The sequence below is a fragment of the Malania oleifera genome, chromosome 3 (assembly GCF_029873635.1).
Source record: "Malania oleifera isolate guangnan ecotype guangnan chromosome 3, ASM2987363v1, whole genome shotgun sequence".
Taxonomy (NCBI): domain Eukaryota; kingdom Viridiplantae; phylum Streptophyta; class Magnoliopsida; order Santalales; family Ximeniaceae; genus Malania; species Malania oleifera.
The window spans coordinates 40,310,483-40,454,661 of record NC_080419.1 but is presented as its reverse complement, the minus strand read 5'-3'; the positions used below and the strand labels follow the sequence as shown (position 1 = coordinate 40,454,661).

Sequence of the window (144,179 nt, the reverse complement as noted above, 5' to 3'; positions counted from 1 at the left end):
AACTATCCCAAATCCAGGGTAAGACTTTCTACTCAATATTTGGATTTTTGACAGTTGAGGAAAGCATAGTACACATCGAAATACTGAACTTTAGTTCTGGGAAATTTTGTTTTCAAGGTGTTGAACAGGGAACCCTGCGGGTGCAGGACATATTTTCTTAGGGGCTTTTCAGGAATTAGGTAAGGGGATAAATTAAGTTAGTATTTTATGAAAATATGTATATTGTTATAGTATTTGATTTCAGAAAATAAATACATTTATTTATAATTTATATATTGGGAAAATACTATTGAAAATGATGATATGTTGAATATGTGAAAAACCTGTTAGTGTGGCGTGAGTAGAAATTAATATGAAACACTGTTTTCTGGGAATGTGAATGATATAGATTTTTATAATGAAAAACCGGCGTATGGCCCGCAATTTTGATATATTTGCCGGCGTACAGGCTGTGCTATGTGTATGATTTGTCGGCGTATGGGCCGAGCTATGTGTATAATTTGTCAACGTACGGGTCGAGCTATGTGTATGATTTGCCAACGTACGGGCTGTGCTATGATTTTCCAGCGTACGGGCAGAGCGATAATAAAATGTGTAATACCGGCGTACGGGCTGATGATTTTTCATGGTATATGTAAATATGCAAAATGATATGATTGATATGATAATTAATGATATGAGATATCCATGTATCACAATTTCAGTATATGTTATATGATATCAGAACCTGGTTGGCTTAGTCTAGGCTAGCATTTGCACGGTACCGTTGCTATGTGTCTATGGTCTTCATGATCATGATATCTGTGGTAACGTCGTTGTACGAAGTGGTGTGAGATTGGATGGTCGATATAGTTTTTAAGAAGTGTGTGAGCGCCCCTAGTATACGGACCAAGTCTGGTAGACCCACCAGACTTACAAACTATATTTTTGACTTGGCAGTGGTCGGCCAACCATTATCAGGTCCCGCCTTTGGGCCACACAACCCAGTCATGTGGGGGTAATACATGACAACATCCAGCTAGCCTATTAGGAATGTTTTTGTATTATTATGATATGAGATGAAATATGTTTATGAAAATGCAGTATGTTCTGCCATGTTTTGATGATATATATATTTTCCTAGATTTGATATAATAGTTACTGATTATGTTCTATATGGTATATGTATAACACGGAATGCTCATGTTGCCACACACTGGTATTAGTTTATTTCCCTTACTGAGAGGTGGCTCACCCTAAAATTTTATAAACTTTTCAAGAGCCCCAGATAAGAGAGTGGGAAAAGTCCCGCTAATTTAGAGCTATAGATTTGCCCTTCAAGAAGGGTAAGTATTTTGATAGGGTCGGATGTATTTTGTGGAAATGACCCTAAGACATGTTTTTGGGTTGAGTGTTGTGTATATATATATATATATACAGTGATTGTAGTAACTCTGGTATTGTGATGTATGGTATAATGAGATGTATATGATTGTATGTTTCCTGTTGCTTAGGCTTCTGCTATATGTTCCGATATATCCCTAGTACCCATGGGTCCAGGTGAATTATGATCTACTGAGATTTATGCTGTTAATTTTATAAAAAAAAAATGTGGAAATTAAGCAGGTCGTCACAGTCGTAGTCTTTGGGTAATGGTAAAATTTGGATCTTCTTTCTTCGAGGCCTAGTATTTGCACAATCAATAAAAAACACAAGAAGAATGATTTTTGTGCTCCCTTTTTTATGGTTGGATAACCTTATTATATATGTGATATATTTTAGAAGAATTCTTATTTGTAGATAAGTTGAATTGAACACTGCATTTCTTTTAACGGAGTGTGAGAAGTTTGTGAAAAGAATACTCGTTGGACTTCATTACTTTACAAGTAAATATTAGTGTAAATTTTTTATTGAAATTGATAAATATTAAATATTTAGCATATGCATTTCATTTTTTAGAGTAATTTTCTAAAATGAAAATTTGAAAATATTAGATACGCATTTAATCATTTTCAATAATAGTTATTTGATTGAAAATGTGAAAATTTACATGGTTGCAAAGAAACATACTTTCATCAGTAATAAGCTAGGCATATTATTCAGATTTGGTAGGAAAGTTGATGAATGGCATGGCTAAATATGAATATTTTAATTCCAAGTTGAACATGTTCATGTGGAGATTGTAATTGAGTTCATCATTTGCCATGGGGTCTACTTATCACCAATTGATGCCCTACTATTTTGGTAAGGGATGATACTGATGGCAATAGTGGAATCTCCCCCTTTAGATTTGGATTTGATTGAATGACGAGACATGACAGAATATCAATCAATCATAAGCAAAGATGACAAATTTTAAGGTGGGTAGGAGTGCATGATCAATCCATTTACAAATGGTCATGAATTTAATTAAGTAATCAATCCATCATAAGCAATATTGGCAAATTTTTAGGTGGGTTGGAGTTCATCATTAGCATGTTCCAAGAATTTAAATGAAGTAATGAATTTTGTAAAAAAAAAGTTCACAATTGATATTAATAAATAATATTGCTTTTCCCTTAATATCAAACAAAAATTATATTTTTAAGGAATCCTTTTATTTTTTTCCTCTTCTTTTCCTCAACAACCAAACAACATTGGGATTTTAGTTTTCTTTATTTTTCCTTTTCTTTCCTTTCCATTCCTTTTTCTTTTCATTTTCCTTTCCTTGTCATTTCCCAAGATCCAAACATAGCCTAAATTAACTTGAATTTTGTAACCAACATAAAGTTTAAGAAAATCGAGTCAATTAATCTCAGTTTTGAGAATAAATTAGGATCTCTTTAAAAAAAACAAGCAATTTAATTATTCTCAATCAATTCAAAATTCTTGAAAAACCAACCAATCAAATGGTCCCAGACCCAAAAAATTTATTTGCTCAAAATTAGTCACCTTTAATTGATTAATAATTAACTTATATACATATAATTGGGCAATTGTAAACTTTAAGGCCAAAAAACTATTCAAACAAATATGTCTTTCCCCATCAACCCAAGAAAAGATACGCATGAGGAAAAAGGATTCCAAAACCCTTCCTATATTTTTTGTTGGTGTGTGTCCAGTCTCACATCACCTCTATGGGCAGTTGCAAGCCAAGATAAAATCCTCTTAACTCTCTCTACTTAACTCCTAGGTTTTGAGGATGAGTTCTCTAACTTAGTATCAGAGCTAGGCCTTGGACTGCTTGGCTCCTCTGTGGGCTGGACTCCGCTTCGCCTCATTTCCCCCTATGGGCTCGAGGGGGAGTGTTGGTGCGCGTCCAGTCTCACATTGCCTCTGTAGGCAGTCCCAAGTCAATATAAGATCCTCTTAACCCTCTCTACTTAACACCTTAGTTTTGAGGATGAGCTCTCTAACTTTTTAATAAATTATTCCTCAGATAAAATGAAGTATCCACATACAATAATATACTTCTTCCTAACTATAAAATTTTTACTCTAAGTCTAAGACAAAGATGCATTTCTCGTAATATGATTTTATTAAAATGTTTTTCTTTTAATTAATTTCTTCTCTTTTATGATATGTATTCATCTTATGTTTGGAGATATCTTGGATTTGAATTTATTGGTTTTGGATAAGATGTAATATAAAATTATATTAAAATTTATCCAAATTCATTTAAATCTAAATTTAAAACCTAAAATTCATACTCTCAAGCATTGTATTAGTAAATTTTCATTCGATATTATATGAGTGCATTGACAAAGGTATAGGATAGTTTAGAAATTACCATCCCACGTTTGCTAAAAGTAGTTTGAATTTTATGAAAAGCTTCTGTGCCCACTATTTGGTTTGTGTGCCTTCTCTCTCTATGGCAAATACAAACCAAAACTAATGGGCTAATATACATATAAACTAAATTTACGTTTGAAAAATATTTTAATTTAAATTTATGTTAATTTTGATAAAATATAATAAAAAATTATATAAAATTTTATTTAAATTCATTCAAACTTAAAATTTTTATTCCTAATTTCAAAACATGGTTGAGCTTATATGGCTTAATATGCAGTAAGTTTTAAATGACACAATCTAAGTAGACCTAGAGGGGCTCAGGTACCTTAATTTGTCTTCCTGTCCTAGCTATTGAAGCTACAATGACTTTGCATCATCTTATTGGGAATGTACTACCACAAATTTTGAGTCAAAAAACTCTTTCAGTTTGACCTCACTAATGTTATTATTCTTTTCTATTCTCTTTCATAAGTAAAATAACGTTCATTAAAAAATTAATGTAAGTTCTTTTTTATGGAAACCTGAATCCGAAAAATAAAAGAAATTAAGTATAAAAGAGAGAAATAAGGAAAGATAAAAGAAAAGGAAGGAATTTGGTTGATAGGGCCAACACCGTCGACGGTTTTGGAGAGCATGAGAAAACCATCGCCGATTTTGGGTTAACTGGGCGAGTCAACCATAAAATCATAGACGGTTTTGTGGATATAAGGAAAATTGTCGACAGTTTTCTCCTGGGCTGCCCACCTATAAATAGAAGTGAGCTCATTTTTTCTTAGAATTTCAAAATCTCTCATTTTTGGGCTCTGCTAGGGTTTCGAGATTTCTCCATTAAAAGCTTCTACGGGTTCTCTCTTACTTTCGGTTCACTCTCTCTCCTTCAGGCTAGCCGGTACTTGTAGTTTTACCGGTTCGGAAAGCTAGGGTTTCAGGTCTTTCCGTCTATTTTGGTTTCTTTTTCTGAAACAGGTAAGAGGAATAAATTATATCGGTTATTTTCTAAAATCTGCCGGTTAAAAAGGAGTTTATAATTATATGTGTATGTTTACGACTTTTGTTTTAAAATGCAACCGTTTGAAAAGGAGTATTTAGGCTTAGGGTTAGGTTATGGGTTATTGTCTTCAAAACTAGCCAATTAAACTCGAATACGAGATCATAGGATTAAAGTAGTGAGTTTTGTGAACGTGTTGATCGGGTTAGAATATTAGCTTGGATTATCTTATAGATTATGAAAAGGATTAGAGTAATTAGTAGGGTTAACCATCTCAATTTTGTAAAGTACAATTTAACTCCTTGAATTTTGTGGCATGAGATTGATTTTATTAATGAAATGGATATTGTGGCTGTGGTGTATTTGCTTGCTTGGTTGATGTGATATGAATATTTTATATGAAATGAGTGGTTGTGATTTGCAACTATGGGACCTTGTTGTGATATGTGTGTGGGACTCTATTGTAACATTGGGATTCTATTACGACGTATGTACTAAGAGCGATGGGGAGGGATGCTCAGTACGCTGGGCACCATGTAATGAAAAGTAATTGGGCACCATGTAATGAAAAGTAGTTGGGCACCATGTGATGAAAAGTAATTGTGTAATGCCCTGACCCTCTAAGTGGGCCCGAAGTGCTACTAATTCATTCCTTTGAACCCGCCCTGTGGGACCTGGGTGCCACGTCATGCATTTTCCCTATACCAGTTATTCCATTAATAATTATGCAACGGAAAACATAACTACAATCCTCAATCAGTATAATACCAGAGTTCTATACTTCTATATACATTCTATAATAATCCATTCAACCATCTGCATCCATAGATAAACATATCTCCAAAAGCATAACCAACAACTTCCAATATTCACAACCCAGAAGATTTGAAACATAAAACATAAATCATAAAATATTTACATCTAAAAAATTTCATCAAAATTATACCCTTTCCCTTTTCTATAACTCAAAAATGTTGTGATAACCTCGAGCTCTCTATGCTCGATCTCGTGGAGGTCTTGAAAAAGATAAATTCTTATTTGGGTGAGACACATCTCAGTAAGGGAAGAAACAATATATTAAATTAGCGTGTGGCCAACATGAGATTATAATCAACATAATATTCAACAATTGCAGATCTTTAACATAATTTATGAAATTATTTTCTTAACCTAATCAATCACATGCAAGATATTTTACCCATGAGAAAAACCCTAGGATAGGGGTGATTACCCACCCATACAAGTAGCACCCCTCTGCTCTGATACTTTAGGCAACCCAAAGGTCACAATTGAAGCATACTAGGACACTCACCTTACTCAGTAAGCCCTCAGGTGAAGAAGTAATCTCGTACTCACATAGTTCATCCAAAGGTTTACCAGCGAAGGCTCTTGAAAATAGGGAAATCTACCCACTTATACAAGTAGTTTCCCTCTACCCTAGTACATTATGTAGCTTACCGCTACACAAGATACTAACCAGGGCACTTACCTTTCTCAGCAAGCTCTAGAGCAAAAAGTTTACCCCGCCCAAACATAACATGTTCTACGAGCATAGATAATGATACTACCATAACACATTATTTTTGTCTGTCATTATTTTGTAATTCTCATCTGTTCATGTTCTCAGCTTTGACATATTATAACATCACTTTACGTTGCTCTTTTCCATTTCACATTGTTCACATTTCACATTTCATCTCCATTTCATTCTCATTTTCATTTCATTTCATAATATACCCAACATCTTTCAGTTATTTTTGTGTTATTCCACATAGAAATGCGCTAGTCTGCTACCCAGCATCTTTCAGCTGTTTTTGTGTTAGCCTCAGCATCTTTCAGCTGTTTTTGGTTCCATGGTTGTAGTAACACTCACATGCAGTATATTTCATATAACATTTTCATACTCAGTTCATTTCCTATATATCCTACACTCATACATATAAGATAATTCCACACAGAATTCTATTTATTCATGCCACATTATTTAGCAGTAAAAACTCATATATATATATATATATATATATATATATATATTTCTTGTAATATAAGCCAACCTACATTTAATATTCACATACTGGAAATATACCTTTAATTTCTTACATAATTATCTTGAAAATTTTTTCATTTTCGTTAGTCCATTTTCACATATACATAACTAATAAAATAACCCTAGGCTCATAAATCATAATTTAAATGATTGGAATTTTAAACCCACATGAAAACATATACATATATACATAACATAACCCATTTATTCGTTTAATTCATAAAACCTGGTTTAATATATATATTCCCATTTACCTGGTTTATTGAACTACGCCAACAGGAACCCCCAAAAGATACCTGTGACGCTCACCTAGACCCTGAATCAAAACCCTAGTTTAATCAGATAAACCCCAAAGAAACTACTATTTCTACATTTTATCAACCTATAAACCTTAAATAAACCTTTAAAAACCAAAAATTAAGAATCTTAACCTTGACCACAACTTAGGAGCGTTTTCCGAAAAGCCCAGTTTAGAAAACTGCTCCGCTAGATGTGTAGAGAATCTTCCCTAGAACACCGTAGCCGTCTCTGATTGTCGATTCAGGCTGAATTCGGGCCAAAAAGTTATAGAGAAGGCAGAGAAAACTATTCTAGAGAGAGAAAACAGAGAAAATATAATTTCTTCGCGTGGAAACTTCCCTGGTTCCATTTATACTCGATTTTGCCACGTGGCCTCGTCGACGAGTAGAGATAATTCGTCGACGAGTCACAGAAGAAACTTGAAATTTTATCATTTGGGATCGTCTCGTTGACGAGGAACTGAACTTCATCGACGATCTTTGGTAGAATATTCGTCGACAAGGACATGAAACTCATTGATGAGGTCTGCTATTCTCTTCTTTCAAAATTTTTCATTTTTCCTTTATTCCTTATTTATCTATTACATCTATCATTTTCCTAATTACTTAATTATTAAAATTTTTCGGGTCGTTATAAACTGGGCACTATTAATGAAAAGTAGCTGGGCACCATGTGATGAAAGTAATTAGGCACCATGTAATGAAAAGTAACTTGGCACCATGTGATGAAAAGTAACTTGGGCACCATGTGATGAAAAGTAACTAGGCACCATATGAAATGAAGTGTTTGTGCATTATGACCTGTATATGTATGTAGATGTTGAGGTTTGCTTTATGGTAAATATGTGCGTACTGTCTGCTTGTACCTGTTCAATTGTTATTATTTATCATACGATTATATTTTGGATATATACATTAAAACTCATATGTCACACACTGTTATACTTTATTCGTCCTTACTGAGAAGTGTCTCACCCCAGCGATATATTAACTTTTCAGGTCCTTCTGGTGATCGAGCTTAGCAAGCTCTGGGGCAGGGTTTAGTTTTGTGATTTTAAGTTAATGTAAGATACTGGAATATATAGGTTTATGTTTTAAATGCTAGTATGTAATATGGACAGATGGAAGTATCTTTTTGGTTGTGTAATATGAATTATGGGATACTTCTTTTTGGGATGAACTTATAGTACTCTTGGTATTATTGTTAAGTTTGCATTAGTATTATTTCTACTGTGTGTATGAATATTATGGTATTGAAGTGTGTATGAATAATATGGTATCGAAGATGGATTTTTGGACACATAACACCTTGGGCCCCACTTGGCGGGTTCGAGGTGTTACAAGTGGTATCAGAGCTTTAGGTTGTTAGGTTTTGTAGACTCTAGGGTTGATTAATACCAAAGTATAAGTTCAAATTAGGATAAGGATAGGAAAGGGTAGATTAGGGTACTGATAAGAATTTTGAGTTTTGTTTTGTAGCTTGGAGGTAGAAATCCCCTGACGGTCTTTTGTGAGTTTTTGGAGCCGTCCAGTTTTAGAAAATCATGGTAAATCCATCAACGGTGATGTTTCTGAGCAGAGAGACTAGAACTTGAGGGGTTAGATTGATTTGTGAGAAGTTGGTTGTTTGATATTTAAATTGGGAATTTGAATATTAAACTGGTTTCGTTGCTTTATAGCTATACTAGTTGTGTTAAGATATGAAAATTTTAAGCTTGCCTCTATCCTGTCTTTAGGATGGATTCCAGGGGAAAGGGCATCGCTGTTTGAGGGGATAATCATCTGGAGACTTCCAGTGAGGATGATGTCGATGCCTCAGCAGTGCTGTGAGGTATAGCGCGACAGACTATGAAGGAGGAACGGAGAGACTCTAGAGAGAAGGTTCAGCCACCAGTTGGCCGGGGTTGCACTTTTTAGCAGTTTATTCGGACGAATCCACAGGTAATTGTAGGAGGAGCGAACTCAGTTGTAGCTGAAGACTGGGTTCATGAGATTGAGGAGCTGCTGGATGTGCTAGAGTGCATGGAAGAACAGAAGGTGTGGTTTGCCACTTTAAAACTAGTGGGAGAAGTGAAGAGGTGGTGGAGAACAATAAAGCTGGTGGAGGAACAATGGCTAGGACTTGTGGCTTCCCTACTGCCACCAGAGAGGTTAAGGCAGAGGAGTTCCTAAATTTGACTTAGGGACACCTGACCGTGCAACAGTACGCAAGCAAGTTCATGGAGCTATCTCGCTTCACTCCATACATGATTTCAGATGAGCCAAAGAAGGCTTGGATGTTTGAGAGAGGTCTGAGGCAGGGTATACATGCACAAGTGGTGGCATTATTGACTCAGAGTTTCTCTACGCTAGTGGACAGGACCATGGCAGTTGAGGCCAGTATTCAAGAGGGGGAAAGAGTAGAAAATCAGATGAAAAGGCTTATGTATCCCAATTTTCATATTGACGCCAGACAAGGTGCATGGGGAAGAGATAGTGATACTGTGGGCCTGAGGTTGAATAGGAATGATCGGGGTTATAAGGGAAATTCATTCCGCCCTCACTGTGCTAGATGTAACCAGAGGCATCGGGGAGAATGTTGGGGGTGAGGATATGGTATGTTATCAATGCGGTAGGTATGACCACAAAGCCCAAGATTGCCATGGACCGCCGGTCAACGCACTCGCTCCTGATCAGAACTAGAGGAACAATCTAGTGCCTCTTGGCAACCTAGCGTGTGTTTACACAATGATGCCGACCGATGCTGATATTTCTCGTGGTGCAAGAGCAGGTAGTATGTTTATATTTGAGGCGAGCGATAGATTTAATTAACTCTTAAGTAACATGTTTATGCATATCTGTTAGTGTATATATATGTATATATAAATTTCGTGATATGAGGATGATATGGGTAATATTAGAGTTATGTAAAATAATTAAATTAAGAAATTTATAGAACGAAATTTTTACAAGGATGGGAGATTGTAGAAACCCAAACCCGAAAAATAAAATAAATTAAGTATAAAAGAGAGAAATAAGGAAAGATAAAGGAAAAATAAAAGAAAAGGAAGGAATTTGGTTGGCAGGGCCAAAATTGTCAACGGTTTCGGAGAGCATAAGAAAATCGTCACCGATTTTGGGTCAATTGGGCGAGTCAACCATAAAACCGTAGACAGTTTTGTGGATACAGGGAAAACCGTCGATGGTTTTTTCTTGGGCTGCCCACCTATAAATAGAAGTGAGCTTATTTTTTCTTGGAATTTCAAAATCTCTCCTTTTTGGACTTTGCTAGGGTTTCGAGATTTCTTCATTAAAAGGCTTCTATGGGTTCTCTCTTGCTTCTAGTTCACTCTCTCTCCTCCAGGCTAGCCGGTATTCATAGTTCTACCAGTTCGAAAAGCTAGGGTTTTGGGTCTTTCCGTCTATTTCGGTTTCTTTTTTAGAAACAGGTAAGGGGAATAAATTATATAAGTTCTTTTCTAAATTCTACCGGTAAAAAGGAGTTTATAATTATATGTATATATTTACGGTTTTTGTTTCAAAATCCAACTGTTTAAAAAGGAGTATTTAGGCTTAGGGTTAGGTTATGGGTTATTATCTTCAAAACTAGCCGGTTAAACTTGAATACGAGACCATAGGATTAAAGTAGTGAGTTTTTTGAACGTGTTGATCGGGTTAGAATATTAGATTGGATTATCTTATAGATTATGTAAAGGATCAAAGTAATTAGTAGGGTTGACCAGTTCAATTTTGTAAGGTATAGTTTAAATCCTTAAATTGTGTGGCATGAGATTGATTTTATTAATGAAATGGATATTGTGGCTGTTGTGTATTTGCCTTCTTGGTTGATGTGATATGTATATTTTATATGAAATGAGTGGTTGTGATATGGGACCTTGTTGTGATATATCTGTGGGACTCTATTGTAATATTGGGACTTTATCACAATGTACGTACTGAGAACGATGGGGAGGGATGCTCAGCACATTGGGCATAATGTGATGAAAAGTAACTGGGCACCATGTAATGAAAAATAGTTGGGCACCATGTGATGAAAAGTAACGGGGCACCATGTAATGAAAAGTAACTTGGCATTATGTGATGAAAAGTAACTTGGGCACCATGTGATGAAAAGCAATTGGGCACCACATGAAATGAAGTGTTTGTGCATTATGCCCTGTATATGTATGTAGATGCTGAGGTTTGCTTTATGGTAAATATGTGTGTACTGTCTGCTTGTTCCTATTCAGTTGTTGTTATTTATCATACGATTATATTTTGGATATATACATTAAAACTTATATGTCACACACTGTTATATTTTATTCGTCCTTATTGAGAAGTGTCTCACCCCAGTGATATATTAACTTTTTAGGTCCTTTTGGTGATCGAGCTTAGCAAGCTCTGAGGTAGGGTTTAGTTTTGTAATTTTAAGTTAATGTAAGATATTGGAATATATAGGGTTTTGTTTTAAATGTTGGTATGTAATATGGACAGATGGTAGTATCTTTTTGGTTGTGTAATATGAATTATGGAATACTTCTTTTTGGATTGAACTTTTAGTACTCTTGTATTATTGTTGAGGATGCATTATTATTGTTATTTCTACTGTGTGTATGAACAATATGGTATCGGAGATGGATTTTTGGACACATAACACCCCAGGCCCCACATGGTGAGTTCGGGACATTATATTTTTTTAACACATTAAGATAAATTGAAAAATAATTAAAAAGTAAACAAGGAGCTCTTGTGGCTATCGGGTTGTCAATGCTAGAATAAACTTTTCAAAAGGATCAAATGTCATGTTTAGTTTGTGGGATGGAATAAGGTAGGAATTTGAGAAGGAATGGAATGAAAAATTGAATGGAAAGCATGAAAAATCAGTTGATAAATTCCATTTCATTCCCTCCAATTCCACTCCATTGAAGAAGAAGAAGAAGAAGAAGAAGAAAGAAGAAAAAGAAGAAGAAGAAGAAGAAGCACGTTGGGATATGTTAACATTAAATGCTTTAATAGGGAAATATTTGTTCTGAGCACTGGAATGGCTAATTGCCTTTGTGTTGGAGTCCATTTCTCTAATTTCAATCTTCAGCTACTTGAATTCATGGCTGTTGTGAAATGTGAGACAATTATAATGAATAGTACGTAAAAACACAGAGATAAAGCAACAAAGACACGAATTTAAAATGGTTCGGTAGTATGCCTACATCCGCGGGAGTGAGCGGTGGCTGAATTTCACTATATCAAAGTAGAGTTAGATCATATGTATTTATACTAACCTTAACTCTACAAAGGTATTAAAAATCAAACATGATTTTGATTTTTAAATTAGTGCCTCAAGAAAGGGCTTATGAAAAAAGAGCTTATTTATTTAGTTTTAAGTCCCACAGCTGGAATCATTAAAAAAAAAGTATATAAAAAATTATGACATAAAATAGGAAAATTGAAGTGGGAAAATGGATTACAATGACCCATTTCAATGGTAGATGGACCTACCTACAACGAACATGTTCTACTTATGTTGTGTTTCTTATTTCCTATATAAGCTACAGGTACATTTACGCTGATTACGCATCAAAGTTGCGTAATTAAGTATTTAAATGCATTAATTAAGTGTTACTATTGACCTTATAGGTCATATCCCATTTTGATGATGACAAATACTCTGGTATTTAATGGTTGATGAGTTTGTGTGTAGGACCAATCGAAAGTATTATATGGTGCACGCACATGGGCTTAAAGAAGATAAAGACCCAGAATGTTTATTCATTGTAATTTAATTAAGTTGTTATTCGAGTCTGTAATAATTAAAGCTTAATGGTCTGCTTGGTATTTAATTGTTGATGAGTTTGTATGCAGGACTAATCGAAAGTATCATATGGTGCACACATATAGGCTTAAAGAAGATAAAGACAAAGAATGTTTATTCATTGTAATTTAATTAAGTTGTTATTCAGGTCTGTAATAATTAAAGTTGAATGGTCTATAATATATAATGCATTACATGTATGATAGGATAGATAAGCTCAAATGGCCGCAGGGAAACCAAATGACCGTAGGGCACCCTTCGGTCGATCGACACCGAATTTTTTCGGTCGGCTCTCAAAGACCTTAGACTGTCCATATGACATTATTATGCATGAAAATGTTTCCTATTGACTTAAAATTAATCATCATATATATAGGGACAACATTATAAGTGGAATAGGATCAAAATGACCAAGAATGGCATGTTCGATCGATCGAACTCAGGTACACTTAGATCTTCGGTCAACCAAACTCCCACCGGGTCAACAAGTTGACCTTTCGGTCCACCCAGATATATACAGGCAAGACTTGGTCGACCGAACCTCGTTCGGTCAACAAGTTGGCCTCCCGGTCGACTTTCTAGAATTATATAGGCAACACCCTAATCGACCGAACCCCCACATGGGAAATGCGAACCACTTGGTTAATCGAACCTCATAGTTCAAAAAGACCTAGTTGACCGAACCGCGCGTATTTGGAAAATCGCCCTTAAACCCTATATGTCCGGTCGACCAACCTTCTAGTTCAAATTTCTCCCGGTTGACCGAACCCAGCCACTTGGTCAATCGAACCTCAAGTTCAGTCGATCGGTGCTCTCGGGTTGGCGAGAATTATCGAGATTAAAACGCAATTAAAATTTATTAACCTCAGTTAAAATTTTTCAAAAATAACTAATATGTCCTAAACGGTTATAATTTTGGGGAATTTTATATATATTCCCCCTCATTTACAAAAATTAGTCAAGAGATTAGCAATCTTAATTAGCAAAAATCCTCTGAAATTCAAAAAATCCTACTTCCATTTTTAAGCCTCCTACACTCATTCTTACTCGATTTTATTGCTTAAATCTCTTTGTAAGTGTGCTTGAGTGTTCATCTCAAAGGCTTAAGCTCTTTCTTGTTATTGATTGATTGAGATTATTTTATTAGAGAGCAAAGCTTCAAGTTTCCTTAGGAGACTTTGTTAATAAGTCTTGCTTAGGAATACTTCATTGAGTCTTTGAGTTTTGCATTGTCATTGCAATACTCAAGGAGTTCATATTGGATTTTCATGGCTAAAAATATTTTATACATCATTTTCAAAAATATCTCTTGTGCGTATCTTTGAGAAATTTATTTTGAGATATTTGCTTAAGTGCTAAATATCTTTATTGATATACATTTTGATTGAGATTATCATTTTAATACAAAGATCAAATAAAGTTTTACAAATCATTTTTGAATATCTCTTGTGGTTTATTTTGAGAAAAACATTGTGTTTTTTACTGCTGCATTGTGATTGAGAATATTATTTTGACTCAAAGATCCTATCACTTACACTCTCATGTACTGATTGCATTATTTGTATTAATCTTTGAGAGTAGACTCTAAGGCTACACTGAGCTTATCTTATCATATCATTCGGTAGTGTATTGATTACATTGGTACATAATCTGCTTAGTTGAGAAGCATATTTGTTGTACACAAATTTTATTGAGAAATTTATTGTATTCCAGGCGTGGCCTGAGGGGGCGGTAATCCAGCCCGGTAAGGATTGGTTGTTATAGGTTGAGGTTAGCCCTTTGTTAATTTGACTTGATTGTAAAGGTTGAGGTCAGCCTTGTACTAATTGATCTGGTTGTTTAGGTATCTTCTACTCGTTAAGTGAGCTTATAGTGGTAATTCTTGTTCTTGTTAGTCAAGGTGAGGATGTAGGTAGTTTGCCGAACCTCGATAACATTTCTGGTGTCGTCTCCTTTATTGCTTTATTGTGCATGCTTGGTTAAATTTCCATTTCAATTTAAATTCCACTGTATATTTACATTGATTTATTTTATATGCACTAGATTGACCTTAGGCTTGTGTAATACTGCTGTTAGTGGATTATCCTTTTTAAAATACCAATTCAGCCCCCCACTTGGGATTGCACCAAAGCTAACGGTCACTATCCTAATTAAATACTTAATTACGTCCAATATTTTAATCAATGAGCTTATTTGATAATTTTAAGATAATTATCCTATTTTTACCGTAAATTTATGGATATTCGTGTTTTATTATTGTAAGATAATTCTCGAAAGTTAAAGGAGACACAAAAATGCATTGAAGCCGTACCATGCATGCACGAGAATGCAAAACCAAGAAAGCTATGCACGTGGAAGGCCAAATTGCAATCCATGCATTGGGAGTTAATGAGAGAAACCATGTACGTGAGTTATGCATGCATTTGTTTGAAGCCGTGTGTATGCGTAAAATTGAAGAGACCTGGCCATGCATGTGTGAGCTTTAAAGAGCTACTACATGCATGAGTTTGAGCCGTGTGAGGAACAAAGCCATGTGCGTGAATGAAGTTGGGCTTGCTGTGCTTGCATGGCCCATGCGCCCAGGATGAATTGAAATGTAGGCTGGCATGGGAGATTGCTTTTGGGTAAAGAGGGCCGTGAGTTTCAGAGAAGCAAAAGGCAGACCATGAGCTTTTGAAAGGAGACCGAGCCACATGTATGTACATGCAAAAATGGAGCTGAAGCCTAAATCCTTTAAAGTCGTGTGCTTGCATATGATGTGACCACGTGCTGTGAGGAGCTGGGGCACCGAATTAAGAAGGAACCAAAGACCGGCCTGGGCTTTGGATTGAAATATGGGCTGGCCGTGAGATTCAAAAGAGGGCAGCCCATGCAGAAGTGACCACGTAATTGAAGACAAAGGCCTATGAGTTGCCCTTGGGGCAGCCGAATACACACAAACAAAAAGGAGGTCTTTATAGGCTAGGGTTTGTAGAAGGTCATAAAGAGGAGGCAACCACACAGTGAGAATTGAATGGCCTGGGGTGCCATGCGTGGCTAGGCAAAAAGGAGCAACAAACTCCCCTTCTACACACATACCTACGACCACCACCTCTCTCTCTCTCTCTCTCCATTGCTTTTATTTACTTGTTTTATTTCATTTAATGTTATTTTAAAATTCTTGTTGAACCTTTGATTTTGATTATTTTACTTTATATTAATTTAAATATTTTGTTGGAACTTTGCTTTAGTTTAAAGTTTAGTTAATTTTATTGAAATCATTGTTGGGTGTTATTTTTTTAATTAAGTCATTATTAAGTTTAGTTTATTTTTGTGTTTAAGGTCTTGTTTGGCTTCTATTATTTGATGGTTTTTTTTGGCTCAAGTGTTATTTCTTCAAAATTTTGTTTAAATTCATCTTTGGAGTAAATCATTTTTGTTAAGATCTTGTCTGCTATCATTTTTGTTAAGATTGGGTTTTTTTGGCTCAAGTGTTATTTCTTCAAAATTTTGTTTAAATTCATCTTTGGAGTAAATCATTTTTGTTAAGATCTTGTCTGCTTTGTTTTTACTTAAGTTATTATTAGGCTCAGTTTATTTCTCTATTGAATGACACTTTGTTAGATTAATGAACTTGGTTTGAGTTATTTGTGATTTAAGATCTTTTGTGGTTTATTGTTTTTTGTTTGGATTATTATTGTGTCAAGTTTATTTTGCTATTGCATGTTTTTGTGTTTTTGTCGAATTAATGAAATTCTTATATTGGGTCATTATTTAAATGTTTAGATATTGAATTGTTTGGTTGATTTAATTTCCATATAGTCATTTTATTAGTTGAATGAACCATTGGATGAATACATTGATTGTGTTGGTTTTGCCATCGTTTGTTCACCGTCATACATTTCTCGTCATTTACTTTATGTGTGTTAGGCTCATAGTTTCGGTTCCAGTTTATTTTAATTCCATCACAAATTCTCCAAAAACCCTAAGATTTCAAATCAGAACTATGTTCATTAAATTGTTTTATACAAGTTTGGACTTAATCTACATTCCCTAAAGAGACGATTTGGCCTTTTGGGCTAATTATTACACGATATAACTCCTACACTTGGGATAGCCCCCGCACAGCTCATCTTCAGAGTGAGTCATATGCCTTTTAAATATTCAAACTTAATTTCTATAAAGCTTTATTTATAAATTGGTTTTTTTTTAAAAAATATTGTGCTCAATTTGTTAAGATTTCTGTAACATGTCGATCCGACCTCCGGTGAGTTTTTGATCCCGATCACATGGAAGAAGGAAAACAAACAAAGCTTGGAGGACCTAGGGTGTACTCCGAGGGATTTCTCCGATGCCTAAGCAAGGGAGTGCTTGGAGAGGTTGTAAGTAACAGTGAAATTGTGTTAGAATGAGACACATTTGCTTGTTTGCATTACCCCTCTTTATAATGTTGAGGTTTGACCCTTGGTGTAATAACTCGAAGAATTTTCAGCATCTCGTCAACGAACACAGGGGATTCGTCGACGAGGATATAAGAGGAGCTCGTCGACGAGGACAGGGTTCGTTGCCGAGAAAATACAGAAAGACGTTTTTGGGGCAGTCTGAAATTTGTCGACGAGGGAGGAAGTTTGTCGACGAAACTCCTTAAAGACTCGTCGACGAGGTGACGTGTCTCTTCGACGAATTCAGGGCTATAAATAGTGAAAACCTAGATTAAATTACAGAATTTGGCGCAGCAATCAGACACTCTCTCTCTATAAAACACATCTCCCTCCTTCTCTCTTCGATTTCGGGTCCATTTTATGCCGGATTGGCAATCTGAAGCCACTACGATACTCCTGGCGAAGTTCTCAACAAGTCTGTTGGAACTGATCGTTGGTGGAGTTGGTCTGGATTTCGTCCTAATCTCAGGGTAAGACATTTTATTCGGTAGTTGTCTTTCCCTCAGTTGTAAGAAATATAATACACGAACAAATATTGATATTTTATTCTGGGGGATGTGGTTTTCAGGGTGTTAAGTGGAGAACCCTTCGGGTATAGGGCAAGAGTATAGTAGAGACTTTTCAGAGAGAAGGTAAGGGAAATATGTTATGCTATGAATTTTTATAATGTTATCAGAGATTTTTACACATATCTATATACCAACTTATTACCCAATTTTACAGAATATGAGTTTTAAATGCTCGTGTGGCCTGAGTAGATATTTATGTGATGAAGAACTTATATAGTTTTTACAGTATATCATACTATACGAAATACATAGATATAGACAGTATATTACATATATTTATCCATAACAATATATTACAGTTTTACTCAGATTAGTATGTTATAGTTTTATACAAATTAGTATATCATAGATATTTATCCAGAATAATATATTATAGTTTTACTCAGATCAGTATATTACAGCTTTATTGAGAATAGTATATACAATATTTATAGTATGCCATGTTTCGTATTACCATAACATTTAGAGTATACAGACAGAGTATATAGACATATAATACAAATAGATATACAGAGATAGCATCAAGATGCTACAGATATATGATACAGAGATTACAGTACTTACAATACAGAATGATAGCTTTATGGTAATTTTGGAAACATGATGAAAACAGTAAAAGAGTATATATGTATATATATAATATCACATCCCTGAGGAATGATTATAGACAGATACAAATAAAGAATACAGAGCACAATACCATTGCTATATGTAGATAGAGTGCAACCACATATCTTAGATAATGTGTGGGTACCGTCTAATCGTGCTCGGAGAGGATGCAGCTCCCCAGAACACTGGGTTAAGGGGGCCGGTTAGATGAGGTAGCAGCCAGTTCCAGGCTTAGGAGTGGATGTAGTTTGGCCGGGCTAAGGTAGTGTAGAGTGTGATGACTTATCTGGAGGGCCGACCAGATTAAGTCCCGCCTATGAGCCGCACAACCTTGTCATGAGGGGTCAATCATGATATACAACGTTCTAGGGATAAAGCACAATTATATATATGTACCCAGTTTTATAGTATCTGATGAGTATAGTATGATATAAGTAGTATGAAAAGTGAAAAATATAGATGATACAGTTATATTTTAAAATTGTGAAAAATGATGGACATGCTTTACAGATTTACTATTTCATTACAGTTTAGTTGTTATTTTAACAGTATGCAACTTAGTCGCCACACGCTAGTAATAGCATATTTCCTCTTACTAAGCGTCGACTCACCCCATGACTTTAACATTTTTTAGGTGAGCCATCTGGGCGAGCTGACCAAGCTCGCAGATAGAAAGTTTATTTGATTACCCTGGATTAGAAGGTAAGGTTGTACATGGTTTTTTGTTTTGGGGCAGATATTTTGGAAAGAGATGTATTATATTGTATGGTTTAGAAATACAGATCCCTGGTATTGTATGATGTGTATGGATGTATGGATTGCGTTTCCACTGCATAGGTATGATTCGATATTCAGGTTTACCCCGGTGCCTTCTGAGGCTCGAGTTCCATAATAGGAGGTATCAGAACATTTATTATAAAAAAATGATTGAAATTTTGAGGTTGTCACAATTTGGTATCAGAGCCAAGGTTGCTAGGTTCTATAGACTCTAGAGTGCAGTTGAAAACAATACCAGAATATAGGAAAAATATTTGAGGTTTTGTTTTGTGGTCTCGATACAGGATTTTTATGGTGGTTTCTGTGTTTTTCCTAGGGTGACAATTTTAGGAAAACCATAGTAAACTATCAATGAGTCATGTGTTTGGGTTGCAGGATTGGATTTTGGGGTTAGGATTAGGAGGGATGGTTAATTAAGAATTTGGAGTTTTAGTTGAATAAGTTGGGTCTATAGGGAAATAGAATTCTGAAACGGTGTTCTATGTGTTTGTAGGATCAACCCAGGAGGCAATAGCGCTCATGCTAGTAGGGACGATGGTGCTGGTCCTTCTAGCGCAGCAGGTGGGGATTCAGATGCTGTGCTATGTAGTGTGGTTCAACAAGTTATGGCTAAGATTGTACAAACCTCTAGAGAGCAAGAAGGTCCATCTTCAACTCAGGGATGTACCATAGAGAAGTTTAAGAAGATGAATCCGCCAGCGTTTTCTGGAGCGACTGACCCTGCAATTGTAGAGAACTAGGTGCAAGCGGTAGAGAAGATTCTAATAGTACTTCATTGCACTAATGAGCAGAGAGTTTTATATGCTACGTATAGGCTGGCGGGGGAGGCTGAGAGATGGTGGTCAGCCACTCGACTGTTGTAGGAGCAGAGGGCTATACCAGCCGATGACTTGGGCTCGATTCAAGGACTTGTTCTTCGATAGATATTACCTTGCCTCGTACAGAGAGGCTCAGGTACAGAAGTTTCTGAGCCTATCTCAGGGATCATTAACTGTCCAACAGTATGCGGCAAGATTTATTGAGTTCTCACGTTTCTGTCCATATATTGTCCCCAATGAAGTGAAGACGTCCAGAATGTTCGAGAGGAACCTGAGGTGAGATATTTACAGGCAGGTGGCGGTACTGAGGATCTAGGATTTTGTAGAATTGGTTGACAGGGCCACTATAGCGAAGGAGAGTCTATCTGGAGAGACAGAGACACAGAATAAGAGAAAGAGGACTGGGTCCTCAAGTTTTCAAGTGGGTCCCAGCCAAGGCCCTTAGAGAGGAGGTAGATCTGGCGGAGGCCAGAGGCAAATGGTAGAGCATGGGGGATTTCAAGACGAACAACTTCTTGCTATTTGTTCTAGATGCGGACGGAGACATCTTGGTGAGTGCCGATTGTGGGAGAATGTCTGTTATCATTGTAGGAGGCCTGACCATATGGCTTGATCATGTTGGATGCCGTCAAATTATCCATAGGCTCCTAGACTATTTCGAGGTGGATATTAGGCACCCTATGGAGGTTAGTAGAGGAATACTGCGCCGGCAAGGATCTTTGCATTGACGCCGAGAGACGCTGAGATGGCTGGAGACGTGGTCACAGGTATCATTATTGCTTTACCATACAAAATTGTTGTTTTGTTTGTTATAGGTGCCACTCACTCTTTTATAACGGTAACATATATAAAAATGACCGGAGTAGAGACACAGTCATTAGACGTAGAATTATCTATGGGTACATCGATGGGATCTATAATAAGATGCAGGAAAGTGTTTCAGAATTTCCCAGTGAGTGTTCAAGAGAGAGTACTACCAGCGGATCTCGTGGTCCTAGATATGTAGGGGTTTAATGTGATATTAGGCATGGATTGGCTAGCAACTTGTCATGCTAGTATTGATTATCATCAAAAGGAAGTAATTTTCAAACCCCCGAGCGAGCAAAAGTACAGATTTGTAGGATCACGTGTACGTGCCTTGCCACAGCTGGTGTCGGCTATTCAGGTGAGGAGGCTATAGCAGGGTGGCTGCTAGGGGTATGTCGCATACCTAAAAGAATTGCTAAAAGATGAATTGAGACAAGCTGACATACCAGTAGTGAGAGAGTTTCCAGATGTATTTCTAGAAGAATTACCTGGTTTGCCACCTGATCATAAAATTGAGTTCACTATAGACTTGTTGCCGGGATTTGTGCCAGTATCTAAAGCATCGTACCGTATGGCTCCAATCGAGTTGAAAGAACTTAAAGATCAGCTACAGGAATTACTGGATAAGGGTTTTATCAGGTCTAGTGTGTCGCCCTGGGGAGCACCGGTTTTATTTGTAAAAAAGAAAGATGGAACCATAAGGTTGTGCATCGATTATAGGGAGATAAATAAACTGATAGTCAAAAATAAATACCCTCTCCCTAGGATCGATGATTTATTTGATTAGCTTTAGGGGACCCGGGTTTACTTTAAAATTGATCTAGGTCAGACCACCATCAGGTGAAAGTTACAGCAGAAGATATTTCGAAGACCGCATTTCGTACTAGATATGGGCATTACGAGTTTTTAGTAATGCTTTGGGTTGACTAATGCACCAACAATATTTATGGATTTAATGAATTAGGTGTTCCATCAGTATTTGGACCAGTTTGTGGTTGTGTTTATTGATGATATACTGGTATACTTGAGGAGTTTTGAGGAGCACGAGCATCATTTGAGGCTGGTGTGACAGATATTAAAGGAAACAAAATTTTATGCAAAATTCAAGAAGTTTGAGTTTTGATTAAAACATGTTACTTTTCTTGGCCATGTGATATCTGAAGCAGGTGTATCAGTTGATCCGAGTAAAATAAAGGCAGTGGTGAGTTGGGAAAGGCCGGGAAATGTTTAGGAAGTCGGGAGTTCTCTGGGATTAGAAGATTATTACCAACGTTTTGTGGATGGTTTCTCTAGGCTATCAGGTCCATTAACATGACTTATGAGGAAAAATGTAAAGGTTGATTGGACCGACAACTGTGAGCAGAGTTTTCAGGAGTTAAAGCGGCGGCTAGTTTCAGCTCTAGTACTAGCTATTCCATCAGGGGAAGATGAGTTTGTAATATACAGTGATGCCTCTTTGAAGGGTCTTGGACGCGTGTTGATGCAGCACGACAAGGTTATTGCATATGCGTCTAGGCAGCTTTAAGAATATGAGAAGAATTATCTTGTTCATGATATAGAGCTTGTTCCAGTGGTGTATGCTCTTAAGATTTGGAGGCATTACCTATACGGTGGAAAGTGCGAGATTTTCACGGATCACAAGAGCCTGAAATATTTCTTTAACTAGAAAGAGTTGAATATGAGGCAAAGAAGGTAGCTAGAACTTATTAAAGACTATGATTGCACGATTAGTTACCACCCAGGAAAAGTGAATGTAGTGGCAGATGCTTTGAGCAGGAAATTAGCGGGACCCATACTGGCAATTATGGAGATTCAGCACTCAATTCTGATGGATTTGGAGAGGCTTAGCATAGAATTGGTAGAGAAGAGTCCTTAGGCAATTATTTTCAGTCTAGTGGTTCAGCCTACGCTATACGAGATGATTAAAGCAGCTCATGGCGATGATGCAAAGTTGGCAGAGGTAATCGCTAGAGTGCGGGATGGTCAAGGAGAGGAGTTCAGCATATCAGATAATAGGGCCTTGCGATTCCGTACTAGACTCTGTGTTTCTGCAGATATTGAGATCAGGAGAACTATATTAGAGGAGGCTCACAGATCCTTATATACCGTACATCCAGGTAGCACTAAAATGTATCGGGATCTACGGTAGTACATCTGGTGGAGTGGGATGAAGAGAGAAATAACCGAATTTGTATAGCAATGCTTGACATGTCGATAGGTTAAAGCTGAGTGCCAGAAACCAGTAGGGCAGTTGCAGCCGTTGTTTATTATAGAGTGGAAGTGAGACCACATTTCTATGAATTTTGTTACGGGGTTACCACCAGTGCCATAGGGGTTAAATGTGATTTGGGTGGTTGTTGATGTTTGACGAAGACCACCCATTTCATCCCTATTAAAGTCGGTTATTCCATGGACAAGTTGGCAGAAATTTATGTTCAAGAGATAGTTCGCGTTCATGGTGTGCCGATATCCATAGTCTCAGATCGGGATCCTCGATTTACTTCACGATTCTGGAAAAGTTTTCAGGAGGCTATGGGTACATAGTTAGCTTTTAGCACTGCTTTCCATCCCCAAATAGATGGACAGACCAAAAGAACAATTCAGACACTAAAGGATATGCTTCGTGCTTGTGTGCTTGATTTTGGAAAAAATTGGATTCAATTTATGCCGTTAGTCGAGTTTGTCTACAATAACATCTATCAGGCTAGCATCGGCATGGTACCTTATAAGGCATTGTATGGCAGGAGATGTCATTCTCCTCTTTTCTGGGATGAAGTAAGTGAAAGGTGAGTTTTGGGTCCAGAGATAATACAACAGGTGTCCAACAAGGCCCAATTAATTAGACAAAGAATCAGTACAGCACAGAGTCAGCAAAAAAGCTACGTAGACACTCTCCTCTGAGAGTTAAAGTTTGATGTGGGAGATCGAGTATTTTTGAAGATAGTTCCTCTGAAAGGAGTTATGAGATTTGCAAAGAAGGGCAAGTTGAGCCCTAGGTATATTGACCCTTTTGAGATACTAGAGAGAATATAGTCAGTTGCCTATAGGCTAGCTTTGCCGCCAGTTTTGGCTCGAATTCATGACGTGTTTCATGTTGCTATGTTAAGGAAATACGTCTCACATCCATCCCACATAATCAGCTGTGTAGAGATAGAACTCAAGGATTCACTAGCTTATAAAGAGACGCTAGTACAGATTTTAGACAGAAAGACACAAGTACTGTGCACCAAAGAAATTCAGTTAGTGAAAGTTTTGTGGAAGAATCATGCTATAGAGGAAGCTTCTTGGGAACTCAAGGAACTGATCAGACAAAGATACCCGTAGTTGTTTCAAGAGGTCTAAAGGTAGTCAGGTAAAGTATAATAGTTAGATAAGTTTCTTTTGCAGGTACATGTATGGATTTAGTGAGTAGATAGTTTCAGTTTTATGTATGTAATCTCCCGGAACAAAAAATGTAACCACAGTATTCCTCTACCATAGTGAGGGCAAGTAATAAAATAAGTAGACCATTTTCCTTTACGAGATGATGGAGTGTATAGATGAAAATACAGATAGTAAATTTCGAGGACAAAATTTTATAAGGAGGTGAGAATGTAATAACCCAAAGAATTTTCAGCATCTCGTCGACGAACACAGGGGATTCGTTAACGAGGATATAAGAGGAGCTCGTCGACGAGGACAGGGTTCGTCGACAAGAAGATACTAAGAGAAGTTTTTGGGACAGTTTGAAATTCGTCGATGAGGGAGGAAGTTCGTCGACAAACTCCTTAAAGACTTCGACGACATGATGTATCTCGTCGACGAATTCAGGGCTATAAATAGTGAAAACCTGGATTAAATTGCAAAATTTGGGGCAGCAATCACTCACTCTCTCTCTCTCTTTCTAAAACGCATCTCCCTCCTTCTTTCTTTGATTTCGGGTCCATTTTATGCCGGATCGACAATATGAAGCCACCATGACGCTCCTAGTGAAGTTCTCAACAAGTTTGTTGGAACTGATCGTTGGTGGAGTTAGTTTGGATTTCGTCCCAATCTCAGGGTAAGACATTTTATTCGGTAGTTGTCTTTCCCTCAATTGTAAGAAATATAATACATGAAAAAATACTGATATTTTGTTCTAGGGGATGTGGTTTTCAGGGTGTTAAGTGGAGAACCCTTCGGGTATAGGGCAAGAGTACAGTAGAGACTTTTCAGAGATAAGGTAAAGGAAATATGCTATGCTAGGAATTTTTATAATGTTATCAGAAATTTTTACACGTATGTATATACCAACTTATTGCCCAATTTTACAGAATATGAGTTTTAAATGCTTGTGTGGCCTGAGTAGATATTTATGTGATGAAGAACTTATATAGTTTTTACAGTATATCATACTATACGAAATACATAGATATAGACAGTATATTACATATATTTATCCATAACAATATATTACAGTTTTACTCAGATTAGTATGTTATAGTTTTATACAAATTAGTATATCATAGATATTTATCCAGAATAATATATTATAGTTTTACTCAGATCAGTATATTACAGCTTTATTGAGAATAGTATATACAATATTTATAGTATGCCATGTTTCGTATTACCATAACATTTAGAGTATACAGACAGAGTATATAGACATATAATACAAATAGATATACAGAGATAGCATCAAGATGCTACAGATATATGATACAGAGATTACAGTACTTACAATACAAAATGATAGCTTTATGGTAATTTTGGAAACATGATGAAAACAGTAAAAGAGTATATATGTATATATATAATATCACATCCCTGAGGAATGATTATAGACAGATACAAATAAAGAATACAGAGCACAATACCATTGCTATATGTAGATAGAGTGCAACTACATATCTTAGATAATGTGTGGGTACCGTCTAATCGTGCTCGGAGAGGATGCAATTCCCCAGAACACTGGGTTGAGGGGGCCGGTTAGACGAGGTAGCAGCTAGTTCCGAGCTTAGGAGTGGATGTAGTTTGGCCGGGCTAAGGTAGTGTAGAGTATGATGACTTATCTGGAGGGCCGACCAGATTAAGTCCCGCCTACGGGCCGCACAACCCTGTCATGAGGGGTCAATCATGACATACAGAGTTCTAGGGATAGAGCACAATTATATATATGTACCCAGTTTTATAGTATTTGATGAGTATAGTATGATATAAGTAGTATGAAAAGTAGAAAATATAGATGATACAGTTATATTTTAAAATTGTGAAAAATGATGGACATGCTTTACAGATTTACTATTTCATTACAGTTTAGTTGTTATTTTAACAGTATGCAACTTAGTCGCCACATACTAGTAATAGCATATTTCCACTTACTGAGCGTCGATTCACCCCATGACTTTAACATTTTTCAGGTAAGCCAGTTGGGCGAGCTGACCAGGCTTGCGAATAGAAAGTTTATTTGATTACCCTGGATTAGAGGGTAAGGTTGTGTAGGGTTTTGTGTTTTGGGACAGATATTTTGGATAGAGATGTATTATGTTAAATGGTTTTGAAATACAGATCCCTAGTATTATATGATGTGTATGGATGTATGGATTACATTTCCGCTACATAGGTATGATTCGATATTCAGACTTACCCCGGTGCCTTCCGAAGGTTTAAAGTGCCAGCGTGGATCACTCTAGGCATTTAAAGCGCTAGCATGGATCTCTCTCTTCATTATTATATTAGACCTAATTGCTCCTGCGAGAACATTTGACTTGGGTAATGTTTGCTGGGTTTTGACTTCCTTTTATAAGTTTATACATTTAGGGCATACCAGTTGTCCCCCCTAATTTTGAATTTTCAGAACTTATTCTTGAAATTTCGAACTGGTGTCCTATCTCCCTCTTTTTTTTTAATCTTTAGGTTGGCTTGTTCTTGCTGAGATTTTATTGCAGAGCCGCTCTTCGCGGCAATCGTTGCCGAGCTATTATTGTCATGCTGCTCTTTGTGGCAATTCTTGCCGAATCGTTTTTCCCTAGCTGCTCTTCGTGGCATTTCTTGCTGAGGTGTTTTTTCCGAACTGCTCTTTGTTGCATTTCTTGCCGAACTGTTTTTGTCAAGCTGCTCATCGTGGCATTTCTTACCAAGCTGTTTCTACCGAACGACTCTTCGTTGCATTTCTTGGTGAGCTGTTTCTGCCAAGCTGCTTGTCATGGCATTTCTTGTCGAACTGTTTTTGTCGAGCTGCTCTTCGTGGCATTTCTTGCCGAGCTACCTATTGTGGCATTTCTTGCCTAGTTGTTTCTGCCGAGCTGCTATTCGTGGCATTTCTTGCCAAGCTATTCCTGCCGAGATGCACTTCATGGAATTTCTTGCCTAGCTATTTCTACTAAGTTTCTCGTCGTGGTATTTCTTACCGAGCTAATTCTGTCAAGCTGCTCTTTGTGGAATTTTTTGTCGAGTTGTTTCTACCGAGCTACTCTTTGTGGAAAATATTGTCGAGCTGTTTCTAATAAGCTGCTCTTCATAGCAATTTGTTGGGCAATCTTCTGGCCTCATAAGTTGTGCTCGTCAGTTGGATCTTCTCTGTCTAATGAGTTGTGTTCATTTATTAGGCAGTTGCGTGGCCTCACGAGCTGTACTCGTCAGTTGGACCTTCTTTGTTTAATGAGCTGTGCTCATTTGTTGGGCAGTCTTTGAGTTCACGAGTGTTGCTCATCAGTTGGGATTCTTCTTTGCCTAGTGAGTTGTGCTAATCTTTTGGGCAATCTTCGGGCCTCACAAGCGTTGCTCATCAGTTGAGTCGGTTCTTCTTTGCCTAATAAGCTGTGCTCATCTTTTGGGCAGTCTTCGGCTCTCACGAGCGTTGTTTGTCAGTTGGGCCGGTTCTTCTTTGCTTAATGAGCTATGCTCATTTTTTGGGCAATCTTCGGGTCTCACGAGCGTTGCTCATCCATTGGGCCGGTTCTTCTTTGTCTAATGAGTTGTGCTCATCTTTTGGGCAGTCTTCGAGCCTCAGGCGTTACTCGTCCGTTGGACTAATTATTCTTTAGTAATATTTTGATAATTTATCTGCTAGAGAACCTCATTGTGATTTTAAAATGATGGGACAAGGTACTCCTATTATTCATTATTTAATCAAAATAAAAGTTGACACCAAGCGGCTAGTTGTGGGTTCCACAGTGTCATTTTCATCTTTTCATGGAAATTATAATATTTGCTTCATCACAACTTTAATTGTATGCAATTCGAGTGTAAAAAATTAGATTCTTGCTAAAAGAAAATAGCTTGCAGGAGAAAAGTTTATACCTTGAGAAATAGGTCAGGATAACTAGCCCAAATCTTTAGTATACCCATGCACGCAAGCTGAATGGGCTATGCAAGGCTCTATTTGAGCGAAAACCGCAACGCCATGGCCGCCAAATGGCAGCATCCATATTGAAAAATGACACGCTTTTGGATCTACATGGCTGAGCACCCTCTCGCAGCGTATACATCGAAGCAGCAAGAACATGTGGAATGAGTCGTGTGGTCAAAACACTACCGTGTCAGCATTGCGGTCTAGATGGTAGTGTGCCATGTTCATGCCTATAGCCCCATATATTCTCTAAAATGATTAAACTTCATATTTCTATAATATGAAATTCAACTAAGTTCCACTTGCGCACTTTGTTGAGCAATTTATGGGCTGAATCTGTGGTGTTTCAATCCTGACGAGGGAGGTATTCTCTGCCTTATGATGATCTTGAGGATTCAAAACAACACTCATTGATCTTCTTAAAGCGCTTGAGTTCAATGATAGAAAACTTGCGCTCTTCAATATTCGAGATCATGGATCTCATTTGAATTCTCTATTGTGTATGTGCACATACGCAGATATACTCCTTCATTTAGACCCTCAAGGAGTCAGCCGTAGATCAGATTGATGTACAATGTCGAGATCACGTAGAGCTCTTGAAGAACTTTGGCGATCAGCATAAGAAATCGCTTGTATAACGTTTTTCATTTTTTAGGGACTTGTATTCCTTATTTGAAAGAGTGTCAACTCCCTCATGTTCTTTAGAAGGTGACAAATCATCAGCGAACTCCCAGAGTTTTAAGGCATTCGCATCAGTTTTTGGAGACTGAAGCAAATTACCAAAATCTTCTTCTTCATGAAGTCCAACCTCCTAAGAAGACACAAGAGATTACAGATCCAAGCGTCATTCCCGTAGGTGTTGTTGCAGTTGCCAGTGATGACAAATCCGTCGCAGACGCTGATCTCCTTGTTGTCCAGTAGCTCTCTGCACATGACGCGGTGCACGTACTAAGCTTCCTCTTGCATCATCCCACTTGGTGAGACAAGCACCAAGAAATGGCCTTGTTTGCCTTAGCATGAAGCATGGTAGTGGTACACTGGTACTTAAATGGCGCATGCCACATATATAGTGGTTAAACAAAATAAGTAAAAAGTGAAGTAGAAATATTACAACATACATTACTTGTTCCCGAAGTTCTTTTACTGTCATGTGATTAATAGGAGAATCGTCATTGCCTTCATCCCTTCATAAAATAGCCAAACTATCATCTTGTTTTCTTGTCTTACTCAAGGGTAGCAGGCAACATTCGACAATATTTAAAATTTCAACTGGAAGCCAAGTTCCCCCATTTTTTGGTTTTTCATTGGTATCTAAGATGCATCTTGGCACTTCATGAAAGGAAACCGAAAGCTCTTTTATAATAATTGACCAGTAGACCTCAGGATGCTAAACAGAGAACTTATGAAAGATACTAAAGCTTGTAATAGGATCCTTGTATGATGTCCCTCAAAGCTTGGAACCATAAGTTTCCATAACTCTCCCCAGGTTTGTATATTTGGTTTCGTGTAGAGAAGGGCACCAATAAGGAGGAGGAACCCTAGCGGAGGCATCCCAATCGGCATAGACAGTGTAGTAGAGTAGCTGGTGGAGCGCGTGGGGGTGTGACCGTTTGAGTAGCCATCACACCGTGAGCTCCCGCCACACATATGTTGGGTCCAAACCACCGATGATTGCTGCATTATTTATGATCCTCTGGAAGTGCTCGGCCTCATCCGCCCCCAATCCAACCTTCACTAAATCCTTTGCTCCAATTTCCATAATACTCTTCATCTCTTTCTCTCTCTCTCTCTCTCTCTCTCTCTCTCTCTCTCTCTCTACAACTATTACTTGTTCGTCTTTCATTTCTCATCGTCTTATTACCATCGTGGCTTTAAGAGATCTCATCACCACTCCTTTTTTTTTTTTTTTTTTCTGATCTATGGCGACTCTAGGTGAAAAGCAATTGAATGAGCAGTTGTAGTGATATTCCCATAAGAAGTTCTTCAGGATGACAAATCAGACTGTCATTCAGGACTTTCATCGAACACGTGACGTGCTATCCTAATTCCCAGATGTGTTGTCAACTTATCGCTAGCATTGTGAAAATGGGTTTCACTTTCTAATCTCAAAATCACACAGTAGACATCGTCTTCAATGTCGGTAAAAGGATGGCAGGTGGCTTCCTCTGGAGCACCGCAGAAGAAGTGAGCATGGTCTCTGACTCGGTAACCCACCAAGTACGTATTGGTGATGTCTATGGCCATTGTTACCGACTCCTCTACCATGTTGGTAAGTTGCACCGAAAGGAAACACTGGTTGTCCGACACTGTTCCAGGCTGACACTATTCCATGCCACATGTTGTTCGGATTAGCGACTCTGTTTCGGAGAAATTTCATAAACTCGTTGTATTCTCTTCCGTCGAGGCTGTGGGTGCTGAATCTCACCTTGGGATAGTTAAGTAGGAGTACTGGAGATGCGTAGATTGGGATCACACCAGTTCTACTTGGAGGTTAATCTGGTGGTGGTGTTTGGAATTTGTGTCCATGTTCATCATTAAGAATGAAATTTCGATTACCAAGGAAGTCTAGAGAATCATTTGCTGCCACGCAACTATGCTCGCAGTACGAGTTTCATGGCACCTTGTGAGTTGTGCTCACACAAAGGGTGAATTGTTAGACTGGCACTACAACATGTTGGATCTATTTCTCCAAAGAGGTCATTGATGGATTAGAACAACCATGAATCATTTGGTCCCTTTCAATATTGATTATTTTAGAAAAATAATTTGCCTACTTCAAGGAAAGTTACTAAAGTGGAAACTTTGCCAAGACAAACGAATGTGGATGGCAATGGAAACATGCCTAGGGCAAGCATGATGATTCTTCAGATGAGGATTCTCAGTTTATTGAATAAACCTGTGGTAGATAGAAGATTTAGATGGGGGTCTGCAAGATGACTTCTGATGACGACGCTAAATTTTATGGCAGCGGTGATTTGTTCACATTGGAATCTTTGGGTTCAGAAGTTGAGTTGGATGATTCTGACAGAGTTGCTCCTGTTTGTCCTAGTTATGGTGTGGATGTTCAAATCATTGTGCTCCAGGTGCTTGACAAAATGACACCATGGAGCTGGGTTATGTTGTTGGCATGATTGGGCGTGGTTAGGATTCACAGATCAAAATTGGAAAACCTCTCAAAAGCGGTTCCCACAGACGGTGCCAACTGTTACTGTCAAAAATGTCAATTCAACCTCCAACGAGCTTTTCGATCCTGATCACTTGAAAAGGAAGAAAACAAATGCGGCTTGGAGAACCCGAGGTGTACTCCGGGGGATTTCTTTGATGCCTAAGTAAGGGAGTTATTTCGAGAGGTTGTAAGCAGCAGTGAAATTAAGTTAGAAAGAGATACCTTTACTTGTTTGCATTACCCCTCTTTATAGTGGCGAGATTTGACCCTTGGGGTGATCCATCATTATGATGCAGGGGCGTAGATTGCTCCGGAGGTTTAAAATGTCAGCGTGGATCACTCTAGGCGTTTAAAGCACTAGTGTGTATCTCTCCCTTCATTATTAGATTAGAGCAAATTGTTCCTGCCAGAACATTTGACTTGGGTAATGTTTGCTGGGTTTTGACTTCCTTTTATAAGTTGATATATTTAGGGCATATCAACTTTGTTTATATAGATGTGCCATGAATTTGCAAAGAAGTGCCTTAAAAAGATGGCTCTAAATTTTGTAATATTTTGAGAACTAGCTGCACCAGTTGTCAGTTGTTTTTTTTTTTTAATTTTTTTAACAATCAAATTTTTTTGGCTTACTAAAATGGATATTAACAAAATAGGATCAACAACAAGATATAAGCATGATATTTTGGATTTGTCACCATATTTTGGCTTAAATTTGTTATATTTTGATATGCTATACGGTCTTGGTCTCATAATGATAATTTCAAAGTTTTAAAGGAACTATTAACTCCTCCGGTGTTTTTTTGGAATTAATGATAATTATATTTTTTGGTGATAAAGTGTATATAAGCATGATATTTTGGAATTTCCATGGTATTTTGGCATAGATAAATGATATTTTAGTTTTGAAAGATCTATTAAGGGTCTATTTAGATCTCAGAAATTGATAATGAAAGGGAAATTGTAAGGAAAAATGGTTAGCATGTTTGGTATAAAGGAGATAAATAGGGAAAAGGAAAATGGTAGGGAAAGCCAAATTTTTTTAGAGTAAAAGGCACTCACCTTCCTTGAAATTTGATAAAAAATAAGGAGCTCTCCGAGGTTTCAAAAATTTTATTGACCTAAGTTATAAAAATATTATTGACCTTTCTTAAGATTTGCTAAAAGGACACAAATCTTCCCTCAAAGGACTTGTCTTCTTGTAAATATAAGGAGAGATTTGTATTTTGTAGAAAGCTTAAGAGGAGGTTTCTAGAATTTTTGAAAGCTATTGGAGTCTTTTATATATATAATTAAATAAGGGAGAAATTTTATTTTACTGAGAAACCGTGAGGAAAGTGAAGGAAAAGAAGGGAAAAATTTATCGAGCTCTCCCCTTACTCCAACGCAGTAGCTTGATCAGTAGCTCCCTTAATCTTCCTCTTTCCTCTTCCAACGCAGTAGCTTGATATGTAGCTCTCCTTGCTCTTCCTACTTCCTCCTCTTCCGTCTTCTTCTTCCTCTTCTGCCTTCCTTTTCTTTATTCTTCCCCTTTCTATGGCTTCCCAAGGCAAATACAATGGTGGATTCATTTCCAATCGTCCTTCACCGGTAGCTAACACTAACTGATTGTCTCAAATGAATAATATGCAGCAACTCTAGCCACCGATTCTATAAGGAAATCCTCTTCAAGATTCAAATTGGAGGAGGCTGCAAAAAAGGTGATTGGCGACTTCGACGTGAATGACAACAATGTGTTGGAGTTTGAGGACTTCGTGCGGCTGATGGAGAGAGGGGGTGATAGGGAGGAAGATGACGATCTGAGAAGGGATTTTGAGATGTTTAAAGTGAAGAAGGGGAGTGGGTGTATCAAGCCTAGTGATGTAGGATGGGGGAGGGTGATCTAGTCCTACTATTAACTCTTAAATCAACACATTCAGAAACACTTTAAATTGAGAATTGTATCAACCAAACTTAAACAATATAAAGTAGGCTATGCTTCACATGTTTAAGAATTTTGAAAGGGTATATAATTTGTTCCAAACTTCAATATCAATGGTTCTTTTACAAAGACATCAAGTTATATGCTTTAAAAATGCTATTTCAATCATTCAAGAACATAAGTCTACGTTAGCATAATAATATTTCCATAATTGACAAAAAGATAAGTGTATAAATATTGAAAATTAAGGTTCTAGATGACTTCAATTGCCTGGACTTCAGAATCAGTCGCCTGAAGAATTTAGAAATAGAATTCCAGGTTGGTAGTAGCGAGTTAGTCGACTGAACCAATGACCTCAGGCACCTGATGAATTTTTAAGCAGAATTCTGGGAAGGCAGTAGCAGTTCAGTTGACTGAGCCTACGACCTCAGGCCCTTGAACTCCTACGAGTTTGAATAAAATTGCAGGATTTCAAGGGCTATTTCTCAACTTAGGACTATAGGGCTTCAAACAAGGGTTCACAACTAGTTAAAGGTTAAGTAAAGAACAATATTACCGGAGGGAATTGTTGGATGACTTGGTTTGATTCACCACAAACTCAGATCACACCGTAAATAACCTCAAACAAGCTTTAGCACAATGAAAGTAAGTTGATGTATGTATATGGAAGTGACGTGGGGTGAGGGAATAGATGGTGATAGAAATACTGGATAGTTAGTGGTCTCTCACCACCTGATCTTCGAAGAGAACGCTTAGTCTCTCACTACATAATCACAAAGGATTGGACAAAGCTAACAAGTTTCACAAAGGAAATTCCTTCAATATTCTGCATTCAAACTTGACTACTTTTTCAGTATTACAATGGAGATATATAAGTTAATTTGGGGGAACAAGACATTGACTTTCTTCAAAAGCATGGGGGACAGGGCATGGGAAAACTAAAAATTAAACACTCAGACAATTTTCTAGCATACTAAAAACTCACACAATTTTCTAAACCAGCACAAGCAAGCAAGTTGGTTGGCTTGTAACATTACAAATTAAATAAAAAAAATAAGTTAAAAGGGAGGTCCAATCTGTGTAGGGCCCACATAGTTCTTGAACTTGGACTTGCTACAGCATAGCAACTTGGGACTTCTTGTACCTAAACCTTCCAAACACTCAATGTGTACTTGCAAGAGTTACAAACTAATGTGGACATCCTATGGTCATCCACGTGTCAGTATGTCAGCGAAGGATAGGGGTAAAGGCTGCCGATCCCCATCATCTCTCCCAGGCCTAAAAGAATTCTTCTCCAAAGAATGAGAAGCAAAGTACTGAGAGTACAATTCCGGGTTGATACAAAGGAGGTCTTCTTTCAAAATTCAGCTACGCACAGAAAGTGGTTTACCCCTCCACTTGACCAAGAATTTTTTTATATGATCCTTCTTGTGTGAACGTTGTCTTGTCATCTAGGATTTCTTCAATTTCATCACGGTTCTTGGGTATGGGTAAAGATGGAGGCAAAGTCAATTTATGTTTTTCGGGTTCATGAAGAGTGGAGAACAAAGTGGGATCACCTGCAAGGTTAGAACTAGAGGACTCCACAAAAGTAGATGCTTCAAGAAATGGGGTTAAGCCTTCAACATTAAACACATTACTAATGCCAAATTCAATGGGAATATCAAGCATGTAAGCATTAGAACTGTTTTTCTATAAGATTTTGAAAGGACTCATCTTTTTAGCATAAAACTTTCTTACCTTTCCTGCAGTAATTCGCTCTGGACGAATATGGATCATAACTATATCACCCTCTGAAAAATTCTCATAACCTACGATGTATGTCAGCACTAGATTCATAATGCTCATTGTTCAGGTTAATCTTCATTTTTATTTCAGAGTGTAGGTCATGTATGTGTTTAGCAAAAGCATCGGCTTGTTCATTCACTGTAACTTGTGGAGGTAATGGGACAAGATCTATGGGCTTCCTAGGTTGATATCCAGTGACAACCTAAAATAGGCTAAGGCATGTGGTTCTATCCACTGAACTATTGAATGCCAATTCAGTCATCAGAAGACACTAATCCCATGAACCTATGTGCTCACCTACTAGGCATCTTAATAGGCCACTTAAGCTCCTATTATCTACCTTGGTTTGCCCATCAGTTTGTAGATGGTAAGCACTAGAAAATTGAAGTTTAGTACCTAACACTACCCACAATGTTTTCCAAAAGTAACTTTCAAACTTTACATCATGATATGAAACAATGGCCTTGGCAAGACCATGTAGTCTTACATTTTCTCTGAAAAAGATGGATGCAATTTTTTAGGCATAATGTGTTTTGTTAAATGGAATAAAATGAGACATTTTGGAAAATCTATCCACGAAAACAAACACAGAATCATTCTTTCTAGTAGTCCTAGGGAGTCCTAAAACCAAATTCATTCTAATATCGTGCCAAGGGCTGTGGGGTACAGGTAAGGGAGTGTATAGTCCAGTGTTATGCTTCTTACGCTTTGCATATTGCCATGTTCCACAATGTGATACAACTCTAGTGACATCCCTTTTTAGACTAGGCCAAAAAAACCTATCCTCTACCATAACAATGGTTTTATCCCTACCAAAGTGACCTGTAGCACCGCCTGTGTTCAATTCTTATATTAATTGGTCACATAGAGACGTAGAGGGTATACACAACCTAGTTCCTTTGAATAGGAATCCTTCATGGATCACAAAGCCTGGATGGGATCCAGGAAGTCTTTGTAGTAGATCAGTAAAGATGTCACAGAAATCCAGAGATTAAGGATATACTTTCTTGATACTCTCAAAGCCTATTACTTTCACTTCCAAAGTTTGTAAAGTTGCCACAACGCGACTCAAAGCATCAGCAACTTTATTTTTAATATCAGCTCGGTGTTTGAGCATGAAGGTGTAATGCTGAATATACTCAACCCATTTGACATGCCTATGATTTAATTTTTTCTATGTACTCAAATATCTTAGGGCCTAGTGGTTAGAAAAGAGTACAAACTCTTGTGGGAGTAAGTAATGTCCCCAGTGCCTCAAAGATTGGACTACAACATAGAATTCTTTATCATAGGTAGAGTAACGCTGCTTGGCTTCATTTAACTTTTCACTAAAAAATGCAACATGATGACCCTCTTGACTCAGCACTCCTCTTATGCCAACACTAAAAGCATCACAAGCTACTTCAAATAGTTTTTGAAAATCAGGTAGGTGTAGCACAAAGGCTTTTGTCATTCGGTCCTTAATGTCTAAGAAGGATTTGGTTGCAGCTTTAGGCCACACAAACTCTCCTTTCTTAAGACAATTTGTATTGGGTGGCATGATGGTACTGAAATTCTTAATGAATCTCTTGTAGAATGTGGCTAACCTACGTAAAATTCATGCTTCATGAATATTTCTGGGAGTAGGCCAATTTTGGATAGCCTTAACCTTCTCAGGGTTAATAGAAACTCCACTCTTAGATACAACATATCCTAGAAAGATTATCTGAAAATTCATGAAGGTACACTTTTTCAAATTTGCATACAAGTTCTACTCTCTTAGGACTTCAAACACTCTTCTTAAGTGATCTAGGTGCTTTTTCCTTGTTTGGCTATAAATTAAGATGTTGTCAAAAAAGACAATAAGAAAATTCCTAATGAAAGGTCTCAAAATTTGAGTCATCACTCTCATGAAGGTGTTTAATGTGTTTGTGAGACCAAACGACATCACCAACCATTCATACAAGCCATCTTCAGTTTTGAATGCAGTCTTCCATTCATCTCCAGGTCTTATTCTAATCTGGTGGTACCCATTCTTAAGATCAATTTTGGAAAAGATCTTGGAACCTACCATTTGATCCAACATGTCATCCAATGTGGGTATAGGAAACCTATATTTGACTGTGATTTTATTAATGAATCTACTGTCAAAGCACATTCTCTAAGTTCCATCTTTCTTTGGAGTAAGAAGGGCGGGACATGCACATGGGCTCATGCTTTCTTGAATAAACCCCTTACTTTTTAACTCATCAACTTGCCTCTTCATTTCCTCATGTTCTTTAGGATTCATCCTATAGTGAGGCAAATTGGGTAAAAATGATCCTGAAACAAGATCTATAGTATACTGAATATCTCTCATGAGAGGCAATTCATTTGAAGGTTTAGAGATAACATCATCAAATTCAGCAAGTATAGGTGACACTTCATGTGATGTTGCATTGTTAAGAGTAGAGGAGTCATTTTCCTTGGTTACCACGACATAGACAACCTATGTCTCCTTACTCTCTTACTCAAATTGCTTTTTGCTTAGAACATGTAAAGAAGTTCCAGCCATCTCTCTTCTTTTCAAATTTTCTTTTCCTTGTCTTGTTTGTCCTTCTTGGGCTCTATAGGACTCAAGACAATTTTCTTTCCATTACACCTAAAAGTATAGGTGTTGGCACGACCATTGTGTGCAACATCAAGATCATACAACCAAGGTCTTCCTAATAGAATATGGGCAACATACATGGGAAGGACGTCACACCAGATTTCGTCTTCATAGTCCGCAATCTTGATAGGGACTAAGCACCTATGGCTTACGGGCATGATTGCTGCATTTACCCAGGAAAATTTATAGGGATTGAGATGGGCTTCAGTTTTCAAACCCAATTTTTCTAGAGCTAATTTTGAGATCATGTTCACGCAGCTTCCACTATCGATGATCATTTTGCAACTCTTATTTCCACACTTTATATAAGTATGAAAAATAGAAGTTCGATGCCAATCCTCTTGTTCTCGAGGGGTCACCATGATACTTCGCATATCATTCACAGTAGCATTTTCATCTTCTTCAATGGATAACTCGTCCTCACTTGCTACTTCTTCTAGAACATATGGGTGTTCCTCTCCTGACTTTTCTTCTTCTTCTTCTCTCTCAATTGCTAAATTCCTAGTGGGACATTGTTTAGCAAAGTGACCTTTTTTTATGATGCTTGTAGCACACATCATTCTTAGAAATTTGTTTATAGGACCCATTCATGGGTGCCTTTCCTTTGTCCAAGGGCTGCTGGATGGTGGGATTCCTACCTCTTGAGGTGACTTGACTTGTGTTGGTAGGTCTAGTCTTCTCATAAGATGTGGCTTTTCTTTGGTAAGTGTCATTGGAGGTGTTTCCAAATTTTCTTCCCTTTTGAGCTTTACTGATCTGCTCATAGTCATGTGCGAGGTTAAAGGCATGCTCAAGGGAGTAAATGTGATAAGGAAACAACTCTTTCCTAAGTTCAGGTTTAAGGCTAATCCTAAACCAAGAAATTTGTTGGCTAATGCTCTCTTCTACTCCCTATCTAACAGAATGTTCATCAAACTTGCTCATATACTCGATCACACTCATACTACCTAGTCTAAGGCTATAAAGCTAATCTATAAGACGTTCCCTATAAGAAATTGAGACATATTTTTCTCTCAATCTTTCCTTTATCAAGTCCCAATGTTCTATGGGTCTATGACCTAGTTGAGCTTCTTGTCTTTCGACATTTACCCAATGAAGCTTAGCTTGCCCAATTATTCTCATCTTTGCAAACCTCACTCGATGTGGGTCATGCATCTTATACCAAGCAAAATATGAATCCATTTTAGCTAACCAATCCTGAAAAAATTTTAGATCCACTTGACCATCATATGTAAAGCCTTCGATTTTTACTCTCTTCATGACATCCATTTCTGGATCATGATTTTACCTACGATATGGTCTCCTTGGTTGGAATTCCTCTTCATCATAATCCTCTTTATTCTAATGTGGAACATAAGGGTCATGATGCTAGAATCTTCTAGGAGCATTTGGTCTTGGTGGGGGATGAACGTGAGGTCATTCTAGAGGTGGTGTCATTTCTCTTGGATGATTGTTTGGTTCCCTAGAGTGGTGGGAAGCAAGCTCATTGTCAACGTTAAGGGGTTGTCCTAAATTATTTGGAGGCGGGTCAGGAATTAAATTGGCTTCCAGCCTCTCTATTCTGGCAAGGGCATGAGTTAAGTTTTGAGTTAAAACTTAAACTTGGACTTCAAGGTCATCTAAAAGGGTATCATGGTCTATATCAGTCCTACGACCATGATAACATTCCAACTCGGTTTGCCATACTATCCTCCTCCTTGGAGGGGTTTTCCTTAAACCTAACCAAACTATAGTTCTGAATATCCAAAATTCAGAACATAGGTGGGCTGTTTTGGGCAAAATCCTACGACTGTTTCAGTCTGAAACTAAAATCCTACGAGCTAAGGGATCAGCCTATTTAAACCTAGGTTCTAATACCAAGATGACGTAGGATGGGGGAGGGTGACCAAGTCCTACCATTAACCCTCAAATCAACACATACATCATAAACACTTTAAATTGAGAATTATATCAACCAAACTTAAACAACATAAAGTAGGTTATGCTTCACATGTTTAATAATTTTGAAAGGGTATATAATTTGTTCCGAAATTCAATCTTAATGGTTATTCAAGAACATAAGTCTACGTTAGCATAACAATATTCCCACAATTGATAAAAAGATACGTGTATACAAATTGAAAATTAAGGTTCTAGGTGACTTCAGTCACTTGGACTTCAGATTCAGTCACCTAAAGAATTTAGGAATAGAATTCCAGATTAGCAGTAGTGAGTCAGTCGACTGAGCCAATGACCTCAGTCGCTTGATGAATTTTTAAGTAGAATTCAAGGAAGGCAATAGTAGTTCAGTCGACTAAGCATGCGACCACAAGCGCATAAACTCCTACAGGTTTAAATAAAATTACAAGGTTTCAAGGGCTATTTCTCAACTTAGGACTATGGGGCTTCAAACAAGGGTTCACAACTAGTTAAGGGTTAAGAAAGAACAATCTTACCATAAGGAATCATTGGATGACTTGGTTTGATTCCCCACAAACTCAGATCACACCATAAATAACCTCGAACAAGCTTTGGCACAATGAAAGTAAGTTGTTGTATGTATATGGAAGTGATGTGGGGTGAGGGAATAGATGGTGATAGAAATGCTAGATAATTAGTGGTCTCTCACCACCCGATCTCTGAAGAGAACGCGTAGCCTCTCACTACACAATCACAAAGAATTGGACAAAGCCACCAAGCTTCACAAAGGAAATTCCTTTAATATTCTGTATTCAAACTTGACTACTTTTTCAGTATTACAATGGAGATATATAAGTTATTCTAGGGGAACAAGACATTCACTTTCTTCACAAGCATGGGGGATAAGGCATGTGTTGACTTTTTGAATCCGTATCCATGTTTTAATTATGACAAACCATAGTATCTCATATGTGTGCTAAGTGTTTAAACAAATTTATTTTTCTAAGCACAGATGACAGAAGAGTAATGGAAGCCAAAAAGTACTTAAATGCGCACACCATTCGGCGAAATCCATGAATTTGCAGAGGAGCAGAGCATGAAGTTTTTTTTTTTTTCTTCAAGTTGTATTGTAGTGCATTATATTTTCATTTTGGGTCAGTAACAATCAAAGGTCTGTAATAATTAATACACTGCATGCATGGTAAGACTATAACCTCAAATGACCATAGGGAAATCAATGACTATAGAAAAGACTTCAGTCGACCTTCAATCGACCAACACTAGGTTTTTTAGGCTAAATTAAAAGGCCTAGACCTTAGAACAACCCTAGGTTCCTGCACGTCACTTGAAAAAAATCCTCTCTATCTTATATATCATAAGTATGCAAATAGGGGTTACTTATGCTAAAAAACAAGACCTAGGTTTATGTTTAAAAGGGCTTCGGGCGGCCGAACCTAGCACATTGAAAGTGCCTCGGTCGACCGAACTGGTAGAAAGTCAACATGTTGACTAAGGTCCGAGCGACTGAACCTAAATTGAACATATTGTTCTTGATCGACCGAACGTAAAGGCTGGCACTTTCTACAGTCCCTTGGCGCCCGAATACTAAGTTCAATTTTACCCTAGGCGACCGAATCATAAAGTTTGGCAGAGCGAACTATGAACCAAATGACCGAAACTTGAGCGTTTTGAAAATCGCCTTGGTTCAGCCACCCGAACCTGTCCTCGGGCACTCAAAGTTGAAAATTCAACTTTTCCAATTGTGAGTGTCTGGGCAATTGACCCTAAGGTCCGAGCAATCGAAACTCTCAGGTTGCCATATTTTTTAACCGCAGTAATTGTGATTAATTAAAGGTAAATTGGATTAAAGGGTTATTGAATAATTTTAATAATTCCCTTTATATCCTAGCAGTCATATTTTTATTGAAGGCTATATATATACCTTCATTTGGAAAAATCAAGAGGAGATTAGTGCCTTAATTAACAAAGTTTCTCTCTGAATCTTCTTGAGCTTTTCATTCCCAAACAAGCATATATACTCCACCCATTCCTATTCCTTTTCTAAAACAAATTTGGTGAGAGTGCTTTGAGAGATCCTACATTGTTTCCACTAGCTTATACTCTCATATTGATTGTTGATTTTAAAGAGAGTTAAGCCCAAAGTTTTTCCCTAGTGATTTAATCAATATAATCTTTTTGGGGAAGACTTTTTAGGCTTGTGAGTCTTTGCATTTTTATTGCAAGACTCTTGAGCTTGTCTTGTATTTTTGAAGAAAATATTTTTGGACAAGCTTGTTTTTCTAAATATCTCCTGTGCTTGAGTTTCCGAAAATTATTTTGAGATATTTAATTATACACTTGAAATCTTTGAAACATTATTTGTGGTTGATATATTTATATACATTGTTTCAAAGAAACTTTGTTAACACACTCTCACACTTTGATTGCATATTGACACAATATTGAGGGTAGATTCACATATCTTCACTGAACTTATACTTCACATCCTATTGAAGTGCATAGGTTATTGCTTGTGCGTATTAGTTGAAATATGTTGGCGTTAGAAGCATCTTTATTTGTACACATATTTTTTATTCATTGTTGTATTCCAGGCGTGGCCTGAGGGGGTGTTGATCAAGCCTATAAGGATCAGGTTGTAAAGGTTGGGGTCAACCCTGTTAATGTGACCTTGGGCCTTATCCGCCCCGTAAGGAGAGTTTGTAAAGGTTGAGATCAACCCTGGTAATTTGACTTGGTGTTGTAACTAGTTCCACTCCACCCGTTAAGTGAGCATTAGTGATATCATCAGGTTTGCGAGCTAAAGCGGGGACATAGGCAGTATTGGCCAAACCCCGATAACATATTGTGTGTATACTTTATATTTTCACAATTTATTTACTGCACATGTATTATTATTTTCAATAGACTATGAATGCTACACATGATTTAATTTTCACACATTATATTTATCTGCACATTTGGGATTGCATAAAGAGACCCTAGGTTGTGTTATACTGCTGATTTAGTTGAACTTAGGAGATAAATTTTTCAATACCCAATTCACCCCCCTCTTGGGAATACAAAAATTCCAACAGCATGAGAAAACTCTCAAGGGAAAACTAAAAATTAAACACTCACACAATTTTCTAACATATTAAACACTCACACAATTTTCAAAACCAACACACGCAAGCAAGTTGATTGGCTTGCAACATTACAAATTAAATACAAACATAAGTCAAAAGGGAGGCCCAATCCGTGTAGGGCCCAATGGAGTTGTATGGGGCTTACATAGGTATTGAAGTCAAACTTGCTACGATATAAAAACTCGGGTCTTCTTGTACTGCAACCTTAAAAAAACTTCATGTGTACCTACAAGAGTTACAAATTAATGTGGTCATCCAGTGGCCGTCCACATGTCACCAAGTCGGCGAAGGATAGGGGTAAAGGATGCAAATCCCCATCACTTAGGGGATTGCATCAGATACTAAGTTAAATGGGAGACTCCACAAGTCGCACGGAGAGTGCGAGGCGATGATTTGAGTGTTTAATCTTGATGGTAATGACATTCTTGATTTCCATGAATTTCACCAGATGGCTCGAGGATGCATCTATTCATGTATCTTGGTTGATAAAAATTAATTATATGGATTGTTTTTTTCTTTGGGGGTTCATGCGAGTTAGTTAGGGTTCATTTAGCTTAGACTATGCAACAAAACCAGTCCATCTCTTACTCCATTTTTCGATTATGATCTGAAGGGTTGAATATGAAATCTCTGATGTTGTAATTAAATTTTTTTAATAGTACATGCATGTTTTGATTAGCATGTGCCAAGGATTTGATCAAGTATTGAATTTTGTAAAAACACTCACAATTGATGGAAGTAACATTAATAAATAACATCATTTTCATTTATTTTTCTCTTAGTATCAAACAAAAGTTACATTTTTTGGGGATTCTTTTGTTTTTTCCCTTTTCTCCTCGACAACTAAACAACATTAGAATTTTAGCTTTCTTTACTTTTTCTTTTTCTTCCGTTCTTTTTTCTTTTTATTTTCCTTGTTGTTTTCTAAGATCTATTGGGGATGTGGCTCATATTCAAATCAGGGGCTTCTAGATTGAGCTTATCTAGAGGATTTTCCTCCTGGGGGATAACTATAGATATAGTGTAGTTTTACTAGAACTCTTCTATAGGCATTAGATGGTTATATAAACATCATTATGTAACCTTAGATAAGATTAAGCTTCAAGTAAGCTCCATTGATCATAGTGAAAACCCAAGTGCTGCTCCTATGGACTAGGCTATTGTCGAACCACGTAAATCTTGTGTGTTTTAGTTGTGTTTTTTTATTCTTATTATCATTGTTTGATTGATTCTTGAGTTTATTTCATCGTCGAGTCCTTGCATTAGGTTGTTGATTGATTCGTGTGATTGTGTGCTTCCGTTACACGTGTTCAAGTTGAACGAACATCAACAAGTGGTATCAGAGCTATTGGTTCTCAATGGTTGTGAATTCTTCTATAAGGTTTGAGGTTGGTAAGTTCCATGGAATGGGGAACTTCGGGCTTTGGCAGAGGAGAGTGAAGGACTTGTTAGTGTAGCATGGGATGGTGAAGGGTCTATACAAGAAGAAGTCGGATGACATGAATAATGCAAGTTAGATGGATCTTGAAGCAAAGGAGGTTTCCATGATCAAGTTATGTCTGGTCGATGACATGTTGTATCATGTCATGGATAAGGATTTGCTGGTGGTAGTTTGGTTGAATCTGGAGCACCGATACATGTCCAAGTTGATTTTGAACAAGCTCTATCTTAAACAAAAGCTTTATTGGCTTGCAGTAGCTCATGATAAACTAGAGCAGAAAGGAGAATATGATGCAGGTGGAGTTTTAGACTCAGGGCAGATGTAATGACCCGCGAATTTAAATAAGTAGAAAATATTATAAATAAAATGGATTAATGGATAATGAAGGAAAAAGGAAAGAAATTAGAAGGAAAAGCAGGCCTCGTCGATGAATGTCATGTATTCGTCGATGAGTGTCCTTGTAAGCTCGTCGATGAAGTCTGCTTCTCGTCGACGAAGGAATCCCAAAAGAGAGTTTTGGAACTCTTAATTCTGACAACGAAGGTATCTTTTCATCGACGAAGACTTTACAGTGCCTCGTGGACAAATCGACATGTCTCATCGACGAAGCCCTGCCTATAAATAAGCTCTGTCTTCATTTTCGGTGCAAAACCTCAGGAATTTTCTTCTTCTCTCTCTCTCTCTCATACGGTTTTCCCACCTTCTCTCTTCGGTTTTGGACTGATTTTGATCTGGTTTGACGATTCGGAACTACCACGAGGTTCGTAAGATCATTCTCTGCAAGACTGTAGGAGCTGATCGTTGGGTTGAGGGGTTTGGGAAACATCCCAAAATCAAGGTAAGTGAGTTATTTTGGGTTTTCCTTAACGAATAATGTTGTATGGAGCTTAGTAAGTAGTAAATAAGCATTTTTCTTAAGATTTGAGTTAATTGGAATTTATTTTAATTAAGTTAGGATTTTTGGATTTAGGGTCCAAGTGAACGCTGTGGGTAACGGTTCGGGGATCCTGCCAGCGCAGTTGAAAGTCAGATAAGGGGGAAATATATATATTAAACTAGGTTTTTCATGAATTAAAATGAATTATGCGTTATTTTTTAATATATGTTTATATGTGGGTTTAAAATGCTAGCCATGAAATTATGTTTTCTGAGCCTAGGAATGTTTATATAGTTATGTATATGTGAAAGTAAACGAATGGAAGAGGAAAGGAATTTTATAAGGAATTAAGTAAGAAATGAAATGTATTTTCAATATATCAATGTTAACTATGCTTCGACTTATTTTGTGGGAAATGTATATGAATTTCTACTGCTAAAATTGTGTGACATGAGATTCTGTGCAAACATATATGTTAGATGTATAAGATGCAGGTTAAGTAAGTAAAGCTTATGAATAAAATATGATATGAACAATGCTGCTTGTGTATGTTAAATGTAACCATGTAAATGTAAGACAACTGAAAGACAACCATGTTAGCAGATTCTAGCGCATTTCTATGTGGAAACTAACTGTAGCAGATTCTAGCGCATATCTATGTGGAAACTAACCGATGATGGCTAAAGACCAGCTGTACTACGAAGGAATGAAATGAAAATGTTATGCAATGAAATGACAAATGAATGTTAATGCAATGAAATGAAATGTGAAAAAGTGAATGATACAAATGGGAAAGAGTCACTCAAAGTGAAATGAAATGCAAAGTTAAGTTATGAACAGGAATGAATGTGTATGAATGTATAATGACAGGAAAGAATGATGTATTACGATATTAAAAGTATATATGTACATAGAACATGTTACGATTGGGCAAGGCGAACTCTTCGCTTGAGCGCTTGCTGAGGAAGGCGAGTGCACTAGTAGCTTCAGATGTAGCAATAGCTGCATAACGTACTAGGGCAGAGGGAACCTATTGTATGGGCGGGTAGATTTCCCTATCCTTAGGGCCTTTGCCGGTAAATTATTGTTGAATGTGTGAGTACGAGATTAATCTAACACTTGAGGGCTTACTGAGTAAGGTAAGTGCCCTGGTATGCTTTAGTTGTGACCTTAGGGTTACCTATGTATTAGAGCAGAGGGGTGCTACTTGTATGGGCGGGTAGTCACTCTTATTCTTGAGTAATCTCGTGGGTAAAACTTTGTATGTGATTGTTTAGGTTTAGAAAATGATTTCAATGTTACATGATGATTTGCAAATGAAATAAAAATGATATCTATACACCTCATGTTTGCCACACGGTATTTTAATATGTATGTTTTCTTCCCTTACTGAGATGTGTCTCACCCGAATATGAATGTTTCTTTTTCAAGACATCCTCGAGGTCGGGCTTAGGAGCTCAAGGTTATTTTTAGCATTTTGAGGACTATATAAGAAACAGGGTATATATTGATACTATTTTGGAGATGTAAATATTTATGTTTTATGTTTATGTCGTTATGTTTTAAGGATGTCGTGAGAGAGATGGTTGTAAACATACTAAAATATTTTGGAGATGTTTGTATATATATGGAAATGCAGATGATGGTTGAATTTTATGGATTTCTAGTTAGGATATAGTAAACTCTGGTATTTTGGAATGTTGGTAATGTAGAGCTATGTTATATGGAGATTATGTTTATGTTTTTCTGCTGCGTATGTATGTTGATGAGTTATGATTTAATAGGATAATATCTGGTATAACGTACCGAACCCGGTTTAAGGGTTCGAGGCTTTACAGCAGAGATGACGTTGGTCATGATGCAGGAAGTTCAAGCTTGGGAGACCAGCGGGATCACAATGGGCTCACGGGCACTATCAGGCCACCGTCCAGGTGTGATTGGATGTCTTATGCAACTATTACCACCAAGGAGGATCCTACTACCTTTCAAAAGGCAGTGCATGACCAGGAGAAGGCCTAATTGTTGACAAGTGTCATGGTGAAGGAGGTGGAGGTATTGTATAAGAACTATACAAAGGGGTTGGTGGTGCTCCCAGAGGGGGAGAGAGAGATAGGCTGCAAGTGTGTAGGTATTTTGTGGTTTTATGTGAGTGACATGTCAATTGTTGGAAAGGTTCTAATGAAGGTAAATCAATCGAGGACTCTGTTGAGAAAGGAAGTTGAAATGAAGGTTTTGAGTGCTACTAAGAGTGTTTTGGGGTTGGAGATTCGCAAAAGTAAAGTTATAGTGAGATTGAGATTATCTCAAGATGACTTTGTAGTTGCAGGGAGATTGGTGTTATCTCGGGGCGACTGTATGGAAAAAACTACATGGAGATTGTGGTTATCTTAGGATGGTTTGGGGAATCAGGTGTTGGTGAGGTTTAGCATGGTTGATGTTAAACTTGTCACTAGTACACCGTTGGCGAATCTAAGTAAACAGTCTATTGCTCAGTACTCGAGGATGAACAGTGATATTCGGGTCATGTCAAAGGGTTCCTATTCCAGTGCAATTGGGTACTTTGGCGGAAAAATAGGGTTTCGTCAGTTGTGAGGTTCGCAAATGGAGACTACATAGGGGGTCTGGAAGACAGGAGGCTCACAACGAGGTGCATTGTGGGAAGGCGTAATTGTTGGAAGTCTGGGATACAGTCTTAGGGTTCGCTGGTTACAACTGGATCAGAGTTCTTGGCAGAGGCTGAGGCTGCCAAGGTAGCATTGTGGTTCAGAGGATCGTTCAAGGAGCTGGGTGTTCAACTAAGTGGAGTTCCTATTACCACAGTCAGGTTCAAGCGTAGCTTGGACTTGTTCTACATCTCTGAGTGTTAGAGGGGAGGCAGTTCTTGATCTACAAGCCCGGGTGGAGTAGCGGTTATGCTTTTAGATTTCCAAGGTGGTGAATATTCGCCAAGGTGGAGATTATTGGGGATGTGGCTCATATTCAAATCAGGGGCTTGTAGATTGGGCTTATCCGGGGAATTTTCCTCCGGGGGATAATTATAGATGTAGTTTAGTTTCACTAGAACTCTTCTATAAACATTAGATGGTTATATAAACACCATTTTGTGATCTTAGATAAGATTAAGCTTCAAGTAAGTTTCAAAACTTGTAAGCTTCATTGATCATAGTGAAAACCCAAGTGTTGCTCTCGTGGACGTAGGCTTTTGCTGAATCACGTAAATCTTGTGTGTTTTAGTTGTGTTTTTTATTCTTCTTATCATTGTTTGATTGCTTCTTAAGTATATTTCATCGTCGAGTGCTTGCATTAGGTTGTTGATTGATCCATGTGTAATTGTGTGCTTCCGCTACACGTGTTCAAGTTGAACGAACATCAACAAGATCCAAACATAACCTAAGTCATCTACACTCAGATTGGGATTCAATTGTGATATTTTTTTTTTTAGTGTGATAAATTAGTGCTAGTTTGCGATATTTAATTGTTGGTATGAAGGAATTCAATATCAAGTTTTCTATTTATATTTGTGGTAGTTAGTGTAGGTAGATTATTAAAGTCATGTTTCATTTTTTTTTTTTTTTTTGGAATTTATGCAACAAACTTAGAATTTGGATGGAAAGAAGAATCCATTTGATTTTATTAAACATTTCTAGCCAATAACTCATTGTTATAAGGAATGTCATTCACAGTCATGTGCACGACACTAAAATTGATTTTTTTAATGCATTTTGTATAAGTTGGTTGTGCATGCGCTCATAATACATTAACTAGCAAAGACCCAATACTATTCATAAGGTATAATTTCAAAAGTTGGTCTAAAATTTAAATTATAAAAATATAAAATATCAATTTTACATATTAAATCTTGAAATTTAACCATGTTATTAGACATAAGTTTAAAAATCTCAAGTGTTAAACTACATTTTCGAAATTTACTTTAAAATTTTGAAATTGCTCGATAACTTTATTAGTAGGCTTATTAACAATTTGAAGTTGTCTCATTATAAAACTATAAATACTTTAATATTTTAAGATAAATTTGTAATTTAATTTTTGTAGCAATAAATGTTAAATTGATTAAAATTTACGATAAAATCTAACAACACCCCTACAAATTTTTTGAATATGATACTCAACCTCTTGAGTTTTTTGAAAACTACCTTAAAATCCCTAAGATTTTTTTTTATTGAGAAAATGAACTTTCCATTAATTTTCTATTAGTCAACCATCAAGTATATGCGAAAAATAAATTTTATCTATAATAAAATAATCTTTCAAAATAATATCAATTTGCGACAACAACAAAACCAAGCCTTATGTCTCACTAGGTGGGGTTGGTTATATGAATCCTTTTTGACCAAGTCCAAAAATTATGAAGATCCTTTAACAACCAACTATATTAAGGACGAAGAAGACTTTAACTTGGCCAAACATGAAGAATTCAAGAATTCATTTTTGATGGAGGACTCAAAGCTCATTGAAAGCCATTGAGATCTTGAGAATGAGGATGCTTTCAAGCTTGATCTAGAGATTGGCAAACTCATTGACAAAAAATTGAGTTATGTGAGGACCATCCCTTGGCCTATCCTAGATCTAATATCGAGTTATCGTCTATTAATCCCCATCAATGATCGATAAAATATGCTCCAACTTACTTGGGAAGCATCATTTATTAATAATTGATCAATCAAGAAATTGTTTGGTCTAAGAAAATAAGAACACATTTTATGTCAAAAATAAAAAAAGTTGTGCTTGCTCATTTATATGCATTAAAAGCAACTAAATGGAGCAGCCCTGGAGGGCATTGTTTGGGCCATCTTTGTGCACTCCCTTGTAGTATGGTTACAATCGTTCAATTAAGAAAATGATCGAAGGAGTTACAATGGTAAGTCGCTTGGGCAAGGCGAATCACATATTGCCCAAATGACCTAAGAATCACACATTGTCATCCAAGAAACAGAGGTTACGTAGTCATTATTAAGGAAATTGTATTGTTTTCCAACAAACCATCGATGGTTTCAATAAACCCCTCGACGGTTGCTTCGACGGTTATGCCTGTTGCTGAATTGCCGAGAATCCTAATACTTGAAGATTTGATATTATTAGATAGTTTGCGGCAATTTAGGATTCTTCAATTGCATTCTTGAAAATCTGTTTGCATTTGATAGTCTAGAATCTCTTTAATTTAGTATTTAAATACTTTTGAATTTGTATTTGAATTTTTAACAACTATACCTTGTACAAGTCCTATATATAGGACATCTTTACATCAATGAAAGTTACCTGCATTTTCTATATGGTATCAAAGCTCTTTTTCTAATGAGTTTTTTTATCCTTTCTTATTAGTTGTTTCTTCCGAGTCTGTTGTTGTCACCACCCTCGATGCTCCTGGAAGTGCCAACTCTCCTCTTATTGCCATCAATGTCGGCTCCTAACTTCCCTTGAATCTTACATTTTCCAACTTCCCTGCTTGGTGCTACTCATTATCTATGACCTTCAGGGCTATCTTGATAGTACAACCATTTGTCCATCTCAAACCCTTTCTCCTAGCACCTCCTCTACCGGTTCATCTTCTGTAGGTGTCTCCAATCTGACTTTCTGGCGTTAGTTTCGACAAGATAAGCTAATCCTTCATGCCATCCTTGCATCTGTCTCCGATCCGATTATGCCGCTTATTTCCTCTTCAACCATTGCTCATGATACTTAGTCCAAGTTGCAACGATTGTACGCTAATCGTTCACACACTCGTGTTATGCAACTTAAGGAGGAGTTGACTCTCATTCAGTGAGATTCCCGCTTGGTCTCGGAGTATCTCCCTGCCATCAAGGTATTATTTGATGAACTTGTTGTGAATGACTCTCCTGTCTCAGTGGATGACATTACTTTGTATGTCCTCAACAGTCTTGGCCTTGAGTTCCTTGAGATTGCAGCACCTATTTGAGCACGTGAGACTTCTCTTACATTTGAGGAGCTTCATGATATGCTAGATGGCCACAAAAGTTACTTACGAGGTGTTGACGCATCCAATGTTGTCGTGGTTGCCACTACGAACTCCACTTAACGCCACATTCTAGCTTCCACTTTCAACTAAAACCAACGTTCCAGCCTTAGTTCCTCTAGTCAACATCACCCCAACTTTGGATGCAATAATCACAGGGTGCAGTCTGGTAAGCCCCAGATCATTTGTCAGTTGTGTGACAAAGTCGGCCACTAGGCCAAGACTTGTTACTCAGCTTAAAGAGTAAATTCTGTAAATTGTGTCGCTACCAATGCGTCCACCAACAAAAAGTGGCTTGTGGATTCCGCTACTTCTCACAACATCACCTCCTATCTTGCCAATCTCTCCGTTAACTCGGAGTATGATGGCACGGATGAGGTCATCATTAGCGATGGCTCAGGTTTGCGAGTCACACATGTTGGCTCTATGTCTTTTCTCTTTTCCTTGAAGCCTCTTAAATTGACTAATGCTCTTTTTGTTCTTAATATTCACAAAAACTTAATCTCCTTTCATAATTTCACTTGTAGCAAAAATTTCTATTTTGAATTTCACCCATTTTATTTTCTTGTGAACGATCGGAGGACAGGGGCAACTCTTCTTCACGGTAACTGTCAGGATGGTGTCTATCCAATGTCAATGGCGTCTTCCGCTAAAGCGTCTTTTGTTTTCGCGCTTGTTGGTCAACAAACTACAGTTGACACCTGGCATAGACAAATTGGGCATCCGTTAAATAAAGTAGTCGATTTTGTTATTCATACTTTTTCTCTACTAGTTGTAGTGTTTCGTGTCCCTTCATCTTCCATTTGTAATGCTTTTCAATACCATAAAAGTCACAAGTTGCCCTTTTCTTCCACTTCTCTTGTTAGCACTCATCCACTTGAATACATTTATACTGATGTTTGGGGGCCTACAAATTCCACTTCGCTTGATGGGTTTCGATTTTATATCTTGTTTGTTGATCATTTTACTAAATATTGTTGGTTGTTTCCCATTGGACAAAAAAGTGATGTTTGCAACATTTTTTGTCAATTGAAAGGGCTACTTGAAAAACAGTTTGGTTTTCCCATCAAACACTTATACTCGGATAATGGGGGCGAATTTCAAGCTCTTTTTTTTCTTCTCTTATTTAAGGCTTACCATTGCTCCTCATACACCTGAGCAAAATGGTACAAGTGAACGCCGACATCGTCGCATTCTCAAAACCGGTCTCACCCTATTGAGTTAAGCGAGTCTTCCTCCTTCTTATTAGTCCAATGCATTTTAGGCATCAGTTAATTTAATAAATTGTATGTACACCCCTATTTTGAAAAATAAAAGTCCTTTCAAATGTTTGTTTGGTCGTCTCCTCGATTACATAAAAGTTTCGTATTTTTGGCTGTCAGTGTTACCCATGACTTAAACCTTATACCACTGGTAAACTTCAACCAAAATCTACCCCTTATCTCTCTCTTGGTTATTCGAGTTCTCAAAGTGTCTATAGGTGTATGGATATTGTTACCTCTCACATTTACATGTCAAGGCATGTGGTTTTTTATGAATGTGTTTTTCCCTTTTCTTCCCCTGCCCATGTTGATGTGCCTTTTCGATTAGCTTCAGGTGCTATCACAAAAGTTCTTGCCATTCTAGCGGTGCTTTCCATTGGACGAATATCCTCCTCTCCTACCATCGTGACGGACAGCGCTCCTGCAGCTCTGGCTTCCCCTTCATAGTTTTCATCACCCTCCCCTGCACTTCTTCGGCAGAGGTAATCCCTTCCTTCGCCATACCTGCATCTTTGGCCCGGTCCAACCATGCTCATAGTATGACTACCTAGTCTATGAATAATATTCATAGACCCAAACAACTTTACCTTGCCACTAGACACCCTTTTGCTAAACTTGTTAAGCCCACATGTATGTCTTAGGCCTTGAAAGATCCTAAGTGGCAGCATGCTATGTCCAAAGAGTTCATTGCATTAGTTAAACATGGTATATGGGAGCTAGTTCCACTGCACTCTACAATCAAACCCATTGGCTGCAAATGGATTTTCCATATCAAAAAGAATCCTGATGGTAGTATTTTTCGTTATAAAGTTCGGTTAGTGGCCAAAGGTTTTCATCAACGACCTGGTTTTGACTATAATGAGACATTCAGCCCTATTGTGAAGCTAGTGACTATTCAGCCTATTCTCTGCATTGTTGCTTAGAAAAATTGGTCCCTTCACCAACTAAATGTTAATAATGCGTTTCTCCATGGACGCCTTCAAAAGGATGTATTCGTGGTTTAACTGCTGGGTTTTGTTGATCCTAATATGCCTTCTCATGTTTGCAAGTTAAAGCGATCTTTGTATGGCTTGAACCTCAAGCTTGGTATCAAGAACTGAATGCTTGTATTCTTCAACTCGATTTTTAGCAGTCTAAATCTATTTCCTCTCTATTTATCTACATTAGTGCTAATGTTACTCTCTATTTTTTGGAATATGTGGATGATCTCTTACTCACTAGGAGTAACTCTGCTACTATTTCTAAAGTTGTTCAACAACTCGGTCATCGATTTTCCCTGAAGGATCTTGATCCCTTGCATTATTTTCTTGGTGTTGAGGTGATTTCAATTACCCATGGGCTATTCCTCTCCCAACAAAAGTATATTTGGGAGGCTTTTTCCCACACTAAGAAGGGATATTACTAAGGTAGCGATGAATCCTCTTGCCATAAAGGATCTTCTTCAGCTTCACGATGGCTCTTCTCTTGCTGATCCGACATTGCTTTCTCGGTCAATAAGTTGGCTCACTTCATGCATAAACCATCTTAGCTCCATTGGACCATTGTCAAACGTGTTCTACGCTACTTAAAGGGCACTCTTTGACATGGCATCCTCCTCAAACGCACTAGGAATCTCATTCTTTAAAGATTTTCTAATGTTGATTGGGCTGATGATAGGGATACCAGATCCTCCATCTCCGCCTATCTTATTTTTTTGAGTGATTGTCCCATTTCATGGAACATGCACAAGTAGCGTGCTGTTACTCATTCCTCTACTAAGGCAAAATGTCAGGCTCTTTCTTTAGCATCCTCCGAGCTTGTTTGGATTCGCTTGTTGTTTCAAGAACTCGGTATTCCAATTACTAAGCCCCCACATCTGTTTTGTGATAACATTGGTGCTACCCAATTGAGTCTTAACCCTGCTATGCATTCACGGATGAAGCATATTTATATTGATTTTCATTTTGTTCATGATCTGGTTACCAAAGGTTTGCTGCAAGTCTCTCATGTTAGCACCCACAATCAACTTGCAGACCTCTTAACTAAGGCACTATCTCGTCACAAATTTCACTCTTTGTGCTCCAAGATTGGCTTAACTGATGGCACACCTATCTTGCGATGGCGTATTAAGGAAATTATATCGTTTTCCAACAAACTGTCGACAGTTTCAATAAACCCCTCGATGGTTGCTTTGATGGTTATGCCTATTGCTGAATTACTAAGAACCTAATACTTGAAGATTTGATATTATCCGATAGTCAACGGTGATCTGAGACTCTTCAGTTGTATTCTTGAATATCTGTTTGTATTTGATAGTCTAGAATCTCTTTGATTTAGTATTTAAATACTTTTGAATTTGTATTTCAATTTGTAACAACTATACCTTGTACAAGTCCTATATATAGGACATCTCTACATCAATGAAAGTGTCCTGCATTTTCTATAGTCATGAAACTATGTTTGTGACGACCTTCTTAATTTTTACATTTTTTTTATACAATAAATACAATATCACAAAGCTCGGCAGATCATAGCCCACCTGGACCCGTGGGTACCAAGGATATATCAAAACATATAGCAGAAGTCTAAGCAGCAGGAAACATACAATCATATACATCTCATTATACCATACATCACAATACCAGAGTTACTACAATCAATATATATAAATATATATATATATATATATATATATATATATATATACACACACAACACTCAACCCAAAAAGATGTCTTAGGGTCATTTCCATAAAATACATCCAACCCTATCAAAATACTTACCTTTCTAGAAGGGCAGATCTACCGTACTAGATCAGCGGGGCTTTACCCGTTCTCCTATTAGGGGCTCCTAAAATATTTATGAAATTCGGGGTGAGACACCTCTCAGTAAAGGAAATAAGCTACTACTAGTGTGTGGCAACATGAGTATCCTGTGTTATACATATACCATACAAAACATATTCAGTAAACTGTTATGTCATATTTGGGAAAACATATATATCATCAAAACATGGCAGAACATACAACATTTTCATAAACATATATCATCTCATATAATAATAATACAAAAACATTCCTGGTAGGTTAGCTAGCTGTTGTCATGTATTACCTCCACATGATTGGATTGTGTGGCCCGAAGGCGGGACCTGACAATGGTTGGCCAACCACTGCAAAGTCAAAAGTATAGTTTGTAAGTCTGATGGGTCTGCCTGACTTGGTCCATACACCAGGGGCGCTCACACACTTCTTAAAAACCACATCGACCATCCAATCTCACACCACTTCGTATAGCGGCGTTAACACAAATATCATGATCATGATGTCCATGGACACATAGCAATGGTACCGTGCAAGTGCTAGCCTAGACCAAGCCAACCAGGTTCTGATACCATATAACATATATTGAAACTATGATACAAGGATATTTCATATCATTAATTTTCAAATCAATCATATCATTTTGCATATTTACGTATATCATGAAAATCATCGGCCCGTATGCCGGTATTTCACATTTTACCATAGCTTGGCCCATACGCCGGCAAATCATATCCATAACTCAGCCCGTATGCTAACAAATCATATCCATAGCTCAGCCCGTACGCTGGCAAATCATTTCCATAGCTCAGCTCGTACGGCAAAAAATCATATACATAGCTTGGCCCGTACGCCAACAAACATATCAAAATCTCGACCCGTACGCCGGTTTTCCATTATAAAAATCCGTATCATTAACACATTCCCAAAAACAATATTTCATATTAATTTCTACTTATGCCACACTAAACTGGTTTTTCGTATATTTAACATATCATCACTTTCAATAGCATTTCCCCAAATATAAATCATATATAAATATATTTATTTTCGTAAAATCAAATGCTATAACAATATACAAATTTTTCATAAAATACTAGCTTAGTTAATGCCCTTACTTGATTCTTGAAAAGCCCCTAAGAAAATATGTCCTACACCCGCAGGGTTCCCTACTCAACACCCTAAAAATAACATTTTCCAGAACTAAAGTTCAGTATTTCTATGCATACTATGCTTTCTACAACTATCAAGAATTCAAATATTGAGCAGAAAGTCTTACCCTAGATTTGGGATGGTTTCCACCTCAGCCCCACCAATGATCCGCTTTGGCAGATTTGCACAGAACTTTCCTAGAAGCATCGTGGTGGCTTTAGATCCTCGAACCGGCGAAAATCTGGCTCGAAATCGAAGAGAGAAGGAGGGGGAACCAAAGGGTAAGAGAGAGAGAGAGAGAAGTTTTGTGTAGGAAAATGATTGAAAAATCACATTTAACCCTATTTATCCTGCAGGATTCGTCAACGAGCCCTGTAGAAAGTTTGTCAACGAACTTCAACCCTCGTCGACGAATTTCAGGATTCCTAAAATCCTCTCTCGGTATCTTCTCGTCAACGAATCCTGTCTTCGTCGACGAGCTCCTCTTATACCCTCGTCGATGAGTCTATTGTGTTCGGTAACGAGCAGCTGAAAAATTCCTCGGTATTATCCTTTCCAAAATGCGTCGTTATTCTTTTTATTATTTAAATAACATTATTCTTCGGGTCGTTACAATGTTGGTCTCCTAGTCATTAGACAAAGGTCGTCTAGTCATTTGGTGACAAGGTGAATAAGCATTGGGGAAGCATGTTAATTACAATAAAGATTTGTCAACTATAATAATTATGTCTTTAATGTTTAGAAATGAATTGGATTTATGATTAGGTTAATGTTTATAAAGGGATCGAATTTATAATTAGGATTAATGTCCTAAATTTATGATTTCTTTATCACACCATCACATCAAAAGGTGCTTCATTTTTCATCAAGCATGTTTTATTAAGGAAAATAAGAAAGAAAATAAAAATACAGTAAATTAATTGACAGAATTTTGATTTTACACTCTAAAGGAGATTGAAAGTAGAATCACATTTTTTTAGACATCGAATTTTTCAGCAAAACTATATAGTTGCGTTTGCTAAATTCAATATTCAAAGGGCTTCAATGTGCTAGAAGAAAAATCTAAATTGGATTCCCTTTTTGGATAATTCAAGTGCTTGTGATTTATGCATGCTAATATATATGGACCACAATTTTCTAATCTTTGAAGGAGTTGCTATTAATGTTTCCAGAATACATGGACCACAATTTTCTAATCTTTGAAGGAGTTGCTATTAATGTTTCCAGAATACATGGACCACAATTTTCTAATCTTTGAAGGAGTTGCTATTAATGTTTCCAGAATACGACTCAAATAATTCTTGATATCTGAGGTAGATGTTTAGGGCTTAAGGCTTTTGACTCTAACCTCAATTCTCTTGTGTGTTCAACTTTAATTTTTGACTGTAGTCGGCTTTGATCTGCATTGTACTATTTGCTATTTTGCCTCCTTTTAATATATTAGTGCTTAATTATTCCAAATAGCGTTTAATTTTTATCAATTTTTAATTATATTAAATAATTTTTATTTTTAATAGTAAATGCCCAAAGAGAATATAATGACAAAAATAAGTTTTCTTCTTATTTTCCTTTCCATTCCTTTTTTTTTTTTATATAAATAGAATACTTGATCCAAACAAACTCTTACACACTACTTGAATCAAGGACTTTGTTTGAGAAAAAGAAAGAAAAATAAGGAGGAAATGCAATTCAAATTGTATCTTTCTCTACATCCAATAGTGTTGAAATGAAAGTTTGTTCAAACGTGATAAAGAATTAAGATTAAATATGAATCGTGTTTAAAATAAAAATTCTATTCATGGATTTTCTCTATATTTTATTGTCCTTCTCACTTTCCTTGATAATAAAACATAAAAAAGTAATTTTTTAAATATATTTTCCTTTCTTTTTCTCATATTTTCCATGTTGCTATGGAAAATTAATGGAATTTGTTGGAAATGGTGTGATCCCAAGAGGGGGTTGAATTGAAGATTTAAAAATTTTTCGACTAATTTAAATGTTTCGCCAATTCACCACATATCATATCTCATTCAATATTAAACGCGTGTATGTAAAAAGATTAAATTATTCGGTTCATGCATAAATGTGTATCTCATTTAAAGTAAATGTGTGCATGCAACTAAATATAACAGTAAATAAATAGGCATACACATACTGAATTTAAAGTGCAGTAATTTAAATGAGACAGGGAGAGAGAGATAAGATTTGTTATTGAGATTCGGCCCAACTAGCCTACGTCCCCGCCTTGGGCATAGCCCCCAAGGATTTCACTAAACTTACTCACTTAACTGGGTGGAGTTGAAGCCGTTTACAACCTCTCCTTACGGGGCGAGGAAAACCACAGTTCAATTATTAGGTTAAGCTGAACTAGTCTCACTTACGGGGCTGAGACTCACCAGTTCAATTTTCGGGCTGAACTAAACTTGCCTCACTTATGGGGCTGAGACTCCCTAGTTTAATTAACGGGCTAAACCCAACCAATACAACAAAAACCATTTTTGTACATAATACAATGCTTCTAAATACAAGCAGAAATGTATACATTTAAGCTTATAAAAAATACACACTCCAATAATATGAAATAATGCTCAGGGAGTAAGGGTATTTTACTCAAAATAATATTTTCAATCTATGAACAAGATGCATATGATAAGCACATAAAGATTTAAATTCTATAAAACATTTTCTCTAAAAGTATTTATCAACCAAATAAAGGGGAGAAACTCCAAGATTTACCCTCAACATGATTTTAAAAAAATATGAGTTTAGGTGAGAGTAAATGCACTTTGATAAAATAAAAGCCAAATCAAAATGAATACACTCTTTCAAATGTTTTTCAAAAGGTAACAAAGAGTATTGGGAGAGTATAAAATTTACCCCATAAAAGATTTTACAATAAAAACATGTTTTGGGGGAACTTTGATTAGGATAAAAATTAAAGAGAAAATGGGTCAATCAAAGTTGCTAATTTGAATTATGAAAGTGGTATATATAGAATTAGGGAAATTTTTGACCGTTGGGGACACTTTGGGAATTATTAAAAAAATTAAATTAATTTTTAACCTTAATTACCCCAGTTAAAAATGAGCAACCCGAGAGTTTCGGGCGTCTGACTTGAAGTTTGGTGCCCGAACAGACACAAGAGAAAAAGCGAGTTTTTAAGGTTTGGGTGCCTGAAAATATGTTCGGATAGCTGAACCGAAGGAGATTTCAAAAGACCGCAGTTCGGTTGCCCGACCTAAAGTTTGGTTTACCGAACTTACATGTTCGGTTGCTCGAGGTGGATTTGAACATGAAGTTCGGGCGCCCGAGGGAGGTGAAAAGTGACCGATCAAAGGTTCGGTCATCCGATGACACTCAGTTCAATTTGGTTCATGTTAGTTTTACCGTAATCCCAAGAGGGGAGTGAATTGATATTATCAAATTTTATTCCCTAGGTCAATCCCCTAATAGCAGTATTACACAAACCTAAGGTCAATCTAGTGCAGATAAAGTAAATCAATATAAATAGATAGCGAAAATTAAATTACACAAATAAATTAACCAAACATGCACAATAAAGCAGTAAAGGAGACGACACCAAAAATGTTATCGAGGTTCGGCAAACTGCCTATGTCCCTATCTTGGCTAACAAGTACAAGGATTACCACTATAAGCTTGCTTAATGGGTGGAGCGGCAACCTTTACACACAATCCTTACCGGGATGGATTACTACCCCCTTAGGCCACGCCTGAAATACAGCAGTATTTTCACAATACAAATAGGGTACAATGATTATGCTTCTTAATCAAACAAATATGTACCAAATATAATCAATCAACCACACATCAACAGTATAGGTAATGTAAGCTCAGTGATGTGATTATGTGCAAGCAAACACTTAGTAAAGTATGATCACAAGTATGCTCAAGAGTGTATAAACAAGCTATTTCTTTGAAACAAGATATTCAAATCTCAATAATAAATCAGGGTTTCAAAGATGTCAATCAAATATTCAAATCAAGTCAAAAATATTATCTTCAATGAAATAGGCACAAGAGTTGTTTGAAAAATATTATAGATTGTAAAAAATATTTGCACACCAAAAATGTAGCTATAAGAATCTTGCAATGACAATGCAAAGATCCTCAAGCTACTGAGTTTGTCCCAACATAAGATTTATTAAACTTAAATCTGTGGGATAAACTTTGGTTAACTCCCCAAAATAGATCAATCAATCAAGCAAGAGTAATGAGAGTATTAAGCAATCTATATTAAGCAATAGCACAACAAGAAACTCTCACAATGCTAAGATTGATCAAAGGAATGAAGGTATGAGAGTATTTGGAAGTATTATAGGCGAAATAGGATTTTAAGTTTGAAAGGATTTCTTACTAATAGTTTTTGCTAATCTTATGCTAATCCACACAAATGAACTCCTATATATAGAAGTAGGGCAAATTGTGACCGTTTAGGACATGTAGGGTATTATTAGAATTATTTTAAAACAATTTAGAAATTTTAACCTTATTTAAACATTTTAACCTCGGTAAAAAAATAAGCAACCCGAGAGTTTTCGGGTGGCTGAACCTTGGTTCGGTCGCCTGAATAGACTTAGTAGAAAAGGTCTCTTTTAGACGTTTAGGTGCTCAGGTATATGTTCGATTGGCTGAAACAAGGCGAAATTCATTCTGTCCGTGTTTTGATCGCCCGGTCTATGATTCGATTAATCGAACTCATGTGTTCGGTCGCCTAGGGCCATTTTGAACGTAAAGTTCAGTTGGATAAGTTGGTGAGAACGATCACCTCAGCGATTCGGTTGCCTGTGGACAGTGCACTCATTTTGATTCGGTCGCCCAAAACTAAGTCAACATGTTGACTTGTCCACGATTCGAGCGCCCCGATGTGTTTTGAACACAATGGGTTCAGTTGCCCGACCTCGTACAGATTTGCCTATTTTAGTCCAATTCATTTCAATTCAATCCCATGATAGTGCAAGTGATAATAGAGACTATTTGTGCATATGTGTAGGGACCTAAAGTCTCTCTACGGTCTATAAGCTTACAATTAGCCTATATGCATGATATGCAGAGATTTATTACAAACATTTTTCCCTAATTTCTATTACTGACCCAAATTGAATAATAATGAATTACAATATAAAATGATCTTTTGGGTCTTCATACTCTACTTCATGTAACATCAAAGTATCTGTGAATATAAACCTGCACATAAACTAGATAGTTATCAAATACTTGAGTATTTGTCATTATCAAAATCGGGTGTGACCTATGAGGTCAATAGTTTGGTCGCCCAAACCAAGTCAAACTTGTTGACCAGTCAACCATTCGGTCGACCGAGGCTTTTTCAACGCACACAATTCGGTTGCCCGAAGCCCTTTCACACTTAAGATTTTGTTTTGATTTTTAGTAAAATTATGTGCAGGGACTTATAGTCAATCTAAGGTCTAGGCATTTTAATTTACCCTAAAAAACCTGGTGTTGGTCGACCGAAGTCAGCCCTAAGGTCTTTCTACGGTTCTATCTGAGCTTACATTCATATCATGCAAGATAAATGCAATTATTACAACCAAATTAAAAAATAAATGCATTACAAATGAAATAAACAAAACTCTCCGTCTTCCTTTTGCTCTTCAAGACTCCATAGAACGCGCTAGAACGATGATAAACTTGAAGTTCCTTCTATATTCCACTTCCCTTTATGTGTGTGTTGAATTATAACATGTTCAGTCACTAGATTACATGTAACGCCCTAACCTGGGTCTGCCAGGGAGCATTGCGTCTCTCCTCCTCCACCTGGACCAGACAATAAGGGGGCGGGTCTTTTCATACTAATGACTGACCCCAAAAACCAACACGTGTCCTTTTTAGTGTGTTTTGTCCTCACTCACACACTTCCTGAGAAAACTTCCTAGGTGGTCACCCCTCCCAAGATTACTCCAAGTCAAGCACGTTTAATTATGGAGTTCTAATGGGAAAGCTCTCGAAAAGAAAGGTGCACCTTATTGATATGGGTAGTAACATTTAATCTGTTAAACCTTTCATCCATGAGGTATCACATTACATACATAAGTAACACGTGTGTTTGTCAGCATCAAAATAGAGATCGAACTCAAAAAGTCAACAAAATTCTTTTATTTATACAAAAAAAGAAAATACTTATTAGCTAGATTTCACAAAGTTAGCTTCCTAGTACTACCAATTCAAAGTTAATTTCAACGTATTTATGATTCTCCATAGAATTATGCTGTTTGGAACTTGAAAAATATTAGGGAAAGGAAAGGAAAATATGAAGGATTAAACCTTTTGATATTTGGTTATCAAGAAAAATGAGAAAGAAAATATATACTATATTAATGAACAAAATTTTGATTTCAAAAACCCTTATCGTTTATCTTTTTAAAATTTTAATCATATTAAAATAATTTTTAATTTTTTTAATGGTACTTGATATAGAGAGAAAATACAATAAAAAAATAAATTTCCTTCTATTTTCATTTCCTTTTTTTTTTTCAAATAAAATATTTTATCCAAACTAACCCATAACGTTCGCCTTATTTTTTTGAGTGATACACTTGTTCAATTAATTTTAAAAATTTTATGTCGAAGATTGGTTTTTCTTTGTTTGCTACATAGACTTGCAAATTTGGGTGTTTACGTGTGTAATAGATGAGTCGTATGTGTGAGTTTCTTCTTGCAAATTTTTAAGTATATCATGAATATTTTCGAACTTTTAAAATTGTAGTAGAAGAATTAATTGAATTTTTGGTATATAGAAATGGAACAGAATTAATTGAGTTTCATTTTAATCCCGGCTTGTGATTGTGCGTGAAAATGGGGATTGAAAATTTCCCTCTCACTGTTTTTCTATAAATTTTTATTATGCAAAATGATCAAACCAAATATTAGTTAAATACTATAGTTAATAACAATATTTAAAGAAGAAGATGATGATGAAGACGGAAGCACCCAAATTGGAAAAAGCTAATGGTTGACTACGACCATATGGACCTGCAGCTGGTCTTCTCTTAATTCCGACGCCTCACCACCACACGCCTGCATCTGCTCTTTTCCTTGAGTTTTCGGAAGCCAATTCAAAATGGATTTGTACAATTGTACGTCGTACCCAAGCCGACGTTTGCAGTGATCAAATCAGCCATCCCTCCCCACTCTCCCTTCATGTATATATAAAGGTGTGGGCTGGCCTCAGCTTCCCACGAGCAACTAATTACCAGAGCAGCTGATCGATCAACAAAAAGAACATACTCAAGAATGAAGAAAGTAGAGTTAATTTTCATACCGTTTCCGGTGATGGGCCATATCATATCGGCAGTGGAAATTGCGAATCTCCTCAGCAGCAGATACAACCACCGGTTATCAATCACCATCCTCCTCATGGACCTCCCTTTCGACTCCATGGCCACCGCCTACACCCGATCACTCTCTAGCGATGTCGAAGGCAGCGTCAAATTTGTAAACCTCCCTCCGCCACAGCAAACACCCCCAGAACTCTCTTCCCTCAAATCCCCCCACACCTTCCTCCAAACCACCGTCGATGCCCAGATACCCAATGTTCGAGCTGCCATCGTCGAACTCACTCAATCTCTCGACTCCGGCCCACTCGCTGGTCTCGTCCTCGACATGAACTGCTCCGCTACGATGATCGACCTTGCCCACGAGATGCACGTGCCTTCCTACGTGTTCTTCACGTCTGGCGCTGCCTTTCTTGGACTCTTGTTCCATCTGCAGTCCCTTCATGATGACCACTGCGCAGACGTCACGGAGTTCCTCGACTCGAATGCTGAGTTGGTTGTCCCCTGTTTTGCCAACCCAGTTCCCAGCAGGGTGTTGCCCCACGCGATTCTCAACAAGGAAGGCTGGTATGCCATGACGCTCAACTTCGCCAGAAGTTTGAGAAAGTCTAAGGGTATTTTAGTCAACACATGTGCAGAGCTAGAATCATATGCCATCAATTCTCTTAATAGTAGCACGATAAAAATCCCACCTATCTACCCGGTGGGACCCCTACTTAATCGAACAAATGACGATCAAAAGGAGTCTAGCATCATCTCTTGGCTTGATGATCAGCCTCCATCATCAGTGGTATTCTTGTGCTTCGGAAGCATGGGGAGCTTTAGTGTGGACCAAGTGAGAGAGATTGCGCGTGGGCTTGAGCATAGTGGGCAACGGTTCATATGGTCCCTACGCCGATCCCAACCATCAACAAATGGGATTACGTATCCCACAAGTTGTGCTAACCTTGAGGAATTACTACCTGAAGGCTTCTTAGAACGGACGGTTGGGATTGGGAAGATCATAGGGTGGGCACCGCAAGTGGCAGTGCTAGCCCATAAAGCAGTCGGAGGTTTCATGTCACATTGTGGGTGGAACTCTATACTAGAGAGTGTGTGGTGGGGGGTGCCAGTGGCAACATGGCCTATGTATGCGGAGCAGCACCTAAATGCATTCGAGATGCTTAAGGAACTGGGACTAGGGGTGGAGATCATAATGGATTACAAGAGAGATGGGCACGAAGGGGATTTGGTGAGTGCTAAGCAAATAGAGATGGGTATAAGAGGCGTGATGGAGGGAGATGGTGAGATGAGGAAAAAGGTGAAGGACATGAGTGAGAAGGCTCAGGAGGCTATCATGGAGGGTGGATCTTCACACACTTCTTTGGGACATTTTGTTGAACAAGTGATGTGTAACATGGACACTAAAAGCAACTAACTAAGCAGAAGAAAAAGAGGCAATGTGGATTGTTACAAGGATTGTACTAGAAAAAACACTCATCATAATTCAATGATGAATCGCATTATTCATTGTTCGATAGTTGATATGTTTAATTTTTTTTAATTACTTGTTCCAATAGTTAATTGTTTTCGTATTATTTGAAGTTGTCCATTAGATTGGCCTCTTTTTAAAATAAAAAATAAAATAAAATTCTTATTTTGCTATACAATAGAGTTATTGCCTTTGTCTCTTTTTGCATGAGGTGTTGATAAATGGAATGTTGTCATGATAGTTTACTGTTCATATTCCTACAAAACACACTAAGATTTGAACGTAGGGTTGTAGTCTATCTCCTATTTCGTACTCCTACCAACCTTACTAAAATTTGAACCTGAGACCTCCAATATAATTTAGAATACTAAATTATAGCATAATACATCCATTTACATGTATGTCATAAACTACATACCTTTATGACTTAATGTCAAAGTAGTGTTAGTGATTTCCAAATCAGAAATTCATTTAAAAGAAGGCATAAAGAATTTTTTTTGAAAATCATTCAATCTAACCATAAATAATATATAGTAATGTTGTTTTGAGTGTGCCAATTTTTTTTTTTTAAACAATGTTGTTTCGAGCTCTCCAAAACCTAAATCAAACTTTCTCATTTTGTTGTGTAAAATGAATTGCACAATGGAATATATTTAGGAGCAAACACACAATACAACACTTAATGATGAATATACAGAACAATCCACAACCGCAACAATTATATGAAAGCAAGAACAAAAAATAACACAAAAAATTATGTGGTTTAGCAATGCCTACATCCACGAGAGCAAACGACAAAAATTCACTATCTTCTTGTCCAAAGGAAATGAACAATGTACAACCATCTTACTCTAAATACATCACAAAAGACATATAAATAGAGTTCCCAAAATTTTTCCCCCCAAACCCCAGCCATATTAATGTCCCCTTATTCAAATTTGAAATCTGCGCTAGGTATCCCGAGTCAAACTATAACGACTTGCTTAATTTCCATATATATATATATATATTTTTCCACATAATAACATATGTAATATTCAGTTAAACCATCATAGTCATGGTCAACCTAGACCCATGGGTACTAGGGATATATCTATCATAAAACTTTGATACCGAAGCAGCGGGAAACATAAAATCATATATATATGTCATCAATACCAGAAACCATACCAGAGTCCAACTAAGTCTGTCATATTCATATACATACAGTCATCCATTAAAAAAACTCAAAAGTACTCCTAGGGTCTCCACTAGAAAATCCATCTGGCCTTAACTGATCCACTTACCCTATAGACAGGGTAGTTCAAACCACTTCTACTACTGCGGGGCTCTATCTGCCCTCCTACCTGGATTTCCTGAAATGTTTATAATGCTGGGGTGAGATACCTTTCAATAAGGGAGATAAACTAATATCAGTGTGTGGCAACATAAGTATTTTTCGTGATATACATATAAATAGTAGATAGTTCATAACTGGTATAAACAGTTGTATCATATCTGAATAAAACATAATTTATCATAACATAGCATAACGTACTAAATTCCTGTACTGAGAAATCATCTTATATAATCATATCATACTTGAATTATTACTTAGGATAGATAGTTAGTTAACTATTGTCATGTCTTACCCCCATATGACAGGGTTATGCGACCTGAAGGCGGGACCTAGCAATGACTAGCGAACCATGCTAAGTCAAACATAGGTCTGTAAGTACGATGCGCCTGTTCCACCTGTGTCGGACTATCAGGGGAACTACAATACTCCCATAAAGCCACATTGAATGTCATCTCCCACACTCTACATAAGACGTGTGGTAGCACTAATATATTCATAATCATAAACATATAACTACAGTATTGTGCTTCATAAAACTGAACTAAACTATCCGGGTTCTGATAACATATAATACATTCCATATTAAAACATAGTTGTTTTGTAATTCAGAGTAATATCTGACATAAACATATTTCATGATTTCTTACATATCATACATAATCATGGCATGAGCGTTGACATAATTTGTAACGTAAAATCACGACATTTTTGCCGACATAATTCACAACGTAAAATCATGGCATTTACACAGGCATAATTCAAAACCTAAAATCACGGCATTTACGCTGGCATAATTTATAACGTAAAATCATGGAATTTTCACCGGCATAATTCATAACGTGATAATCATAAATTCTTGCATTATTTAACATAATCTTTAAAACATAATTCGTATACTATTTTTAGGATTTTCCTGAAAACTGCTATAACATACTTATCTGGGAAAACTCATTATATTTCAATAAAGCATAATTTTCATGGAAATATTATACTCATGCCACACAAGTATACATAGCCTTATAAACTCATAATTAATTTTGAAATCACATTTACATATAAAATGTGTTAAAATCATTTCCCTATTCAACAACAGTAATCCCAAACGTAATTCTATATCATACATACTTTCTTGAAAATAATTACTATTTAATTCATAATAATTTCATGAAAAATATTGACTTAATTTATCCTCTTACCCGACTTACTGAGAAGCTCACAATTATTCCAACTCTACACCCGTGTGTGTCCCCAGCGCAACACCTTGAAATTGCATTTTTCCTAACAAAACTTCAGTATTATTCTATCTAAAGCATTTCCCTCAGTTCAGAAATACCAAATATCTTATAAAGTCTAAAATAACCAACTTACCTAGATTTTGGGATGGTGCCCAAGTTGGCCTAACCAACGACATACTCCAGCAGATTTGAAGAGAATCTTCCCAAGAGTTGCCTGGCGACTTCCGATTGTCGAACCGGTGAAAATCGGGACTGAAAATGAAGAGAGAAGGTAGAGGGGACAAAAACTTAGAGAGAAAAACCTTTTGCATGAAAATCTAGTTGAAACCCTGAGCTTAGGATATTTATAAAACACGAATTTGTCAATGAGACATGTCACCTTGTCGACGAGTCTATGAAGGGAGTTCGTCGACGAACACCTTCTCATTGTCAATGAGTTTCAGGCCCTGAAAATAGCCCTCTCAATAATTTCTCGTTGACGAGACACGCGTCCCTATCGATGAGCCCAAGAGGCCTGCTCGTCGACGAGCGCTCTACACTCGTTAACGAGACCCTACTGAAACCCCTTTTTAAAATTCTTGTTCTCCCCTTTCTTTTATTATTTAATTACTATAATTTTTCGGGACTCTACATTCTCCCCTCCTTATAAAATTTCGTCCTCGAAATTTACTATCTGTATTGCACCATCCATTAAGAAAAATGGATACTTATTTTATTACTTACCCTCACTTATGGCGGAGGAATACCGTGGTTACATCAGGGTTCTGAGAGATTACATATACATAAAAGAAAATTCTCCCAAAACCAAAATACTACCTATCCTATAACCTACAATATCACTTATACATACATTATCCTACTTAGCATAAAATAAATGAAACTTTATCTGCTTAACATAAAAATTCTCCCTCTGGCTACTGCTGATTCCCACTGAACAAATGTGGGTACTTCTGATGTATTTCTTCCTCAAGCTCCCATGAAACTTCTTCCACCGCATGATTCCTTCACAGGACTTTTACTAATGAAATCTTCTTATTACGCAATTCCTGTTCTTTCCTGTCTAAGATCTACACTAGTATCTCCTCATAAGCCAGTGATTCTCTAAGTCCTATCCTCGTATAACTAACCACGTGGGAGGGATCTGAGACGTATTTTTTCAGCATAGAAACATGAAACACGTCATGTATTCTGGATTAAATTGGTGTACCTTTCAATGGTGCTATTTTCAGAAATACATGGTTCCTATCTCAAATTTTAATTTTCGACGGTGATTATCTGCATAGATTTTTTGCCGCCTCTGAGCTACACTAATTCTTTCTCTAATAAGTCGGACTTTACTATATGCTTGCTGAACTATTTCTGGTCCCACAACTCGCCTCTCACCAACCTCATCCCAGTATAGAGGAGAACGACATCTCCTACCATATAGCGCCTCGTAAGGTGTCATACCGATACTGGTCTGATAGCTATTATTGTATGCGAACTCTACCAACGGCAGATATTGGGTCCAACTACCCCCAAAATCGAGCATACATGCCCATAGCATATCCTCTAATATCTTAATCATCCTCTCTGACTGCCCATTCGTCTAAGGATGAAATAACGTGCTGAATGACAACTGAGACCCCAGAGTTTCTTGCAAACTCCTCCAAAATCATGACATGAAACGTGGGTCCCGGTCTGATACTATAGACACTGGCACACCATGTGATTGTACTATCTCTTGAATATATATTTTTGCCAGTCTATCCATGGAGTAGTTGATTTTAAAATAAATAAAGTGAGTGGTCTTCGTCAGTCGATCTACGACCACCCAAATAGTATTCTACCCCTATCGTACCAACAGTAAACCCATCACAAAGTCCATTGAAATGTGATCCCATTTCTACTTCGGGATGTAAAGTGGTTATAGCTGGCCCACCAGCCTCTAGTGCTCAGCCTTAACCTACTGGCACGTCAAACACTACTGCACAAACTCAACGATTTCTTTCTTCATACCGCTCCACCAAAAATACTTTCACAGATCCCTATACATTTTAGTGCGACCTACATGTACAGTGTACAGGGACCTGTGAGCCTCCTCAAGGATCATCCTTCTGATATCCACATTTGCAGGCACACACAGCCTGGTAGGAAACCTCAGAGCTCTGTTATCATAAATACTGAACTCCTCTCCCTGTCTGTCCTGCACCTTCTCTATCAACTCCGTCAACTCTACATCATTCTTCTGTGCTGTTTTAATCTTTTCATATAGCGTAGGCTACACCACCAGGTTGGCAATCAATGTCTGGAGATTACTCTCTACTAACTCCACGCCAAGCCTCTCCAAGTCCATATGAATCAGACATTGAATTATTATTGCTAATTGTGCTATTTCCCCTGATTTTTGACTTAAATCATCAGCCACCACATTAGCTTTACCTGTATGGTAGCTGATGGTACAGTCATAATCCTTGATGAGTTCCAACCTTCTTCTTTACCGCATATTCAACTCCTTCTGTAATGACCCACAAAAAAAAATTAATTAAAAAATTAATAAATTAAAATTATTAATCAATCAATTAATTAAACATTATTAAATTAATGTATTAATTAAATAAGTAAAAAGAAATAGTATGAAAAAAATTAAGAGTATTATTAATTAATTAATTATTATTAAATAAATAAATAAAAAGGAATAGTAAAAAAATTGGAATAAAGATATATATATATATATATATAAGATTTAATAATATAATAATATATATTAAATGCAATAGGATGGATTGGATTTCAATTTGAAATCTAATTCCATCTTCTTCTTCAGTCGTCTCTCGGCATCTCTCTCTATCTCCCACTCTCCGTCACACTCTTCTGTCTCCTCAATTTAGTCGGCCTAACGAGCATCGATCAGAAAACAGAAGGTATCGTTGGGTTCCTAACTCCGTCACTGACATTTTTACTAGAGCGAATTTATCATGGGAACGGTGTAGACACTACTCCTAAGGAAATGTATATTTCCTCTAAATTCTTATTTTCTCCTTAAATTTACCGTTAAATCGATGATCAGGCACCACCACGTGGTTCTAGTCGCAATTGTCGTCATTTTGGCATAAGTAAATTTTCAATTGGAGTTTTCTAAGCCCCACTCCAAAGTGAGAGTGAGATTTGAGAAATTAGGTGAATTGATTATATTTGAGGGTATAACCATTTATTTAAAATTTATGGCCCTAGAAAATATTAAAATAATATTTTATTTTGGGTTGATTTAATTAAACTAGGTTTTTTATTTCAGGACTTGGGTGAGCACCGCAGGTATTTTTCGGGGTTCCTGTTGGCATAGTTCGAGAAACCAGGTAAGGGAAAAAATATATATTAAACCCTAATTTTTATGAATTTAATGAAAAATAAATTGTGTTATATATACGTATATATGTTTCGGTATGAGTTTAAAATGCCAACCATTTAAATTATTTTTTTCCAAGTTTATGACTGTTTATTAGATACATATATATGAAAATGAACTGATGAAAGTAGAAAATATTTTCAGGATAATTATGTAAGAAATGAAAGGTATTTTCAGTATATAAACGTTAAATGTTGGTTGACTTATTTTACAGGCATTGTATGCATTTTATTATTAAATTGTGTGGTATGAATAAATGAAAGTTTTGTACAAATATATGTTAAATGTATGAAATGCAGACTAAGTAAGTAAAACATTAAAAATTAAATATGATATGTGTAAAGACCAAGAAAATTAAAATAATTAGGAAAAATAATAAAGAAAATAATAAGTTAAATTTATTAATTAATTAAAATTATTAATCAATTAATTAATTAAATATTATTAAATTGACGTATTAAATAAATAAATAAAAAGAAATAGTATGAAAAAAAAAAATCCAATTGAAATAAGACATATATATGTAAAAGTTATCTTTCTAAAGCAAAGCTTCAGGAAGAAGAAGTTTTTTTTTCTTGCAGAGGCAGCCGCTCTCCTGCGCGTTTGTCTCTGTCTCTCTCAATTTCTCGACAGATTTGCAACGGATCAAGAAACAGAAAATGTCGTTGGATTCTTGGTTCCGCTGCCGACATTTCTATTGGAGCAAATTTGCCGTGAGAACGGCTTAGGCACTGCTCCTAGGGAAAGGTAATTTTTTTTTATTTTCTCAATTTTGCTTTAAATCTGTTGTTAAATCAACGATCGGGTACCACCACATGGTCCTAGTCGTGATTGCCGTCATTTTGATGTGGATAAATTTTCGATTGGGGTTTTCTAGGCCCCACTCTAAAGCGAGAGCGAGAGTTAGAAAATTTTGTAATTTGACTATATTTAAAGGTATATTTATTTATTTAGAATTTATGGGTTTAGGAAATATTAAAATAATATTTTATTTAAGATTAATTACATGGAACTAGAATTTTTCATTCAAGATCCGGGTGAGCGCCGCAGGTATTTTTTTTGGAGTCCCTATCGGTGTAATTCAAGAAATCAGGTAAGGGAGAAATTTATATATTAAATCAGGATTTTCATTAATTAAAAATGATTATGTGTTATTTATGTATATATGTTTTTATGTGGGTTTAAAATGCTAGTCATGAAATTTATGTTTTCTGAGCCTAGGACTGTCAATATAGTTATGTATATGTGAAAGTGAACGAATGAAAGTGAAAGATTTTTCTAATGAATTGAATAAGAAATGAATTGTATTTCGAGCATATAAATGTTAAATGTGGGTTGACTTATTTTATGAGAAATATGTATGAATTTTACTACTAAATTGTGTGGCATGAGAATCTGTACAAATTATATGTTAAATGTATGAAATGCAGACTAAGTAAGTAAAGCAATGAGAATAAAATATGATATGAACAATGTTGCATGTGTATGTTAAATGCAACCATGTAAAGGTATAATTGCTAAAAGCCGGGTTAGCAGATTCTAGTGCATTTCTATGTGAACTAACTGTAACAGATTCGAACACATTTCTATGTGGACTAACAAATGACGGCTAAAGAGCAGCTGGAGTACAAAAGAATAAAATGAAAATGTTATGAAATAAAATGACAAGGAATGACAATGTAATGAAATGAAATGTGAAATGTGAATGATACAAATGGGAAAGAGTCACTTAAAGTGAAAGATAAGAAAATGTTAAACTATGAACATGAAAGAATGTGAATAATTGAATAATGATGAAAAAAATGATGTATTATGATATTAGAAGTATCTATGTATGTAAAACATGTTACGATTGGGTGAGACATACTCTTCGCTTGAGGGCTTGCTAAGTAAGACGAGTGCACTAGTAGTTTTAGATGTGGCAGTAGCTGCATAACGCACTAGGGCAGAGGGAACCTACTTGTATGAGCGGGTAGAATTCTCTATCCTTAAGGCCTTTTCCGGTAAACTATTGTTGAATGCGTGAGTACGAGATCAAGTTAACACTTGAGGGCTTACTGAGTAAGGTGAGTGCTCTGGTATGTTTTAGTAGTGACCTTCGGGTTACCTAAGTATTAGAGCAGAGGGGTGCTACTTGTATGGGCGGGTAATCACCCCTATCCTTGGGTAGTGGTTGTTAGGTTCAGAAAATGACTGTTAGGTAAACCTTTGCATGTGATTGTTAGGTTCAGAAAATGACTTTCAGCATTATGTTAATGATTTGCAAATATTATAAAATGATATGTATAATCTCATGATGGCCACACACTGAGTTTAATATATTATTTCTTCCCTGACTGAGATGTGTCTCACCCGAATATAAATGTATTTCTTTTTCAGGACATCCTCGAGGTCGAGCTTTGAGAGCTCGATGTTTTATAGCATTATTGGGAAATAAAAAAATAAAATGGTATATTTCTATGTTAATTTTGAAGAATGTAAATATTTATGTTTTATGTCTTTATATTTTAAGACTATTGAGTAAGGAATGATTGTGAAAATATTGAATTGTTTTTGGAGTTATGTATTTATGGAAATGCATGTGATGGATAATTTATTATGGATTATAGATAGATTTTAGAAAACTCTGGTATTATAATTGGGAGATTATATTTATGTATTTCATTGTGTATATATTAATTATGGATTATCAGGAATTTTATCAAGTATAACGTGCCGGACCAGGGTTTAAGGGTTCGGTGCGTTACAGATGGTATCAGAGCAATGTTCAGCCGAAAGTGTGATTAATTTCACATCGCCTGGATATGGAAATGTTAGAGTATTAGGTTAGAGATAATTTATACCAGAGCATTGGAAACAGTTAGGATAAGGATGGTAGATGGATAGGTTAGGTTAGGTGTTGAAAAGGAGGTATGAAGTAGCGAAGTATAGGATTTTGTCTTATAACTTGGAGGCAAAAATCTCTTGGCGGACTTCTGTGATTTTCTGATTCAGTCGACGGTCTCAGAAAACCTTGGCAAATCCATCGACGGTGATGTTTCTTAGCAGTGAGATTGGTCCTTATATGAAAAACTTGGATGTATACTGGAAATTATATAATTATGTTGTTGGGATTATGGTATGAGATATAGTAAATCATAAAACTATAAAAATGAAAGATTAGGAATGAATTTCGAGGACGAAATTTCTTAAGGAGGGGAGAATGTAAAGACCTAGAAAATTAAAATAATTAGGAAAAATAATAAAGAAAATAATAAGTCAAATTTATTAATTAATTAAAATTATTAATCAATAAATTAGTTAAATATTATTAAATTGACGTATTAAATAAATAAATAAATAAATAGTATGAAAAAAAAACCTAATTGAAATAAAATATATATATATATATATATATATAAAATCTTCCTGAAGCAAAGCTTTAGGAAAAAGAAGTTTTTTTTTTCTTACAGAGGCAGCCACCCTCCTGCGCATCCGTCTCTCTCTCTCTCTCTCTCTCTCTCTCTCTCTCTCTCTCTCTCTCTCTCTCTCTCTCTCTCTCTCTCTCTCTCAATTTCCCGGCGGATTTGCGGCGGATCGAGAAACGGAATGTGCCATTGGATTCCTAGTTCTACTGCTGATATTTCTACTGAAATAGATTTGTCGTGGGAACAGCTTAGGTACTGCTCATGGGGAAAGGTAATTTTTCCCCATTTTCTTAATTTTGCTTTAAATCTGCTGTTAAATCGACGATCGGGTATCACCACGTGGTCCTAGTCGCAATTTTCGTCATTTAGACATGGATAACTTTTTAATTGGGGTTTTCTAGGCCCCACTCCAAAGCGAGAGTGGGATTTGAAAATTTTGGTAATTTAACTATATTTAAAGGTATATTTATTTTTTAAAATTTATGGGTTTAGGAAATATTAAAATAATATTTTTTTCAGGATTAATTACATGAAACTAGAATTTTTTATTCAAGGTCCGGGTGAGCACTATAGGTATTTTTTTTGGAGTCCCTGTTGGCGTAGTTCAAGAAATCAAGTAAGGAAAAAATTTATATATTAAATCAGGTTTTTCATTAATTATAAATGATTATGTGTTATTTATGTATATATGTTTTTATATGGGTTTAAAATGCTAGCCATGAAATTTATGTTTTCTGAGCTTAGGATTGTCGATATAGTTATGTATATGTGAAAGTGAACAAATGAACGTGAAAAGAATTTTCTAATTAATTAAATAAGAAATAAAATGTATTTTGAGCATATAAATGTTAAATGTGAGTTGGCTTATTTTATGAGAAATATGTATGAATTTTACTACTAAATTGTGTGGCATGAGAATCTGTACAAAGTATATGTCAAATGTATGAGATCCAGGCTAAGTAAATAAAGCAATGAGAATAAAATATGATATGAACAATGCTACATGTGTATGTTAAATGCAACCATGTAAAGGTACGACAGTTGAAAGCTGACTCACTCGAAAAATGAACGGCTCGAGAGCTATCCCAAGTATAGGAGTTACGTTGTGTAATATTCAGCCCAAGGGTTAGATTGTCTCCTCAAGGAATGCGTTTTAATCTCAAATTTTACGTTCGCCCAATCGAAAAATAAAAGTTACTGAACTCGGTTCAGATTCAAATTTTCAAGATTGTATGAGTCTTCTTTTGACAAATTAAATGAAAGCATGAGTCAAAACCCTAAAACTAACATGTAATGTATTAAAGAACAAAAAATAGAAAACCCTAGTCTACTTCACAGAAACATCGAAATACACGCTAATTAAAGAAAGTAACTGAGGACATGGGATTAAAACACACAATGGAACCTCAACCAGATTCAAACACACCAAAAAAAAAAAAAAAATCCTAACCTTTGACGAAATTAACATCTCGAACTAAAATTAAACTATCAATCAACCTAAACTATAACGGAGCACAATAAAAAAATGAACTTTTTGTGTGAATTTTTTTATTTTATTATTTTATCTCGTAACTGAACCAAACTCGACTCGATTAATTAAATAAACTAATGCATTAATTAAATCTACCACTAAATAACTAAATAATTTGCAGCAGTTCAAAATTGCATCTTTCCATAAACTCCAATAAAAAAAACTAAATAAAACAAAAATACCAACAGTTAATTGAATATTAATAAGTAAACATTTAAATCCAAATTACTTAATCTTCAAAATAAAAATAAAAATAAAAACATAAAATCCAAATAAACTAAAGTAAAAGAAAAGAATAGATAAGAAGAGAGAATGAGAGAGAGAGAGAGAGAGAGAGAGAGAGAGAGAGAGAGAGAGAGAGAGAGAGAGAAAGAGAGAGAGAGAGAGAGAGCTGCTGGAGAATGGTCGAAAGTTGTAAAGACAGAGTATGGTGGTGGAGTGATTGCAGGGTCGTGGAGCAGTGCTTATGTTCTGCTGGAGTCAGGCTGCTGCGTGCTGTGCTGGAGGTTGCAAGCTGAGGTGGCTCGCGGAAGACGGACTGCCCTCGGCTGTGCTGGAGTCAGGCTGCTGTGTGTGTTGTAGCTGGAAGAGGAGAAGGACAGAGGTTGCAGCAGAGGGAGGCTTCGTGTTGGTGTCTTTCTGATGGAGTCACAGAGGTCTTCTCGGCTTGGGTTGCTACAAACAGCAGCTTGGCAATCTGGTACAGGGATAGAGGCTTGGTGAAGGTCTGGCCTACTGGTGGTGTTGCTCGATGGAGATGGTTGAGGACTGAGAAGCTAGAAATAAGAGAGAGTAGAAGAGAAAGGAAAAAAATAGGGGAATAGAATGTGAGAATGGGCAAGAGAGAGGACACAGAAAAGCTAAGGGAAAAAGAAGGGAAAGGAGAAGAGAAGATGAAAAGAAGAAGGAGAGGAAGAGAAGGGTGCGGCTGGGGCAACGCCCAACAGCCAACAAGGGAAAATAAAAAGATATTTAAAGTGAAAAGAAAACAAAGGTTTGGCTTGCCCTAGGATCCGTGTGAGAGACTTGACCCAGTTTGACCCGACCCGACCCGGCTTGCATGGCTGGGTCACATCACCAAGTAATATATATTATTTTTTTCATTTTTATTTTTATTTTTTGTTCTCTACGAACACAATCCATTCTGGCCTTCTTGGAGCCCGTTTCTCGCAAAATTTAGTACACACAACTCCAAAGTACGTCACTCATGCAAGTTTCATCGTTTATATGTCATTTAGGAGCAGTATACTCACATGAAGTTAACCAGTGGCACATTCAGAGTTAATGCAGTCATATAAGTCCAAGTATAAATAGGTAAACTCTCAAGGTGTGTGTGATGTGTGTGACTCAGTACACCTAGGATATCAGTGGACACCTACAGAACGGTCACTTAGACTCGGGCTAACTGGTATACCCTCAAGAACACTCAAATAAAATGGGTTCACTCGTCATATGTGAGGAAGAGTGTCGCGATCAAACATCCCACATATTAAAAGGAACAAACGCTAAGTATATGGAGTGGACTAGTCTGAAAAGGATCTAACCTATTTATAAGGTGTCGGGTCCTTCACCCTAGCATCTTCTCACCTATTCGCCACATCCAACCAAGACCACCCTAGATCAACTTATTCACAAACTTGTTGTGAATACATCTGAGGCATTAACCGGTTGAAGCATCTTTATACTTGGAAAATATGTGTCGTGTCCTTGTGATATGTATTTGGACCGGCATTGTCATTTCATTTCATGCGCATGTGTATTTCTTATTCTTCCTTCTACTCATTCTTCATTTTCTGACTTTTCTTGATCAATTAGGACAATCATAACACTTCTTTTGTAATCTTCATACCATCAATGGGAATTGAGCTCAAATAAGGGTTCATGAATTAAGTCTATCGATAGGGGTGGCTCAGCCTTCACATTTTGAGTAAGTTACAAGACCTAAGTTTCTATCTCCCCACTAGGTGTCAGCTCTAGGCTTGCAAATAAAAAATAGAGACTAGTGTACAAGGAATCATCCAGAAAAAAGAGAATTGAGTTCCATGAACTCTAATTTGATATTAACGCTCAAAAGGATGATAAATAGCTCAAGGATATCTCACAAGATGTCATAGTCGTCACGGGTGTTCTCTCAGTGCTCACAAGAAACCCTAAGTGCAATGAATCACGTGAGTGTGTTTATTCAGTTTCGTGAGATGTCGTGTAAATACAGGAAATTATATAGCCAGATTAACACGAATGTACTACCAATCGATTTTTCATAGAGTCATAAGATCAAATAAAGAGAAACTACGCATGATTGACTCAAGTGTGTCATTCTTAAGTTATATGCAAGTACGTGAAGGGTATGAGTCAGTGTTAAGCACGACATAATACAGTGTAAATCCTTAGTGCTCCTCCTTTATTTCTCTCTTTTTTTTTTTTTTTTTTTTATCTTTTTGATTTTTGATTTTTTTTTATATAAAACCCGATATGTGAGTAAGGAAAAGTAAGGCATACCTAAGTGGCGAAGTAATGAAAAAGAAAAACCGAACTACTATAAAATGGACCTGAAACCTAACTAAAAATAAAATAAAATAAAATAAAAGAAAAAGAAGGAAAAGAAAAACATTAAAATTGTCTGGCAGAGACTCAGGAGGAATTTCGTCTGGTGGCCGCAGGTATATAAATTGTATTGGTGGGTCTCCAAATTTGAGCTGCCACAATCGATCAGTCTTCATACCTGCAAGAAATCAACCTCAAATAAATTAATACGCGTCAATATACAAACAATATGTGTGTAGGTCGACCCTCGTGTGTTGACAAGAAATGGTCTATATTTAACATCGTGTCCAGGAAATTTGCTGTTTTACGAACTAACGTGTGATGGGAAGTTATTGGAACAATTACCTGTAGTTCTTCAGAAGCATTAACATTAAAAGTTTTACGTGGTTCCTTGAAAATTATATTCTCACCAGACTGGCCACCCTTTTATGGGGTGTACAAATCATCTCACCACGGCAAGGATCTGCTTCCACATTGGGTTCCATTACATCTGATTCAGGCGGGAGTGACAGTTTCACGGTTTCTGAGCTCGGAGTATAGGATACTGTAGGTTGGTACTCGGTATTGGTATTAGTCTCCTCATTAACTAAATGCTCCGCTTCTGGGTCCATTTCTTCTGATGTTTCTTTGAATTCATCTAGTTCAGCCGTGATTTCTAGTGCTGGGGCAACTGGTTGTCCGGCGATGAGACTTTCAAATTAGAGAAATTATTTCTTGCTTCTCAAGGTGATGGCGGTCTCTGCTGCCTCAAAGAGAACATCGTGCATTTGTTGTTGTTGTTACTGGTACTCTTGAGGACTAGGCTGAGGTTCCACGAGCAATTCTTCGTTTTCTAAGATTTCCAACTGTGTGCTTATTGCATTAATGGTATCCTGCAATTCATTATTATGATCGACTTGAGTTTGCATGAACTGCTGGAGCATGTTCGCCATCTGTGTTATACTATCCTAAAAAAGGTCTGACGGCGTACAGCTCGGAGGGGTCTGTTGTGGTTGATATTGAGGCGGAGGGTTCTTTGGGCAGTTTGGTGGCTCATATACATCTCCACCACCGATTGTGCTGATAGGGTGTGCAGTCATGGGTGCCTGAGTGTATCGTGTGTTCCATTGTGGATATTGTCAGCTAAGTAGTCAAAGAATGATAATACCTGATCTTGATCCTCACTGACAGGTTCTCCATTAGACATGGTTTGGACAAAATAATTGCAATTAGGGGTAAGAGCAGTATAAAAACAATCAGCTAACCTCCATGAGTCAAACCCGTGATGTGGACAAGTACTTAGCAGATCTTTGAATCGCTCCTAGCAAGCCTGAAATGTCTCGTCATCTTGCTGCACAAAATTAAGAATCTGTTCCTACAAAAATTGAGTTTTCTATGAAGGACAAAACGCATGCAGAAATTCACGCTCCATATCAGTCCAATTAGTGATAGAGTGAGGTCTCAAGGAATAAAACCAGATCTGTACCCTATCTTGCAAAGTAGCAAGAAATAAATTCAGTCGAATAGATTCAGCAGTTTTAGCATGAGAGAAAAACATGTTACAGATTAACTCAAACTCTACTAGGTGCTGATAGGGGCACTCAGATTCCGTCCCGTAGAACTCGGGGAGCAGTGACGTCCTCCTGCGCTACATCATGAAATTAAGCTCATCATAAGGCAAAACAATGGAAGAGGATGCAGTGGCATATTCAAGCTGCAAAAAGTCCATTATTGTGCGCGGTGCAAGTGCAACCATTTTTCAAAACTCAATTTTTTTCTATTTTTGCTTTTTGCTTTTTTTTGTTTTCTTTTTGATAATACTAATAAAAATGACGGGAAAAACGTAAATTTGAGACTAAGACCGACATTCCCTGGCAACAGCGCCAAAAACTTGACTCACTCAAAAAATGAGTAGCTCGAGAGCTATCCCAAGTATAGGAATTACGTAGTGTAATATTCAGTCCAAAGGCTAGATCGTCTCCTCAGGGAATGCGTTTTAATCTTAAATTTTACATTCACCTAATCAAAAAATAAAAGTTACTGAACTCGGTTCAAATTCGGATTTTCAAGATTGTATAAGTCTTCTTTTGACAAATTAAATGAAAACATAAGTCAAAACCCTAAAACTAACATGTAATATATTAAAGAACAAAAAATAGAAAACCCTAGTCTACTTCACAGAAACATCAAAACACACACTAATTAAAGAAAGTAACTGAGGACATGGGATTAAAACACACAATGGAAACTCAACCAGATTTGAACACACAAAAAAAAAGAAAAACCTAACCTTTGATGAAATTAACAACTTGAACTAAAATTAAACTATCAATCAACCTAAACTATAACGAAGCACAATAAAAACACAAACTTTTTGTGTGAATTTTTTTAATTTTTTAATTTTTTAATTTTTTAATTTTATCTCGGAACTGAACCAAACCCCATTGGATTAATTAAATAAACTAATGCATTAATTAAATCTACCACTAAATAACTAAATAATTTGCAGCAGTTCAAAATATCATCTTTCCATAAACTCCAATAAAAAAAACTAAATAAAAAAAAAATACCAACAGTTAACTGAATATTAATAAGTAAACATTTAAATCCAGATTACTTAATCTTCAAAATAAAATAAAAAACAAAAACATAACATCCAAATAAACTAAAGTAAAAGAAAAGAATAGATAAGAAGAGAGAAAGAGAGAGAGAGAGAGAGAGAGCTGATGGAGAATGGTAGGAAGTTCCAGAGATAGAGTATGGTGGTGGAGTAGTTGTAGGGTCATGGAGTAGTGCTTATGTTCTGCTGGAGTCAGGCTGCTACGTGCTGTGCTGGAGGTTGCAAGCTGAGGTGGCTCGCGGAAGACAGACTGCTCTTGGCTGTGTTGGAGTCAGGCTGCTGTGTGTGTTGTAGCTGGAAGAGGAGAGGGACAGAGGTTGCAGCAGAGGGAGGCTTCGTGCTGGTTTCTTGCTGATGGAGTCACAGAGGTCTTCTCGGCTAGGGTTGCTACAAACAGTAGCTTGGCAATCTGGTATAGGGATGGAGACTTGGTGAAGGTCTGGCCTACTAGTGGTGTTTCTTGATGGAGATGGCTGAGGACTAAGAAGCTGGAAATGAGACAGAGTAGAAGAGAAAGAAAAAAAAATAGGGGAATAGAAGGGGAGAATGGGCAAGGGAGAGGACACATAAAAGCTAAGGGAAAAAGAAGGGAAAGGAGAAGAGAAGATGAAAAGAAGAAGGAGAGGAAGAGAAGGGTGCGGCTGGGGCTGCGCTCAACAGCCAACAAAGGAAAATAAAAAGATATTTAAAGTGAAAAGAAAACAAAGGTTTGGCTTGCCCTAGGATCCGTGTGAGAGACTTGACCCGGTTTGACCCGACCCGACCTTGCTTGCATGGCTAGGTCACATCACCAAGTAATATATATTATTTTTTTTTTCATTTTTCTTTTCATTTTTTGTTCTCTGCGAATACAGTCCATTCTGGCCTTTTTGGAGCCTGTTTTTCGCAAAACTCGAAACACAAAAGTTGTAGATAATCATTTCCTCTTTCTCCAGAAATTTGAATCGTCTTGATTAGAGTTCAGACGGAAGAGTTATGCATGAAATACGAATAAGTGTCGGTTTTGATTCTCGAGAATTTTCTTGTGATAAAAAATTACCAAAAATTCATAAATGGTGCAATAAAGTTCAAGAATGATAAATATGACACTTTATTAAAATATTGGACAAATTTGGATATTTAATTAAAAATATAAGCCGTAAAGACTGGGTTAAAATACTCAATTACGCAATTTCGGCGCGTAATCAAAAGTCGGGTTAGTAGATTCTAGCGCATTTCTATGTTAACTAACTGTAGCAGATTTTAGCGTATTTCTATGTGGACTAACAAATGACGACTAAAGATCGGCTGCAGTACAAATGAATGAAACGAAAATGTTATGAAATAAAATGACAAGGAATGACAATGAAATGAAATGTGAAATATGAATGATATAAATGAGAAATAGTCACTTAAAGTGAAAGACAAGAAAATGTTAAGTTATGAACATGAAAGAATGTGAATGATTGAATAACGATGGAAAGAATGATGTATTATGATATTAGAAGTATCTATGTATGCAAAACATGTTACGATTGGGCGAGGCATACTCTTCGCCTGAGGGCTTGCTGAGTAAGGCGAGTGCACTAGTAGCTTTAGATTTGGCAGTAGCTGCGTAACGCACTAGGGTAGAGGGAACCTACTTATATGAGCGAGTAAAATTCTCTATCCTTAGGGTCTTTGCCGGTAAACTGTTTTTGAATGCGTGAGTATGAGATCAAGTTAACACTTGAGGGCTTACTGAGTAAGGTGAGTGCTCTGGCATGCTTTAGTAGTAACCTTCGGGTTACCTACGTATTAGAGCAGAGGAGTGCTACTTGTATAGGCTGGTAATCACCCCTATCCTTGGGTAGTCTCATGAGTAAACCTTTGCATGTGATTGTTAGGTTTAGAAAATGACTTTCAACATTATGTTAATGATTTGCAAATATTATAAAAAGATATGTATAATCTCATGATGGCCACACGTTGAGTTTAATATATTATTTATTCCCTTACGGAGATGTGTCTCACCCGAATATAAATGTATTTTTTTTTCAGGACATCCTCGTGGTCGAGGTTTGAGAGCTCGAGGTTTTATAACATTATTGGGAAATAGAAAAAAAAAAAGAGTGTATATTTCTATGTTAATTTTGGGGAATGTAAATATTTATGTTTTATGCTTTTATGTTTTAAGGCTATTGAGTAAGGAATGATTGTGAAAATACTGAATTATTTTAGGAGTTATGTATTTATAGAAATGCAGGTGATGGATAATTTATTATGGATTATAGATAGATTTTAGAAAACTCTAGTATTATAATTGGGAGATTATATTTATGTTTTCTGTTGCTTTTATGTTAATTATGGATTATTAGGGATTTTATCAAATATAACGTGCCGGACCCGGGTTTAAGGGTTCAGGGCGTTACAGTCTGAGCCATGCTTTTTGTGTATATTAATGCAACCATATAAATGTATACCAACTGAAAGATGTTGGGTAAAACAGCTAAAAAATGTTGGGTAAAACAGTTGAAAGATGTTGGGTAAAATAGCTGAAAGATGTTAGGCATGTAATGAAATGAAATGATAATGGAAATGAATGAAACGAAAATGAAATATGAAATGTGAACAATGTAAAATTGGAAAGAGTCACTTAAAGTGAAATGAGATGAAAAAGTTATGAACATGAACATATGTGAATAGTTGAATAATGACATAAAGAATAATATATTATGATATTTGAAGTATTTATGCTAATATAACATGTTACAACTGAGACGAGGCATACTCTTTGCCTAAGGGCTTGTTGAGAAAGACGAGTGCGCTAGTAGTATCAAATATAGTAGTAGGCTGCATAACGCACTAGAGCAGAGAGAATCTACTTGTGTGGGCGGGTAGATTTCCCTATCCTTGGGTTCTTCGCTAGTATACAATTGTTTGAACTGTGTGAGTACAAGATCAATCTAATACTTGAGCGCTTACTAAGTAAGGTAAGTGCCCTAGTATGCTTCAGCAGCGACCCTAGGGTTGCCTAAGTATTAGAGTGGAGGGGTGCTACTTGTATGGACGGGTAATCTCCTCTAACTTTGAGTAATCTCGTGGGTTAAATCTTTTACATGTGTTTGATTAGGCTTAGAGAATGATTTTAGTGTTTATGATAACATTTTGTAAATGTTATTAAAATGATATTTATGAACCTCATGTTAGCTGTACACTGTTTTAATATATTATTTCTTCCCTTATGGAGATGTGTCTCACCCGAATATGAATTTATCTTTTTCAGGATTTCCTTGAGATTGAGCTTAGAGAGCTCGAGGTTTTATAGCATTTTTGGGAATTAGAAAGAGAAAAGAGTATATGTTTATGTTAATTTTGAGATGTATAAATTTATGTTTTATGTTTTATGTTTTATGTTTTAAGTCTTTTGAGAAATGGATGGTTCTGAATACTGGAAGTGTATGTTATGTTTTGGAGATATGTATATATGTGAATACAGGTGGATGTATGGTTTATTATGGTGTGTAGATAGATTTAGAAAACTCTGGTATTATGTTTTTGGAAGATTATATTTATGTTTTTCGCTGCGTACATGATATTAGAATGTGGATTAACAGGTAAATGAGTGAATTAGTAGCACTCCGGGCCCACGTAGGGGGTCGGGGAGTTACACCTTCTTCGTGAATAAGTACTTTAAACTCTTATGATCTGAAAGTATCTCACACCTTTCTCCATACAGATAATGTCTCCAAATCTTCAATGCATAAACCACTGTAGCCAATTCTAGATCATGAGTGGGATAATTCTTTTCATATTCTTTCAATTGTCTAGAGGCATGTGCTATTACTCTGCCCTGTTGCATCAATACACATCATAGCCCCCTCAAAGACGCATCATAATAGATCACATAACCATCACCTCCTACTGGAATAGTTAATATAGGTGTTGTGACGAGTCTTTATTTCAATTCCTAGAAGCTCTGCTCACAACTGTCGTGTCCTACTGGAATAGTCAATATAGGTGTTGTGACGAGTCTTTGTTTCAATTCCTAGAAGCTCTGCTCACAACTGTCGTCTCATTCAAACCTAGCATTCTTTTTGGTTAGTCGTGTTAGAGGCCTTGATAATGTTGAGAATCCCTTTACAAATCGTCAGTAATGATGTATCAGTCTTTAGAAACTCCTGACTTTGTGTACGTTCCTTAGCCTGACCTAATTCACCACTGCCTCTATCTTGCTGGGATCTATAAAAATTCCATCCCCTGATATAATAGGCCCCAGAAACACAACTTTCTCTAACCAGAATTCACTTTTTCTAAACTTGGCATACAATTTCTTTTCCTTAAGCATCTGACTACTAGCCTTAGGTGCATCTCATGCTCCTAAAGATTCCTCGAGTAGACCAGTATGTCATCAATGAAAATCATAATGAACTGGTCTAAATACTAGTGAAAGATTCTATTCATCAAATCAATGAATACAATAGGAGCATTCGTTTGACCAAAAGGCATAACTAGAAATTCATAATGCCCATACCTAGTCTTGAAAATTGTCTTCAAAATATCTTCAGTTTTAAATTTTACCTAGTGATAACCTAACTTGAGGTTGATATTGGAATAAACCTATGTACCCTAAAGCTGATCAAATAAGTCGTCTATATGGGGTAGAGGATACATTCTCATAGATTCGTCTTTCTTCTTTACAAATAACACTGAAGCTCTCCAAGACGATACACTAGGTCTGATAAACCCTTTATTCAATAAGTCCTGCAACTGATACTTCAATTCTCCCAATTTTGCAGGAGCCATTCGGTAAGGAGTTTTAAAAATCGGTGCCGTCCCTGGAAGTAAGTTAATAGTAAAATCTATCTCGTGGTAACAATTACATGCTTTCAAATAAAATTGTTGTATTATTTGATTCAGGAGCAACGCGTTCGTTCATTTCCCGGGGGTTTGTCAAATTATGTGGGGTAGAGGCATAATTATTAGGTGCCGAGTTAGTAGTGGCTATACCGTCAGGGTCAGTAGTAGTATGTAGTAGGGTGATTAGAGATTTTCTAGTAGAGATTTAGGGGAAAGTACTGCCGGTTAGTTTATTTGTTTTTTATATGCACAACTTCGATATCATTCTAGGGATGGACTAGCTGGCAGCCAATTATGCAAGTATCGATTTTCATAGAAATGAGGTAGTATTTAGACCTCCCAGGGAGCAGGAATACAAGTTTGTAGGATCATGTGTGTGCTCTGCACCACAAATCCTTTCAGTCATTCAGGCGAGGAGGTTACTTCTGGAGGGATGACAAGGGTACCTTGCAATTGTGAAGGAAGTGCCGAGGGAAGAGCTTAAAGACGATATTCCCATAGTAAGGGAGTTCTCAAATGTGTTCCTAGAAGACTTACTGAGATTGCCTCTTGATTGTGAGGTGGAGTTTGCCATTGAGTTGCTTCCAGGGACAGTGTCTATTTCTAAGGCTTCATACAGAACAAATCCAATTGAATTAAAGGAGTTAAAGGAGCAACTGCATGAACTTCTTAATAAGGTTTATATTAGACCGAGTGTATCGGTGTTATTTGTGAAGAAGAAGGATGGGTCGATTAGGATGTGCATCGACTACAAAGAGTTTAATAAGGTGACTGTAAAGAACAAGTACCCGTTACTCCGAATTGATGATCTGTTTGATCAGTTATAGGGCACACAAGTCTTCTCTAAGATTGATCTGTGATCTGAGTATCATCAAGTGGGAGTTAAATTAGAGGATGTACCAAATACGACTTTCCATACTAGGTATGGCCACTACGAATTTTTGGTTATGCCTTTCGGATTAACCAATGCTCCTGTAGCATTTATGGACCTGATGAATAGGGTGTTTCATTAGTAACTAGATCAATTCGTGGTCGTATTCATCGATGACATCCTAGTTTATTTGAGGAGTCCTGAGGAGCATGCAACTCATTTGAGTTTGGTACTCCATTTACTTAGAGGAAAACAATTGTTTGCGAAGTTCAAGAAATGCGAATTATGGTTAGAACAAGTAGCATTTCTGGGGCATGTGGTGTCCAGGGAAGGCGTTTCAGTGGACTCGAGCAAGATAGAAATGGTAGTTGATTGGGCGAGATTGTAGAACGTACATGATATTAGAAGTTTCTTGGGTCTGGTAGGGTATTACCGCTGGTTCGTAGCGGGTTTTTCTAAACTATGAAGTCCGCTAACACGGCTCATGAAAAAGAATATGAAGTTTCAGTGGTCTGATGAGTGTGAGCAGAGTTTTCAAGAATTGAAGCAACATTTAGTTACTGCCCCAGTGTTGACTATTCCATCAGGAGAAGGTGGACTTGTGATCTACAGTGATGCATCTAAGAAGGGACTCGAGTGTGTCCTAATACAATAGGGAAAGTTATTGCGTATGCTTTTTTCCAACTCAAGAAGCACGAGAAGAACTATTCGATGCATGACATGGAATTGGCAAAGTGATCCATGCATTAAAGATCTGGAGGCACTACTTGTACGGTGAAAAATGTGAGATCTTTACTGACCACAAGAGTCTTAAGTATTTTTTCACTCAGAAAGAGTTGAACATGAGGCAGCATAGATGACTTGAATTGATAAAGGATTATGACTGTACCAATAGTTACCACCCAGGAAAAGCTAATGTGGTAGTTGATGCTTTGAATCGAAAGGCAGTGCCTGCGTCAGTTTCAGCAATTGGAATTCAGCATCAAATCTAGATGGACCTAGAAAGGTTGGGTGTAGAGTTGGTAGAAGGAAATCACTAGATATTCATTGCTAGCCTAGTAGTGAAATCGACCTTACGCGAAAGGATCTGGATGGCTCAGACGAAAGATGTAGAGCTGGTAGAGATTGTGGGTGGAATACAGGATAGGTTGAATGCAGATTTCAATGTCTCAGACGATGGGGTGTTGAGATTTCATTCCAGGATATGCGTACCGAACGATGCTGAGATTAAACGAACCATCCTAGAAGAGGCACATCGCTCCTTGTATATAGTGCATTTAGGGAGCACAAAGATGTATAGGGATCTGCGGGAATCTTTCTGGTGGTCTAACATGAAAAGAGAGATGACTCGTTTTGTTGAGCAGTGCTTGACGTGTCAGCAGATGAAGGTTGAGCACCAGAGACCAACAGGATTATTGCAACCACTTCTTATTCCTAAGTGGAAGTGGGAGCACATTTCCATGGATTTTGTCATGGGACTACCTTCGGCGGTTCCGGGACAAAATACTATTTGGGTAGTTGTTGACAGACTGACGAAGACTGGTCGTTTCATTCCTATTAAAGTCAGTTATTCTATGAATAAGCTGGCAGATCTTTATGTGCAGGAGATAGTTAAACTGCACAGAGTGCCTGTGTCTGTCATTTCAGATAGGGACCTGTAGTTTGCTTCCTGATTTTGGAAGAGTCTACGGGAAGCTTTGGGGACTAAACTCACTTTCAGTACTGCTTTTCACCCATAAATCGTGCTCAGTCAAAGAAGACTATTCAGATCTTAGAGGATATGCTGCAAGCGTGTGTACTAGATTTCGGGGGTAGCTGGATAAAATATCTTTGGTTAGTTGAGTTCGCATACAATAACAGTTATCAAGCCAGTATCGGGATATCACCATATGAGGCGTTGTATAGTCGGAGGTGCCGATATCCGTTGTAGTGGGACGAGGTTGGTGAGCGAAAGATTTTAGGGCCGGAGTTTGTTCAACAAGCCGCTGAGAAGGTCCATTTTATCAGGGAAAGAATAAATACAACATAGAGTTAGCAGAAGATTTATGCGGATACTCACCAACGGGAGCTGGAGTTCAAGATAGGTGATGTCATATTTTTGAGGATTTCTCTAATGAAAGGGGTAATGGGATTTGGGAAAAAAGGGAAGCTAAGCCCTAGATACAATGGGCCATTCAAGATTTCGGAAAGAGTTGGTCTGGTGGCATACAAAATAGCATTACCCCCAGCACTGTCTAGGATTCATGAAGTGTTTCATGTGTCCATGTTGAGGAAGTACATTCTGGATCCTTTGCATATGATCAGTTATGAGTCTTTGGAACTCGAGGACACGTTGGCATATAAGGAGATACCGATTCATATTCTAGACTTTAAGGAGTAGGATCTACATACTAAGAGGATTCTGCTTGTAAAGGTACTTCGGCTTAATCATGCAGTGGAAGACGCATCATGGGAATTAGAGTCAGAAATATGTCAGAAGTATCCACAACTATTCAAAGAGACTCAGTACTAAACAGGTAAGTGGAATAGTATGTAAGTATTAGTTTTGTATATAAGTTTATTAGAGTAGGTTATTTAGTTTTATTAGTTGGTTGGTTTTCGGGAGAGTTTTGTGTGGATATTGTAATCTTCCGAGATAGTAATGTAACCACGGTGTTTCTCCGCCATAAGTGAGTGTATGTAACAAATTTGGGATGGAGCAGCTATGTGGTTGGCCGTTGGCTCTTCCTAGAGTCAGATTAGTAGATCAGTAATCATTTTGACGATGTGATGAAAATTAGTTAGCAAATTTTGAGGACAAAATTTTTGTAAGTGAGGGGAGAATGTAAAAACTCGAACCGAGAAAATAAAAGAAAATAAGTATAAAAGAGAGAGACAATGAAAGATAAAGGAAAAATAAAAGAAAAGGAAGGAATTTGGGTGATAGGGCCAAAACCGTCGATGGTTTCATAAAGCATGAGAAAAATCGTTGCCGGTTTTGGTTCAACTAGGCGAATGAACTATAAAACTGGCGATGGTTTTGTGGGTACAGGGAAAACCGTCAACGGTTTTCTCCTTAGCTGCTCACCTATAAATAGAAGTGAGATCATGTTTTTTAGGAAATTCGAATTCCTCTCTTTTTGCTCTACTAGGGTTTTGACTTTTGTCACTAAAAAGCTTGTTTGGGCTCTTTCTTACTCCTGGTTGGCTCTCTTTCCTTAAGGCTAGTGGGTTAATACCGAGAACTGTGTGTGCTAGTTAATACCAATGAATGAATAAGTTTGTGAAAAATACTGGAATTGCTTAAATGCTTTGTGAAATGAAAACAGGTTACTGTGTTTCTGTTATAAATTGTAAATACGATTTATGAACCACTTGAGGAACTTGTTACTGTGAGAGCACGGTACCGTTGCTAGTGATTGATACAGTGCAACCACACTGTACTAGAAGTGCAGTGATCTGGATAGTTGATTGATGTGAAGGGCCTTGGTGTATGATCCAGGGTGGGGTAGGCCAAAGCGGACTTGTAACTGAGTGAAGGGACTAGCCTGATGGGCCACCAGTGTTAGACCGGGTCTCCGGACCGCACAACCTATACCATGGGAGAAGTAAATGGTGTTCATGCGATGTTCCGAAGCATGAATGATTCGATATGCATATACATGATTTAAAAATAAAATGGACAAAGTTACAGTTTTAAGTATTGAGTAGAGAGATTTTATAGTGTATGGGCCTGTATCCTACCCTAACCTCGGGAATTCTCGCTTGTAATGAGCCGAACTAATTTTTGTAGGAATTGTATACATATCTCCTATATTACAGGGTTGAGAATGTTTTAATTGCGTAATCCATTTCAGTTAAACTTACTATTGTTTTCTATTGGAATAAACTCATGTGATCACACGCTGATGTAATCTGATCCACTTTACTGAGAAGTGTCTCACCCTAATATACAAATTTTGTTTTAGGTCCTGCAGGAACCGGACCTAGCGCTCTAGAGAGTTCTGATGCGTGGTATTTTTTGAGTTTTTGTAAGTACCTGTGTAAGTACTAGACTATGGCCAGATTGCTTTTTTTTTTTTTTTTGGGTTGCAATAGAAATACTTGAGGCATTTATGTAATAGTATTAACTTAGAACTTTGGTATGGTATTTTTAGAATGAATGTTTTCTGCTGCTTTATTGTATGTTGATTATAGGTAGGGTAACCATGAATCCCTCAGGGTCGGTCCCTCATATTTATGGTGTGAGAGAGTACTTTTATGTTTTACTAGCACTTCGGGCCAATGTGGCTGGTCGAGGGCACTACAATCTGGGTCTTCCAAAACCTCTAATGCATGCACAAAACCCCTTAATTCTCTCTCTCTCTCTCTCTCTCTCTCTCTCTCTCTCTCTCTCTCTCTCTCTCTCTCTCTCTCTCTCTCTCTCTCTCTCTCTCTCTCTCCTGCCCTATATCTCTCTTTTCCTTGACTTTTTGGGCTATTTTTGACCCACGCTAGTCTAGAACGAACTCTCACAAGAAGATGGCCTTGAACAACAACCCTAAACCTAGCCAACTACTTGATTTGTTCAAGAATACATAAAAACACCCAAACATGATAAAAGTAAGGTTTTTTGATATAAAAACAACCTAAAAGTTAAACCTTTAGCATGCCATAGAGTAGAAATTTTGAATCCTTAGTTTTCATGCAAAGAACACCATAAAAATGTCAAGTTTAACACACATAGAAGAGATTTTTTTTTTCCTTGCAACTTAATCATTTATGCATACTAAATTCATGAAATCATGCAAAAAAAAAAAAAGAAAATTAAAAGCTTACCTTGCTATTTTGAAGCCTTGATTCTTCCAAACTCTAAGCAATCTTAGTGTTCTTTTTCTAGCGAGAAGGTAGCTTTCTTCTCCAACCTTCTTCTTTGCTTTTTTCTCTTCCTTTCTTCTCTTGCTCTTTTGTTCTCTTTTTGCTCTTGAAATTTAGCGCATTCCCCCCTCTCAACAAGAGCTATAGCCCCCTTCATATAGAAAAACAAGGGAGCTTGCCCCAACCTCAATTTTTTCAAAATGCCCTTTTATAACAAGGAAACCCCTTCCTTGTCCTAAGTAGGCTTTCGACAACAAAAAATAGCTCTTCTAATGATAGAAGCTTATCCTAACTCTTAAATCAACCTAATTAGGACTCAATTAAGCCTAAAAATGTAATTAATTTCCAAATTTAAATTATACCAAGAATGAACTGGGACAAGAGGAGAAAGACTTCAATTAGCCTCTCCTATTTCCAATTAATTTCAATCTGGACAAAATTAGGTGCTTACAAGTGTTGTAACCTCACTTAGAATGAAAATATGATAGTGGCGACTATGGATTGTCAGCCATATCTCACTTCCTATACATTTCATTTTGTTTACTTTGTATTCGCAGTTGCCACCCGATCAAGGCGGTTTGAAGATCCACACCCTTCCCGTGGGAGGTGACCCTCTGGGATGTAGCGACACTAGTTGTAGATAAGGTTGCCATTGTTGTTTGTAGCAATTGCTATTTGACAATTACAATTGCAATTTATATGTTATTGTTGTTGCTACCATTGGAAGTTGTGGTTGTAAAAAGACTAAATTTTGAAGCTTTAACCAACATTTTTTTTTGCGTATCCTTTATTAGCTTTCACTAAGTACTAATTGTAAAAGTTAAACAATTATCAAATAACTAAAAGAAAAAGTTATTTCATTGTTTACAAATTTGCAAATTGTTTGGGAAGGTATTGTGAAAAATTATGAGAACAAAACTAGAAACAAAAAATAAAAATTGAAAAAGCATAACTTATTTTGTTAATGTTTATAAATTAAAATATGGATTGAACAAATGTTCATTTTTATCCTTAAATTAAATAATAATTAAAAATATGACTAAAATAATAAAAATATAGAAGAATAAAAAATAAAAATATTAGGATAAAATTCAACAATACTTTTGAGTTTTTTGAATAAGACACGCCACACCTGAATTTATGAAAAATTCCATAAAAATTCTGAGATCTAAATTTTCTAACAAGATGAACATTTTGATAGTTGACAATTAGTTAACTATTAAGTTTTTGTGAAAAAATTAATTTTACGCTTAATAGAATGATATTTTGTACACTTATTTAATTGTGATAGGAAAATGACATCATTTTAACAAATTAAGTTGAGAAAATCAGTTGATTAAGTATAATGTCATAAAAACCAAATAGGTAAACTAATCAAAGATTCAACCCATTCTTGAGTTAACCAGTTTTGATTGGTTTGGTTCAACCAATTCATGCCAATGCGACAGCATATTTCTATTTTTACTTCATTTTTTTTAAATATGTTGGAAATTAATAATTACTAATAAATCATAAAATACCTTGTAATTATAATGATACAAGATATTTCTATATATAATTTTTGTTTAAATTAAATGACTAAATGTATTATAAAATAAATAAAATACAGTTCAATATTTTTAAATTTAAGTAACTTACCAAGCATAGTGTCAAGAAAGTTTAACTAACCCTCAGGGTGTGGTTCAGGTAGTAGTGTGGGCTGCGGGAGTGTCTGTCACGAGGTCAGATGTTCAAACCCTCCCGGACTCGTTTCCGCCCCTGAATTCCTGAATTTACCCTCCCTTTAGAGTTGTAGGGTCAACTTCAAGGAGCACAAGATTAGTCACATGGTCCGTAAAACGGACACGTAGATACCCGGTGTGTAATCCAAAAAAAAAGAAAGTGTAACTAACCCCTAGGGTGTAACTCAGTTGGTAGGGCGGATGGTGGGAGTGCCTTTCACGAGGTCAACGATACATCCCCTCCCGGATTTGATTCCTGCGGCTGCCTCTTGAATTTACCATCTCTGTGGAGCTGTGGGGTCGGTTGCCACGGGGCGTGGGATTAGTCGCGCGGACCGTAAAAACGGACATGTGGACACCCGACGACACTCAAAAAAGAAAAAGAAAAAAAGAAAGTGTAACTAAAATTTCAAAATTAATATTTTATAAAATAAAATTATTAAGTTCAATGTGAATACTCTTGTGTGTAAGGCTTGAATGTTGAATGGATAGTTCAAATTTAATTATATTAATTTGAGTCAATTTGTTCATTTTTCACATTATTCAAGTTGGCCAGAACAGCAAGCCACTCCTAGTCAAAAAAACATTGTTTAAATCTTAGTTAGATATATTACATTCTAAGTTTATATATAAGTAAAAATAACATTTATAGGATAAAAATCTATTTTCACACGTAAACTTAACGGTTGATTAACAAAACCAAATCTCATGAGAGTTTTATTTATTTGTTTATAATTTTTAAAACTTCAGAAGATGGAATGTCATATTTAGAAAACTCAGGGAGCATTGCTGAAATTTATCCAAAATAAATATAAATTGTTATAAATATTTAATTAATTATTATGTTTCAAGACTCACTTTTTAGTGATCTAAAATAGTAAAAATATTTTTAAATAATTCTTTATTTTTTATTTTTCAGAATTTTATGAAAATTATGAATATTTGTATTTTAATTATATTTTAAATTTACATTGTCATTTTATATTACTTTTAGTTGACAATTATGTATAAAATAAATTATTTATTTTAGAAAACTATGTTGTAAATATTAGAAATCACTGCAGCAATGAGGAATAGCGTATTGTGAAAATAACTGAAAATTATATAATTTTTTATTTTTTTAAAAATAAAAAATAAAAATCAACAATGAAAATAAAAATTAGTAAATTGAAAAATATGTGTTGCTCTTTATTTACCATAGAGTAATAAAAAGGGCACCAAAAGTTTCCTATTTACCAATAATATGGGCAGAATTCTGCCAGATACCGATGCAAGACTATTGCAAATGGTAAATTACATACCGAAACCTTCTATGTCGTGCTGTGGGCGGCCGCCCAGGACTGATTCCCCACGCACCATCTTAAATTCCAAGCATCCAATCCCCAAACCGTTCAAATCCTAACTATATAAACATCCCAGTGCTACTTGCCCTGCAATGCGCTTACTGCACCACTCCAGAGCTCTCTTCTTCCGGTACCCAAGGTCGCCTACCTTCTCGTCCATGGCGGATGCCGTCGCTTCTGTCACTGCAGCTCCCAGGGCACGCCTCAGGGGCGTCGTCTTCGACATGGACGGAACCTTGACGGTCCCCGCCATCGACTTCCCGGCGATGTATAAAACCGTGCTCGGCGAGCAGGAGTACCTGGCTGCTAAGGCGCAGAACCCTTCTGGGATTGACATACTCCACCACATTGAGAATTGGGGCCCCGAGAACCAGCGCAGAGCCTATGAGATCATCACTGATTTCGAGCGCCAGGCCCTCGATCGCCTGCAGATAATGCCCGGTGAGCTGCCTGCTTTTTTCTGAATTCTGTTTCTTTGCCGAGAAACTGAAAGAAAAAAGCTTGATGTTGTTTGGTTGCAGAGAAGCGAAGATAAGGAGAAAATAAAATAAAATAAATAATTACGGAAAATGACATAAACGGATAGACCCCTGTTTAAACAAAAATGAAAATTTTTTTTTGGATTAGTTAATCCCATCTATTTCCAAAACTTGTGAAAATACTAAAATATCCCTACATAATTAATTTAAAGAAAATAGTAGGCAGCAGTTAAATTCTCCCCCAATTCGTACTAGTTTTCCAATTATAATGGTACACAGTAAAGAGTTTGATGGTTGTTTGGAGGTTTAAGAAAGAAAAAGTGACTGTTTAAATGATTTTTGTATATTTATTTAATGAAGAGAAATCCATTTCTTTTCTCTTCTCTTCTCTCCAAGCCAACAGACCGGGTATCAAATTTAGTATGCTATAGTTAAATTACCGTGATTTTGTTATTGTATGCTAGTAGAGACCTGAGCTAGCCACTTGATGTTATTTTTTGTATAACAACATCAAGAACAAGTTTTAAGTCCCAAAAAGTGAGGTCGGATTTATGAATCCTTTCCCGTAAATTCACGCAATTAAGGGCATTAACCTGAACTAGCTTAGTAATTGTTAGATCTTTCCTTGTGACCTCATTTCAAGTTATTTTAGGAATATCCTCACCTCTTCGAGTACAATTGACAATAACTAGCTTGCTCATCCTCGTTGTGCACTACTTGACCTACTTTTCAAATGCCCGAACCATCTAAGTCACCCCTCCCTTATCTTATCTTCTCCTTGTGCTATTCTCATCTTGTTGCGAATATGTTTTTTCCTTAATTTATGCTTTAATATTTTACTAATCCATTCACATTTTGGCAACTTTTACTTTTTGAATATGTTGTTTCTTAGTTGTCTAACATTCTGATTCATCATGACGGTTCTTATAGCCATTCTATAGAACTTTCCTTTTTTTTTTTTGATCTGAAAATTATAATTATATTATATCAAAGTGGATATGTACAAGTACATCTGGGAGACCAAGCTCCCATTCAAAATCAGTTCAACCAAGCTCAAAATACATCAAACCTGGGCATACCCAGGGGCCAGGAGGCCAACATAACTACAACTCAATAACTATAAAAGCTACTCACATACAGAGGGATGGATTTTTGTCATACACCAATCTATAGATGTGAGTTTGAATAACTTTAACAATAGCAATCGATTGGCTGACCACCACTTCAAACTTCCTCTTATTTTGAAAATGCCAAAGGCAGTACACTGTTGTGACTAATCTGGCTTTCTTTGCTATCGCTTGAATCCCAGTGCCTTTGGCCTCTTTATAAAGAACAGATGGTCAATTGTTTCTAGTTCCACGCCATAGAAAACACAGCCTTTGTCAAACCCCTCCCCACTATACTTATCACAAGTAAGCAGCTTCCCCACCGTAGCCAGCCACAAGATGAAAGAATGTTTTGGAGGGCAGCTATTCTTCCATACTAGGTTGTGCCGAAGTACTTTGTTACCCTTAGTTCTCCAAAACTGATAAGCATCCGAGCACTTTAATTGCACCTCTGCATCCCATTGCTTCAGTTGTATATCTGCTTTGTTGCTATCACCATATTGGACAAGCAGCAGGTCTCTAATCTCAACCAGCTTCTTGAAGAGGGGAGAGTCATCATGCTTAAATGAGGCCTCCCATATACCTCCTTTAAGATAGGCATGACTCACCCATTTTGACCAGAGAGCATCCTTTTTGCTGTGTATATTCCAAAGGGTTTTAGTGAGTGGTGCTCTGTTCCAGCATTTAAGATCCATTACACCAAGCCCCCTCTCTCTTTTCGGCATGCAAACCTCCTTCCAAGCAACCAGTGGTCTTCTTCTTCCCCCCCCATAAAAAGGTCCTACATAGCCTGATTATATGAGCCAAAAACTGTAAAAGGGATAGGGAAAATGGAGGGCCAAAAACATTCAACTCCCTGGATCACTGAATTGATGAGCTCAAGCTTACCAGCATATGACAGAGTATGCCCAGGCCAGGACCCAATCAGACCAGCTATTTTGTTAATGAGAGGGGAATAGTGAGCTGAGTTAAGTCTTGTGGAGGCCAGGGGAATACCAAGATACCTAAAGGGAAACTCTCCCAAAGGAAAGCCTGTTAGAGTCTTTCAATCTTCCAAATTGCACTCAGAGACACCTGCACAGTACAGGTTTGATTTCTTTACACTAGCCTTCAGCCCAGAACAGTTGGCAAAAACGTTAAGGAATTCCATCAGTTTCTTAACAGAGGAGTAATCACCCCTTGCAAAGAGGATCAAATCATCAGCAAAGGCAAGATGGGAGATTTTGAGCTCACCACATTTAGGATGAAATCTGAACTCTGAACAATTCTCCAGATTCTTAAGGAGTCTTGAGAGGTATTCCATGCATAGGACAAACAGTAATGGGGATAAGGGGTCGCCCTGTCGAAGCCCCTTCCTACCCACAAAAAAACCATACAGGTCACCATTTACAGAAATAGAATACTCAGTAGTAGAGATAGAGACACACTGCATAACCCAACCCACCAAAGCTGCAGGGAAACCCAGATGCACCAGCATGCTCTTCAGAAATCCCCAAGAAACCGAGTCATGTGCCTTTTTGAGGTCAATTTTAATCATGCAACAGGGGGAAATCCTTTTTCTAGCATATTTCCTCACCAATTCCTGAACCAGAAAAATATTCTCAACCATCAATCTTTGTTCAATAAAAGCAGATTGAGCCTTATTAATAATCACTTCAAGGCAGGGTTTAATCCTGTTGGCAAGAATCTTGGCAATGACCTTATACACCACATTACAACAAGAGATTGGCCTGTACTCTTGGACTGAATTAGCATGCTGATTTTTAGGGATCAACACAATAGCAGTCCTGTTAACTTGCTTGAGGAGCTTTCCATTCCTGAAGAACTCCAGAACAGCCAAGGTGAACTCCTTACCAACAATATCCCAAGCTTTCTTGAAGAACCCCGAAGAGAAACTTATCACTGTTCTTGAGAAACTTACATTTAGCCTGCTGAGCCATGAAACTCTTCTTTGCCTCTTCTAACTTGGCAGCTTTCTCTCTCTTAGCAACAAGCAGCCTTTGTAGTTCTTCATTTTCAAGATCATCATGCAGCCCCTGTTGGGCATCCTTCAAGTCCTGGCTGGCCAGGTCAGCTCTAGAAGAGATGTGAGAAAAATGAAGTGCATTCAGGGATTTCAAGGGATCTTTCATGGCCTGTAATTTCTTTACCAACCTGAACATTTTGCAGCCCTCAAATCTAACCTTCCAAGCAGATCTTACCACACTCTGAAAATTCTCATGTTGTGTCCACATATTAAAAAATTTGAAGGACCTTCTTCCCATGTTGTCCCCCTCAAAACAAAGAGACAATGCAAGAAGCATGGTCGGAGAGTAACCTAGGGAGCTGAAAGTCAGCGTGAGCCTCCAACCCCCTTCTAATCCACTCGTTGTTCCCTACAGCTCTGTCCAGCTTACTCCAAACATTATTGTTAGTCCAGGTAAGAAAGCAGCCAGTAGACCTTAAGTCATTTAATTCATTCTCAGCGAAACATTAGCTAAATTTATTTGCAAGCTATCTCTATTAGTTTTTCGATTGATTATGTATTTGTCTTTTAATGTGAACCAACAATCTCATGGTTGAATTTGGACAATTGCATCAATTGAATAGTGAGTTAGGTATTTGACTATTTTGCCCTTTGAGGCCAATGGTAAAAGAAGTTTAATTTTTTTTTTTCAAATGCATAAGAGTTCCCCAAATCATTTAAGCATTAAACTAATTTGCTAAAAATTCCAGACTAATATATTATTAAAAAATTAATTGAATTTGAATAATATAATGCTTAAATATGTTGGTATTAGAAAGTTACATATTACTATTCTTCTTTTGCCATTGCATATTTCTTATCCATATTGGTCTGCACATTGTATTAAAAGGAAATCAAATTAGGAAAATAAATTTAAATTAGGAGTTTGAGATGTAGTAATTTCTTATTTTAAGAGCTTCAAAATTTTAATCTTATGTCGAACTTGATTTTTTGAAAGGAGTTTTATCATTGAAAATTTTTTTTAACTTAAAAACTTTAAAGTATCCATGACACACAGGCAAAGATATTTTAATGGTATCCATAATAACCACAAAGCATGTTTCAATCAAATGATCTAACGTTCTCCAACAATTTTAGTAGGAAGAGAACATAACAATTATTAGTTTTCCCTACGACAAATGTTGATGCCAAACCTGATTCTCGAGAACAAACATGACTTAATGTTCGTGTGTGTCTATTCATTTTTTAAAATTGAAAGATTGGTTAATTTATAAATAAGAACAATTAATTGGTAAAAATCTATGGATTTTATTTTTGAGAAAGACATAGTATATATGTTTCATTTTCCCCCCAAAAATCTTATGTAATCAAAATTTGTTTTCTCTTCTTGTAGAAATATTTTACCAAATGAAAATAAATATGTATGATTGGTAGAAATATGTGTTTCTATGTTATTAAAAGAATATCCATTTCAATTTAGAATATGACACCTGGTTAGTCCATAGGAATTTAACTAAAATTCAAATTAGCAAAAGATATTTCATCACAGTAATTTATTTTGCATAAACATTTTTTGTCATCACATATCCGAAACCTTAAGAAATATGCAACTTCTTGAAGTTTATTTTTTTAAAAAAATTATGTAGTTGCTCTTTGATATAAAAAGAAAATAGGAACCAAATGGAATAAAGTTTGGAGGGTTGGAAAAGAAAAGCAGAATAGCTTGACCTTGGAAGACATTTACACACATGAACTTTCAAATTCATATGTTCTACTCACTCACAAAAGATTCGTTTGCTCTAATCTTCCTAACTGTCAGTCACATACGGTGCCATAATTAGTCTCTCTAATTATGGCATGATTTTATATTATTGCTGTAGATATTCTGTGATTAGTAGGTTGATTGTAGTTGATATTCTGTAATTAATAGGGTGATTGTAATTGCCTTAATTAGTCTCCTAGATGGCTGTAATTGTTGATTTTTAGCCTTGTAACTAACGTTTCTATTTGCTATATAATATGAGAACCCTCACAGAGAGAGGCATTCAATCCAATTAACATGGTATCTGAGTGTTATCTCAATTAGGGTTGTTCTAATTATTTTTTTGGTTCTTTTCTGTGGGTAGCGACAATTTCTAGGTCGTCGGCAGTTTTTGATTGTTGGGTTTTCGGTGGGTGTTAAACTGCTATTTGTTGGGTTGGGATTGGGCGGTTGATTCTGTTTGCTTCAGAATCTTTGGTGGTTTTCGATCAGTGGTATTCGGTTATCCTTTTTGGTGGCTGTCCGTGTTCTGTTTCGTCACAAATCTTTGGTGGTGTTGATCTGGGGAGAGTTTCTGGTGCGTATCTTTGCCGATTCAAGTTTTTGAAGGTCCCACCGAAGGCTATTGACACGTAAATCAGGTATTATTTTTTGTGACTCAATTTTTGTTGGGTTTCATCATGTCTTCTAGTGATTCCTTTGGGGTTTCATTAGGTCTTCTAGTGATTACTTTGGGGTGTGTTTTACTAGAAAAAATTACTCTGCCTGGGAATTCCAGTTTCGTTTATTTGTTACGGGGAAAGAATTGTGGGGCCAGATTGATGGTAGTGATCCAACTCCTACGAAGCCTAAGGAGTTGGCCAAGTGGAAGGTCAAAGATGCACGTGTGATGTCTTGGATTTTAGGGTCGGTTGATCCTCTTATTGTGCTTAATTTAAGGGCCTATAAGATTGCGAAAACTATGTGGGAGTACTTGTTGAAGGTTTATCACTAGGATAATATTGCACGTCGATTTCAATTGGAATATGAGATAGCTAGTTATACTCAAGGCAATCTCTCCATTCAGAAGTATTTTTCTGGTTTTCAGAATTTATGGGGAGATTTTTCTGATGTGGTTTATGCGAAGGTACCTGCTGCATCTATCGCTGCTGTTCAAGTTGTTCATGAGTAGAGCAAAAGAGATCAATTTTTGATGAAATTGTGCCCTGAATTTGAGGCTACTTGCTCAAATTTAATGAAGCGAGATCCTTCACCATCTTTGGATGTTTGTTTTGGAGAATTACCTCGCGAGGAGAAGCGCCGCCCTCTCACACAGGCTGAGTTCTAGCAAGATGCTAACCCGAGTCCTGTTGCTTGCAGCCAATGGGAGAGGGAAAGGTGTTGGGGTTATCACACATCGGTTGTGGAAGGGGTTGGTGGTCAGTTATTAAGTGTGAGGGAATGCCTCACCCCATGAGCTAGCTTTTGGGGTTGAGAAGGCTCTGGACCACCCAACACTAGTATCAGAGCCATGGTTCAACATTCTCTCTAGGATGTTGGGTACGTGCTGCCGCCAATTTGGAGCCCGATGTGTGAGGTGGAGATTGTTGGGGTTATCCCACATCGGTTGTGGAAGAGGCTGGTGGTCAGTTATTAAGTGTGAGGGAAGGCCTCACCCTATAAGCTAACTTTGGGGTTGAGAAGGCCTTGGACCACCCAACAAAGGGTAAGGATATGCGCAAGGTCCAGTGTTTCGGCTGCAAGGAATATGGTCATATTGCCACCAACTGTGCAAAGAAAGTGTGCAACTATTGTAAGAAACAAGGCCACTTTTATCAGAGAATGTCCCACTCGGCCTCCAAATCGTCACGCCACTGCTTATCAGGCTATAGTGAACACTTCTTTTGCTCCAGGGATGTCTTCAACTTCTTTGTTTACCGTTGGATCCTTTAGTCTTACCCCTGAAATGGTCCAACAAATGATTTTGTCAGCTTTTTCCACCTTGGGGCTTCAAGGTAATACTTCGCATATGTCTTGGCTTATTGATTCTATTGCATCCAATCATATGACCAAATCATCTGATGCATTGTGCAATGTTCATCCATATGATGGTTCGTCGCAAATTCAGGTAGCTAATGAGAGTCATTTAGCTATTAATGAAATAGGAGATATCAATCCTTCATTCAAAGATGTTTATGTATCTCTTGGACTGTCTAATAATCTTATTTCGGTTAGCCAGTTAGTTGAGAAAAATTGTGATGTCCATTTTCCTCATGATGGTTGTCTTGTGCAGGATCAAGCGTCAGGGAAGATACTTGCGAAGGGGCCTAAAGTTGGCAGACTCTTTCCATTGCAGTTTTCTATTCCTAGTAGTTTATCTTTGGCTTGTATGACAGTTAATACTCTAAGTGAAGTATGGCATAAATGTTTGGGCCATCCAAACTCTATTGTGTTGTCTCGTATGTTAAATTTTGGTTTGTTAGGCGATAAAGAACATGTTTCTAAACACTTCTGTATGCAAACTTGGTAAGAGTAAGACTCTGTCGTTTCCTTCTCATGGTAGTCGTGCTGAAAAATGCTTTGATATTGTGTATAGTGATGTGTGGGGCATTTCTTCTGTAATTTCTCATGCTTGATGTAAATATTTTTTGACATTCATAGATGATTTTAGTCGATATACTTGGGTCTATTTTCTTCGGGCCAAATCTGAGGTCCTATCTATTTTTCAGAACTTTGTCGCATATATTGAGAACCAATTTTGTACATGTATTAAGATGTTGAGGTCTAATTCTGGTGGGGAGTATATGTCCCACGAGTTTCATGATTTCTTACATCACAAAGGAATTGTCTCTCAGCGTTCTTGTCCTCATACTCCTTAGCAAAATGGGGTGGCGAAACGAAAGAACCAACACCTCTTGGATGTTGTTCGCACCTTATTGCTTGAATCATCTGTCCTGTCTAAATTCTGGGTTGAGGCATTATCTACTGCAGTTTACTTAATTAATAGACTGCCTTTCAGGTCTTGAATTTTGATTCTCCTTATTACTATTTGTACCATCTACCTAGGTATCACGTCCTCCTGATCGGTATGATGATCACCACACTTCTTTTAACACTACATTGTCATCCATTTTCATTCCTACATGCTTTTCAGAGGCTATTAAACATGAATGCTGGCGAAAGCGATGGATGAGGAACTTTAGGCTCTCCAGGACAATTGGGATATTGTTCCTTGCCCCTCTATTGTTAAAGCCATTGGTTGTAAATGGGTTTTCTCGGTTAAGCTCCGCTCTGATGGGACTCTAGATAGGTACAAGGCACGCTTAGTTGCACTTGGGAACATGCAAGAATATGGGGTGGACTATGAGGGAACATTTGCTCCTGTGGCGAAGATGACTACAATGCGTATGATTCTTTCGTTTGCTGCCTCCCAAGGCTGGCCACTTCACCAAATGGATGTAAAAAATGCTTTTCTTCATGGTGATCTCAAAGAGGATATTTGCATGAGTCCTCCTTCGGGTTTGTTTTCTTCTTCGTCTTCCGCGGTATGTAAATTAAAGCGACTCTTAATGGCTTAAAAATAGGCTCCCCGAGCATGGTTTGAAAAATTCAGGTCTACTTTGCTTTGTCTCTCCTTTGTTCAAAGCCCATATGACTCTTTTTGTTTTTGTTCAAGACTCTGACTAGTCTTGTTCTCTTTTTTGTATATGTGGATGATATTGTCATTACTGGCACCGACTTCAACTTGATTGATCATCTTAAGCAGAATCTTCAGGCTTCTTTTCATATGAAAGATCTTGGTCCTCTTACGTATTTTTTGGGTTAGTAAGTGCACACGAATTCTTCAGGTATATTCTTGAATCAATGCAAATTTACCCAGGATTTGATTGGGCTAGCCGGTCTTCAGGATTCGCCTTCGGTGGATATTCCTATGGAGGTCAATGTGAAATATTGAAGTGAGGAGGGTGATCTTCTTTGTGATCCCACTGTGTTCCGACAGTTGGTAGGGAGCTTGAACTATTTGACTATTACTCGGCTTGATATTTCCTTCGCTGTCCAATAGGTTAGTCAATTTATGCAAACTCCCCGCCACCTTCATTTAGCTGCTATTCATTGTATTATTCGATATCTTTAGGGGTCACTTGGCTGTGGGTTGTTCTTTCCAACTGGCTCTCCGCTTCGCCTTGTCGCTTCTAGTGATGCAGATTGGGCTAGATGTCCTGATACTCGGCGGTTTGTCATGGGTTGGTGCATGTTTCTTGGTGATTCCTTGATCTCTTGGAAAAGTAAGAAACAAGCTCGTGTTTCTAAATCCTCTACTGAATCCGAGTAGTGGGCAATGTCTGCTGCATGTTCTGAGACTATCTGGCTTTGTGGGCTTCTGGCTGAGCTTGGTTTTTCTAAATCTGATTCTACTCCTCTTCATGCTGATAATACTAGTGCCATTCAAATAGATGCTAATCCTGTTTATTATAAGCGTACAAAGCACATTGAAGTAGACTGTCATTCTATTCGAGAAGCCTTGGACACTCAATTTATATCTCTGCCTCATGTTTCTACTCACTTCCAGTTAGTTGACGTCTTCACGAAGGCTATGACACAACAGCGCCATCAGTTCCTTGTGGGCAAATTGATGCTACTTGATCAGCCAACATCAATTTGAGGGGGGATGTCAGTCAGATACGGTGCCATAATTAGTCGCTCTAATTATGGCATGATTTTATATTATTGCTGTAGATATTCTGTGATTAGTAGGCTGATTGTAGTTGATATTCTGTAATTAATAGGCTAATTGTAATTGCCTTAATTAATTTCCTTAGATGGCTGTAATTGCTGATTTTTAGCCTTGTAACTGACGTTTCTATTTGCTATATAATACGATAACCCTCACAAAGAGAGGCATTCCATCCAATTGACACTAGCACCATTGGAAGTTGTTGAGCCACCTTTCTTTTCTTTTTGTGCCATTGTTACAGCTTAGTGTTTGAGTGCAAAAACACATTCAATCTGATTTCTATTTGAAATCTTGGATGGTTAGGTAGTTGCAGCCTTGCAGGTTGTGTAGTCTTGCAGTTGGGATGCCATTTCTTTGCCAGCTTATATATACACATATATGAACTACTATTTTATTCATTAAAGCTCTTCATTTATGCCATTCTTGCTGTATTGCTTTGAACTTCTGGTGCTAGTGATTCTTACCTGGCATGTACAGAGGATTGTCTATATTATCTAAAAGCAAGATTTTCCAGTTTGGTTGATCATATTCAGTCATGATTTGCTAGGACGTTGCGTATACTTTGGTTTTCTAGATATGTTTAATCTGTTACTCACATTGTTTTTAGAGCTTACTGATTACAATCCGTCTCTTGTTTGTCAAATCAGAGGCTACTTCCTTGCTTAGAGAGTGGTATTGGTTTGGGAGGACTGGAATGGATCTACTGTACCTACCTAAATCTTTTCTAATTTTTTATTCTGAGCCAGAGTGTCTCTTGTGGGATTGTTGTGTTTTTGCATTCATGCTCTTGGAGATGATAATAACATACACTTTATTGTTCTAGCCTTTGCTTTCCTTTTTATTGGAGATCTTCTCCTTCTTTTTCCCTGTCCAGTTGATGTGATTCATTTTTTTATAAACGGAAAAATGATGATTGACAGTGGATTTGATTTTAATGATGACAAATTATATATTAATAGGAGAGGATTACACTATTCTTTTGCTCATTTACAAAAATCTGAAGCAATTATTCGGATTGAATTTCATAAGATTGGAGGCCTTGATATCTTAGAATGTTGATGTTTCCATATATACACACATTAGCTGGCATACAGTTGATTTTGGTACTGTCGGTAAATACCTTGGTCTTTTATCAATTGGGTTTATTGGTTGGATCGATTGAATTGCTGAATAAAGGAAGAAATTTGATAGTCTGATAGAGGTTAAAGCATACTTCTAACAAGTAACCCCTTATGCATGTAAAAAGGGGTCTCAAAATATTTTGGAGATAAATGCCATTTGCAAAGTTTTAGATGACCCAGAAAACACTTTGTTAAAGCTTGATATATATTGTTGGCCCACAACCTAATAACTTAAACTTTTAGGTGAAATGGTAATCTAACTGTTGAGAATTCCACTTGTGAGTTTGTCACACATTGAAAAAATTGAGTGGATGATGGGTGCTTATATACATGGTTGGGCCCAAGACCCAATAGGCTTAAGCTTTTGGGTTAAGTTGGTGTTCACCTATATGTATCAAGTCCACCCATGGACTCCTCCGGTGCTAACAAATGTTATAGAGCTGACGGTTTGTAACTCTGGGTGAGCAACATCTTAAAAATCGAGATGTAAGCTAATTCTCCGGACGTGCTAACAGTTGGAGGACCAAGTGTGTGACCGAGGTCAATAAGGATTATCTAGGCTTGAGATGGATCCGAATAGGTTCAATACGTGGGAGGTAGGATTGGTTCGGAGGCGCGTGGAATGCCAATCCGAGGCATGTAAGACGCCAATGGTAAGGTCCATTTGAGCAACTTTTGGAGAATTGGGTTTAGTCCTAGAAGGGAGATGGTTTCTGTTCAAGGGGGAGCAGTTGGAACACACAAGTGAGAGGGAGATTGTTGAGAATTCCACTTGTGAGTTTGTCTCACATTGAAAAAATTGAGTGGATGATGGGTGCTTATATACATGGTTGGGCCCAAGACCCAACGGGCTTAAGCTTTTGGGTCAAGTTGGTGTTCACTCATGTGTATCAAGTCCACCCATGGACTCCTCCGGTGCTAACACTAACATGGTATCAAAGGTGGTTACCAAGAGGTCTTGGATTCTAGTCTTGTTACTTGCGTTTATTGTGTGATGTTTAAAAAATGATTGTATACCCTGTTATGGGTGTATCTATCATGCGTGGAAGATTGACCCGATGCTTGAATGGTAGAGAACATTTTATCAAGTTGCTCCAACTGTTTTGGATTGAATGTGCCATTTGAAGTGGAATTATTATTTTTCTCACCTTGTGGTTTCTCAGCTGGTTTATCAATAGCAGCTTGGTAGCCACGGTTTTTGGGATTTTGTCTTGGCTTCCAATCTGTTGGCTTCCCATGTATTTCCTAGAAATTATCTTTTGAGTGGCCCGGCTTGCGGCAGTGCTCACACCAAGGTCTTCCTTTCTGCGTTTTTTGTCTCGTCCCAGTAGGAGTTCCTCCTGAAATGAGGGCAGACATTTTGGGCCCATTGTTTTCAATCAGAATCGGCTCCTTCAACATCACTTTGCTCCAGTTCTCATTTGAATAGGTTTTCTATATTTCTTGAATGAATTATTTGTGCAAGCCGATACATTATACTTATAATACAATCGGGTATGCTAAAGATGGAAATAGTCTCCTAAAATAATTTCTCTCAATAATAGACAATTCTCTACATAAATATCCCCTAAATCACTCCAGGACACTTGGGATTTCTACATGTTTATCTCTCCGCGTGCTGCTGGGCTGCATTTGTCGGGGAATGTTAAAGCTTGATTTACATTGTTGGTCCACAACCTAATAACTTAAGCTTTTAGGTAAAGTTGAAATCTAACACACCTGATCATTATATACTTTGTAAGCCCACTTGGGTATTGAGCATTTAACTGTAAGAACTAAATTCCTTGCAATGGCAGTTGCAACTCTGGTGAAGGGAATGTGACTTTGCCTTTCATAGAAGAAGCTGCTGCAGAATAGGCTGCTCTCGAATGCCCTGGTGAATCCCCTGTTCTTGTTCTTGACTCAGGTGCTATTAACTCAAGTGGTCACATATTGGATCTTGCCATTGCTAGGAGCATTGATGCTTAAGATTACCTAGCAAGAATAGTAGGAAGGGAGGATCTGCAGGAATTATGAAATTCCAATTGTTCAGAGAATTAGATGGTTTTATTATGGACTGATCTTATTGATGACCAACCTGAGAAGAAGCAAGCCCCAACACCCCCCCAAAGGCAACAAAGCCATCATTATGGGGAGGGTATATAGCATCCAATACAAGGAAACCTTCCGTCCTTGTGTAATCGTGACATGCCTCCCACCAGAAATCCTGCCTCAGGGGGGACCAGAAAATGGAAGTCATTTTCACCCTTTTGTCAGCCCTTGCCGCCTTTGGCCTTCCTTTAACAAACCCTCAAGTCTCTTTTGTGCTTCCTTTCTCATGGAAGCCACTGGATTGACCCTGAAGGCTGAATTCTATTAGGTTAAAAAACTGAGACTGAACTTTTGTAAGATATTTTTTTTGGGGTCAAAACTAGTATTTCTCAGTTAATGTAGCTACCTTTTCCTTTTGGTTTCACTAAGAAGAAAATTGTTGGGGGTTTGTCTAAATCTTTGTTAAATTTTAAAATCATGGTTCTGATGTTTTTAAGGTTATCCTGAGTTGATCAACGTCGTGTCTAATTTGGCTTATTTAGTGTTTCTCATGCGACTTGCTAATGTGTGTATCCATTTGTATATTAGTTCTTATATGCGTTAACTATTTTTATCTTCCTAAAAGTTGCTTCTGAGGCACGATTCCTTAAAATTGTTAGAAGAGCACAAGCAGATTTTGGTTTGTGATATTTTATTTTGTGATACTTGCTTCCAATGTTTTAAAAGGTGAAAGCGTAAGGCGAGGCATAAGCCTTAAGGCGTTGGGGCATAAGCCTTTTGAGAATTTGTTGTTAAAATAAAAATATGTTAAATAAATTTTATATATATATATATATATTTAAAGTAAAGCAAAATTTAAGAAAATCACAAATATAATTAAAAAAAAAAAACTAGATATACTTTTGCAAACTTGTTGGCTACTAATTGCTAACTTGAATACATGACATAAATCATGTCAAGAGATAGTTATACCATTACTAAGTTCAAACTATTTCATGATGTAAGTACAACTCTCAATTGTTTTGGAAAATTTGAGGTACAAGAGTTTTAGAAATCAACTCATATTATGGCATTCCTTTTTTACAAACTTGTAGTTAAAATTTTCTAACCAATTCTAACTTTAGATCACACACCCAAAATGCACAAGCCTCAACCTAAAAGCCACAAAAGGCGTGCTTTTTATAAAAATGCATAAGCCTCAGCATGTAATGAGTCAGCCTTTTTGGAATTTGGTATCTTAGATTGAGCCTCAAGGCGTTTTAGGCATGCCTTGCCTTTAGGCGAGCCTTGATTGTGCCTTTTAAAACACTGCTGGCTTATGATACTTATGCCAAATCTTGCCTGCTGCAACTATAATAACTGCACCTCTTTACTGATAATGTATTTGATATAAGTTTTAATGACGGGTGAAACATTGTACAGGTGCAGGTGAACTTTGTGAATTTCTCGACTCAAAGAAAATAAGGTAGCATTTCCTTGTGTGTTGTATATTATATGTGATCCTTCTATTAAACCATGGCTGCATGAGTTTGTAACTATAATTTCTTTTGCTAGTTTTACAAGTCAAAAGAATTTTAGAGAACTACTCTTGAGATGTTTGGGTTCTCTTATGTCTTGAATTGTTCATTGGATAGATTTCTAGTTGCACATTGGAATTTGTTTCATTTCCTGTTAAAAATACGCATTAGATTCTCTTGAGGACAGAAGAAGTTAAAAGTTATTCAACTAACACTTCTGCAAAAATGTCATCACATATAAGTATGAAGAGCAACCAGGCAGGTTGGTCATGTAACCTGTGTTAACTTCATTTCTTTAAGGACAGGATGATATGCATCTAACACTAGTTGAAGAAGGATGGTATATTCAAGTCGTAGATTCTAAGTCCCATGCTATGGTGGGAACCATTCAGAAAAATTTAATTTAATGTCACTTAGAAATTTAATTTAATTGGTTTTTGTTGAAGCTTGATATACATTGTTGGCTCACAACCTAATAGCTTAAGGTGTCGTTTGGTATTACTGTCAAAAATTAGAAAAACGAAAACTAGAAACAAAAACTAAAAACGAGAAACAGAAACTAAAAACTAGAAACCAGCAACCTGTTTAGTTAATATTTATAAAACTAATACAAATTAAAAATTTAATTAAAGAAATGCTCATTTTAATCTTTAAATCAATTAATAATATAAAAATATGATTAAGATAATAAAATTACAAATAATACACATTAAAAAAATTACTATAATAAAAATAAAATTTATTATAAAAATTTTACGTAATTCTTCTACTTTCAATTTTTAATTTACAATAAAAAATTTATTGAACATGACAATTGAAAAATAGTGAAAGTATTTTGTAATTGGCTTTATTACTATTTTTTGAAGTTTATGTATATTTTATTTCAATTATATTTAAATTCATATGATGATTTTAATCAACTGAAAACCATAAAATGTGGTTTTCAGTTTTTTAGCAAACAGTTGAAGACCTCAACAGAAATAGAAAGCTGACAACATAAACAAATGCGTTTTTATAATATGTTTCTTCATTGTGAAGAAACTGAAAAAGAAAATAGAAAATAACAACAATACCAAACAAACCCTAAGCTTTTAGATAAAATGGCGATCTAATTGTTTTTATAATAGTTTATTATATTGACTGAGAAAATAGTTGTGTGACTTTATTCTAAGGTGTCTGCACGTTTTTTAATGAATAATATATTGACATTATGGACTAATATAAATCATTCAGTTTGTCCTTTCTTGGTGGAAGACCTTTTAGAAATATCTTTTGCTGGTTTTGGCAGAGGACTGGGCAACTTTATGGAAGTGTGGCTTAATTCTCAGTACTAGGGGTTTATGGATGGAACGTAAAACCGGATATTTTCTGGGAAAAAATTAAATCAGATGTTGGTTTGGAAAAAAATAAAATATGTGGCCTCTTTGTGGTGTGTTGGGTATGGATTTTTTAAAGATGCAAGCTTTGAGGAGCTGCAAAGAGATTGGAGGAACACCTTGACTGGATGATTTTTTCTTGGGAATTTTTTATGTTTTTGTTTAGTCTTGGAGAGTCTCAATTTGTCTCGCGAGATTTCTTATTTCTTCCTCTTGTAAATTCTCTTTCTATTAATGAATCTTCTTTTGTTATGAAAAAAAAATGACAAATATAAATCATTCTAAAAATGGTATGTCCCCTTCTCTTGAAATATCATGTCTCGCTGTATGGAACATAAATAGAGAATATAATCAAATTAAAATAAATTAACGTGCATATAAGATCTTTAGAATATAACGTGATCTGAAATAGAATGAAAATAATGAGGACTTAGATTGTACTCAATACTCATATGTTATTAAGGAAAAATTACATAAAATTGCATAAACTGTATTTTACATGAAGTAATTAACGCATTATGAAAATTATATGCTAAGCTTTTAAATCTCTTGCATTGCTTTAAAGAGTTTGAATTTATGTTAATATTTTGATTCCAAATCTTGAACTATCACTAAATAATATATATTAAAGAATATTTCTAAATATTTCTTTATTAAGATGGTATGTTGATGACAATTTATTGTTCTAGCATTCCGTTTCCAAGATTTTCAGAACTATTGTTTGTTTGAAATTTACATTTTAGGCTGATATATTGAAGTTCAATGTTTGAAAAGGCTCAATCAGAGCTTGCCTCAAGATGAGACACACCCAAAATGCCTTTAGGCTCTGTCGAAAGTACCAATCACAAAAAGGCGATATTATATGCCAAAGCTTATGCATTTGTACCAAAGCATGTTTTGATTGTATGAATATCAAGTTAGATTTGGCTAGAAAATTTTAGGGCCTATTTAGTTGTGAAAAACAGTTTTATTTTCTATTTTGATTTTCCAAAAAATTTCATAAAAAAAAAAGATAACTTTTCATTTTTACAACATTTGTATGAAATAAATGAATAACAATAAAAAGTTTTTGCACTATTTGCTTGCGAAAATAGTTTTATTTTTCATTTCTAATTTTTTAAATAATTACTAGAATGCCATCTTGTTTTCTAATTTTCCAAATTTATATAGAGAAGTTAGAAAACATCTTTTCATCATTTTCTAGATTTCTAACTCTTCCTTTGCATGTGGAAACACGAAATTCAGATCTTAGACTTTAATTTGTGCAGATTGTGTGTGGTGTTTCTTCTAAATCCACAAAAATCCAAATTCAAGCCCCAAAATCCATGATTCTAAACATTACCTTACATAAAATTTGGAAAATTGGAAAACAAGTTGTCATTTTTGTGATTGTTTTGAAACATAAAAATAAAAAAAAAATTATTTTGCACATTTAAAAAAATTCTTTATTTTCCACCTTTTAATATGAATCTTGAAAATTTTAAAAGAAGCTAAAATTTTCTATTTCTTTGGAAAACTGAAAATTGGAAAAAGAAAAATGTTTTCCACAACTGAATGGACACTTATGTTTTTAACCATGTATTTATATAAAAAAGAATGTCTTGTTGATTTTTGAAACGCTTAAACCTTAACCTTTCCAAAAAATTTAGAGTTTGCTCTTAGATGATGGAAATAATTTGACCTTTATGACATTAGAACTATCTTTTGGCATGATTTACCTAATGAATTCCAAGTTAGTATTTTTTGAATGGCTACAAATAAGTTTACTCATTATTTTTGAGTTTTAATTTTTATTTTCATATTTTTTTTCTCTATTTTTAAAAATATATGCACTTTGTTTACATATGTTTGGGTTTTATACCCTTGCTTATGCCTTGTTCAGGGCTTCTTTTTGAAACTTTGAGGAAGGAAAGCATAATATTTTATAAATCAAACTCAAGTGTTAGATGCTTACATAAATTTAAGGCTTCATAAAGCATGTGGATGCATGTACTGTGCTGTATGTTAAGGAAATAAAGCTTAATATTTTCAATTCAAATATTCTTGTAGGTTGCTTTTCCAAATTTTTGGGTTGTGAGAAGCTTGCACAAAAGCATGTCAACAGACTCAACACTTGCATCATGCTACATATTAAGGAAGTAAAACCTAATACTTTAAATTCAAATATATTTCTATCTTGGTTGTCCTTATCTTCAGGTTCTGACAAGTTCATATAAAAGCATTAATTATCACTTTTCCTCCCATAAATGGGTGCATGCATGGGCTTTTACATATTGTGTTATGAGTAAAATAAAGGGCAGAAGTCCCGTGTTTGAGATAATAAGTTGTAAATTTGATGAAATCAATTATAGTTCAGAAGCCATTTCAGGTTTGTAATCTTGCAGTGCTTGATGCAAATCTCTCTCTCTCTCTCTCTCTCTCTAAAAGAATCTTGTAAAAATATTTGCCTACAATATATATGTATTTAATTTGGTGATGCCTTAGCATTGTAACACTGGTTTGTAATTTACTCAGAAGGGGATTGATTACTCGCAATGTCCATGCAGCAGTTGATTTGTTTCAACAACAGTTTGGGGTAAGCAGTAAAGATTCTATTGCAAGCATGGAGATGAAATTATTTGATTGATAAATGGGGATGCATGACAGACATATGGTCTGTATTAACATATAATAATGGATGCATTACTGACCAAGTCCATATTTATAATAGTCACTCTTGATTCGACATCTCTCTTTTAACATGTGTGCTTCCATTTCACTAAGTTATCTTCCATTTCAAATTGCATATTAGAGCATGTAGCATTTACACCTTTGGAGAAGCATGCAATTGTTTTCCTTTTTAATCCTACAAACATCCTTTTCAAACTCGATGACAATGTGAGTTAGCATTTCAAGTGAGCACATCGATAAGGTGCTCCAAGATTGTGTAGTTGCTCTGCGGCTCCTTAGACTCCGACTTGATGTTTCTGCCCTCACCTTAATTTGTTGTAAGATTCCCTTGGCTTAGAAAACTTCCTCTTCTTATAGTCATCGTTGGGGTGTGGTAAGTAAAGAAAAAATGAACCAAAGAATTTGGGAGAAAGAATAATTTTATTTCAATGAATGGCAACATGAACACTTAGGCTATACAAAGAGTAGTATTTAAAGGAGACATATAATATAGTTGTGATGTTTTGAATTCCATAAGATCGGGTCTTTGGGTGATTGGGAATTGGATCTTCAATAAATGTGCATCAACGGTCAAGTCTTGTGATGAAACCAATCCGTTGGCGGTTTGCTATTGAAGTTCAGTTTTGCCTTAAACCGTTGATGTAACTGTCGATATCAAACTGTCGGGTGTCAGGTCTGCGTGTTGATTAGAATCTTCCTTCTTTGGTTTGATTTTATTGTCGTTGGAGCGATCTTCGTGTTGATTGGATTCTTCCTTATTTGGTGAGGGTGTAATTCTATTGCCTTGTTGGTGTGACGTATCCTGATTTGTACGAGTTGCTGAAGCTTCTTCATGGATTTAATTTATTGCCGGGAGAGCATCCCTCAATGGCTCTCCAGTTATTGGGTTGAGATTGGCGAGGTTGGCGGCTGTAGTGGATGACTCACGTGCGTTGCTAAGACCCTCCCACAAACCTTGCCGAGGTTGCAGGCAAAGTTTGGTACCAAAATAATGGAGTGCTGACTTAGACATTGGCTTTGTAAAGAGATCGGCGACCTGGTGAGTGGTTGAGACATGTTGAGTGATAAGCAGTCCACATGCAACGCGTTCGTGCACGAAATGATAATCCAGCTCAATATGTTTGCTGCGAGCATGGAAAATAGGATTAACGGTCATGTGAAGTGCATTGAGGTTGTCACAATATAGTATGGGAGGTGACGGTAGTGTAATTTGAAGGTCTTGGAGGATAAAGTTGATCCAGGTGAGTTCAGTTGCTGTGTTGGCCATGGCGCGGTACTCGGCTTCCGTGCTTGAACGTGAAATGGTGTGTTGTTTCTTTGCACACCACGAGATGAGGTTCCTTCCAAGGAATGTACAGTAGCCCGTGGTTGAGCGTCTCGTTGTAGGGCATCTTACCCAATCTGCATCTGAAAAAGCAACTAGATCAAGTGGAGTGTGTGAAGAAAAATGTAACTCCATTCCAATTGATCCTGTGACATATCATAGGATACGGTGAACCATTTGTAAGTGTGTCAACGTGGGAGCATGCATGAATTGTGAGACATAATTAACACTAAAGGAAAGGTCAAGACGAGTGAGTGTGAGGTATTGTAAAGCACCAACATATCCCTGATAGGAACTCGGGTCGTCTATGGGAGTGTCATTCAAAGCAATTTTAGTTTTAGCTTCAAGTGGTGTACTAATGGGTTTACACTCAACCATATTGGAGCGTTCAAGAATAGTGAGGGCGTAGTGTGATGAGATAGATTAAGCCCATTGGTTGTTGGGGTGATTTCCATGCCAAAAGAACTAATGAATTGGCCCCAAGTCTTTCATCGCGAACTCACGGCTTAGAAGTTGAATAAAATTTGTAACAAGTGTTGGAGTAGATCTAGTGAGTAATATATCATCCACATAAAGAAGTAAAATTAGTGAGCCAAAATCAGAGTGAAAAACAAATAGGGAAGGGTCGGCCAGGCTAGAGAAGAAACCGTACTTTTGAAGAAATGCACTAATCGATCAAACCAAGCACGGGGTGCTTGTTTTAAGCCATAGAGTGCTCGTTGTAGTTTATAAACGTATGTTGGATGGTGCGGATATGCCATTCTTGGTGGCTGCTGCTTATATAGGTCTTCAAAAATTAAACCATGTAAGAAGGCATTTTTGACATCTAGTTGACGAATAGACCACTGTCGAATGAGTGTTATGGTTATAATCATGCGTATTGTTTCAGGTTTGATAATAGGGGAAAAGGTTTTAATGTAGTTCACACCATCAATTTGATGGTACCCTTTGGCAACCAAGCGTGCTTTAAGTTGATTTAAGGTGCCATCGGGTTTGGGTTTCAATTTAAACACCCATTCGGAACCAATGGTATGCATGTGAGGTGTCCAAGGAACAAGTGTCCAGGTCTTGTTTTGATGGAGGGCAGCAGGTTCTTTATTCATGGCTGCTGTCCAACCAGGGTGTGCTAGAGCCGCTTTTATGGTGTGAGGCTCACGGGGTATGGAGGTTGTGGTGAGTGTGGTCAAGGCGTACTTTGGATTGGGTTTGACTATACCGAGTTTAGACCGAGTGACCATAGAGTGTGGTTGTGCTGAAGGATAGGGTGTTGGTGAGATGGTGCCAATGGTGCAGGCACGGGCTGTGGGACTATGGTGTGGGATGTTGCCGATTCATTAGGTGGAGGTGATTCTTGGGGCAGTGATGTGTTTGATAAAGCCATGTTGTGAGGTAATTCTGGAGAATCATTTGCTATATTGGCAGTGGTGGTAGGAGCCACTATGCTAGGAAGAGGCAGGGGTGAAGGTTCGAGTGACGTTGAATGTTGGGAGAGTGATGTTGCTATATCTTGGGATGGCAATAAGGGACTTAACCATGGAGGAGTGGATGGGTCTGAGCCTGTGTCTCCAGGAGAGTGAGTGGTATTGTTCGGTAGCTAGGTGTCGAAGATACTAATTACGTGTGGTGGTGTTGTTGTCATGCAGGGGTTGTGTGTAGTCTTATAGGGAAAAACCAACTCATCAAAGACAACATGCCAGGAGATAAAATTTTTTTACTTGATGGAGGAAAAGATTTCTAAGCCTTGTGTCGGTCGCTGTAGTCAACAAAAATGCAAAGAAGTGTTTTAGGATCGAACTTGTGGTGTCGCGTGTCCCAAGTGTAGGGGAAACACTTAGACCCAAAGGTTCGAAGTGAGGAGTAAACTAGATGGGTTCCATGTAATGCAAAATATGGAGTTTCAAAATTGAGGGCTGATGAGGGCAGCCGATTCATAAGATAAACAAGGGTAGTAAAGGCTTCTACCCATAAATATAAAGGTGTAGCACAGTGAAATAACATTTTCATACCTAGTTTTCTTATGGTCCTATGGCGTCTTTCAACCATACGTGTTTGCTCGGGCGTATATGGTATTGGTACTTGATGCACAATGCCTGTGGAAAGAAAGTGAGTAAACAATTTGGAGTTTATGAACTCACCACCTCCATCAGAATGAAAAATTTTTATTTGTTTGTTGAATTGTCTAGTTACATGATTTTCAAAGGCTATATATGCACTGAAAAAATCAGATTTTTGACGTAAAGGAATAATCCATGTATACTTAGAGAAATCATCAACCAAACAAACATAATATCTGAATTTTTCAATAGAAAGAGTAGGAGCGGCCCCCCACAAATCACAATGAATTTTTTCAAAGGTACTAGTACTTGAGTATTCTGAACAAGAAAAAGGTAACCGACTAAGTTTTCCTAGTTGACAACTATCACAGAGATGTTGTGGTTTTGTTGTCCCTACAACGTCAATTAATCCTTTATTTTTTAGTCTTCGTAAAGCGGCGTTGATGCCAAACTTCTGCCGTGCTGGATTTGAATCGATGAGAGAAATATAATTTTGGAGAAGTTGGTAGGAGATAGAGATCACCCTTGCGTTTCCTTGTCATCATAGCTTGTCCTGTTTCCCTTTCCTTAATACAAAAATCAACATTAGAAAATTCACAATTAATAGGAAATTGAGTGGTTAACTAACTTACAGAGAGTAAGTTCTTTGTTAGTTTGGGAACTAATAACACATCATTTAGAGGTAAGGCAGAATTTTTTTGTTTTATATAAGTCTCCAATGGCAAGAATTGGCATGGAAGACTCATCTCCAATTAGTAGCGAGTCCAAACCAGAATATTTTCAGAGGTTAGTTAACATACTTGACTTACCAGTCATGTGGTTGGAAGCTTCGGTGTCTGTAGTCCATTTTGTGTCTGCAATGGTATTGTCTAGCATTAGTGCTGCAAGTGCTTGTGGAATGTGATCTTGAGAAACTGATTGCTTTGGTACCCACCAACATATCTTTGTAATGTGGCCCATCATGCCACAATATTGACACTGTTGGTCATGATATTATTTCCTCTCGGCATGTCATGCAGCGTTCACCTAGTGGTGGAGGATGCTGCTGTGTATTTGAATGAGGGGTATATTTTGTGTAAGTTTGCCTTGAGTCCCTGTTTTGTTGTGCTTGGAATCCACATCCGGTTGACGTGAATTTTTGTGTTAGTTCACGATAGCCTGAATAGTTTGATTGGGGACGTCACTGTTGTTGTCCATAAAATGCCTCTTGATGAGTTAGGAGGGTGAACATCGGTGTGGCTAGAAAACCAATTGCGTCTTTGATCAAAATTTTGGAGGTGAGAGACCAACTCAGAAAATGATGGTCTCGGGGGCTTCAACATAGTTGTTGTGAAGACTTCATATTGTGGACCAAGACTAGTGAGGAGACATGATACCTTTTCTTGGTCTGGAACGGGCTTCCCAATTGCTGCTAAATTGTCACAGAGACCTTTGAAGCTGCGAATGTGGTCTGTGATTGTTGTGTGATCTTCTTTTTGAAGATATGTAACTCGTTGACGTAAAGTAAATTCATGTTCTTGCGAGTCTTGAGCATATGCATTTTTTAGAGCCTCCCACACTACATGAGCTGTGTCAAGGCCAACAACGAGTCTGAGAGTCTCCTCAGAAAGTGTCCCAATGATCCACCCTCAAAGGAGATGATCAGACTTTCGCCATGCTATGAAAGCATTTGTTAATTGAGGAGTAGTGTCATCTGCATTTGTGGGAATGCTTGGATTTGGTGTGATGTATTTTTTGGGTGCAGGTTCTTCATTTGTGAGATGCCCCATTAATTCTTGGCTCTCGGTAAGAGCCAATGCTTGCTCACGCCACAAGGGATAATTGTTTGGGGTGAGTCTAAGGGTGATGAAGTTGCTAACATTGAGGGATCATGTAGTCATGGAAAAGAGCAAGAAAAAATACAAGGAGCGGAAGGTAAGCAAGGAGATTGAATGATGTAGGAACTGTGATTTTTTTTTTTTTCCTAGTGTTCACAATGACTTTGATACCATAAAGAAAAAATGAACCAAAGAATTTGGGAGAAAGAATAATTTTATTTCAATGAATGACAACGTGAACACTAAGGCTATACAAAGAGTAGTAGTTAAAGGAGATAAATAATGTAGTTGTGATCTTTGGGCGATTGGAATCGGATCTTCAATAAATGTGCAGCAACGGTCAAGTCTTGCGATGAAACTGTCAACAGTTTGCTACTGAAATTCAGTTCTGCCTTAAACTGTCGACGGTTTGCTTCAGAATTGTGTACTTTATGAAACCGTCAATGTTACTGTTGACGGAATAGTCCTTGTTGAGTTCAAACCGTTGACGGTTTCATCAAACCGTCGACGTTTTCTGTCGTGTGTCAGGTCTGCATGTTGATTACAATCTTACTTCTTTGGTTTGATTTTATTGCTGTTGGAGCGATCTTTATGCTGATTGGATTCTTCCTTATTTGGTGAGGGTGTAAGTCTATTGCCTTGTTGGTGTGAAGTATCCTGATTTGTAGGAGTTGCTGAAGTTTCTTCGCGGATTGAATTTATTGCCGGGAGAGCACCCCTCAACGGCTCTCCAATGATTGGGGTGAGATTGGCGAGATTGGTGGCTGCAGTGGACGACTCACGTGCGTTGCTAATTGTAAGATCCATATAGACGATGACCTATAAGACTTTGAACTATCAGCCACTGTCTTCTTTATTGTGGTGTTAGCGTGTGAAGATCAATTCAGTTTATAGTGCTTTATCATATCCATTCTCCAGGAAAATGAATGGGACATTAAAAAGAGAGAACAAAAAATTAAAATAAAGACAAATCTCAGTTTAGGCCTTAATGCTCAATATTCAGATCTGCCCCTCATGGTTACACATTAAGCCTTTATATAGCCTTCCTTCTTACACTAAATAAGGAAAATAATAGCAAATCCCTAAATAAAGAAACGGAATTTGGGAAATAATAGAAAATCCCTAATAAATGAAGCATAATTGAAAATCCCTAAATTCTGAAAATTACACTTCAAAACCCAATTATTCTAAAATATGCTTACGGCAAAAGATCTCTAGATGCTTTAATCTTACTCATACATAACCTTTTGACATTCCCTATCAGTTGTCATTTCTCTCCAGTATTATTTATTGTGAGTCTTTCATTCTCTTTCTCTATCTTTCCCTCCTTTTTTTCTTCATCTGCATTGTGAAAAAATCATTTCAAAGGTATGTTATCTAAAAAAAATCATTTCAATGGTCATGTCTTTTTCCCCAACTCTTTTAAGACATGCATGACATGTCACATGCACTCTCCCCCCGCCTTCCCCTTTGTTTCTATTGTGAATTGTTTCTCATTTCAATTATTTGTCATGTCCCTTTTCCATTGCCCTTTTTCCCCAGCATGCACGTAATCCCTCCATTTTTTAGACTGATGCATGATCCAGCATGGTAAAAAAAATTCTCCTGAACTACATGTCCCAATAAAATGGTAAAAGAAATAAATCATATAGAATAAATGAATTCATAGTAAAATTCCTCTATGATGCATTTTATTACAAATTTTTGATAGAGGGATCAAATGGTATAGCTCATTTGTTGGTAGCTTAGAGGATTAGAAGCATGACTATTTCTTTCCAATTGACTGTTTTTGCTTTAATTGTTACTTCAGTACTTCATCAATCTTACCAATTAGTCTACCCATTGTACTCGCATCTTCCAAAGGTTAGTCAAGTAACAAATATGTTGTATTTTCCAGTAGGACCAGTACCTCATTATGGATTGGGTTAGTCTTTCTTTTTAATTACCTCATCTCTTGAACCTACTTGTCCCAACTTCAATATAAGCACCACCCCCCAACATACACACAGACACAATTCCTTTGGGTTGGAAGATACATTCAAATTCAATATAAGTCCCAAAAAATGCTTTATGTTCATTTTCATTCATGTTTGTCAACTACTTTGTTATATTATTTATTGATTCTAGTAGGAGATTAAATGTGAAATAAATGAAGTGAGCATGCAACTTGAGTTTGTAATTTTTCATGGGTTTAGTGCTTGATCATGCCTATGAAGAGTCAACATAGCACATGCTGTGTGTATTTAAGTAACTATGATAATTGTCTCAAGCACGCTGCATGATTTATGACTTGAAATTTTCTCAGTTATATACTTATGTTGTGTCATTTCAGAGAACAGTGAAGAATCAGATTTTATCTATCAGTTTATGACTTAAACTTTTTCCAGTTATGAGTTATGACTTAATTTTTTCCATTTTTGACTTGAGTTGTACCTTGTTATGACATATACCTTGCCTGACCTGAAAAATAATGCAAAATCAGCCTTACTGATTTGTATTTGACAATGGACTTAAGTAGGTGAGTACTTATTGATATAGACGTTATGTTTTGACCTAGAAAGATAATTATTAGTATAACAACTAAAACCTCAATAAATGAGGTTATTCTTCTGAATTAATGCACCAAACTTGAAATCTATTAGGTTCGTTGTTAAACTTGCGCACTCATTAGAGCTTTAAATGGTTGGCAGTATGAGCATTTCCAATTCTCATAGGATTGTTTGCAGTATTAGCTCCATTGCCAATAGCTTGTTTGTGGCCATAGAACAATTTTGTGCTCTTAAACGCAAATTTGTATACTTTTAACCTAACCCAGTGTTTGGGAGATTGGACTTCAGGCTTGGATTTAGATTTGTGTGGATTTGAACAAAATGTGATGCAAAATTCTTTTGAGTTTTGCCCAAATTCACTCAAATGCAAATCCAAGGCCTGCAATCCGTGGTCCTAAACAAAACCTAAGGTAGCATTTGGGAACATCAATTTAAGGCCTTGGATTTGGATTTTTGTGGATTTGGAATGAACTTAATACAATTTTATACTATATTCTAGTCTAAATCTAGACAAATCCAAATCCAAGTCTTGAACTCTATGCTCCCAATGCGTAAGAAAATTTTGAAATGGGGAGTGCATCTGCCTGATGGATTGAGTGGGACTTTTGTGCGGTGGAGGCTGAAAGGCTTGTGTCTTTGCTTTGATCACTTGAGATTCAAACTCTGAAGGGGAAGTGATTAGGAGCCACAATATACCTTTGTTTTGTGAGAGGAAAGCACTAAATCAGATTTAAAGGAAAACCATAGACTGAATTCCTTCTGTCCTGGAAATGTTATCCTCATATGCTATCCCTGTAGTGGTATTATGGTAGAATGTGGAATGATCCATCCCATACCTGTGAAGATCGGAAGCAATTATGACTTAAGTAAATGTTCCAAACCATGTTTGGGGAGACTATTTTAAACCATACCAGACTTGTTCAAATGAAGAATCAAAACTGCTTCTGCTCAAGCAACTGAAACGGGGGATTAATTACTTCAATTTTTCCAAGGAAGGATGTCCAAGATGACATTGGATCTGCAATGGAAACTGAAGAAGAACAAGCAGCAGGAGAGGGCAATAAGTTGAAGTAATAGAGATAATTGGATTCATACTTGTTGCCAATTGTTTACCTAGTCTTCAAATATTGATTTATGGTAAAATCAGAAAAGTGTTTGAGTAATTCAAACGCTTTTAAGTTTACTGACGAACACAAGGCTAAATGGAAAAGTAGGAATGGTACAAAACAGAAGATAAAAGAAGAAAGAACAAGGTTTCACATTTCCAATGTCACTAATGAATGTAAGATCCATTATGTAGAGTCACATTAGGATTTGATTTTGGATATTGAAGGCCAGAAAGAAAAAAAGAAAAAAAAATACCTGGCATATGATCAGTACTTGTTCAATCTACAAGCGAGGGTCTAGAAGAAGGAAAAAACTATGGGTTTGCCCAGCTGGCTAACTATGTACTAGGGATGGATGCATTTTGAGCTGTATGATGCATTGTAAACATAGTGTATTCATCCTTTGACACTGTTACAGATTTTCTGTCCATGTCAACAGGAGTATAGATCCAGAAGGGTCAGCATTTGCAACCTTAGATAGTCTATCAATCAAATCCCATTATTAGTGTAATCCGCAGTGATATGTTTGCGGGGTGGACTTCTTTCTTGTCCACCTGATGGAGGAGCACTTGTGTATAATTCAGAGCAATCATATTTCCTAGATTTAGAAATTAGGAATTTTGTTTTAAATTAGTAAATCTTGATAACTTATAAATTTAGTTAATTAGGGTTATTTTCTGTATTTCAAGTACTTTGGGGTTATTTTTCAATTATTTGTCTAAGTTGTAGTGTGTTGGGTGTAGAAGTACTTTGTCTGTGTATTGCATTAGACAGTTATCAGATTTGAACTCAGAATTTCATAGTTGTTTCTTCTCTCTCTCTCTCTCTCTGCCCTTTCTCTCCTCTTTTTCGTCCTTTCCTTCCTCATTTTTTTTTCTTTACTCCTTTCTCCCTCTCTCTCTCTCTCTGTTCTGTTTTTTTTTTTTTCTTTCTTTTCTGTCATGCATCAGTTTCCTCTCCTCCTTTCTTTGTCCTCCTTTCTTTTTTCTTCTTCTTCCCTTCTCTCTCTCTCCTCCCTTAGTTAGGTAGCAGAGGCTACTTTGTTACTGCTACTGTACCACATAAATTCGGTATCAGAGGCCATTTTGATTCCATTCCACAATCTTCCACTTTTGAAAATTTCCCAGTGGCATTCTCCAAAACAAGCACACAGAACCCTTTTCCCCTTCGATTTAATTGTCTTTTACTGTTACATTGGTTGCCATAGACCAGAGAACTCCCAATACACAGTCAATTGCACTTGCACTGTTCAACATCCGCAACTTCCCCAAAATTACAACTGCTGGCACTCATTTTTAAACGCCACTTCTCTGAAATATTTTTGTGATGCCACAATCACCATAAAAATTGCAACTTCTGAAAAGCCCTTTCCCCTAATTTTACCTCCATCTGACAAGGGGAGCAGACCTGCCTGCTACTTGAAAATTTTTCTGGTTGTTGCTCCGTCAAGATCCTACTTTTGCATGAGTTTTCTCTTCATAGCGCCATCAGCGCTGGTATCACCAACCCTCAATCTGCCACCATCTGAAGGCCATCGCCAGAGGACCAGCACCTTCATGCACCCCACACGCATGTGACTTGCTGTGAAAATCTTCCAGTTCCTTCTGCAAATTCCTGCCCTGCAAGAAATTGATTCTGGCCAGGATCTTGTGGATTTTAATTCAGTACTGTCAGCACTCAATGTCAGTTAATTCAGAAATTTAATAGAGTATCAGCAAGACATTCAGATATACTGTATAGAATTTGAAGACATTTGAATTAGGAAGCCAGTATTTTTGATATTCGTAAAAAAATGAAATTGGAGAATGTTATGTAGGCTTCCATGCCTTCAGTGTATAAACTTTTTCAATGGTAATGTATTGATGTCATAGATTAGTTGTTTTATCTTGACCTTTATTTTGAATGCAATGGGATGCCAGAAATAAGAAGAACAATATTTGCATCATAGGCTTGTGGGCTATATGGATGAGTCGTGCAATGGAAATTGGAATACAATACTACTGAAGACAGCCAGGTAAACCTCGAACTTGCTCTTTGTTCAAGATGAAAAGTTTGTTAATATCAGAATTTTTTCTCAAGTGTTAAGCTGAGATCTTCTTCTGCCTCAAGAGAGGAAAGAGTTCTGATTTTGCACAGGATGAGTTCCAATCTCAAGCAGCCGTCCTAGGATGAAATAAAAATTATTGTTGTCATGGACTATACAAGTGAGTGCATTAAAGAGGAACATAATTGAACCTGAATTTATTGTTGTCATGGATAATTAATGTGGAAATGAAAGCCCCATCGATTGTGTGGATGGTGGACCACATGATGCCATCCTTGAAGAACAAGCAAATGCAATGGAGCAAAGTTAAGAGGAGTAGGTTAAAATTGGGAATTCAATTCAAAGCAAGGGATTTTCAAAAGGTGAAATTATTGAATCTTGTGATACGTTTGTGACACATGCCCCAAGCTTTGATTAATCTTCTAGTGCAATAATTTTTCACTTATTGACTTTATTGGGATTGGGAATCTTGAGAACTTTAGTAATATGTTCTCAATGTTTGTTTGTTAGTTGAAAACAGACAAATGATATTAAAAGTTGATTGGCTCATGGATACAATCATTGCTGTCGTTGCATCATTGCAAAATCCAAGGTCTAGTTTTTTTTAGCATGAGAGATTGGTGGAGGATTGCTTGCGGGTAATTTTTGGTGAAAATGTTTCGTTTCAAGGCTTAAAAATTAGGTATTTTTTTTTTTAAATTAGTAAATCTAGATGTTTTAAAACTGTTTAGTTAATATATAACTATTTGTTTCAATTGTAATGTTGGGCGGATAAGTGTTGTGTGCACCAAAAATGAACCTCGATCTTGGTGCCCACAAACCATTGGCATACATGCAACCAAGGGAAAAAGAAGCTTGGGGGACTCCTTCAATGCTTGAGTCAATGACTGCAAATGAGGGAATATGATCAATTTAGCATATAAAAATTATCTCGGTAGAAGTTACATAGTAATATTACCTATAACCTATTGATATGTATTGTACGTCCTTATAGTGCGACTCTTGGTATACCTTCTAGTGTGGCCTCTCGATATTTGGCATATGGCATTATAGCATGACCTCCTACATATGGCGTATGACCAATGTTGTACATGTCTATATCATGTATCTTGCATCTTGTGTCTTGTCCCACACATTGCATATACTAGCCTCCATTTTATAGGCTTTCCCAAGAAGTTTAATGCCATGCATTAATGGAGTGGCCTTTAGTACTATGGAGGTTACACCTCCATAATGTTACCTATTTATAGGGATGCTACTCCCATAATTGACCTGGTAATTGGTGAATTTAGGGATGCCCTTTAGGGTCCCTAATCCAATTGTCAAATTTGTCCTCATGACCACCACTCCTAGTTATGTAAGAGAATAATGAGTCTCTTTCATTTGTCTCCTTCTCCCCCTCACTCCCTCTCTCTTTGTTCGGCCTAAGGTTAAATTGTTGTGCCTCCTTAGGCCTTGGAACTAAGGTGCTCCCACCTTTTTCTTTTTTTCTTTTTGTTGTTGTTGGGCCTTCTTGAGCCTTCAAACAATTTTTCTATGTCTTAGTGTAGAATGGGAGTATGACTTCTCAATCCATTTTATGCTTACTAATGTCAGAGTTTGAATAGCATATAAAGCTCTTTAGAGGAGGGTGAGTGTCATTATTCATTGTAAAACTCACTAGCATTTGTAAACATGTAGACTACTTCCCTTCCTTGCTAAACATACATTGCCTACAAAGGTGTTGTTAATGAATTAAGTTGCTTTAATGTTTGTAGCATGATTCTCATTTGCTTACATTACTACTTACTGCTTATGTTTACTTTGCATGTTGAGAATGCATTCTTGTGGTTAATCGTGGTATACTTTGGTTGACTAGTTAAATAAGAGTGCTTTAGCTAGTGTTGCTAAACCATTCACAAGGTGTGAAGTGTTCAACCTATGACAGTTTGTATCAAAGCTTGATTAATTACTTCCTGAATAAATTGCCTTTGTATTGTGGGATAGTGCAAAGCATCGGTAAGAGACTATGCCAAACAATTATGAGAGAATTGAGGCGCTAGAGATGTAGGCTGAGATAGCTAACAATGTGACCATGGTGATGGCCAAACTTGTTGACTGTGTTGATGCATTGGAGGGATCATAAAAGCATCAACATGGTTCTATGGTAGAGATGTCAAAGAACTTCCATACTAGTAAAAGATTTACAGATCCAGTTGGGGGACTTGAATGCTAAGATGAACTTGATAGTTTGTGCTATGGGAAATTCCAACTTTATGGGGATAAAGTATGGAAGAACAAAGGTGCCATAATTCAAAGCGTATGGGGGTGCCCATGATGCTAAGGAGTTGGAGAACTTCTTATTTGACATGGAACATTACTTTCATACAATGAGGACCAACTTAGAGGAGGAAAAAGTATCCATGGCTACAATGTACTTTAGTGGGGTGAGGCTAAGCTGTGGTGGCGCACCAAGTATGATGAGATACAAAATTAGTGATGTGTAATTGATTGTTAGGTAGACTTGAAGAGAGAGCTTAAGACCTAATTTTTTCTTAAGAATGTTCAGTACAATGCTTGGCGTAGATTGCAAGACCCCAAACAATGGTACAATTAGGGGTATGTGAAACAATTCTCTACTTTGATGTTGGATAACCAAGACATGTCGGAGAAAGACAAGCTGTTCTATTTTCTGGAGGGGTTGAAACCATGGGAAAGGATTGACAAAGATTTCAAGACTTGCCTATTGCACAGGCTAGCATGACACGCTTGACTAATTATGTTGGAGAGAGTTCCAAAATGTTCAAAGAGAGGGGCATAGGTGAAAGCAATAGAAAGTCCTTCAAGAAGGACAAACCCAAAAGTGAGGGAGCTGACACCTAGGCATCAACTTCAAAGGAAGCTTTGTTGTCTTAGTTTTTCAATACATCCAGTGATGAGGGTAAGATGACATGCTTTTATGTCGAGGCCCTCACAAAGTTGTTGATTGCTATCACAAGTCATCGCTCAATGACTTGCAAGCTTCCATTGCAGAGGGGGCAGATGGAGATGATGAGGATGACCCCGAGGATGTGTGCAATGCAGTTACTCAACGTGTTGGAGAGGCAGGAAAAAAGCCAAAACTTACCCAAGTGTATGAGTTTATGTTTGTGGATTTGCAAATCAATGGGAAAAGCACCTTTGAATGGTGGAAACTAGGGCTACACATAACTTTATCTCAAGCCAGAAGCATAGAGACTCAATTTGAACTTGGAGGACTTAGGATGTATAGAAGTGGTCAGTTCTGTGGCTCAACGTACTCTAGAAGTAGCCAAGAAAGTGACTATGAAGCTTGGACAGTGGGTGGGATATGCGAATTTCATAGTGCCGATGGATGATTTCCAAGTGATAGTTGGAATGGTATTCGTAAGGTAGAGTAAGGTAGTATCAATGTTGTTTGCTAGTTCCTTTTTCCTAGTGGGGGACCACCCTTGCGTGGTGCAAGCTGTTACAAAGAAAGGGGATGACAAGAAGTTCCTCTTAACTGTGCAAATAAAGAAGAATTTGAGAGGGGATGAGCAAACATTTGTTACCTCTTTGGTGCCTACTACCATCAAAGATGTGAAAGCTGTGTTGGATGAATATAAAATTACGATGTCAAACAAGCTACCTCACAACTTGCCTCCACGATAGGATGTGGTGCATGAGATTGTGTTGTGACTAGGGGTTAAGTCGCCTGTTGGCCTAACAAGGCTTAATCTCAGGTTTTGATGATAACAAATTGAGAATACTTAACTTATTTGTTTAAGGTTTCAGGCTTCAAAAGTGTTCATAAGATCAAGTTCGAGTGTTTGAAGAGAATGAATGACGATTGTACTTAAAGACATGAAAAATGATGAAGCTTATTGAAGAAAGGGTTCAAGATGGACACAGAATGGAAACTAAAACATGAAGACTTAGAGCTTAGACAGTCTTATTTTACAAAAGTCTCATGTAAGTACTTCATAATTTCAATATGGATGTTTTGAAGCTCTTAAGAATATCATTAACTTAGAGACTTGTTTTAAAATCATGGAAAATATTTTCATTAAGTCTCAAATAAGTTTTACAAGATTAAAGCTAAGTTTTGAAATCAAATTTTGAAGAACACATTATAGCAAGCGGACAGGCGACTGACATATTGTTCTGATTAATAATAAAGCAAACAAAATTGAAGCAGTCGACTGACCCTCTAACATATAGTCCACTGATTTAACACTGGTCTTCAAAACACGCTGATTTTAAGAAGCTGAGGCGACTGGCCGTCGGGCCTTAGTCGATTGAAGTACATGTTTAAGTTTTAAACAACGCTGATAAAAGTTTCCAAAATTGATTTCTTGACTCCCAAACAAAGAGGAAACTTGAGGAAAACAATAAGAAACTTTATTACTCTATAAATACTTGATATTTTCGAAAATTATATACAACATCAAAGCACATACAAATCAAATATTTTGAGTTATCTTACTGAAAATCTTTTTGAAATACTTCTGTGCTATTGCTGATTTAATCCACGGATTTCTGATCTATTTTGCTGAGATTCTCAAATCTAAGTCAGAACCCTGGTGATAATTTTCTGAGCTTCATCTTCTATATTGTATTTTGATTGAAGTATACTGAATTTCATTTGTAAAAATCAACTCTAACTGAGAGTACCCCTTGTACGAACAAAATTGTTTCTTGTTCCTATTTTTGTTTGACAATTCAGGATTGTTGGATCGTTGCCTAGCGAGAGGGGTGTTCTCGTTAGAGAGGAATCTCCACCTCGAACGGAGAGAGGTTGTAACTTCGCCTGGTAAAGAAGTTGGAAAGGAATCCTCACAGCGTGTTGCTTGGGGCAAGGACTTAGGCCGTTGGCCGAACCTTGTAAAAAATTTGGTGTTCCTCTCTTCTTCCCGTAATCTCTTTAAATTATTGCAAGTATATTAACTGCGTGTATGATTATTTGATTGCTGAGAACTTATTGGTTGTTGGGAATTACTGGAATACTGATCAAAGGAACTATATTGATTGTTTGTTGTTGGATTGAACAATCAAATTATACTTGAATACTAAATTGTTGAATATTGGGAGCTTACTGAAATTCCGATTTTAATTGGACTTTGAATCAAGTAATTGATTGGTTGTATGATTGAAAATATTCTGAACACTGAAGTTTTGAGAATATAACTGAGATAAACCTTGTGAATTTGAATATCTTATTGAAGATATATTGCAGGGTATTTGAGATCAATCTTCTGAAATCCTATCTTGATATTTCTCATTGAAATTTACGGCTGATCTTGAATATTGTTCATGCATAGAAGATTGAATTTGGATTGTGATAATATACATACAAAGAATTGTTGATTGTGAGGTTGCTAATTAGTGTTATTGTGTTTGTGTGACTTTTGGAAGTTAATTTGAAAAGGGCAATACTTAACTAAGGTATTTGTAAACTAGAGTTATTAAGAAAATTTTAAAACCCAAATCACCCCCTCTTGGAAGTACATCTTAATTCTCATCGCCTACTAAGGGGCTATACCAGATGGCAGCTTTAGAGTTAGCAGAGTTGAGTAAGCAACTTGATGAGTTATTGGAAGTACGTTTGGAGCACCAATGTTGTTTTAGAGGAAACATAATAGGAGCAAGCAGATGTATGTGGACTGCCATGCGCTTAACAAGGTGACTGTGCGCATAGTAGTCAAAAGCATGCCTGAGGTGCGCCTAGGCGCAAAGTGTAGTGGGGCGGCGAGGCTAGCGCCTCATCAAGGTTGAGGCTAGGCAACCTTCAAGAGGGGTAGGCAGGTGCACTGAGGCTCCATGCGCAGTGAGTTGCGCCTCAAATATCTGACCTTTTAACTTTATTTTTTTTAACCTTTTAAGAAAGAAAACGTAGCTAGAATCGAACCAGCCCTAGCCCTAGCCAGAGGCTTTGACTCAAACCAGCAGTTCTAGGCTTCATCTTCGAGCCTTTGAACCAACACAAAACTAGCAGTCTAGGTTTCGTCTTCAGGTCTTCGAGCCTTCACTAGCAAGACAGCCATCAAAGGAGTCCTTTGTCTTCGAGGTTTGAGCCTTTAAACCGGCACAATCTTCGTCCTCAAGCCTTTGAACCTGCACGAAACAGCTTCATCTTCAAGCCTTTGAGCCTTCACCAACAACACATCTTTCGCAAGAGCCCTTTGTCTTCGAGGTTCTGTTAGATTACCACTTTACCTAAAAACTTAAGCTATTAGGTTATGAGCCAACAATGTATATCAAGCTTTAACACTCCCCCACACGTGCAGCCCGATAGCACGTGGAGAGATAAACACACGATAAATAACACCCATGGTACGAAACAAAATAATTTTTTATTTTTTATTTAAAATACCACAATAAACGTGGGCAACAAGACTAGAACCTAGGACCTCCTGGTAACCATCTTTGATACAATGTTAGATTACCACTTTACCTAAAAGCTTAAGCTATTAGGTTGGGCCAACAATGTATATCAAGCTTTAATAGGTTAAAGCCTTCGAACCAGCACGACCTTTGTCCTCGAGTCTTCAAGCCTTTTGCCAGCAAGATAGCCTTTGCCGGAGCCTTCGAACAAGCGAGAGGCTTCGAACCATTGATTCATCATCACCAGTCTTCATGATTCGTCAAGCTGCTTCAAACTAGTTTCTTCTTCCTTGAACTCTTGCATGTGTAATTACTTATGTTGAACTATGTTTGTTTCACTTGGAAATTGGTACTTGGTTGTCATAATTTCTTTGTGTTTATATTTTGGTATTGAATATTTGGCATTTAAAATTATAATATTACTATTGATGTGTTTTCATATATCAATTACCCATCAAATAGGCATTGTATACAATTTTAATAATGTGCACCTCACCTTTGTGAGGCGAGCGCTTTCGCCTCGCGCCTCGGCTCCAAGTACCCTTTGCGCCTTAATGTGCCATGTGCATTTGACTACTATGACTGTGCGCAACACGTATCCCTTTTCATTGATTGCTGATTTGTTTGATCAACCAAGTCATGCTAAGTACTTCACCAAACTTGGCTTTGTGGTCAGGCTACTGTTGGTGCAGATAGAAAATGGTGATGAGACAAAGACTACTTGCATGATATGATTGTGATGTCCTTCAGGTTGACGAATGTGTTAATGGCATTTTGCGCTTTGATGAACTAGGTATTTCATGAGCACCTTGACAAGTTTGTCATGGTATATCTGGATGACATAGTTCCACTCTTGAGGAACATGAAGAGCATCTATAGAAGGTGTTCGACAAGTTGAAGGAGAACAAAATTTATGTGAAACAAGTGAAGTGCTCTTTCGCTCAAAGGAGAGTCAAATTCCTTGGTCATGTGATCGAGTAAGGTTGTATCTGGATGGATGTGGAGAAGGTGAGAGCTATTCAAGATTGGAAGATCCTAACTATTGTGAAGAAATTGTTTTCCTTTATTGCACTTGCTAATTATTATCAAAAGTTTGCAGAATTGGACAAAAAATTGCTAGGGAGCCTTTACAATTTGAAGGAAGCCATGATGTGAGATCCTATATTTGCTCTTTCGGACATCATGAAGCCCTTTGAGGTGCAAATAGATTCATCAAATGATGCACTAGGTAGAGTCTTGTTACAGGATGGACATCCTGTTGCGTATGGGAGTTTTAAGCTTAGTGAAGTAAAACGGAAGTACACAACTCAAGAGAAAGAGATGCGAGCAGTAATATATTGTCTTCACGTGTGCGGTATTACCTACTTGGGTCGAAGTTCGTAGTGAAATCAAGTAACTCAGCTATTAGTCACTACTTTACGCAACCTAAGTTGTCACTTGTCACCCAAGTAGGCTCATTGGCAAGAATAGCTAGTGCAGCTTGATTTCTTATTTGAGCACAAGGCGGGGTGGATGAACCAACTCACAAATGCACTAAAACTAAGGTTGAGCTTGTGGCCTTACAAATGTTAACACACTTGACAGTAAGTAAGGTTACCATGACAATACAGAGGCATATTAAGGAAAACCTTGTCAAAGATCAAAGTGCTCAAAACCTCATAAAGTTGGTGGAAAGGGGCAAAGTGTGTTAACTCTAGTTAGAAGATGGATTGCTGATGATGCATGATAGCCAACTCTTTTTGCCCTGACTTGGAGATTTGAGGAAGACACTACCGAGAGAGTGTCATGGCCTCATATGGGCAGGCCATCTAGGACGAAGTGGCATCGTTAAAAAAAAAGAGGTATTAATGGTCACACATGCGTGATGAGGTGGTCAAGTATAACCAAACTTGTCTCACTTGCTAATAAGACAAGGTGGATTGGAAGAAGATCTCAAGGTTTTTGGAGCCTTTTCAAGGACCAAAAAACCGTGGGAGAGTGTTGCATTTGACTTCATCCTCGGCCTGCCCAGCGTTGGAGATACATGGTTTATATCTATGGTTATAGATAGGTTTTTGAAGTATAATAATTTCATACTCGCACCAAAGTAATGTTCTGCAAGGGAGACAACACAGTTGTTTTTCATACATATTGTCAAGTATTGGGTGTTCCCCAAGACATTGTTAGTGATTGAGACACGAGATTCACATGCAACTTTTTGATAGAATATTTTAGAATCCTCAGTTCACAACTTGATATTTCTTTGAGCTACCACCTGCAGAAAGATGGACAGGAGTACTTACGCCATTTTTTCACTACAATTAGAAAAATTGGGTGTAGCCACTTAATGTGGCTCTGTTATGTTTAAATGTTCAAAAGAGCTTAACAATCAACAAAAGTCCTTTTGAGCTTGTTATAGGTCAGCATCCATTGTTACCTCACATAGTGGATGAGTTGTATAGAGGGAAGAGTTTGACAGATTACATCTTCATTGAATAATGGAGACAAAAAGCAAAGATCACCTGAGCGTGGTTGGAGAAAGCTTCTACGCATATGAAGAAATGGGCATATCAGGGGAGAAGACTATTGCACTTCAACGTGGGTGGCTTGGTGCTCCTTAAGCTACATCTAGAACAAATCAAGTCACTATGAGGTCGAGATAGGGGATTACTTTGTAAATAAGGACTAGTCCCCATCTTGGCCTAAGTCAAGAAGGCCTCTTACAAGGTTGATCCTTTTGCTTGGATGAAAGTGCATCCTACGTTTCATGTCAGTTGCCTCTAGCCATTCAATGCCTACACTGAAGATCCAAGTAGAAGTTAGTCAACCAGAGCACCATTGAAGATACTACAATCCGAGAGAAGAGGAGTTGAAGTCATCCTTGTGGATAGAGTTCACATCATCAAGGAAGAAGTAACACAAGTTCTTAGTGAAGTGGAAAGGCCTTGGAGATGAAGATATTAGTTGGATGTTAGTAGAAAACTTGCAACTGTTTATGGAAAAAGTTGAAGAGTACTTAGAGTCGAAGTCTACGTGGATATCAACAGCATAAGTAGGGAGAATATCATGAGCCAAGCTTGTTCAAGGCATTATGCTTGCTTGTAATCAGTTGCCTTGTGGACATGGGATAGGTAACCATCATGTAAATAATAGTATGTATGTTTTATTCATTGAGTGTGTTTATGCCTAAGTGTACAATGAGAGTATGACTCCTTGGTTAGTTTAGGGGAGGGTGATTGATCATCAATCACTGTAGAACTCACTAGCATTTGAAACGACGCAAGTGGTGTTAATGAATTACGTTACTTAAATGTTTATTGCGTGATTCTCATTTGCTTACCTTGTTGCTTACTGCCTTTGTTTCCTTTGCATGTTAAGAATGTGTTCTTGTGGTTAACCGTGGTACAATTTGGCTAACTAGTTAAGCAATAGTGCTGTAGCTAGCGCCATTCACAAGGTGTGAAGTGTTTGGCCCATAACACTTGGGCCCGAGATGATCCTTTACTCTTTGTTGTTGAGCCTCCTTGAGCTTTTGAGTCAAGGTGCTTCTCAACTCCCTCATTTTTTTTGGTATTGGCTTTCATGCCCTATAGGGCAGCCCTTTAGGGCTTAGTCTTCATGGTCCATAGGCAGCTCCTTATGGCTTAGTCTTCATGACCCTGTAGAGCTTGGAGGGTGGCTCTTTAGAATTTGATCTTCATGGCCTTTTAGGACAGATCCTTAGAGCTTGGTCTTCTTGGCCCCATAGGATTGCTCATTAGAGCTTAGTTTTTATTGTCCCATAAGACAGCCCTTTAGGAATTATTTGTGGACCTGTTAAATGGCTCCTTTGAGCTTGGTATTTTAGCCCTACAAGGCTGCTCTTTAGGGCTTGGTGTTCATGGCCCAATAGGACAGCTCCTTCAAGCTTGGTCTTCTTGGTCCTGTAGGTGCCCCTTAAGGCTAAGTCTTCATAGGCTTCCAAGGCAGTTCTTTAGAGCTTTGTTTTCATGGCCCTATAGGACAGCTCCTTGGAGCTTGTCCTTCCTATTCCTTAGGGTGACTTTAGAGCTTGATCTTCATGGCCTTGTGGGGCAGCTTCTTAGAGCTTGGCATTCATGGCTCCACGGGGCAACCCTTTAGAGCTTGACATTGTTTGGACTTGATCAATATCTTGCAAGTCTGAATATTTTTGGAAGGCACTAATGATGTGGAACTCTAGAGAATGTTGGTGGCTGAAAAATTTGTTGAATTTATCGTCAAGGTGGAGATTCGTTGTCTTTTGTCCTACGTTGGTGGGAAGTGTTTTTTGAACCTTAGTTTGAAGCTATATAAAGAGCTTCCCTCACCATTTGTAATCACACCTCAAAGTTGTAGAGTTATAAATAGTATTTGTACTCTAGGTTATTTCTAATTACTATTGGTTTATGAAATTTGCCCAAGTTATAATTTTTCTGGAAGTAGTGGATTGATCGTCGACGCCGGCGCCTGAGGACGTAGGTAATTATGTACCGAACCTCATAAATTCTTGTGTTGTTCTTTATTGCTGTCTTTTATTTTAGTTTTGGTTGTATATTCAATAGCAATAGTTGTAGTATTGTTGTTTGGCACAAGTGGGGTGCTCGACACAACACATGAGCGTGTGAAACATATCAAAGTCGATTGCCATTCCATACGTGAATCCTTTGACAAACAAGTATTACTCTTCCTCACATTTCCACTGAATGTCAAATTGCAGGCATATTTGCTAAAACTCTTTCTCAGCACTGGCATCAGTTCTTGGTTGACAAATTAATGCTTCTTGATTTACCAGCATCAATTTGAGGGGGGATGTTAACGGAGATAATTCAGGCAATTAGGCTGTAAATAATGCTGAAAATCTGGCAGCATTTAAGATCTGAAAATCAGGCAACAACCACGTAAATCTCTTCTATATAATGAAAGCAAACCTGATGGAAAGGGCATTCAGTCCAAAATTAACATACTAGAGGTCATACATCCTGGACTCTGGTCATACATCCTGGACTCTATAAATTATAAGTAAATAGTGACTTTGTAATTTTGTATCTCTTTATCCAAATGTGTACACAAATAAGAGAGAGAGATAGAGAGAGTGAGAGAGGGGGGTAAACAAGAGACATTTTGGTGTGGCTGCCTCTCCCTGTATTTATAATAAACATGTATGCAGAATACAGTAGACAATTGGCAACACTACCATTTGACTTGCACATTCCAGTACTTGCCATACAAGTCGATACGGTTAATGTAGATAACCAAAGTATAGTGTTGGATTCCATCTGTGACACAGCAAAGAACCGAAAGACATGATCCTGCACTGCACAATGGGATGACTTGGGATTTCATGCTTTGTCCACTGTACTACCAGGTGTTATAATCATGAACTGCTGTCATGAACTTGGGTCACCTGTTAATGCAAGTCTCAATCTCCGAGCACTTGTACCGTAGCTTTCTGTTTTCTTGACCGGGCCAATTTGGACAACATGTAGTCAAAGTTTGCCTTTAAACAGCCTATAATTTAGTGACTAATGTGGATGGATACCCCCTGGGCCCCCTGTGATGTCCATTACTATTGGTGGTCTTGTGAGAGGGTTTGGTTAACGGATGTGTGCATGCCTGGATACCATAATAGATGGTGTGTTTTGCACCTGTAAGTGCAGTACCTCCAACCACATTTTGGTTCTATTACATGCTTGACCACCAAAACGACTGGAATAGATTTTTAGCACAAGAAAATCAGCATGTCTCTTGGCATGATAAATCCGCACTGCATTTTGAGTTCTCCTTGGAATCAGAAGTCATTCTCCCCTTGCATAGTTCAAAAAATGCAACCAATGAGTTTGTTGCTCAGAGCTTATCATTGCCTGGAGGGGTCTGCAGCATGAGCATCAGTATGGGAAAATGCTGGAGTTAGGCTCTCATGCAACCACCTACCCACAGTAGCTGCACTGAGAGAGGTTTAACAATAAAAGTGTCATCCCAATTGGTTCATCTGCCATGACATCATAGATGTCATCAATGTGTGGTACCTCATTGTGCTCCTCCGCTTCCATATCATTAATAGCAGTTTCATTGGTGCATCTACCTGTATGAAAGTCTGCATCAGATCGACGTCTCCTTGATTATAAAATGCTTCAGGCAATGCATCCCCAAATTGGACATTTCTCTCCCCACTATCGGCAGACACAGGCCAATGTTGTAAGTAGACTACAATCAAATATACACCTGAACATTATCTTTAGGGATCCAATTCAGTACAGGGATCTCCATCATCATTTTCTAGCAATTGTATAGGACAATCTGATCATTTCCTTTCAGAGCCGAATATCTGCATGTCATTTCAATGTTTTATACACTGACATCTGTGTTCGAGGATTTGCATATTTTATCATAGAGAAGATGGAGCTTTAATTCTTCTTGTTCCTAATTGCTTTTGTTGGACTGTTTCAATGGTACATTCCATGCTCAACGTCCATTACACTGCAAAACTGTTATGTCTATAACTAGCGCTCTGCCTTTATTTGCTGATGCAAAAAGCATGAAAAGTAAAGATTACTTTATTGAATACAGGAAAATGATGACCATAAATTGTGATAAATTGAGCAGAAAAGTATGGTTAGTTGATTTCAACAGGAAAAAAAAAAAAAGGTGGGGTAAATTTGGAGGTTGCAGAAATATCAACACAAATTATGAAGAAGTTTATTTATCATGGAAAATGACTATACTTCAGCTATATTATGATGACAAAGATGCTGAGCTAGGGTAGGGCTTTTGGAATTGTCCATGTGTTCCCATGAGGGAGGTAAATATGCATTCCTTAAAAATTTTTCTAGGCTGATGAGCATGTTGAAAGCTTCTTTTTTCAAATTTTCCATGTAAATGAAGAATCTGGGGACAATCATTGATATACCTCTGCGAGAAAGGCAGATGTTAGTGGGGTGAAGGGGACTACAGGAGTTTCATAGGGAGATATTTGATCTTTGATTGTTGGGGATACAAAATATGAGGCTTTGGTTCTGAAAAATACATCATCCATGGGTCAGGAGACTTACGGCTTTGGGGTAATTAATAATCACGAAGCTCATGGTGGACAGTATGGTACAATTTATTTCCATTGTGAAGATTCTTGAAGCAACGGATGGTGTCACTGAGGATTCCAGATCAAGATAAAGTGGCTGGTTGGTGGCAATTCTTCAAAGCTTTTTGGTGCATGGTCCTCCCTGATTGTATATGTCTGTGCGTAAAACTAGCATGTTTTATCTGTTGGTAATTGTGATATATCATATTCTGTAGTATGTTGCCATTTTTTTGGTGATACCAGTATGCCCCCGTGTCTCCAAATATCTTTATTATTATGGAAACCCCAGTCCAGATGCAAATCTTTGAGTCACATATGGATCTGATTTGGCATGTCATGTTTCTTTCAACATCTACAAATTGAACAATGTCCTGCTACTGTTTTTATTTTGTACCTACCATAAATGTAAACATGCCTCTTAAGATGGACCATTTGTTCTATCTGGACAGTTACAACAATGCACTTACAGTCTTCATTGCATGGTTTTGTGTCTTTAAATAGTGCCTCTAGAATTTATTATATTCCTGCTCCCTTCTTTAGCTGACATAAAAAATTTCCTGAAAACTTGTTTGGGAATGTTGATTTTTGGCCCTGGATTTTGGATTTGTATGAAGTTTTTTCGTCCAAATCCACATACTCCAAATCTAAGGTTCCTGGTCCATTTTCCCAAACATAGTGTCTTGTTCAGCAAGTGAAAATGAAAAGTGAGTTCTAGGTGCCTTGTTTACAGTGTCTTTAAATCTCTTGAACCATCATGATTGCAGGTCTGTTTGTGCAGCAACAGGCCTTTAATTTATGAGATCTTGATGTGCTGAAGAGCCCATTCAGCTTTTAACTGTCTACTTAGTTTTAAGGGCAAAAGACACTCACCTCCCTTGAGGTTTGGAAAAAAAAGAAAAGGGACCTGCCCTGAGGTTTCAAAAATCCCAGACCTCCCTTGAGGTTCCAAAAAAATGCCACAAACCTCCCCTGAGGTTTGGCAAAAAGACACAAACCTCCTCTCAAAAGGCTTGTCTTTTAGCAAAATAAAGGGGGGGTTTTGTCTTTTTGGCAAACCTCAGGGGAGGTCCTTGGAATTCTTGAAACCTCAGGGGAGGTCCCTGTTTTTTTGCCAAACCTCAAGGGAGGTCTGTATCTTTTGCCCTATTAATTCTTAATGTGCATACTTTGTAGGGTAGAACTTTGTTTCCTTACTCATCCTTCACAAATATTCTGGAGTATAATTAAAGATCTTTTTTATTATTTTTACTTCTGTCCTCGCTGCAGTTGATATTTGATCCAGCACTAAGCCGGGAATTTCGTCCTTACAAACCAAACCCTGCTCCCCTACTGCATATCTGTTCAACTTGGGAAGTTCAGCCTAATGAAGTAATGATGATTGGGGATAGCCTTAAAGATGATGTGAGTAGTTTTTTGACATTAAAATACTTTTCTTCCAGCATTTTATTGATACACTCTGAAGGACCATTTTATTAGGCTTCATAATTTGTACACCAAACAGAAACTTCTTCGGTTTTCCCAAAATAGTATTTTATTTATTGCATGTTTTACTCATTTGAATATTAAGACCCCACAACAACTGGTCCCCACCTTTGACAAGAAGTGAGGATTGTCCAAATGAAAGGACCTTTACCATATCAAAGGGTAAAAGGACCTTAAAAGTGGAGACCTTCAAACCAAGTAGCATTGAAGTATGTCTACAACATGGTTCCAGTTTAGTAGCATAATTAGTGTTTCTTCAACTATTGTTTTCCTGGTGGATCTTCAACTATTGTTTTCCTGGTGAATCGCATAGTTATTAATGTTTTAGTCACTCGTACCTGCTCATCATTATTTATGATATTCTGATGTACTTTGGTTGTTTTATGAACAGCCAGTAATTTTCCGTTCCTAACTGGCCTTTTACAGGTGGTTTGTGGGAAACGAGCTGGATCATTTACATGCTTGCTTGATGAAGCAGGGAGGTATGACACCCCCGATTTTGCTGATATGGATAGAAAGCCAGATTTTAAGGTCACTTCCCTTAGTGAAGTTTATGCACTATTGGAAGCAAATTTTGACCTGACGCCATAATTTCTGAATCCATTTACAATAGAACATCTAACACTTTGGAGAAGCATGGAGATTGTGCTTTGTCCAAATATATACATTGTAGCAAGGGTATTTAGAAGTTCTTGGACTTGGATAGGCTTAGTTGTATTTGCTAGAGAGATTTGGATGGTATAAGAAAAGGAACAGGGAAAGAAAGTGCTGAAAGAAGAAGCGGGTTGGGTGGATGGGTAAAGGGTACCATTTCATAGTGAAATGCTCTTTCTTCAATCTGGATCAGAGTTATGGCCTTGAGGTTAATGACCTGTGCTGTTCCATGGATAATACCCTACCGATGGGAACATCAAGATAACTTCCATGGATAATACCCTGTCGATGGGGAACATCAAGATAACTTCCATGGTAAACACGTATGGGACTCTTCCATTTGATGTGCCTTTAATTTGTTTGTTTCTGATGAAAATTTAATACGGTGAGCATGATGAAGTCGGGCAATCCGAAGTGGTGACAACAGCCCTTTTGCAAGCTTAGGTTGATGGGTTTCAGCTTCATCTCTTCAAATGTACCAAAAATACTGTGATTGTGATAACGAAAGTCATATTGCATCCCTCTGGAGGCGTCTATATTTATTGGAAAACCTGATTCTAAGTGCTATTCCATTTGCATTTTAAATCGAACTGCCAGTTTGCCTCTTGGAAGCATTTTGAGTCGGTGAATATATGGAATTCTTTGATACTTTCTTGTGCAATCATGCCTGAAATTGAAACTCTATCTACCCACCTATGCTATCCCGCAGCAGTTGCATCTTCTGTATGCTGTGTTTCATGCTTCCTGAAGCTGATTGAATGCTCTCTAGCTTCCGAGGAGAAGAAAATCATTACATGCTTCCATAAAGGGGTGGATGAAGTGAGAATTTAATATTAAGGAAAGCCAAAAATGGATACAGGAGAAGAAAAAAAAGAATTAGAAAAAAGTGTTCTAATTTGATGACCATGACAAAAAATTAATCAAAGGGCTGAAAGTAGTTAAAGAAATTTATAAATTAGCACAAATATTTTTTTATAAATTATTGCTTAAGTAATTGTTTTAACAACTAATATTAAGTATAAAATATTAAATTAATGTCTATACTATGAAATATAAGGTCTTGTGTTATCATTTTGCAAGGGGTCAACATTTTGATATGAACACATGTCATGGTGGTTCAGGAGGGGCATGGCTGCCTCAAGCCTCCATGTAACTTCGCATCATTTTTTCTTTTCATGTAAGGTTGTATTTGATTGGATGGAAAGTATTTTTAAATAAAAAAAATGAAGTATACTTTTTCAAAAAAAAAAAAAAAAACTAAAAACTGATTTCTTCTTTAATGAACTTGTTTTGTACTTCTAGATGGAATGTTCTGTTCAAATTTGTTTTTTTTTTTTTTTTTTTTCAAAGCATGGATTAACTTTCAAGCAAAGAAATGAGAAAATTATTTTAAATATTCAATTAAACAGTGCAAGTGAATTGAAACTAAATTAAGATATCAGAAATGAAAAATGAGAAGAATATATGAAATATAATTTTATTCATAGTGGAAGGAATATTAGAGAGAAGATTAAACTCAATAGTAACAATATTAGTAAATTTCGATACCATAGTTGTCCATTTGGAATTTGAAAAATATTAATGAGGGAGGTAAAAAGCAAAGGTTTTACTTTTTCATGCCTGGTTATGAAGGAAAACAAAAAGAAAAATGAAAAATGTATCAATTCAATTAACTAAAAATTGATATTAGTGCAATTGATATTTAATTTTTTTTTTTTTAATTTTTAATCGTATTAGAAATTATTTTTACTAATGTTTCATGTAGAGAAAATATGATAGAAAATAAATTTTCTTTCTATTTTCCTTTCCTTTCTTTTCCCCAAGTAAAATTCATAATCTTGAATCTATTATGCAAACTCCAAAGAAAAATTGAATAAGATGTAAAACCTATAACTAAATGCAAGTTGGACAAAATGAAGAAATGTTTTGGAACATGTTGTGTAACTCTTAAAATTGAACAAAAAAAAAAAACAAAACAAAATTTTGAATTACGATTATATGACCAATTATTCTATATGGATTAGAATTCTTGGATAATTAAGAAACAATATATTTAAAAATGTAAAATTTATTGAAATGAAAATGTTAAGATGGATGAATGAGATAATTTTAATAGATAAATTAAGAAATATTACATTTTCGATAAGTTAGGTATATCACTTGTAGAAGTAAAAAATAATGGAGGGATGTTGAGATGATTTTAACACCTAGAATATAGGCCAAATAATACATTGGCAAGGAGAAGCCAAGTAGTTACCTCAGTGGCAATGGAATAATTTGGAATAAAATATGAGTAGAGATTTAAATATTATCTATGATAGTTCAAATTGACGATAAACGATTAATATAGATGATCTCGTTTAATAAGACTCAAGACTTAGATTGTTATGGTTGAAGACTCTTAAAACCAATGAATAAAATTATATTTCTTGAAAAAAAAATCAAGTACGGATGTTGTCGGTCCAGGTGTGCGTCTAAAAGGGGGGTGAATAGACGTTCTTCGTGAATATTGAAATTTTCTACAATCACAAAAATTCTTTGGCAAGAAGCAAGAGTATCATACTACAATAAATTTCAAAGCAAATAAAAACAAGCAAGCAAAGTAGATGAGATAAAGAGAGAAGAGCTTAGCACTGCGATGTTAACGTGGTTCGGCACTGAGCCTACATCTACGCCTTGAGACCAACTCAAGGATTCCCAAATGCACTAAATGATCTGTTGACTTTTTGAGTCCGATCTCTATTTTGATGCTGACAAAGCACTTATATTTCATGCGTGCATTTAACATTTTTGAGTAGATTCATGATTCAGCACACACTTGAAGTAATGGATATGGAAGCTAGAAGAAACGTAAAGATCACACACTCAGGCGCTTTCCATAACACCAGAAGAGTAACAGAAGAAGACACTTAATTTAAGTTGTATATACATTTAATTTTTATTGTTTTGGTTTGTAATAATGCATGCATTTGCATGATATGAATTGATTACTCAGACGACCATAGACTAACCTTAGGGTACCCACACTTCATACAAAACCTTTTTCATAAATAGATAAAATCTTACAAAGGTTTTAATATGACTTTAGGGTCAATTTAGGGCTTACAAAGACTTCAGTCGACCTTTGGTTGATCGACATTGTATTTTTGGGTTAATTTAATAGCCTCGGTCGACCAACCCATTTCAATTATAAACACCTTAGTTGACTGACCAAGTAGAAAGTCAAATCTTTGACTTGGCTGGGGCAACCGACCCAAATTTGAACTAATATTTCTCGGTCTACCGAACCTTAAATTTGACTTTTTCTACCTGCCCCGGTTGACCAAACTATCAGTTCAAAATACCCTCGGTCGACCGAACTTGCCCACTCTACATACCGACCTAAGCCATGGTCGACTGAACCTACGAAGGTTTGGGAAATCGCCCTGGCTCGATCGACCTACCCTTTGCTTCGGTTGACTGAACCTGTTCGGTTGGGTTATTTTTCAGCTCTAATTAAGCTTAATTTTTTTATTAAACAATTTGAAAAATACCGAGCACGTCCTCAACGGTCATATTTTTCACAAAGTCTATATACACCCCCTCATAACCTCAGATTAACAACTTTGATTAACCTAAATTTTCTCTCAAATCCCTTATTAATCAAAGTTCCCCCAAACTTATTTTATTGTAAAAATCTTTTTTTTGGGGCAAATAATTTTTATATTTTCCAAACTCACTTTGATTCTTTTGTTAAAATATTTTTAGGAGAGTATTTTGTTTAGGCATTTGTTTTTGTGTTTATTGCAAAAACCATTTTTTAAGCACAAATCCTAACTTCTCCAAACAAGTTTTATTGCAAATCTTTGTTGGAGAAAATTATTATAGCACTTGATCTTTGAGGTTCTTAATTTATTTTACCTCACATCAAAGATCATTGTTTGCAAAATATCTTTCAAAGCAAAACCCTTTATTCTATTGATTAGTATTGAAAAAAATATTTTTGAGACATTCATTTGAGTTTAAATCTTTGTTGTGCATATCATATACATTATTTTTCAAAAGTTGAAAATATGTTTTTGAGAAAAGCACCCTTACTCTACTGAGCACATTTCATATCATTAGAGAGTGCATTTGTTTGAGCTTTAATGTGTACATTTCTGCTTGTATTTTTAAGAAATATTTTTATGTACAAAAATGATTTTATTTGATCGGTTGGGTTCAGACCGGAATTGAAGTGGAGAGTCTCAGCCCTGTAAGTGAGAACAATTCGGTTCAACTCGAAAATTGAACTAGGGAGTCTTTGCCCCGTAAGAGAGACAAGTTAGGCTTTACCTTG

General features: G+C 36.9%; 2 protein-coding genes, 1 long non-coding RNA gene and 1 pseudogene across 4 annotated transcripts; 2 read left to right on the top strand and 2 right to left on the bottom strand.

The window, feature by feature from the left end:
- Positions 1-28,804: 28,804 nt before the first annotated feature.
- LOC131151281 (probable CoA ligase CCL12) lies at positions 28,805-29,803 on the bottom strand (annotated as a pseudogene).
- A 33,303-nt stretch (positions 29,804-63,106) lies between these two features.
- LOC131150631 (anthocyanidin 3-O-glucosyltransferase 2-like) lies at positions 63,107-65,216 on the top strand. The gene has a single exon (XM_058101477.1). The coding sequence runs from the start codon at positions 63,532-63,534 to the stop codon at positions 64,987-64,989; it is 1,458 nt and encodes a 485-aa protein (XP_057957460.1). The 5' UTR covers positions 63,107-63,531; the 3' UTR covers positions 64,990-65,216.
- Positions 65,217-66,159: 943 nt separating this feature from the next.
- On the bottom strand, positions 66,160-94,761 carry LOC131152136 (uncharacterized). Its single transcript, XR_009135854.1, has 2 exons — positions 94,631-94,761; positions 66,160-66,398 (listed from the first exon to the last, which is right to left on the bottom strand). It is a non-coding gene; the product is annotated as an uncharacterized LOC131152136 (long non-coding RNA).
- Positions 94,680-140,428, top strand: LOC131152135 (haloacid dehalogenase-like hydrolase domain-containing protein At2g33255). 2 transcript variants are annotated; one of them, XM_058103810.1, is made up of 5 exons: positions 94,680-95,113; positions 109,280-109,316; positions 113,259-113,319; positions 138,992-139,126; positions 139,634-140,428. In XM_058103810.1, the coding sequence occupies exons 1-5, from the start codon at positions 94,765-94,767 to the stop codon at positions 139,796-139,798; spliced, it is 747 nt and encodes a 248-aa protein (XP_057959793.1). In that variant the 5' UTR covers positions 94,680-94,764; the 3' UTR covers positions 139,799-140,428. The 2 variants fall into 2 exon arrangements, with proteins under 2 accessions (XP_057959793.1, XP_057959792.1); XM_058103809.1 differs by having other exon boundaries at positions 94,719-95,113; positions 109,274-109,316.
- The last annotated feature ends 3,751 nt before the right edge of the window (positions 140,429-144,179 follow it).

Coding starts and splice junctions, on each gene's coding strand:
- LOC131150631 (XM_058101477.1), top strand. CDS start 63,532: ATGAAGAAAGTAGAGTTAATTTTCATACCGTTTCCGGTGATGGGCCAT.
- LOC131152135 (XM_058103809.1), top strand. CDS start 94,765: ATGCGCTTACTGCACCACTCCAGAGCTCTCTTCTTCCGGTACCCAAGG. Junction 95,114..109,273: donor TCGCCTGCAGATAATGCCCG/GTGAGCTGCCTG, acceptor AACATTGTACAG/GTGCAGGTGAACTTTGTGAA. Junction 139,127..139,633: donor GGGATAGCCTTAAAGATGAT/GTGAGTAGTTTT, acceptor GGCCTTTTACAG/GTGGTTTGTGGGAAACGAGC.